We start from the raw sequence: 138,565 nt of genomic DNA on the forward strand, positions 1-138,565 counted from the left end.
GGGCATTAGAGAAATTTTTTATATCAATAAATAATTTTATTCTTTATTTATTATTATGTTAATTTTATTTATATGATGTATAATGTATATCAGATAGGAATAAAATTGAAAAGTTGTTGAATTTTAAATGAGAGTTAATAAAGTTTAAAAATTTTCTTGGTCTATGCGAAACATATTAGAAGTGACTTATAAATAGATTTAGAGAAGTAGTTTTCAAGTTCTTAATTATCGTTTTAGGAAGAATTACAATGAGATTCCAAGAAAAAATATATTTTAAAACAAGTATCAGACGTTATCATTCTTCATTCTAGAACTTATCATTACAAGCTACTCACGTTGTTATTAGGATCTTTTAGTAATTTTTTTTTCTGAGACTTGATTGTAATTCTCCCATAATTTTAATACTTTCTGTTGTTTAGCAAAACATGTTTTTTTTTTTGCTGGCCGGGAAGTTCAGCAAAACATGTTTTGAGCTTTGAAATTTGAAAATCTTAATACGCTTTCAACAACTTCACTGGAATAAATAAGAAGCGAATAAGCCATTAAATTTGTTTGAAAATGATTTTTTTTCCAAATTTTATCTTTATTTAAAATTATAAGTTACATTTTGATTAGCGAAAAAAGTAACATTGTATCACACTTTAAATAGGGATAATTACAATCATTTTATGAAGTTTATTTATTCCATTTGCTAAACATGAAATTTCGATAAATTGTAATTTTTATTTCTATTGCAAGTTGAGCACAAGTTATTAGGAGTTGATTTTGTGATTGAAAAATCCTGATAAAAGTTTAACCATGAGAATTTCTATTACCTAACCTCGTTAATAATAATTATTAAATTAATATAATGTTTAGATATTAATAAATACTTATAAGATTTATATTAAATAATATTTCTCCTATATGTCCTTGTTGCTTTCTAGTAACTATATATTTATAAGTGATTTTAATAAATAAAATTCAAACATAATTAACATTATGAAAGTCACTTATAAGAAAAAATATACAAATATAAATTACGATTAACCAATATTATCTTTAACTAGTGTCACTTAAAAAAAATTACAATAATCTAAAATCACCATTGTTGACCACCAGTACAAACAGGCACTCATAAGTTTAGATCAGCTAATGTTATCAATTATCTTAACAATATTATATATATATATATATATATATATAATTTAACATATCTGGCTGTCTTCTATTTTAAAATTCAATTTATAACCAAGTAATTCCTTCCCTGGGAAAGGAAAGCCAAAGGACGACTAAAACGACGCGTAGTTCGTCCCGTCACTGGATCGTCCTGTTTCGCTATACGGCAATATCCCGAGAGCGTTAAAGGCAAGCTGTGCTGCATTCCCGTCTCCACTCCCGGTGGGTGTAAAATTCTCCTTGGGGTCTGTGATTGTCATCGGAAAAATCCCAATAGAGCGACGGCAATGGCGGACGTCTCACCGCAACCGAGCCGATCGAGGGATCTTGACAAGCTCCTTCTTAGGCCTGGTAATCTCGTTGGTCCCAGGTTCGAACCTGGCCCTGAGGTACTCGCTCTTTTGCTCTCTCTCTCTCTCTCTCTCTCCCGCTCTCTATACTTAGCTTTTACAACGAGCATACGCTAATTTTAAGATTGTTTGCTGCCTTTTTTTTTCTTGCACTAATTCACGTTGGCATATTGCAGATGAGAGATGACCTTCAGACTTACGCCAGAGTGTTAGTAGTAGGGGCAGGCGGGTTGGGATGTGAGCTGTTGAAAGATTTAGCACTAACTGGTTTTCGAAACTTGGAGGTCATAGATATGGATCGTATAGAGGTTACTAATCTCAATCGTCAATTCTTGTTTAGGTAAATCTCTCTACTTAAAGTTCATATCTTTTGAATAGATGTTTTAATTCTGTTGCTCTTCTGAATACTTTGTCGTTGGGAAGGGAGGGCTCTTTAATCCTAGTTATACCACATGAGCTTGGTTGTTACTCTTGATGTGTGCCAAGATCCTAATATAGTTTGCTGCCAGCTTTTACTGGTTTTCGACAAGCTTTAGAGGGAAGGTAGTTTCTTTTACTCCAACTTACTATGAAGTTGATTGGAACTTTATTATTTTAGGCTTGAAGATGTTGGCAAACCAAAAGCTGAGGTAGCGGCCAAGCGTGTCATGGAAAGAATCAGTGGTGTAAATATTGTACCTCATTTTTGCCGGATTGAAGACAAGGACATATCTTTTTATAATGATTTCAACATTATTGCCCTCGGTCTTGATTCAATTGAGGCTCGCAGCTACATCAATTCTGTGGCTTGCAGTTTTCTAGGTGTGTATTCCTTCTGCTTTGTAAGCTTTGCGGCTTGTAGTTGGGGTGTTGGATTTTCCCAATAGAAATATCAATGAGTAGGACAAATAACATGCATGAATTTTGAATAGAGATATGTAATAGTGATACATGCATCTGATCTAGAAGGAAATAAAGCCCACATTAGGTGTGTATCTGAGAGCAAGGGATACATGTCCTCCAACCTTGCTCTTCAAATCTATGCATAAAAGTTAGACTTCTGGTTTTTGAACAAAATTTTAAAGTAGTGATGATCCTAATAAGCATTGCGGTGCTGCAAAACTATGTAGATATCAATAACTTAGTCCTGCAGGTCTGTTATTTATTACGTGCCTCTAATTTTCCTCAAATAACATGATGATAGAACTGTAATTTTTCGTGTGATGTGAGGTAGATTCCTTAAAAAGGAAAACACTTTTGCAGGCATAAATGCCATGCTTGTTCACTGTTTTTGTACATTAATTCTATAATGAGATCAGTACTAGGATCTCCATTTTTTATGGTTACAATAGACCTAGTCATTTCGTTAGTTTTGGTTCCACAGCCTGTATATTGATGTTGCTTCATATACACGGTTCCAATATATGTATTTTTTCCTTTTGTTTCATTTTTAATTTTTTTCCTTAAATAAGAGGATTGTCGTCTTCAGGCATTTCAGCCAATGGTTATCAATTTATATTCGGCCATTTCTGGTAAAATTTGTTGTTGTCTGTTAGTGTTAACCTTTTGATTCTTTTGTTTTCCTTGATTAATCTAGAGTATGATTCTGACGATAATCCACGAGAAGAGACAATCAAACCTATGGTAGATGGTGGAACTGAAGGTTTCAAGGGCCATGCTAGGGTTATCTTGCCAGGGATCACACCATGCTTTGAGTGTACAATCTGGCTTTTCCCGCCTCAAGTGAAGTTTCCTTTATGCACCCTTGCTGAAACCCCTAGAACAGCTGCTCATTGTATTGAATATGCACATTTGATTAAATGGAATGAGGTATTTCATTGCTTAATTTCTTGATGCTTCCTTTGTCATTTCGTGAAGTTCATAATTTTAATACACGTCCTTATGTTTTTCAGGTTCATGGTGCAACAGCATTTGATCCAGATAACCCTGAGCATATGAAATGGGTCTACGATGAGGTGAAGTTACTTTGATTATTTGTTTTCTGATTGGCATGCATCTTTGGCTTGTCTGTGACAAGTTTCACCATTGATATTTGTAGGCTTTAAAGAGAGCTGAGCTTTTTGGCATTCCAGGAGTTACTTATTCTCTTACCCAGGTAGATTTTTCTCAATCCATACGGTTTTGCCTTTTGCCTTTGCTGAGGGCTTGTTTTGGGAGTTTTGAAGAAAGCTGGGATGGGGTTAGTCCCGATTCACAGTCATTTGGAAGTTACAATGCTGTTAACAGAGTGGTTTTTTTTTTTTTTAATAAATAGGGGGGTGTTGTCGGAGGAGAGGTTTTCAATATTCACTTATTCATATTTTCTTTTAATATGAAGAAGAACAGGAAAGTGAAAAGCTAACAGGGCAAATGTTAAATGAAAAGGAACACAAACCATCTGAAACCCCTCAATTTGTAGAATTTTGGAAACGAGGGTGTGGGTCAGGTTATGATGGGCTGCCAACATATCCTATTCCACCACATTTTATTACCCAATCCTTCCGAACAAATTCTTAGAATTACCATGAATTATTAGATACTTGTGCTTCTCCTTTTTTTCCTGCCCTTGTCATACTTGGACTACATATTTTTTTGTCACTAAGCTGTTAATTATTTGCTAGGGTGTTGTGAAGAACATCATTCCAGCTATAGCTTCCACCAATGCAATTATATCTGCTGCATGTGCACTGGAAACACTGAAGATTGCAACAGAGTGCAGCAAAACTTTGTCCAATTATTTAACGTATGTGCTTTCTTTTCTATAATAATTGCTATTTCCAATCTTTAATCTTGTTTTTATCATCTTTTCTGCATTTACTCACTTTAGATGGGATGCATACTTGAGATATAGAATATTAGACATGGACACAGAAAAACATTTTTTCTTTAATAAAGGTCTAATGCAAAAGAAACGCCTGAAATTGCTCAAAATTATGCACCGTTCAGTATATTCATGTTGCTCGAGTTTTTTTTTTTTTTGGGGTAATAATAGTATAATTTTCAATACACGATCTATAATGGTTTTTGAGGGTCAAGTTGTTTGAAAAGCTTTAGTTGTCAGGGGAAGGCCCATTAATGATTTTATTGATGCATGTCTAAAATGCCTCCTGGTGCAAAAACTGTTGGGATTGGACAATGGGCAAAGCGGTCTTCTTATTCCCCTTTTTTTTCTTCCCGGGAAAGCAGAAGGTCCATCAATGAATTTAGTATCACATCTCTGAAAATGGCCCTAAATATTAATTTTACTTAGCCAAGGGCTTGAGGCGAGATCTTTGCCTAGTAGTATACAAATGGCCAGTGTTGTATGATGTATTTTTTCATTTTCTCTATTTTTACAATAATTTCTTTCTGCCAATCCCATGTAGCATGGCTAATTTCAGTACTTCACTTTAGGTCCTCTAGTATCTATTTTGCCCTACAAATATTTAAGTATTTCCTTTTCAACTTATCCATTAGAATTGTTTCCGGATTGCTAGGGCTTCATCCTCTAAAGTTTGAAATTACAACGCTTAAAAGGACGAGCATGAATTTCTAATACTTTTGTACATACAAATCTGTGTGCTCACACAATTCGCTTGTTATTTTGTGTCTTAGACGCACAGGATAAAGTATGACCATTGCTTACCAATTAATCCAATCTTATGTAGGTACAATGGAACACAAGGCGTCCATACTAAAGTCACGGAATTCGAGAGGGATAAAGAGTGCCTTGTGTGTGGTCCTGGTGTACTTATTGAAGTGGAGCCTTCAGTCACATTGCAGAAGGTTATTTCTCAGCTCTTGACTTCCGAACCTCTTCGATGTATAATTATAAATTTAATAGTTTTATGTTTTCTTAATGCTTCTCTATTCTTGATGTCTTTTAAGGGACTAAACCAAATATGTATGTATATGTGTTATGAAACTGGAACTATTAACATGTACGTTTCACTGCAGCTCATGCCTGGGGGCGCATATACTTTTTTTTCTCTCTTTCTGAGTCCTTATTTTGCCATTATCTTTTTCATCTAATACTGTACGTTTTAAAATGATGTATTTAAATTTAAATATTTTAGCGTGTGGAATTTGCAGAGCAGCTTCTTGTACGTTCATTTGACTTTGTGCCCTTGAAAGATTATTTTGGAAGCACATGAATAATCTTGAAGAGTCAAACCTTCATAGTTACTTGAGTGTTTTTATTACTTCCATTATCGTTTCACTTTTTTAATTATTGTCTGTATAAAGACCTGTCAAGTGAGGATTCCATATTAGAAAGCAAGAAACATTACAATTTTTTTATTTGGAAACGGCCATGGTCTGGATCTTCAGTGCGAGTCTTGTGCCCGCCTTTACCTTGGCTGATTTGACTTAGCTTCACGCAATTTACATCATGAGGAAAATATCCCGTCATCGATGAAATGGTCTGCATCTTGACTCTGGAATTGGAACAGGGCTCATGTGCTAATGATTACTTGTATTTTATTAAGTGAAGTTTTTCTCTTGTGCTGATATGAGTTATCTTTAGCCTACGCCTTTCTAATGTTTTTTAAATCTTATTGTGGAATCAGTTCATTGATCTTCTGGAAGAACATCCTAAGTTGAGGTTATCACGAGCCAGTGTCTCGCATCGGGGAAAAAATCTGTACATGCAAGCGCCACCTGTATTGGAAGAAATGACTCGATCAAATCTGAGCCTAACTCTTTTCAATCTGATGGGTAAACCATCCAGGGATATTGTTCATGTGAATGGTACAGCCACCACGAACGACCAAAAAGTCTCCTGCCTGAGAAAATTATCAGTTGTTTTCAAGGGAATTGATGGTGTTACAGATATGGACACAGCAGGAGGAGCATAATTTTGCATCAAGGGTTTACAAAACATGAAAGGTTTATGAGATTTGAGAGATCATGGCAGATTGCTAGTATTGTTGAGGCAGAGATAATTATGAAAAAGGATCTGAGCGTAATGATATTTCTCTGTAAGAATCAAATAACTCCTCAATGTGGTTATTCAATTCAAAACCATATTGATCTAAATAGCCATGTGGTTTGATTATTCGACCCTCGTGGATAAAATTAACGTAGATTGGCCCAACCTCATGAACATTTCTCAGTTTCTTTCTGCAGATTTGTTGCCCCCGGATCATAGCCTACTGGTTAATTTCATTTTCTCACATATGCTTAATTATATTGATGTAGCTCTGGTACATCGTGGATTTAACTTTTAGCTTAAATTTTCTGGGAAGTGGGTTGCCTCTTATTTTTGTGATTTTAGTTAGTTGATGGGGCTGTTTTGATCCTACCTGCAAATATAATTATGATATATTGGTTTTTTTGTCCAGAAAGTTGGCAAAAAAAAAAACTTGAAAAAAATTATTTATGACTAATAAATAGCGCGGGTTGTCATAAAATTTAAATGGTACTCTCTTGAACATAAATTATTAATAATATTGATAACGAGGTAAATTAAATCATCCGTCGGTCCACATAGGCACAGAATCACGTTGTGCGCGGTGCCTGTGGCATTGCGTGGATTCGAGTCTCTCAACTGCGTCACTCCCGCCTAGTACTCCACGCAACACACAAAAGTGAAGGTGAAGACAAGAGAAAATCTCCGGCGTTTTTTTTTTTGAGCAAAAAAAATCTCCGGCGTTTTTCAAGATTGTATAATAATCAATAGGAAGTTCCTGAAGCTTAAATTGGAACCTGAGGAAGAAGCAGAACAATTACTCGTAATATTATACTCTTTCAGTCTTTAATATATGGCCTAATTGTTAAGTTGGTTTCGGTCCTAAATATAAAATCTATTTATCATATTTATTAGTTTTTCCTAAATCATCTCTATTGATACTCCCTCAAGTATAATCAAGTAAAAGGTGGAGGAAGGATATTAAAGAAGATGATTATGGTATTTTGAAAAAAACATGTCATATTTCTTATAATTAACTAACTTACTTAACTTCTTTAATATAATTAAATTAGTTAAATAAGTCTCATATTGAGGGTATGAAGAGTACTATTCATACTTTCTTAGGTTTTCTCAGCTGAATCAATCGCCCATCCTCCTCATCAATCTGTGTTGCTGCTCCTCCGCCAGACTCTGAGAAGCCAATGAGGGATCCAACCGATGCAAGATATTCTTACATCAATTTCCTGCTCATTTTCCTTCAAACCCTGAAATTTCTCCTCCTTCTGTGATTTCCATTGTTTTTTAATGCTTTATATTCGCCTCTCGTCCAATCACTTCGCTCTGCTGACACGAAACTTGACATTAGTCTCCCAGACAATTTTCGTTTTGTTTTATGTTTTTCTCAATATATATATACATACATACATATATATATATATATATATATATATTTCTAGTATATTGCCGCCATTGGGAATGGTAGATTTTGTAACTTCCCTGCCAACTAGATGAAACCAACTCAGATAAATTCAGTCTTACATGGCAGTAATGGTAAGAGGAATCAATAGTCATGGGTCCCACAAAAATTTATACTCCTCTGGTTCTATTTATAGGACAGAGAAAGAAGATTTTTTTAAATTCTATTTATAAGGCACTGAGAGAAATTTTTGTATCGATGTATAATTTTATCTCTCATTTATTACTATGTCGACTTTATTTATATGAGGTATAATGTATATTAAATAAGGATAAAGTTAAAAAGTTATTAAATTTCAGGAAAAATCCCATATAAATACCTATTAAATTCTAAAATTTTGAATAAGTCATTCTAATTTCATAAAAAGACAAATAACTCTGTAGGTATTCATTTGGGATTTGCAATTTTTGACAATTTACCTATATACCCTTTCTTTCACTCTTTTTTTGTTAGATCAAAGAGAGTTCTTCTTTCTCACTTCAGGCTCTTTTCTCTCTCCCTCACGATGTTCCCAACGTCCTTCTCTCCTGAAACAATTACAGATCCTCACTTTCAAATCATCTTTATCTGAACTTCCAACTTCGTTTTACTTGTTTAGGGTTCATCCGAACTTCCAACTTCTAAAATTATTTTAAATTACCTCTACTTTTCTCACGTTACCATTCTTCAATCATGTAATGGGCTACTTCTCTATTTCTTTGGCTTCCTCATACGACTTGAAGAACACATATATATACTTTGGGCTTTCTCATTTCTCATTTGAATATATGTGATGTAATTGCTGTTACAGGGTTACTGGTTTTTGGTAAATACCATAATTCTAATGGTCAATACTATTACAAATGTAGTAAATCATGAAAATTATTATTAATATGTTTATTATGACATACTTTAGGGGTATTTATCTGTTATCTACTAATTTCTCAAAACATTTACCTCCTTATTTAATTCTCCCAAAAGGTTATATTTGGTGGAAATTGATCAAGTCAATAGTATGAAAATAGGCAAATACATTTTTCAAGTTGTTAATTACATTACATGTCTAGTCAACTTGTCTGACTTAGCCTCCCCAAAAATTTGCACCAAGTCTGAAAATGACTAATAAATGTTGCAAAATGTGTTATGAAAATAGTCATATGCATTTTGTAAATTGTTAATCATGTTACACTTTTAGTAAAATTGTCTGAAAATGACTAGTAATAAGTTACAAAATGCATTATGGGGATAGTCAACTTCATTTCACAAGTTGTCAATTACATTATATGTTTAGTATTATCTAGAAATTGTTAATAACAGGTTGCAAAGTGAGACAACCGTCCATTCAAAACTCATTTAGATTAAAAAAAATAAACTTATATCATGAGCACTTCTATCATTAACTTGGGCCTTGGACTTCTAAAATCCAGAAATATCATTCAACCATTAGCCCAATCCAAACTCATATTTTCAAACATACGAACTGACAAATCATTTTAGTATAAAGGATGGAGCCCATTAGTCAAAAGTCAACACTTTATAGCATAACACGTAAAGTCTTAAAGATTTCTAGCTTTCTAACAGCCTCCCATATCAGATAGTAGTAATTAAAAATATTAGTTTACAACACTAGAGTAGATGAGCCCTATGTGGCAATATATAATAAACCAGTATATAGAACAAAAGCAAGGAGGCTATACAAGCTATAACAGCACTTTATGCCTCCGGAGCCTTCCCTAATGGGCCACCACCTGAACTATCACTTGAAGATAGTAAAAACCATGGGGGTGAGACAAACGCCTCAGTAACCAGCTTTCCAACTCATCATACATACTAACATGTGATCGTAAGGTGTCAAGTGGGATGGTTATTAAATCTCAGGAAATATAGATATATCGATGGAAATATGTATATTCAAATAATCCCAATCATCTAAACCCTTGTTATAGGAGCTAACACACAAATCACATAAGTCTATCCCTCACTACAGGGGATCAATCAGATATATAGGCCTATCCCACTTATTGGGGGACAAGTAAGAAGTCACCAACGTCTATCCCTTATTCTAGAGATGAAGGAAGCCAACCAATGTGCACCAATAACGACCTTACCATATGGTAGGATAGGGCTCAATCCAAAATCTAAATAACAACTAATCATTCACAATATAACGAAAAACGTCTCAGTCTTTTCTCAGTATAATCCATAAGATATAAATCATATATTTTTTCATACTTCTCAATTATAATTTCAAAAATCTCACAAGACAATTTTCATAGCTCAAAAGGTATAACATATCTACTTGAGTTCTAAAAAACACATTATTATTCTAAAATAGCAAAATACTCACAAACAACACATTAGCATATATAACAAGTGAAAAGTGGTTACCTCTCGCCAATGCAATAGTAAGGAACTACAAGGTCAATCCTTTACTCAAATAATAATTAATCTATACTATTAATATAACCACATATTAATATCAGCTAATTAATTAATTAATTAAGCTTCTATATATTATTTAAATTTTTAACTTAATTTAATTTTTATTCTAAATTTTCACTGCTCTCATAACCCAAAATTAAGTATTTCAGAACCAACTTATAATTTTCTAACAAGCCAAAACATTTATTTACATCCTCCAAATTATTTACTCTAATAAAAAGAATTTTTCAAAATTTCAAAATATGGATTTATTATATTCTGGACTCTAAAAATCTCATTTAAAATTGAAACTTCAAACCAAATGATCAAAAATTCAATAATGCTTCAAATATTTATAAATAAATAATTTAATCAAAATTTTAATGGTTATAACTATTATATATATTTATTTCTATAAATAATAAAATTTTTAGCTAAAATAATTATTTTAAAACCTCCAGTTACTCAATAAACAAAACTAAACTGATTAAAATATCAATAATATGTCAAAGAACCTAAATAAATTATTTAACTTAATTTTAATTGGTAAAAATATAATATATATCTTATATATATTTTTCCAACTAAACAAAATTAATTTAAATGCTAAAAACCAATAAATGAGTAAATCTAAACTGATTAAAATTAACTACTTATTTATCTCTAAATTCCTATAATAATATATTATCAAAACTCAATACTTATATTATATATAAGTCTCAAATTTTTTTCTAATTACTATAGTAATACTACTATTAAGAAGCGTAAAATATATAAAAAATATTTATAAAAAAAGTTTGAAAGAAAAAAATAATTTTATATGCCTAAATTATTTTTAAAACTTATCCCCTCCTTCAGTGGTCTGCTTCTCTCACTCACACTAATTCTCTCTTTCCGTCTTTCTATCCTGCGCACGGCAAAAACTGAAATGTGGGGGGATATTTAACACCCCCACATATTTATTAGGGGAGTTCCCCCTAATAAATTTTATCCCAACCCCCAACTCCTACTTTCCATTGAATTTTGGTGGAAAGTTGACTTCTTTCCCCCTTTTTTTTTTAAAAATATTATTATTTTATTTTTTAATTCTAATTTTATTTTTTTTGAATTTTTTTAAACTAAATCTTAAAATAAAATTTAGAATATTACACAAAGCATATTATGGAATAGTCAAATTCATTTTCCAAGTTATCAATCACATTCCATATTTAGTAAAATTGTCTGGAAATGTCTAATAACAGGCTGCAAAATATGTTATAAAAATGGACAAATTCATTTCGCAAGTTATTGATCATGCTACATATTAAGTAAAATTGTTTAGAAATGGCTAATAATAGGTTGTGAAATATATTATGAAAATTGATACTTTCATTTCGCAAGTGATCAGTCACGTTACATGATTAGTAATTTTATTCAACTGAATCACCTGAGTTTCGCCTAATTTGTAAATGGCTAATAACAAATTGTAAAACAAGTTATGAAAGTGGTTAAATTTAATTTGAAAGTCGTCAATCACTTTACAAAACCTGTTGATGCTTTTCATTTAATTTTAGTGACAATTTAGTCTTTTCACCAAACTTTGCAAATCCCATATTTCTACCTCATGCTTATGTGGTCCTTTCACTTATCTACATGACCTATCTGTCTTTTTAAATTTTAAAAGATATTTTTTGGTCATTTTTTTTAAATTTTAAATGAAAGTTAATAAAGTTTAAGATTTTTATCGGTCTATGTAAAACATACTGGGCTCTTATTTTCACTTCCAACAATGCCCCTTTTTCTCTGTTCCATCTACCCATCAAATCCATCAGCCATTCAAATTTGAAAACGACCCCAAAAAACCTTCATTACTTTAGTAACCCCATTCCACCATCGTGCCCTCCCCAACAATATGTTAAAAATATTTACTTATAACATTTATACTAAGTTGATATTGTAAAATAACAAATACATTGTTATATATATTAATTTTTTGAGTGGAAAAAACTATTTTATTACTTATTAAACTTTGATTGTTATTGCAATTTTGCAAATTCTTTTAAATTTTAAGTCACATTTAAATAAATTTTCTAACTTGTCAATTTTTAATTGAATTGTCACACACTCATACTTTTACATCTAATCTTTAATATAAAAATTAGATAACTAATTTATAAATATTTAAAAATTTAGTTGCGTTAATAATTTATAACAAATATGTGTTATTTTTTAAAAATATTTTTTACAATTGTATCACCTCTTTATAAAAGTTTTCTTACTATGTATGATTAATAAGGATACTTTAAAAAATAAATTTTGTAATTTTTTACAAAATAAATTTTCTATTTCTAACTTGGACCCGGTAGATATATGCATATTGTATAAAAAATCACGTATAACAAGATCTGATCGAGTAAACCTAATCAATATAAGTAAATTGATGTAAGTTTTGTTTTGAAAAAAAAAATACTACTTTGCCTTTAAATATAGAAGATATATAAGATATTCATTTAGTCTTAAGTATAAGACTTAGTTTATTTTACCTCTCAAATTTTGTAATTTTTTTAAGATATCTTATTAAAAATCGACAAGTTGGAAAATTTATCTAAATGTGACTTAAAATTTAAAAGAATTTGCAAAATTGCAAAACAATCAAAGCTTAGCAAGTACTCGTTCCCTTCTGTTTTATAAGAGGCGGTTACTCAAATGACGTTATTTAAAATGTTAGTTAAAATTAGTTAGGGACAATAAATACATAAAAAATATAACTTTTTTGTCAAAAATACTCTCATTTATATGAATGAAAGATAATGTGTGAAAATTAAATATAATGATATAAGTAATATGAGTAATTAAATAAGGATAAAATGAAAAATCAACACATTAAATTTGAGACAACTTCTGAGTGTCTTAATTAAGAAGAAACATTACATACTTCACAATTATAAGGAACAGAGTAATAAAATAGTTTTTCCACTCACAATGTCTTTGTCATAAATTTTATAGATAAATATTTTTAATATATTATGGGGAAGGACCTGTTAGTGGAGTGGGGTTAAACTGGTCAATGTTTTCTAGGGTGGTTTTCACATTTCAACTGCTGATGAATTTAGGATATGTTTGAAACATTTTATAAGTAGCTTACAAGTAGTTTTTTAATAGTGATTTACGGAATATGAGACAAGTATGTGAAAGAAGTTTTATCTTAACTTACATGAAATGTACTTATAAGAAATTTCTACTTCTCTGCCAAACAGGACCTTAGTGGCTTGATTGTCTCATGGCCCGGGGGAAGGGACATTGTTGGAAGTGAAAATGGGAGGAATGGAGGAACAGTAAGAGAGTATTTGTATACCTCTAAAAGTGTTATGTAAAAATATTTTTTCTCAAATTGACATAATTTTTTTTACATATTTACTTTATATACTGTAAAATTATTTTTAAAATTATAGTTTTATTTCATCCAAACAGGCAGAAAAACTGTTAAATATAAACTTTTGTGGGACCCATGACTTTTTGTTTCTCTGACCAGTGATGCCATGTCACTGAATTTATTTGAGTTGGTTTTATTTAATTGGAGAGATCACAAATGACGTGGCACTAGAAGAATTTACCGTTGTCTGCAACTAAGCATCATTTGCTAATTTTACATTTTTTGAATTTTAAATGTACGAATACAGTCAAGCCCCCGACGGTGAGTGAGCCAGGTCTTCGGTCGTTGTGAATGATAAATGTTCAATCTTGGAAGGATCGCCCAGCTGCGAGTGGCGTAAGATTACTATAAATTTCCCGCCCATTTCGAAGTTTTCGAAGCATAAGAGAAATGGCGGTCGTCTACTTCGCCCTCTTCTCTCTCCTCCTTCTGCCTCCTCTTGCTGTTCTCATTCTCCTGTACTTCATCGTACGGCCTCGTCCGGCGAAGATCACCATCAAGAATCGCCACGTTTTCATCACCGGCGGATCGAGTGGGATCGGTCTCGCCTTGGCCCATCAGGCTGTGGCTGAGGGTGCTCGCGTCTCGATCCTTGCTCGCTCTGTGGATAAGCTTGAGCAGGCCAGGAATTCGATTCGCCTCTCCACCGCCATCGATGTGGCTGTCTACTCCGCCGATGTGCGCGACTACGATGCCTTGAAGCGGGCAGTGGATGAAGCGGGGCCTATTGATGAGCTGATTGTGAATCACGGGGTGTTTTGGGCCGCGGAGATCGAGAAGGAGGAACTGGTTGGGGTGAAGTTCATTATGGACGTGAATTTAATGGGGAGCTTCAATGTGATCAAGGCTGCGTTGCCGGCTTGCCCAGCGGCAAAAGAATGCTGGCAAAAAGTTATCCACAGAGACCACATTGATGACTTTCTCAGCAAGCCCTATAAGGATTGGATCGAAGAGAATCTCAATCCCCAAAGATCCTCAATGCAACGACGCCTATTTTTTGGGACCCTCGTTTGGAAATTGTGGGACAATAGAAATAAATGTATTTTTACCAACGAGTCCTTAGCTACGGATAGCATTTTACTTTCTGTTTGCTCCATTGTTAATCACACCGTCAAAGCCAACAGCCTTTTGAACCTTATAGGGGCTGAGGCTTAGAGGGTAGTGCCTTGTATCTTTATACTTTCTATTATACATTTTCCCTTCCATTCAAAAAAAAAAAAAAAAGGCTGCGTTGCCGGCAATGAAGAACAGGATGGACAGGGGCCCTGCTTCAATTGCTATTGTGTCGTCACTGGCTGGGCAGGTATTTGTCCAATACTTTGAAGGCATTGTTTGGTTCAATGTAGGAGAAGGGAGGGGAGGTGAATTAAAAGGAGGGAAGAGTATGAGTTTTGTTTGGTTGGAAAAAAACATATATCTTGAGACATCACAAATGGATTATAAATAATCATATATCAAAATAAATGTCAATAAAAAATATATTATAATCTTTAGCATATTATATAAATTACAAATAAATTTATGCTACAAGTTTTAAACTATTCTATTCTTAATTATATAACGTGCGTAACTTTACATGTTCAATTAGATAACATATAGAGTTTTGTATAAAAAAAATGCAATTGAATTAAAATAGGTATATATGGACACGCATATCAATAAATTTGGAAGATTAATGGCAGTGGGAAGATCTCAACGACTTCAACTCATATAAACCAATAAAGAATAGCTTTATACATAATGAACGAATAAATAATACTGATAATATTGATAAGATGAATGAGATGGATGATCAGATAAGAGGAAAAGATGTGGAAGATTAATAACAGAGAGTGTGGGAAATAATGAAATGAGAGAAAGAAAATATGCGGGAAAAAAAAGAGTCTCCAAGGAGTAAAAAAATCTGTAGAAGAATAGTAGAGGCTGAAAAGAAAAAAGAGTAAAAAAAAAAAGCAAAGAGTAAAAAAAAGTTTTTAATGAAAAGGATAAACTTAGAATATTAAAAAAACTAAAATTTGTAATTTAGTTAGGATGAAACATAATATTTCTCCCTCCTATAAAAAAACTCCAAATTTGGAGGGGGTAAAAGGAGGGGAGGGGAGCACTAAAAGGAAAATTTTTTTTTCCTCCCCTTCCTTTTATTTTTCTGAACCAAACATAATTTCTCCTCCATTCCCTTCCCCTCCTCTCCCCTCTCTTCCCAAAAACCCTCCAACCAAACAGTGTGGAGAGGATTAGGCAACTTTACTAGGTTCTTTTGAATTAGTGATTATAAAAGTAGCTGATTATCAATTTGATTTTTAAAAGAGTTAGATTGAGTAAAAGTTAAATTTGGTGATATGAATTGTGTTTGGATTGGATTTCATAAAAGTTAGTTTGTAAACGTTAGATTAGGTAAAGAGTTATTTGGGTTATAATTGAATAAAAATAAGTTTAGTTTGTAAAATTACCAAAATGAGTATAAATTTTAATAAATAATAAAACATGATAAAAAAATAAATTTACATAATACAATGAATTTAAATTATTTTAATATGAAGAAATAAAATTTAGTGCCTGAAATATATTTTAAAATATTAGAGATATCATAAAAATTTATTGTGATTATAAAGTGAAATATAATTTTAATGGATAAAATATTTTTAAATTTAAATTCATGATAGAAAGAGAATAAAAATAATAATAAAATATTAGGTGTGGAGGAGAGGAGACGAGAGCCTTTCGAATCTGAATCTGAATCTTGAGAGCATGAGAGAGAGAGAATAAAAATAATATCAGGGAAAGAAAGAGAAAAATTGAGAGTTTCTGACACAGTTATTTGAGTGTACAGGAAAAGCACGATGAGGGCACAGGAAAAGCTATTCATGTTGACTCACAAAAGCTATTCATGTCGGCTTATACAAATCGTGAAATTAAGGGCAATTTTTGGGCATAAGTAAGATAGCCCAACAGCTTAAACAAACAGACTCTTAATTTTTATTTGGGCTTTATAGCAGGCTATAAGTTACTTATGGGCTTTTGAACGCTCAGCCAAATAAGCACATTATCAGTACCATTTACAAGTTGTCTTAAATTTTGTAAAGAATTCTCTATTTTGTCCTCATTAATTACTTATTTTAATACTTAATATATTTATTATCTCATTTCTCAAACCATTATTTTCCCATCACACATTCTCTCTTTTTCATGTTTTTTATTTTAATAATTTTTTTATTCTCTCTTTTTATACTCTATCTTCTCCATAAATAAGGACATTTTAATGAAAAAACTTCTAATTTTTACACGTTTATTGTCTCTAACTGATTTTAAGTAACATTTTGATCTGCTTATAACATATGTGACGGAGGGAGTATTATTTATGGTCTTAAAGTGATCTGTGTACGTGAGAAATGGGATTTGAATATGTTTCCTCGATAAAACTGCGTTGGCAAACATCTACAAATGTTGGGGAAGTCTTTCGTTTTTGACGTTGGGACATCAATTCAAGGCTTTTCCATGTAAACATTAGCATAAGAGGGAAGACTGTCACTCTCTTCTTCGGCAGAAGTTGCTTCAAATGTTGTCTGGCATATCATGCCAATGCCGGACCAGTGCATCTAATGTTCATTTGAAAAATTTATTATTTACTGGTTATTAGACAAACTCGTGAAATAGAATTTGTACATCAAGTGTGTTGAGTTTTGCGACTATGTTTAAAATCATTCTAGGCGGTTTTGGATTTGACCAAAGATGTCTTGATGGGCATCCTGTAAGCAATTACTAGAGTCAAGCCCTCTGAGAAACGTTACTGGCATGGAATATGAGGCAGAACTCAAATTTGTGAGCCTGCAAACCTAAACCATGCATCTCCGTGTAGATGGATTATCAAGAATGCTTTAAGTTTTCATTCAAATAATCATTGATGGATCACGCATGCTAATTATCTCTTTTCTCAGATTCTAAAACTGTTAATAAAAATTTACAAGTTAGTATTGTGAAGCTATATATATGTTGACGTGAATTTATGTTTCTCTGTAGGTGGGTATTTATGGTTATACAGCTTATGCTGCCAGTAAATTTGGGCTTCGTGGACTAGCAGAGGCATTGCAGCAGGAGGTTATAGCGGATAACATTCGTGTTTCTCTTATATTCCCTCCAGACACGGACACTCCTGGTCTATCGGAAGGTATTGAATAGTTTTTGAGCTTATTTATTCAATTACATCATTTTTGGTTTTGGTAACCTGTCAGTGTTCATTTTGTACTGGTAATGAGTTAAGTAGCCTCTTGGATATCATCTGTTATCAATTTGATCTTGTTTGTTCAAGCCGATCATGGATGTGAGGAGCCATAATCTACAGATCAGAATACCTGAATCCATATTTCAAGCTGATTGTCATACTTAGCTAAATATTTCCTTTTGGTGGGCATTGACAGTACATAAGCGAGTTGTAAAATCAGTCCTAAGGGGAATAGTATGTATTAAGGGAATGCTCATAACTCATGGTACAATTATTGCCTACAGGGTTATGGCCCCATGGAATTAGAATGTCAAAATTTGTTCCTTTTGTATGTAATGTGCACCAAATATCTGATTATTTGATCCCTTGTCAGGTTTTTTCCCTTCTTTTTTCTGTAGTCAAGGGAGTTGATAAACTGAAACATGCTCTTCACAGAAAACAAGAAAAAACCACAGATAACCAGTTTAATTGCGTCCTCTGGCGGTTTAATGAAAGCTGATGAAGTTGCTCGGAGAGCTTTAAAGGGCATCAAATCTGGCAGCTTTTTCATCCCCTGCAATTTTGAGGGATACTTGCTGGCCTTAGGAGTTTCTGGATTTTCCCCACAAAGCTCGTTCTTGATGGCTTTTGTTGAGGTTTTTGCTGCCGGAATATTACGCCTTGCTATGCTATTTTTCCAGTGGGACTGGTACAGAAGTATAGAGAAATTCCATGCCCAAAGGAATGCAGGAAACATGCCGCCCTTATAGTCTAATTTATTCTAGGCAAGGTATCTACCTCATATGCTAAACTCATTTGGTTAAGATTAGAGAACTTCAAATTTGGTTGCTTGCTTGTGTAATTATGTTAACACACGATTGTCATGCTGTTAACCTTTTTATTCGGGTATATAGTTAAAAAAAAAGAAGAGAGAATCAATTTTCTTCCTTTGATTTTTATTTTCCAAACGTTGCAAAATTCTAATTCCTGAACATTGTTTAATGGAATTAACCTTGTGCTCTGCTCTCAGTCTTCTTGCACTTGGCAAGGTTTACAATCTTATTTTTATTTGTGATAATAACAACTTCCTCCCCCCCCCCCAAAAAAAACCCAAAAAAAAATGGTTTGTTCTGTGTTTCATAATCTTAACTTGGCAATATCACTTTCATATGATTTGTTCTAAAATGGTTGATGTTTCTTGGTGAGATCATTTGCAGACAGCAATGCTGATCCTGTAACATTATACCCTTGTTTTTGTTTTTTTTTTTTTTGTAGGCAACTAGATATTGTTAGGTGGATTTTTTTCACCTGAGTTTCTGCTATCATGTCTGTGGTCTCCTGAAGCTGCTAAAAGACTAAAAGCTTATTCAAATTACAGTTCTGCTATACTTGTGGTATCGTTGAACTGTTCTTCTATCAGTTCCAGACAATCCCCCAATGAGCTGATGCTCGTCCATATGGCGTGTTTTCAGATACATGAGGATATGGTTTTGTTCCAGTCTGTTCAATGTTGGGACTATGATTTATGATAAACGAGAACTCATTAATTTTGCATTCGGAGTCAAGGTCAAGTTCAGGTTTGTGGTTTCTTTACGTCATCCATGAGAATAACTCATTGTTAAGTATGCTTGGTGGAGGGCAGAAAGAAAGTGGAGGGGAAAGGGAAGGAGATGATGTGATTTTCAGTCTATCTAGTTGGATGTAAGTCGCATACAACAGTCTTTCAGTGAATTCTGATACACCAGACTATTGTAAAAATAATTTAAAAATAGGGTTAATATTATTGTCTCTTGACCTTCTTTTAGTATTCATTTCAGAAATTTGAAATCAGTGGTTTTGCTTCCTAAAACTTGATTTTATTTTGGTTTGCCTTTAGACTTCTAGGGATCAAAACCAAAAATACAGATGGGATTAACTCTGAAAAATATGAATGAGGATTGTATGATGCATAAAGTGGGTAACAATAATTTCAAAGGAGAAAGATAATTTTCCTGGAAGGGAAGCAAAACAGAGAAGCATTAAAAGAACCAGTAACATGCTAAGCAGTGCATCAATTCGTAATTTCGATTTTCCCAAGATAGATGGATGTGTGGATGTTATTTCAAAAACTTGTTTTCTTAGGCTAAATTTTTGTACTGTTGGTTTACTTTTTATTGTACTGTGTGAACTTTCTTTTAATTAATGATCATTTTGTCGTGGTTTTTTTTTTGGAATTAAAAAAAAAAAAGCAAACTAGGGGAACGAAATACCATTTGATCAGCGTTCCAAAGGATTATTCATTGTTTCATATGAATCTTATTTTGCCGTCCCAATCTTTCCTGTTTCTATTTTTGGTGAGTACTGTCCTCACAAAGTTTTAGCGCATCTAAAACAATGATAATTGACAAAAATTATGGGAAACAGTTAATAAAAAAGGCAAAATAAAAAGACAAAAATATTGATGTGCTACAGAAGTAGAGAATAGATGTGAGAAAGGTATAACTGTGTTTGAATCTACGGCGTTGCTTGTTTGCCTCCATTTAGGATAATGTTTTTGCGCTTTACAGAAAAACTCCTGCCATGTATTTATCTCATACAACCTCCGGATCTAATTATAAGACCTCGTTTATAGTTTACAAATAAGATCTTGTAAATAGGACTGAAAATAATATAATGCTCCTCCGGTCCTTAATATAAGACCCATTTAACTAATTTGATTAAATTAAGGAAGTTAGGTAAGTTAGTTAATTATAAGAAATATGACACATTTTTCCTAAAACACCACAATCATCTTTCTTAATACCTTATCTCCCTCTTTTACTTGATTATGGTTGAGAGAGTATTTATAGGGGTAATTTAGAGAAAATTGATAAATATGATAAATGGGTCTTATATTTAGGACCAAAACCAACTCAAGAATTGGGTCCTATATTAAGGACCGGAGGAGTAATACAGAATTACCTTTTCATAATTAATCCAGACAGGCACCTAATCACGTGGAAAAAAATAAATAAATTTTTATATGCATTGCACTTTTGTGCCCTATTCCCACTGAACATATAAATATATTATTTACAAGCAAATATATGCATTTTTTTTCACACTCCTAACACTTTGGGTAAATTACCTACTACCTGATACTAGCGACTAATTTTGATTAAAGTTGAATATGTAACTTTAACTGGAACTGGGGCGAAAGCTCTTCCAAGAACTTCATTTATTTAAAAGACTTGAACTCAAAATTTAGGTGAATAGTTTTTTTTTTAATTCTAAATATAAGAACTAATTGATGGGTTTATTTTGGTTCTACATGTGAAGCTTTAATTCACTTTGTTTCTTAAATTTTATAATATTTTTTTCCCTATTGTTTGCTCATATTAAAATAAGTTTCCATTAATAGGGTAATTTTCAATACAAATAATTTAAGTGGATATTTTTTAAAAAATAACACAAATTTTTATGCAAATAAATTAAGGGTTTTGTTGAATAAGGCTTTTGAGTGAACATATTACATACATAGGCTGAGTGTTAGGACGGAGGCCCAAGCTTTATCAGCTCTGGACTCAATAGCCGGAGCATTGTGGGCCCATTGAAGACGAAGATGAGGAAAAGGCGGAACGGGCCGTTAGGGGCAAAGCAATCTTGTATTCTTGTTCTTTATTGCCAATTTGCCATCATCGACGCCCAAGTAAGCAACCGCCTTCGGCCACATGTTGTCTTCTCTACAGATTCTAGTGACCGCTGAGAAGGAGCAAGGGAAAATGACATTGAGGTCCCATGGAGAAGAAAATACATCAAATAGGTCCCCTGAAATCTCATAATTATTTTGAAGTCCCAAAGGGACTTAGATGTAATTTTTAGAATCCACAAATTACTCTTTTGCCCTGTCCCTGCCATCAGAAAAAAAAAGACAGGAGAAGTTCTTTGGGTGAGGATTTCCTGCGCAAACTTATCATGGTGAAGTTTTTGTAAATGCGAGGATTTCCATGGGTGAAGATGTTGAAGCTTTTGTAAATGCGAGGAATATGACAAATCTTCAAGTGTGAACCTTTCATTTCTCTCCTCTCATATTTTTCTTGACAGATTGTGCATTTGTTTGGGAATGGGAAATCAAAAAATCGTTTTTGCCTTTGGTATTTCAAAGTTTTTGTTTTTGGTTTTCAGAAGTTAATGAATGGAAAAGCTGTGTTTTTAGTTGGTGTGTGTTGTGATTTAAGTTGGGTGTGTAGAATGATCATGGGTGCTTTGTTTTTGGGTTGTTTTGGGTGGTTTCCTTTGTTTTGGCGTTAGTTTAGTGGCAAAGGAAGAAAAAGATGAAGGTTAGTGAGGGTAGAAACCCTTAGCACGAAATGGGATTATGTTGTCAATTAGGCTGCGATCGTTGTCAATGTGTGCCGCGACACTTGTCAATGTAGCTCCTTAAGTTGTCAATGACAGTTGCGTGCTTCTTGATGCAGGTTTAAGTTACTGATGGCGAGTACGTCTGGAAAACATTTATTTTGCGTTGTTCACATAGGGGGAAAGTTTATAAATGATGGAGAAGATGATATAAGATATGTGGGAGGTAGTGTAAGAACAACCAATGTAAAGGAGGGCACAAGTTATGAAGAATTGAAAGAAATTATATCATCAATTGCTGGAAAAGAAAGCAACTCATTTCTTCTGAAATTTTCAGTTGTGTGAAGGGAATTTTTTGTAAATGAATACATACCAATACTTAGTTTTGTAATTATATGCAACCCCTATGTTTTTTTTGGGATGGATTGTAAAATAAGTGTAGTTTTATGTATATGAAGGTACAAATGAAAATTGGCTATGAATTGGCATATTAGATTCTACTATCATTTCAGTTGTCATTACCTACACCCTGTATTGTCATTAGACCTGTTATGACTTGTCAATAGAGCACTGTGACTTGTCAATTAATTTGCTGATATAAGTTGTCAACAATATGAATTCAAGTTACTTAACCTGTTTTAGTATCATATGATATTTCAATACTTTATCATATTATATTTTGGTTATATTGTCATATATAATCATTATTAATGAAGTGTCAATGGTGATACTATGACTTATCAATGGTCGCATTGTGACTTGTCAATGGTAGTACTATGACTTATCAATAGTGGCACACTGACTTGTCAATAGTAGCACTGTGACTTGTTGTTCGCCGAATAACTTCTTAAAAAGGTTGGGTGCTGCGGCGAATATGATCAGGAGCCGTGGCGCCTTACACAGAATGACAACTACTTGGGATAGATGGGGGAGTCGCGACGGATATGGTCAGACGCCGCGGCGAATTATCAGTTGTCAATGGTGGCACACTGACTTGTCAGTGGTGGCACTATGACTTGTCAATGGTGGCACATTGACTTGTCAATGGTGGCACTATGACTTATCAATGGTGGCATACTGACTTGTTAATGGTAGCATTATGACTTGTCAATGGTGACACTATGACTTGTTAATGGTGGCACACTGACTTGTCAATGGTAGCACTGTAACTTGTTGTTCATCGAATAACTTCTTAAAAGGGTTGGGTGCCGCGGCGGATATGATCAAGAGCCACGGCACCTTACACAGAATGACAGCTCCTTGGAACAGATGGGGGAGTCGCGACGGATATGATCAGACGCCGCGGCGAATTATCAGTTGTCAGTGGTGGCACACTGACTTGTCAGTGGTGGCACACTGACTTGTCAATGGTGGCACTATGACTTATCAATGGTGGCATACTGACTTGTTAATGGTAGCATTATGACTTGTCAATGGTGACACTATGACTTGTTAATGGTGGCACACTGACTTGTCAATGGTAGCACTGTAACTTGTTGTTCAACGAATAACTTCTTAAAAGGGTTGGGTGCCACGGCGGATATGATCAAGAGCCACGGCGCCTTACACAGAATGACAGCTCCTTGGAATAGATGGGGGAGCCGCGGCGGATATGGTCAGACGCCGCGGCGAATTATCAGTTGTCAATAGTGACACACTAACTTGTCAATGGTGGCACTGTGACTTGCTAATGGAGCACTGTGACTTGTTAATAGAGGCACTGTCCCTTATCAATTGAATATAAATTTGAGTAACACCTTCTTCTTAATAATTATATTTTAATGCAAATATTACTTAACATTATAAATAAATGACACGTTCAGTTGTAAAAATTTTGAATATCAATTGTTAATATTCATACATTTATTTGTTATGAAATTGTTAATATCACTTGTCATTAACTCATGTTATATTAATTGTTATTTTGGATAACTCAGGTTGTTAATTTCTACGTTGAGTGCTGTTAAGCTATACAGAACTGAGAATTTCAAAAGAAATGAGTTACTTTCTTCTCCGGCAATTGATGATATAATTTTCTTCAATTCTTCATAACTTGTGCCATCCTTTATATTTATTGTTCTTACACTACCTCCCACATATCTCATATCATCTTCTCCATCATTTATAAACTTTTTCCCTATGTGAACAAAGCAAAACAGATGCTTTCCAGACGTACTCGCCATCAGTAATTTAAACCTGCATCAAAAATCATGTAACTGTCATTGACAAGTCAAGGAGCTATGTTGACAACTGTCATGGCACACATTGACAACTATCGCGGCCTGATTGACAACACAATATCCCATTTCGTGCTAAGGGTTTCTACCCAGACTAACCTTCATCTTTTTCTTCCTTTGCCCCTAAACTAGCATCAGAACAAAGCAAAACCACCCACAAGCAATCCAAAAACAGAGCACCCATAGTCATCCTATATACCCAAGTTAAATCATCAACACACACCAACCAAAAACACAGTTTTTCATTGATTACTTGTTCATCTTAGATCAAAAACAAAAACTTTACAGTACCAAAGATAAAAATGATTTTTTGATTTCTCATTCCCAAACACAATCAATCTGTCAAGAAAAATATTCCAGGAGAGGAGAGGAAAGAAATTTCCAGACCTGAAGATTTGTGAAGATTCAAATGGAACCTCTTTGGACTTCACTAATGGTAATGGGAAAGATACTTCATTACCAATAGCTCCTTCCTTCTTTCTCCACGTCCTCTCTCCCAGCTATAACAGAGCCACACCTCAGCGCCTTCTGTCTCTAATATGCTAGGGTAAGGAAGTCATTTTAACTTTCTGAAAATGGCAGCCAAGTCCCTTTGGGACTTCAGAAGAATTATCACATTTCAAGGGACCTTTTTGCTATATATTTGCTTGTGTGGGACCTTAATGTCATTTTCCCAAGAAGCAATCTTGAATCCACACGACATGGCATCCTCCATCGTGAAGCGAGCTACTTGCTCCGCCGCGGCTGTTCTTCTATCCAAAGAGTCGCTAAGGTCTTACGCTAGAGTTGCATCTGGCACTGACATAATCACAGCCGCACCTGATGTTTCTCTCCAGAAAGCTCACTCCTGGGATGATGGGGTCTCATCTAAGTTCTCCACCACTCCTCTCAAAGATATCTTCAAGGTCCCCTAGCCAACCCCTCCCCAAGAAGATTTTTTTTTTGAATTTCTTGTTTAGTGTTTTCGAAGCACAGGAATAATCTTGATGTGTCAAACCTTCATAGTTACTTGAGTGTTTTGATTACTCCCATTATCTTTTCACTTTTTTTTTAGGGTTACGGATGGCAAGCCGAAGCTTGAAAAAGGAAGATAAACTGCTAACTAATAGCTAGAAATTGCTTTCTCCATCATCTGCTTCTTATCCAACAGGATGTGGTGTATACATATTGCACGCATCTGCCTCAAAAGAGTGAGCTCCTCCTTACCATTATGGGCTGCCCGTGCCAGAACATCAGCACATTTCACAGATTCCCTTGGTCCATAGTTTACTTCTAAGTTCCAGTTTGCATAGATCATCCTCCTTGTCTCCTCAATATCGGCTCTAAATAGATGTTCCTCTCCACTATCTCTTAATAGGCAGTTCAGTGCTTCTAGAGAGTATGAGAAGAGTTGCACATCAGTAACCCGAAGTTGCTGGCAAACCTGTAATCCAGTCTTAATGGCTAAGATTTCAGCTGCTGTGGTTGGATACACCCTTAAGTTTTTCTGGAAACCTACCACCCAGTTGCCTTCCTCATCACGCACTATGCCCCCACACGCTGCTTGATTATACTCTTTCACCGAGGCATCAACTTCTATCCGTAGGCTCCCTTTGTTGGTGTTTCCAGGTTATTTGAATATAATTCTGCTCTCTAAGGATCTTGTGTTTGTATTTCCCATTGGTCGTCGATTCCATAAGGTGGAAGAGACATTGTTGAGTCATTTCAGTTGGTGTTTTTTGCTTCCCCTCAAAAACTTGGGCACATCTTGCTTTCCATATTAACCAGCACGTGTGGGCAAAAACGCTACTTCATGGCCATCGTTCCATCCTCTTGGTACTAGATTCATGTTTTGAATTCCATTGCATTCATACCTGCAAGTCACGAGAAGAAAAGAACACAGAGTATTTGTTAGGAGAAATAAACTGTTTCCACACATCTTTGGCTCTCTCACAGTCTCTCAACATATGGATGATACTCTCCTCACACTGGCATCCCAGAGGACAAACCCCATTACTTAATAGTCCTCTCTTGGTTCTTGGGGAGTTTGTCATAATTCTCTCATGGCCCATTTGCCATAAAAAAAGTTTGATTTGTTCCAGCACTTGCCAACGCCAAATTCTTTGCCAGATCAGATTCTTACTCAAAACTTCTGAGGTAGCAAGCCAGTTGTAGGCCGCTTTCACAGTGAATCGGCCATCAGCTGCAGGTCTCCAGATTACATCATCTCTCTTCTCCCTCCCAGTTGGCTTGACTTTCTTGATGACTACTATAATAGGGTGAGGCAGGAAATGTTTCCATAACTTCATATTCTACCTTCCATCTAGTAGCATAGAATCTGCTACTCTATCTTCTATGTTAACATCTGCTAGGTTGTTTGCCTCATAGTCAATGAGTGGGGCTTCTAGAGGCATCCATTTATCTCTCCAAAACAAAGCGTCATGACCATTGTTCACCTTTCTTCCTACGCCTTGCAAGAAAACATCCCATATCTCAGTTATCGCTTTCCATGTGGGGGAGTAAATTTTTGGTTTTGATACCTCCGACAACCAGCTATTACCATAGCCATACTTGGCTCTTAGGTATTTGACCCACAAAGCTTCTGTATTTTGATCAACCCCCAAACAAAGTTTCATAATGAAAGCCTTGTTTTGATTTTCCAGACTTTTTATTCCTAGGCCCCCTGTTTTTTTGTTCTCAAGTATTCTGTGCCACGCTATAAGATGCATTCTCTTGGCCGAATCATCCTGGCACCACAAAAAATGTATGCTTATCTTCTCTATTTCATTCAGGACCCTTTTTGGTAGCATAGTAGATTGCATCTGGTACATAGGTAGTGCTGAAATGACTGCTTTGATCAGCACCAGTCGCCCTGCCATGCTTAAGAATTTTCCTTTCCACGTAGACAATCTATATTTGACCTTTCGAACAATATGCCCAAAAGTCTCTCTAGTGACTCGTTTATGGAAGAGTGGTACACCCAGATATTTTTCCAAATCTAAGGTAATGCCAATTCCCAACTTCTGGCTCAGTTGCATTACTCTGTTGAAATTAACTCCTTTGGAGAAGAAGGCTTTAGATTTTTGGAGGCTAATTTTGTGACCTGACACTCTACAAAACTCCCCCATAATCTGTTTGATTTTTGTCATTTGAGCTAGATGGCTTTAGTGAAAAAGATGAGATTGTTTGCAAAGAGAAGATGTGACACATGTGTATTCAACCCAAACTTCAGAGGCTCCCATTTATTTTGATCACATTCAGCCTTGATGTAATGTCCCAACCTTTCCATACATAGAATAAACAAGTATGGGCTAAGTGGGTCTCCTTGTCTTGCACCTCTTGAAGGGTTGAAGCTGGTGCCTGCTTTACCATTCCAAAGAATTCTCATTTCTACTGTGCAGACACACGCCATAATGACATCCAACAGCCATTTTTCCACCCCTATGCACTGTAGAGTATTTTTAAGGAAGCCTCAATCAAGTCTATCATAAGCCTTTTCCATGTCAACCTTGATAGTAGCACATTTCTTCTTGCCTCCTTTCCCACTCGTCATGTGTATTGCCTCCTGTGTTATGATTATATTATCACAGCTCGATCTATTGGAAATAAAGCTACATTGTTCTAACCCCACTAGATGATTCATGATCCTTTGGAACTGGCTGGTAATTAACTTTGTAAGTATCTTGCAACTGACATTACATAAGGATATAGGCCGCATATCCCTGAGTGTCACCGGTTGCTCCACCTTAAGGATAAGAGTGATATTTGTTTGGTTGATCTTTCTGATTGAATCTAGATTCCTAACCGCCTCTTTAATCAGATTGTAAATCACTTCTCCCACACTTTCCCATTGGGTTTGGAAGAAGTGTGCCTAGAGTCCATCCGGTCTGGGTGCTTTGAACGCCCCCATGGTGAAGGTTGTGTTTTTTTTTTTGGTAATGAAGGTTGCGTTTTTAATCTCAATGCTGTCAACTTTTTTGGTGTAGCATTTGTATGTCCATGACCGATAATGATGGGAAGTCATTCTGCCAGTAAGAGGAATCCTCAACAACACTCTCTCTCATGTAAAGCCTTCTGTAGAAATCAGTCGCCATATCATGCAAGTCAAAACTATTGCTCGCCTAATCACCCTCATTGTTTTGTAGAGCCAGGATTCTTTGCTTTTCCTCTTAATCACTGTAGACACGTGAAAAAATCTGGTGTTTCTATCCCCCCATTGTAGCCACTGGCATCTTGATTTTTGAAACCAATCCAGTTCTTCCTGTAGCGCCAACTTAGTATATTCCTCCCAGATTTTCCTTTCCACTCGAGCTAGCCCATTTTCCCCTGGTTCTTCTTGCACGTTCTATACCTTCTAGTCTTTTTAACAAAGTTCTTTTGCTTTTTATGATATTTCTGACATGTTCATTATTCCAATTAGAGGCTGTTTGCTGAAACTTTTCTACGCCTGTGCACCAATCTCTATCTTCCCATGCATTCTTCACTATTGAGGTAAAGCCTTCCTCCAGTCTCCAGGCAGCTTGATAGTGAAATCTTTTCCTCACTCTTTCCTGCCTCAGTCTATTACCCCAAGATAGGACAACCATATTGTGATCAGATTTGTATTTGACATCATGAGTCATGCAAGTCTCTAGGTTAGCAACTTCCCAAGCGATATTACAAAACACCCAATTAAGCTTCTCGCTAACTCCATTCCTTTCCCAAGTGTATTTAGATTTACGGTCTTGCATTTCTAGGAGTCCCGCCTCACTTATACAGTCATTGAAGTCTGCCATGGAAATCTCATGTGGGTTAGCCCCTCCTTTTTTGTCCTGAGGGGTTCTATAGGCATTAAAATCCCCCAGAAGGATCCAAGCTCCCTCAGTGTGGTCCGCAATGGCTTTAATTGCCTGCCAAAGCTTCCCTTTCTTCATGTAATTGGTTTCCCCATAAACAAAAGTGCTGAAGAATTGAGTATTACTTCCAGTTTTCTTAGTGAAGCAATGTAAAAACTATTCACTAGAAGTAATAAGTTCCACTTCATACTCCCATTTATTCCAAAGCACCCAAATACCTCCCAAGTATCCAAAAGCCTCAGCTCGGATCCAATTGTTGAACCCAAGTTTGTGAAGCATCCTCTCTACTCTGTTCCCACTAATTTGTGGTTCTAAAAGACAGAGAATTCCAATCTGATTTTCATGGACAATATCTCTAATTGTGATAGGGAAAGGTCGGTCTCCAGCCCTCGTACAATTCCAGCTAGCAATATTCATTAGTAAACAAAAAAGGGAGAAAAGCCACAGTAAGGCTTACCGATTTTCTGCCGTGCTTGGAACAAATTCCAAGTCTTCCGACCCATTCTCTGCCAAGTCCATGGCTGCGTCCTCCATATATTCCATATCACTCTCCGATTGGCCTGTACCAAGGTCTGGGGCTTTAGGATCGTCATGCACATTTTGTCTAGACCGAGAGTCATTTTCATGTTGCTCAACTCCCCCGGTATACTGTGGGGCTTGTTCGTTTCGTTCATGTTTGTCAGCGTCTGTTCCATCAGGCTTCCCTGTATTCATCGCACTGTTCAGATTGATTAATCAGTCCATCTGTCCACACACAATCACATGAGATTGTTGGCTCACCGCTTTGGCCTTGTTAATTTTATTACGAACCACTAAAGCCCATTCTTGCCGAGTACCAGCCCCCTACTTCTGTGTTTCCACTGTTGGTTCATTCTCCTTGTTCAAAATGGGCCTTTCATTTTCCTTACCCTAGGCCTAGTATCCACTTTTTGAATAGCTTGGGGCAATGTGCATTCCACTGCCTTTTGTGCCTGCCACCACTTTTTTGTGTATAGTCAGAGCTTTCTTCTGCTTAGAAGCTACTATTAGCTCCTCCTTTCCAGTTTGACTACTTGTCAAGTTCTCACTATTTCCTACCTCCTTTTTGTCTTTATTCTCCTCTTCCAGTGTATCCAGCACTACAAACCTTGATTTAGTCATGGGGATATCAGTTCTTCTGACACTTCCAACCCCCTGTCTATGGTCATTTAGACCTTCTCTCTAACTCTTAGTTCTCAATAATCAAGATCCTGAAGACCCCTTGGTAAACATCCAAGGACCAAAGGTCTTAGGGTCCACCGGTTTTGTGTTCTCGGTTCGGTTTTCTGACGATTGATTAATCGGATTCACTATGCTAGTACTTGCAGAGCTCTGCTAGTTTCTTTTTTTCCAAGGACAAGCTTCCCTTTTGCGGCCATAACGTCCACACTCAAACTAGATGAGCTTCAGCCCCTCATATTCAACATTAAAGACTTTATTTGTCACGATTATCCTAGGCACAAGTTGCTTCTGCAGGTCGAGTTCGACGCATAATCTTGCATAGCTACCCCTTTCCACTTTAGCATCTGTGGCCTTCCTATCTTATAAGGTATTAAGATCCACTCGTAAGAGTCTTCCAATCCTTTCTCCTAATAAGGTAATGCAGTGGCTGTTATAACAGTGCATGGGTATGTGTGGGATCCTGACCCAAGTAACGATACGTCCCAACTGGTTCTTAAAGGGATTAAAATATGGTGTCCACCTTTGAACAAATATGTAGTGCTACGCTATGGTCCATGGTCCTTCATAGAGCACTTTCCTGTATACTATGCTTGGATGGAGAGCAAATGAGGGAGGAAGGAAAATGGGAGGAGAAATGGTTTTTACTCTATTTGGATAAGAGAAGAAAAGTGAGAGGAAAGAAAAGTTGGAGAGACAATGAGGTGGGTCCCACAGCCCATTTTCCTCCCTACTTTTCTCTCCATATATGGAGAGAAAATGAAAAAAAAAAACATATTTTTCCTCTTTATCCTTACATATTTTTTTTTAAAGAAAAATAATACCTTTTTTTTTTCATCTTTTCACTTTATTTATTATTATCAAGTCTTTCTTCTGTGTTGGCTTGATTGAAAAACAAAATAACTAAAATTGCAAAAATCCTTCTAAAATGAACTGAAAGGAAAAACAAATAGAGTTGTTGTTTTGGTTTTTTTTTAGCATTACATTACACAAAATGCTATTTTTTTTACAAAATTATTTGATATTAAAATATAATAATATGATAATATATCTTTATCAAATAATTTGATTTTAAATTATATGATTATGTTAATGTAAATATGGTTTTTCATTATGATATTTAATTTAATTTTAATCAAGATATATTTTGCTATAACAGAAAGGGTATTTTAGTTATTCATATATATACTTATTTTTTTCTTTCTGTTTCTCTTGTTCATCCAAACATAAAGGGTGATAATATTTTCTCTCCAATTTTCTCTTCTCTTCATTTTCCCTCCTCTTATTTTCTTTCCTCTCAACTTTTCTTCTCATCCATCCAAACAGAGGGGTAGTGTTCTTTCCAGCGTTCTTTGTTGGTGAGCCTGACCACGAAATAATTATTGGGTATGTCGATCAGTTCACAGTCTTGGAACCCCCAAATGCACATCAGATGGGATTTCAGCATATAGATATTGTATCTTCTTCCCAGAACACTGATTATTAGAGAGAAGTTCCACGACTTACACCACTCATTATATCCCTCGGTAGGGACAGGCACCACTGGGTACATCTTCATGAGACTTTTGACCTCCTCTGTAGGCTCCGGCATACTCCAACATACTTCTTCATCATTCAGAAACAAGTCATCTGTTTCCATACTAGTGTTACCATATGCTACTCTATTAAAACCCATCAGCGACTGCTTGTATGACAGCACAGGTGTGCTGTAGTTTTTTTTTCCCCCTCTTCCAAGACCTCCTCAATCCTTCCTTCATCTTCGTTCTCTTCCAGATCCTTCTGTTCTGCCTCCTTTTCCTCCATGTTATCATTCATGATAGCGTTAACTATCTCTTCCACCTTCTTTTTCTTTTTCCGGTCAGCCTCAGAAGAATCCAGCGGCCGATCCGGTGGAGTTTTGCGTTGATTTGTGTCTTCTATGCACGCACAAAACTTGGCACAGAAACCAAGAGAGAGAGAAACGTATTCCCTAAGAGCCTAAAAATCAACGTCATCTTTTCACTTTTTTTAATTATTGTCGGTATAAAAAACTGTCAAGTCAGGATACCATATTAGAAAGCAAGAAACATTACAATTTTTTTTATTTGGAAACGGCCATGGTCTGGATCTTCAGCATGAGTCTTGTGCCCGCCTTTACCTTGGCTGATTTGACTTAGCTTCATGCAATTTACATCATGAAGAAAATATCCCGTCATCGATGAAATGGTCTGCATCTTGACTCTGGAATTGGAACAGGGCTCATGTGCTAATGATTACTTGTATTTTATTAAGTGAAGTTTTTCTCTTGCGCTGATATGATTTATCTTTAGCCTGCGCCTTTCTAATGTTTTTAAAATCTTATTGTGGAATCAGTTCATTGATCTTCTGGAAGAACATCCTAAGTTGAGGTTATCACGAGCCAGTGTCTCGCACCGGGGAAAGAATCTGTACATGCAAGCGCCACCTGTATTGGAAGAAATGACTCGATCAAATCTGAGCCCAACTCTTTTTAATCCGATGGGTAAACCATCCAGGGATATTGTTCATATGAATGGTACAGCCACCACGAACGACCAAAAAGTCTCCTGCCTGAGAAAATTATCAGTTGTTTTCAAGGGAATTGATGGTGTTACAGATATGGACACAGCAGGAGGAGCGTAATTTTGCATCAAGGGTTTACAAAACATGAAAGGTTTATGAGATTTGAGAGATCATGGCAGATTGCTAGTATTGTTGAGGCAGAGATAATTATGAAAAATGATCTGAGCGTAATGATATTTCTCTGTAAGAATCAAATAACTCCTCAATATGGTTATTCAATTCAAAACCATATTGATCTAAATAGCCATATGGTTTGATTGTTCGACCCTCATGGATGAAATTAACGTGGACTGGCCCAGCCTCATGAACATTTCTCAGTTTCTTTCTGCGGATTTGTTGCCCCCTGGATCATAGCTTACTGATTAATTCCATTTTATCATATATGCTTAATTAGATTGATATAGCTCCGGTACACCATGGATTTAACTTTTAGCTTAAATTTTCTGGGAAGTGGGTTGCCTCTTATTTTTGTGATTTTGTTTTCGGCTCATATGTATGAGTTAGTTAATGGGGCTGTTTTGATCCTACATGCAAATATAATTATGATATATTGGTTTTTTTAGGAAAGTTGGCCAAAAAAAAAAGAACTTGAAAAAAAATATATTTATGACGAATAGTTAAATGGTATCTTGAACATAAATTATTAATAATACTGATCATGAGATAAATTAAGCTCAGCCGCCGGTCCACATAGGCATCATAGAGTCACGTTATGCCTGGTGCCTGTGGCATGGTATGGATTCGGGTCTCTCAACTGCCTCACTCCCACCTAATACTCAACCCAACTTTCAAAAGTGAACGTGAAGACAACAGAAATTTCCAGCATTTTTCAAGCTCACATAATAATCAATAGGAAGCTCTTGAAGCTTAAATTGGAACCTGAGGAAGAAGCAGAACAATTACTCGTAATATTATAATCTTCATGCTTTCTCAGGTCTTCTCAGCTGAATCAATCACCCATCCTCCTCCTCATCAATCTGTGTTGCTGCTCCTCCGCCAGACTCTGAAAAGCCAATGAGGAATCTAACCGATGCCAGATGTTCTTCGTACCTCAATTTCCTGCTCATTATTCCTTCAAACCCTGAAATTTCTCCTCCTTCTGTGATTTCCACCGTTGTTTTAATGCTTTTTATTCGCCTCTCGTCCAATCACTTCGCTCCGCTGACATGAAACTTGACATTAATCTCTCGGACAATTTTTGTTTTGTTTTTGTTTTTTTTTTTGGTTGATTTTCTAGTATATTGCTGGCATTCGGAATGGGAGATCTTGTAACTTGTCTAACTAAGCATCCATGCTGATTTTACATTTTTTGAATTTTAAATATACGAAGGCTTTGACTGATATATAGAATTTTGTTAAAAGAAGCTAGCCCATAAGCCCACGAACGTGAGAGAGCCACATGTTCGATGTCTGAAATTGAGACTTCGGCCATTGTGAATGACAAATGTTCAATCTTGGAAGGATCGCCGTGCTGCGAGTGGCGTAAGAAATAAATTTCGCGACCATTTCGAAGTTTTCGAAGCAAACGAGGAATGGCGGTCGTCTACTTCGCCTCCTTCTCTCTCCTCCTTCTGCCTCCTCTTGCTGTTCTCATTCTCCTGTACTTCATCGTGCGGCCTCGTCCGGTGAAGATCCCCATCAAGAATCGCCACGTTTTCATCACCGGCGGATCGAGTGGGATCGGTCTCGCCCTGGCTCGTCAGGCTGCGGCTGAGGGTGCTCGCGTCTCGATCCTTGCTCGCTCTGTGGATAAGCTTGAGGAGGCCAGGAATTCGATTCGCCTCTCCACCGGCATCGATGTGGCTGTCTACTCCGCCGATGTGCGCGACTACGACGCCTTGAAGCGGGCCGTGGATGAAGCGGGGCCTATTGATGTGTTGATTGTGAATCACGGGGTGTTTTGGGCCACGGAGATCGAGAAGCAGGAATTGTTTGGGGTGAAGTTCATTATGGACGTGAATTTAATGGGGAGTTTCAATTTGATCAAGGCTGCGTTGCCGGCAATGAAGAACAGGATGGACAGGGGACCTGCTTCAATTGCTATTATGTCGTCACAGGCTGGTCAGGTATTTGTCCAATACTTCGAAAGGATTATGCACCTTCATTATCAGTATTATTTATGGTCTTAAAGTGATCTGTGTGTGTGAGAAATGGGATTTCAATATGTTTCCTTGATAAAACTGCGTTGGCAAACATCTAGAAATGGTTATAATTTTGGCTCTCTATATAAAGGGGATTTTTAAAAATTAAACTATCCAAAGGGGAAGTCTTTCGTTTTTAACGTTGGGACATCAATTCAAGGCTTTTCCATGTAAACATTAGCATAAGAGGGAAGACTATCACTCTCTTCTTCGGTAGAAGTTGCTTCAAATGTTGTCTGACATATCATGCCAATGCCGGACCAGTGTATCTAATGTTCATTTGAAAAACTTATTATTTACTGGTTATTAGACAAACTCGTGAAATAGAATTTGTACATCAACTGTGTTGAGTGTTGCTACCATGTTTAAAATCATTCTAGGCGGTTTTGGATATCCTGTAAGCAATTACTAGAATGTGCCCTCTGAGAAATGTTACTGGCATGGAATACGTGGCAGAACTCAAAATTGTAAGCCTGCAAACTTAAACCATGCATCTACATGTAGATGGATTATCAAGAATGCTTGAAGTTTTCATTCAAATAATCATTGAAGGATCATGTATGCTAATTATCTCTTTCCTCAGATTCTAAAACTGTTAATAAAAATTTACAAGTTAGTATTGTGAAGCTATATATCTGTTGACGTGAATTTATGTTTATCTGTAGGTGGGTATTTATGGTTATACAGCTTATGCTGCCAGTAAATTTGGGCTTCGTGGACTAGCAGAGGCATTGCAGCAGGAGGTTATAGCGGATAACATTCGTGTTTCTCTTATATTCCCTCCAGACACGGACACTCCTGGTCTATCGGAAGGTATTGAATAGTTTTTGAGCTCATTTATTCAATCACAAATCAGTGCTCATTTTGTACTGGTAATGAGTTGAGTAGCCTCTTGGATATCATCTGTTATCAATTTGATCTTGTTTGTTCAACCCGATCATGGATGTCAGAAGCCATAATCTACAGATCAGAATAGTTGAATCCATATTTCAAGCTGATTGTCATACTTGGCTAAATATTTCCTTTTGGTGGGCCTTGATAGTACATAAAATTTTGTTCCTAATTTGCATTATATATAAGCGAGTTGTAAAATCAGTCCTAAGGGGAATGGTATATATATTAAGGGAATGCTCGTAACTCACGGTACAATTATTGCCCACAGGGTTATGGCGTCATGGAATTAGAATGTCAAAATCTGTTCCTTTTGTATGTGATGTGCACCAAATATCTGATTATTTGATCCCTTGTCAGGTTTTTTCCCTTCTTTTTTCTGTAGTCAAGGGAGTTGATAAACTGAAACATGCTTTTTACAGAAAACAAGAAAAAACCACAGATAACCAGTTTAATTGTGTCCTCTGGCGGTTTAATGAAAGCTGATGAAGTTGCTCAGAGAGCTTTAAATGGCATCAAATCTGGCAGCTTTTTCATCCCCTGCAACCTTGAGGGATACTTGCTGGCCCTAGCAACTTCTGGGTTTTCCCCACAGAGCTCATTCTTGATGGCCTTTGTTGAGGTTTTTGCCGCTGGAATATTACGCATTGCTGTGCTATTTTTCCAGTGGACCTGGTACAGAAGTATAGAGAAATTCCATGCCCAAAGACGTGGTAAGTGTTGAGCAAACTAATTTCTATGAAGGGATGGAGGAAACATCCCGCCCTTATATTCTAATTTATTCTAGGCAAGGTATCTATCTCAAATATGCTAAACTCATTTGGTTAAGATTAAAGAACTTTAAATTTGGTTGCTTGCTTGTGTAATTATGTTAACACGATTGTCATGCTGTTAACCTTTTTATTTGGGTATAAAGTCTTTAAAAAAAAAAAAACGGAGAGAGAATCAATTTTCTTGCTTTGATTTTTATTTTCCAGACGTTGCAAAATTCTAATTCCTGAAAGATTGTTTAATGGAATTAACCTTGTGCTCTGCTCTCAGTCTTCGTGCACTTGGTAAGGTTCACAATCTTATTTTTATTTGTGCTAATAACGACTAAACACCCCAAAAAAAAAAAATTCTCTCTCTTTCCTGGGAGGGGTTAGATATGAACTATTTTTCATAATCTTAACTTCGCAATATCACTTTCATATGATTTGTTCTAAAATGGTTGATGTTTCTTGGTGAGATTATTTGCATACAGCAATGCTGATCCTGTAACACTATACCCTTTTTTTTGTAGGCAAGTAGATATTGTTAGATGGATTTTTTTCACCTGAGTTTCTACTATCATAGCTGTCCTCTTCAACTTTATGATGGTCTGTGGTCTCCTGAAGCTGCTAAAAAGTTATTCAAATCACAGTCCTGCTATACTTGTGGTATTGTTGAACTGTTCTTCTATCGGTTCCAGACAATCCCCCAATGAGCTGATGCTCGTCCATATGGCGTGTTTTCAGATATATGATAGCAGATAACAGGATATGGTTTTGTTCCGGTCTTTTCAATGTTGAGACTATGATTTATGATAAACGAGAACTCATTAATTTTGTAATCGGAATCAAGGTCAAGTTCAGGTTTGTGGTTTCTTTACTTCATCTATGAGAATAGCTCATTGTTAAGTATGCTTGGTGGAGGGTAGAAAGAAAGTGGAGGGGAAAGGGAAGGAAATGATGTGATTTTCAGTCCATGTAGTTGGAAGTTAGTCGCATACAATAGTCTTTCAATGAATTCTGATATACCAGACTATTGTAAAAATAATTTAAAAATAGGGTTAATATTATTTTGTCTCTTGACCTCCTTTTAGCTATCATTTCAGAAATTTGAAATCAGTGGTTTTGCTTCCTAAAACTTGATTTTATTTTGGTTTGCCTAAAGACTCCTAGGGATCAAAACCAAATACAGAGGGCATTAACCCTTAAAAATATGAATGAGAATTGTATGATGCACAAAGTGGGTGACAATAATTTGAAAGGAGAAAGATAATTTTCCTGGAAGGGAAACAAAATAGAGAAGCATTAAAAAAACCAGTAACATGCTAGGCAGTGCATTAATTCGTAACGTCAATTTTTCCAGGATGGATGGTTGGATGGATGTTATTTCAAAAACTTGTTTTCTTAGGCTAAATTTTTGTACTGTAGGTTTATTTTTTAATTGTACTGTGTAAACTTTCTTTATAATTAATGATCTTTTTTAAAAAAAAAAAAGCAAACTAGAGGAACGAAATACTATTTGATTGTTTCATATGAATCTTATTTTGCCCTCCCAATCTTTCCTGTCTCTATTTTTGGTGAGTACTGTCCTCAAAAAACTTTAACGCATCTAAAACAATGATAATTGACGAAGATTATGGGAAACCGTTGATAAAAATGGGAAAATAAAAAGACAAAAATATTGATGTGCTACAGAAAAAGAGAGTACATTTCAGAAAGATACAACTGTATTAAGAATCTACGGCGGTGCTTGTTTGCCTCCGTTTAGAATAATGTTTTTGCGCTTTACAGAAAAACTACTGCCATGTATTTATCTCATACTCCTCCGATTCTTAATATAAGATCCAGTTAACTAATTTGATTAGATTAAGAAAGTTAGATAAGTTAGTTAATTATAAGAAATGTGACACGTTTTTCTTAAAATACCATAATCATCTTTCTTAATACCCCCTCTGCCTCTTCTACTTGATTATGGTGAGGGAGTATTTATAGGGTAATTTAGAGATAATTGATAAATATGAGAAATAGGTCTTATATTTAGGACTAAAACCAACTCAATAATTGGATCCTATATTAAGGACCGGAGGAGTATAGTATAATAATACAGAATTACCTTTTCACAATTAATCCAGACAGGCACCTAATCACGTGGGAAAAAAAAATTTATATGCAGTTCACTTTGTGCGCCCTATTCCCTCTGAACATATAATTATATAATTTACAAGCAAATATATGCATGTTTTTCACACTCCTAACCCTTTGGGTAAATTATCTAAGAAAAATGACATAAAAAGAAGTTAAAAATTTATAAATACCAAATAAAGAATATTAACAAAAAATTCAATGTTATTTGTAAATTCAGTGTTGTCAACACCAAATAAACTATTGTTACTAAATCTAATTTGAAATTTAGTAATTTCTAGCTTCTTTTTTGTCATTCTTCTAATTACCTACTGCCTGATACTTGTGACTAATTTTTATTAAAGTTGAATATGTAACGTTAATTGGGGGAAAACTCTTCCAACAATTTCATTTATTTAGAAGACTTGAACTCAAAATCTAATTAAATAGTTTTTTTTTCTTGTCCTAAATATAAGAGCTAGTTGATAGGTTTATTTTTTTGTTCTAAATGTGAAGCCTTAATTTAATTCACTTTGTTTCTTATATTTTATAATTTTTTTCTCAAACTATCCCAATTGTTTGCTCATATTACAAGCATCAATAGGGTAATTTTCAATACAAATAACTTAAAGTGGATATTTTCAAAACATCCTCACAAATTGTTTTTTTTTTTAATTTTTGGAAAGAGGTTGGGCTCACCCACGATCCAAGGGTAGGACGAAATCTCCCTTCCTCCTAGGTCATACCAATGTTGGGCAGGGCGAGCCATCAATTACTCTCAGGCGTTTACCTAGGCACCCAAGAGTTAGAATGCCTCCCCAAGCGCCGCGACTAAAACCACAATAAAATGGTACTCTTCAGGGATCGAACACATGCCAATTTAGTCATATATCTCACCCCTTCACCAACTGAACCCACGGATGATGGGTCCTCACAAATTGTTATGCGAATAACTTAAGGAGTTTGTTGAATAAGGCTTTTGAGTGATCATATATAGGCTGAGTGTTAGGACGCAGGCCCAAGTGTTATTTGCTCTGGGCTCAATAGCTGGAGCATTGTGGGCCCCTTGAAGACGAAGATGAAGAAAAGGGCAAAGTTTCAGGCGGAACAGGCCGTTAGAAGCAAAGCAATCTTGTATTCTGGTTCTTTATTGCTAATTTGCCAGCATCGACCCCAAGTAAGCAACCACCTTTGGCCGCATTTTGTCCTTTCTACAGATTCTGGTGACCCGTGAGAAGGAGCAATCTTGAATCCACAAGACATGGCATCCTCCGTCGTGAAGCGAGCTACTTGCTCCGCCGTGGCTGTTCTTCGATCCGGAGCGTCACTGAGGTCTTACGCTAGAGTTGCATCTGGCACTGACATAATCGCTGCCGCACCTAATGTTTCTCTCCAGAAAGCTCGCTCCTGGGATGATGGGGTCTCATCTAAGTTCTCCACCACTCCTCTCAAAGATATCTTCAAGGTCCCCCCGCCAACCCCTTCCCAAGAAGAATATTTTTTTGGTGTTGAATTGCTTGTTTGATGTTTCGTTTTTGTTTTTGTTTTCAAAGGTGAATTTTCAATTTGGTCCATGCATTACTTGCAATATTGTCAGCTAGAAAGACGCGGATTTTGGATTAAATAAATGGAATGGCAATGTTGCAACTTGCTAGAGTCTTTACTCTTCGCCAAATTTGGGGACATTATGAATTATGAATTAAATAAAACTTGAGCCTATCTTTCGATTTTTTTTAATCCCTTTCTTTTTCTTTCTTTGTTTCATCATATTTGGTCTCGCTTCTAAGATCTTTTACATTCATGATGTTTCAGGACAAGAAAGTGGTCATCTTCGGCCTTCCTGTAAGTTGCCATGACAGTATGCTTTAAATAACGTATAACATGTTATGCATTTTGTGGTGTTTGTATTACTGTTAGCATACACTCCCTCAATTTGACATATGGTTGTGAATGTATTCTGCTTATTTTTTACTTTCTGTGGTATTTGTCTTCCTCCTTTCAAAGGACAAAAAATTGATGTTAATATGGGGGAATGGATGCTTTCTATTATATATATGGAGCTTTTTGAAAGAAACTGTCATCTTGTTATTTGTATTCATCTAAAGCAATCTGCTTATCATGATGATTTGGAATGTCTCAGGGTGCATACACAGGAGTTTGCTCAAACAAACATGTTCCTGCTTACAAAGACAATATTGAAAAGTTTAAGGCTAAAGGCATTGATTCTGTTGTTTGTGTGTCTATCAATGATCCGTATGTTATGAATGCGTGGGCGGAGAAACTTCAAGCCCAAGATGCTGTAAGTTAGCCCTGCCCTTTTCCTTGACCATCAAGAGTACACCATGCACTGTGTTTTCAATTTCCGTCCTTGACAATCATTGTATTGGTCATTAGTTTTTAGCCTTAAAAATTAGTTATTCTCTATTTCCACTTCCATCTTGCTGTCTTTTTGTTACCCATTTCTTGTTTGGTAACTCGCAAGATCATTCGTTTTCACTTTGAAACCTTGTGCGTGTCCATCATAAGTTTTAGTGTTAGCTGGTTCGGTATTTAGTTCACCAGTTATCGCAACACATAATAGCAGTCTGCCTCTTCTAGGATTGGATTTTTAGAAAATGAGAAGGATTAGAGACTTTTGGTTGTTGTTTGATTTGACTAGAGACTTTGTTTTGGCAAAAGGTATTGAGGTTTCTTTCCCCCCAATTTTTATAGTGATTGGGTGACTAGAATACCTAAAGTTGCAATAATTGTTGACGTGCAAGAAGAATAAAGTGATTTTTTATGAACTTTGTCCTCCCAGAAGCCCAAAAATGTATTTAATCTATATGGAGATTGTGTCCTTTACAACACATACTATGGCCACAGTTGCATTAGTATTGATGTTTGTGTCGGATTATCATGCTTCAATAACTGAGTTTTGGGGTGTAAAACATTTTTTTGCAGATTGAATTTTATGGGGACTTCGATGGGAGCTTCCATAAAAGCTTGGATTTAGTAACAGATCTCTCGGGTGCTCTGCTCGGAACTCGATCTCAAAGGTATACTGCTCATGCTAAAAATCTGTCGTGCACATGACTATTATGTGGTCTTGAACATGTTTTACGGAATTTGCTTTCTACATGATGACATGAATCTTCTCTGCCTTCCACTATTATTTTTGCTTCTCTCTAAAGAATAGCTTGTGTTGTTTTGGTGTAGATGGTCAGCTTATGTGGTAGATGGGAAAGTTAAGGCTCTTAACGTTGAAGAAGCTCCATCTGATGTCAAGGTTTCTGGTGCAGATACCATTCTGGAACAGATTTGAAGTTTCTATGCTTTGTATGCATATAAGATTGTAATAATATGTTCTTTTGTTTTCCCCCCCATCCCCATAAGATGTAACCCTCCCATAAGATGTGTATCTGATGCTTCCGGCAGAGGGGCAATGCTGTAAGTTGCGTCTCTGATGCTTCCTTTGTTTATCGGTAACAAAAGCGGCTAATGGCAAATAAGTTTCTTGCATGAAGCATGTCTGTTTGACGTGTAATGATCTCTCTTAGCCGTTTCTTGGGGGGTCATTTACGAGCTCTAATCTATTATCAGACTCTTCTTTTAGCTTTCACCCTGCATCTTTTTACTATACATATCCCTTGGTCACTTCCGGTGTAGTTCCAGAGTCATATATTGTATCTACGGCATTTCCCCTTTGAAAAGTTACATGTTCCGGAGCTTGACAAATCAAAAACATAAATCTGTTAGGGTGCCAATTATTGTCCAAACCTGCTCTGCCAAGCTTGAAGCTTTTAGCAATAATGCTATTAGCAGATGTTTATTATTATTTTTTTTTTTAAAAGTAAGCAATGTGAAAGCATATAAATATATGTATGATATTACTTCTTTTTTAATTTAATCTGTTTTTAAATTTTTAATTTGTGTGTGTGTGTGTCAGTGTGTCTGTGTGCACACTCGCTAAATACAAAAGATCAGTTAGATTGTTTCAGTATCGCACTCTCGCCCTTGAGATCTTGTAGAAACTATTCAATCTCTTCCACAGTAATGCTTAACTTCAAACTTTGAAGACAAAATTCACAACGTTTAAATTACAGCTTATTGTTAGTATATGACATACAGCAATCTTTGAAGTTCCAAACAATGTGAGGTTCTGTCTTCATATGATTCATTTTCAGCTTTGTGTAATTAGACAAAGTAAACTTGAAATCATTGTTCAACATGCGATAACTTGCAGAAGTAGCCCCAAGGGAGATGGTACAGATGCAGCTGGACTGCACCGCTCTGCCAACACAGCCTTGAGCTTATCCCCAGTCCTACACATGACCAGAAGACTCCACATATGAAAGCTCCTATGACACGTTGGCATTATAAATTACACGTGGCACCCATATCCCCTCGTACCTGTCGATCATTCCCCATTCGAGGGGCCATTACTCATGCCTACAACAGCATCATCTGCTCATTATCACAACACGTAGTTCTAACTTGTAAACTCACCTCCTACTTATATTATTATACTCTCTGCAATTGATCTTCATGCAGCAAAAAGGGTTCTTCGCCATCACGATCACAAACTGTTTCTGATTCTGCAGAAATGGCCAGCAATGAGCAGAAGTTCCCTCCCAGAGCCAACAAACCCACCCCGGCAAACAACATGTCATGGATCCCACCCCACAATCCACCATTCCTCACTACAAGCCTTCTAATAAACTCCAGGTACACAATACTCACCTCCTTTTACTTGGATAACTAATCTGAAAATACTCAAAAAATTAGTTAAATTAGTTACTTGGATAACTACCGAAATCTCTTTAGCATATACAATCAATATAGATAATTGGGAGAAAAATTATAAATTTGGGATTAAAATTTGGGATATAGGGAAAGGTGGCGTTGGTGACAGGAGGAGACTCGTGAAGGGACAAGAAGACAAGGACAAGGACGACACTCTTCAGATGCTGCTTCAGTCGCAGACGGGGATGCCAAAGACCCCATGGCCATAGCTTCCGATATAGGATACGACGAGAATTGCAAGCAAGTGATTGATATCGTCGTCAAAGAGTACGGTCGCATTGATATTCTGGTTAACAACGCAGCAGAACAACACATGACAAAGTCTCTGGACGATATCACTGAAGATCGCCTTGAAAGGGTTTTCAGAACCAACATTTTCTCACAGTTCTTCTTGGTGAGGCATGCAGTGAAGCACATGAAAGAAGGAAGTTCGATAATCAACTCGACGTCGGTGAATGCGTACGGCGGGAATCCGATGACGTTGGACTACACGGCAACGAAAGGAGCCATTGTGGCGTTTACGAGAGGTTTGGCACTGCATCTGGTGAGCAAGGGGATTCGGGTCAATGCGGTGGCGCCGGGGCCGGTGTGGACGCCGTTACAGCCGGCGTCGATGCCTCCTGAAATGATCCAGAAACTGGGGTCGGATGTTCCAATGAATCGAGCAGCTCAACCTGCTGAGATTGCACCCTGTTACGTTTTCCTGGCTTCTCTTCAAGATTCTTCCTACTTCACCGGTCAAGTCCTCCATCCAAATGGTATGTTGCTCTATAATGCCTCATATACTATTTGGGATACAGTGAACAACACAGTAAAGTCTTTTCTCTTTTTTTTTTTTATTAAACTTTATTAAGTTTTCTTTTTTTCTTTTTTGGTCTGCCAAAGACCGTGTAACCTGGTGGCATTAATGATAGGAGTATCATTTTCTATTAAATGGATGCCATTGTAACTCTGTTGATTACGAAGCTTGTATTTTCTTATATTATCTATTCCAATATCCTCATCTCAATTTTTTTCATGTCCCAAACTCGGGTAAAGATAAAGAAGAGTTGAATTAAACTATTCAAAATAAAACTTTGGTTAAATCTCTTTGTGGACATTTTGTATCCAATAAATCAAATACAAATTTGTTTTATTCTTGAGCTTTTTATTTTGTTTTGCAGGCGGCATGATCGTCAACGCTTGAAGTTCCTTAATGCTCAACTGTTGATACGACAGAAATGGTCTCTTGAATGGAACTTGTTTGTGTGTGTGTGTGAAGATATATAATATAAAATAAGCCATGGTACGTGCCTATGTGGAGTTTATAAGTGTGTGAATTTTAATATGCAATAAGTGAGTTGAATTTTTAATAAGTTGCTCTCAGAACTGCTTTCACGTTTTAACATTCTCAAATCTTGTGCATTAGCTTTGTAAGTAAATTTTGATTTGGAGTTTTTTCTTACACTATATATTGATATGGTGGCCCCATGTTTTTGTATTTAATTTGTCAATGATGGCAAAAGGGTCTTTTTCTTTTTCTTTTGCCAACAAAAAGGTTATTCTTGTTTAAGATATATGCCTGCAAGTAATCCGAATAAAGGGCATATGTATACAAACACACACACGCACGTATGCACACACCATGCATGGTTATATTCCTTCATTCCCATCATAATTCATGGGAAAATTGTTTTTAAATGACAAAGCCATCTCCAACTACAGAGTTCTTCAATATAATGGTAACACCAGACCTGATGTAAAACCCTTCAGAAGATCTATCAGCCTCTTGTATGCCCTGCAGTTCATCCAACATCACAAATTCAGTGCTATTTCTTGATTTAAACCATTGCCTCACCTTAATCCACGCTTTTTAACTGATACAAACTAAACTGTTAATTACATATAAGACTATGAAAACATGAGCGTGGAAAGATGAACTTCATCTGCTTAAAATTTTTTCAATACCATATATAAGCTGTGAAAAGGAAACTAGATGTCAGATGGAAAGTGTATGGCATTTTGAAGAATCATACCTCTGAGTTTGCTATTACAACGTTCCTTCCAATTCTGGCATTTTTGTCAATAATGCAGTCTCTGCAGATTAGTAAGACAAAGTGAGAAACTTGAGCAATTGAAACTTATGCTGACCATTCTGGGTCACCAGTTTTTGGCTCGGTTATGTAAGCATTCAGACTGGACTAGGATCCGGTTTCTGGTTGAACCAGATGAACAGGTTTTCATGACATTGATTGAAACTAAACGGTTAGTAATGAAGAATTTGAGTCGCAGCTCCTACTTGATTTTGGTATTTTCTCCTATCCCAATTGGAACTCTTCCCTCAGCTAATAGTGCTGCTATTTCAGCATCAGTTTCATAGAAATCGGCTCCAAGCATCACGGTATCCTGCATAGAAGTGCAACATTTTACAGTTAAATAACTATGTTTTGAAATTTTACAGAACAATACTACTAGTAGTATTTTGGGATGCTTAATTACTGAAACTGAGAAATTCTATGCAAATGAGGAATCAGGTATCTGTGTTTTGCTAAGACCAGACCTTCAAGTGAACGTTTGAATTTATTCTGGATCGGATTCCAACCACACTGTGCTCTATGAAGGAATCCGTCAAGAAGCTTCCATGTGATATGATCGAATCAACAATCTGCACCCACAAGAACAAAAACTCGTATTTAAAATCAATATCAACATTAAATATAAAATTCATAGCAAATTGTATTCACAAATCATTAATAATATGGTTCATTCCTTAAACTTTATGAGGTAAAGAAGAGGTGGAGATTAAATGAAGATAAGTGTTATAGAGTAACTTATGAAGGCAAAGACACTAACCTTACATTTTTCAATCTTTGTTGGAGGCAAGTTTCTTCTTGATGTATACGTTGGTTTTGCTGCGTCATAGAAACTAAAGCGTGGTGGCTGCAAATCACAAAATTTCGAGTTTTAAGGTGACGGACTATAGATCTCAGACATGGAATGATGAACAAACCAGCCAAAACGAAGATTGACTTGAAATTTTTTTTTTTTTGATACAATACTTGAAAATATTTACTGCTTGGAATTTTACAAGTTTAATTGACTCCAAAGCTTCACCTGGACAAAAGATAAGTCAAACACTCACATGCTCGGTTAGGGCCAGATTTGCCTGAAAGAAGGATCTGATGGTTCCTATGTCCTCCCAGTAGTCATTGAAAAGATAAGCCTACAGGAAAATGTTCACTTCAAATAGAATTTTATAGATCATAATCTGTTAAAATGAACTTTCTGACATACAATAATTACATGAACATGACAATCTGATGGGTGCTTAAGTAGGATGGATAATCCTACCCAAAAGCTAAATGTTAAAATGGGAGCTCAGTGTCGGACTTAGTATCTCATACTATTAGGTCCCTATCACAATCCTATGTCTTACCATAAGTGAAATAACAATAAACTACCATAGAGAACTGTATTTAAAGGCTTTGAGACATATGCTGAGTCAGACCTTCATGTAGAATTCTCCAGCAGAGGCAGGAATGACCTCGGATCCAAAGTCATTTGCAGTTGGAAAACGCCATCTGAATGATAGACATTACAGAACTTAGCAATAGATGAAACGGAATAGACAGAAATGCCTTACGTTAAGCTAAGTAATTTGCTGTACCTTAATAGGTTTAGAAGTATCTCCTTCTTGAAGACATACACTCCCATGGAAGCAATGTATGGCTTCTCACGAGCCTCATCTGGTGATAGGCCCAGCACTGTTGTATCTACTTGCTAAAAATATGAAGCACCATTTCTAAAATACTAACTCTGATTTCTGAACTCACTCCTGGTACGCTAGCAGTATGATAAACATGAGTATTATTACCATTGCTTTCAGGTCTTGCCCTTTTGGCTTTTCACTGAATGAAAGTATCCTTCCATTGTTGTCTATCCTCATCAGACCAAAATCTGAGGCACGGCTATCATGAATCCACGGTAGAATTTTAAAATGACAACAATTATGGAACTTAGGATAAAACATCATAGTATGAAATGACAGATCTAATCTACTTGAAGATCTGTTCACTATATTTGCAAACACAGACCTCTGAGCAGCCCTAACTATAGTCTTATATATGCTAGTCTTAAGTATGAGAAAAGAGAGAGGAAATCAACCATGTTAACCCCAAAGATACAAATGTAAGTGATGGATAATGAAAAGACAGATTGTTACTATACCATTTAATAGGAGATAGATAGGTTAAGTCAATCATAGAGACATTTACATGCCTATCCATGATTGACTTATCAATCTCTCTCTCTCTCTCTCTCTCTCTATACAGTTACCAGTGGGCCCCATTAGGGACACTTCTCCTTCTATTTATAAGATAAGAACCTTCAACCTTGTTGTATGAAAATCGAGTCCCTTTAAAAATCTCTATAATTGAGAAAGCTAATATGTGAAGCAAGCAATCTACCTGTCATCCATTGGAAGACAAGAAAGAGTGATGTCTGCACCGCTCAGTCGATGACTCTGCAAATCACAAAGTCATTACTTATAAGAGTCAATATTTTGACGAGAGATACAGAAAGCACTCTCTTAAAGTGGCTTGAATATGGACTTACTTTAACAAAGTCCATATAGTCCATCCTGTACAGGTGATCCCCAGAAAGAATCACTACATCTTCAATAATCTTACTTCGTGGATCCTAGAACAATCAAAAGCACACTCTAAATCATCAAGCTAAACCATCCAAACAGCATTTAGATTCTGTCTTGCCTTTGTAGTGAATCTTAAGAAAAGGAAAAACAATCAGGGGAAAAATGACATTTAGATGGGCAGTTCTTATGAAACACCTCAAAGAGCCAATGGAACTGACGCACAGCATCTGCAGTACCTTGAAACCAATTCTTGCCTTCTACACCTGGAGTTTGAGTAGCAGCAAGAACCTAAAAACAGAACAAGCATCCTTAGAAGCCTAACATCATATAAAAATGAATGTATCCTAAACAACAAAAATACATCCCAAAGGATGATATATACCTCGACAAAGCCATCTCCAAAGGTGACTCCATTGCCAGAGCTGTAAGCACGGGCAATGTGCCTGTTCAGTTCAATGATTGTGAATTGAACTGAGTCAGAATGTACACTTTGTTGATCCCACTATTAATACAATTGCTCATTGGTACATCAATCAGCCTGTATGAACCTCCAATAGGAACCTATCACGGCGCCACAAACACATAATGACTATTCATAATCTAATGGATATGCCAATGCACTCATGATGCTATGGGATCAATCAAAATACCCCCTACGTCCTAAATATAGGAGCTAATTAGGAGATCTACTTTGATCGTAAATATAAAAGCTCAATCCATTTTGTCTCCAAAATATATAACTTTTTCTTCAAACCATTCGTATTGAATGCACATATTAAGCAATTTCCATCAATACATACGATAGCTAAAGAGAGTATTTCAAAAAAATAAACACACATTTCTTTTAACAAATAACCAACTCAACAAATTTTCTTGATATCCGCAAATTAGTTATTTAGGTCAACCAGAGGAAGTAAAAGAGAAGAATATAACATACAGACTTACGGCAGGTTTGGCACGGCGCTTAGTGAGAGGAAAGAGACGAGTGCCAGCTCCTCCACCAAGTATGACTGCCACAACCGTTCTTGAGTCCTTCATTTCCGTTCCCAAGTCCCTCAACTACATCACTCCATTTGCCAATTCATCAAAACCCAATACTTTTTGAAACGTGTTTAGAGTTTTTGGGCTCAACTTAACCACACCATTCATTATCTCTATCCACAGATTCAAATCAGCATCAACAATACAAGTTTTAACGTCAATGCAGACATAAAACGTAAGATTGTAATGAGGTAAGACCCATTTATCAAAGTTGCTATCTTGTCACATAAAAATCCAAACTTTGTGCACATAACATACTTTTCAAGTTTGATTTACGTTCTTGAACAAATTTAGTGAGGTAGCTAACCTTGGATTCGGTGGTCACATCAGCAGTTAGCGACAAGCTGATGTGTGTCCTCCTATTTGAGCACCCATCTCCTTTTTGCTGTGCTTGGGCTGGCTTCAGCTTCATTTTCAGTTTCCGACTCATGAAGTCCCCATTAGTAAACTTAAGAAGTCCCCAATTCCCATCAACCAATCCTGTTGCTCCACGTAATTGGGCGGGACATGAGAGAGATAACCGGCCGTCCGCCGAGACAACCATATTTTTCGGTGAATCTGCGCGAGTAACTGTTCTGCCTGACGTGAAGCGGAGAGGAATGATCTGTGCTTACATGGACGGCAGGTTATTGGAGGATTGTGCCACGTTATCCATATCGAATAGTGTCCACCAATTAGATGGGCGATTTGAGGAAGGAAAACGACAAGTTACTCCCGGTGTGCACTCGCTTGATATTGCGTGGAGCCATTTTGGCATCTTTGGACTAGAATGAGAATATACTGAATATTACGGAATATCAGGCGGAAAATATAGATACACACAGACGATAAAAGAAAAATACGGCGTTTGAAAGCTGAAAAGCATGTAGAACTTGCGTTTTTAAACAGGAAAAATTACACATAGGTCCCACAAGACAATTAATTCATAAAAAATCTCTAAAAATTCCAAAATAATTCATAAATCCCAGGGATCTGTTTGTAATAAATTGAAATTATGGAATTACTTATTTACTCCCATTAATTTTATTGCAATAATTTATTTACAACCTCAACAATGACTGTTGACAACCCGAAAAGAAATAGTTAACAACCTCGACAGTGCCCCTGACAACTCACTTGTGGGATACAGGGGCACTGTCGAGGTTGTTAACCATTTCTCCTCATGTTGTCAACAACTACTGTTGAGGTTGTAAATAATGGGGTAAATAGGTAATTTCACAATTATAATTTATTACACACAAGTCCCTGGAAACTTGGGAGTTATTTTGGGATTTTAAGGGACTTTTTGTGAATTAATTGTTTTGTATGGGATCTGAGTGTAATTTTTCCTTTTAAACATGGCTTAGGGGGATATTGGGAAGAGTGACTTTAAAAAAGTTGGTTTCATATAAGTAATAATTTCTCCCACGTACTTATCTCAATCCGCATAAGATCACCTCTAAAAAGTTAATCAAAACCTCTCTTGATTGATCAATATTGTTCCCATCACCCTGAGTCCCCTTTTACCTTTCCGTTGCATGTCATTCAAAAACTAACGGCGGCGGCGAATCACAGGGGACCATAATGATGGAGTTATGACGACGGAAAATGATGGCGAAGGAGCTTACATTGTCTTGAAGCTGACATGTTATGCCTCTTTAATTCCACCATTTTTTAATGGCGGGGCAGGAGGTGATTCATAAAAGTTGTCTTCTTGGGGTCATGGTTCAATGACACAAGTCCATAGATCAAGTTCATGTGATTGATTTGGTGGATCAATGGATCGTGAGATCCATTAATACGTTATTTTATAGTCAAGTCTACTGATCCAGTACTGGAATTCTCTTTTTTTTTTTTTTTTGATGCGCTAATAACTTAACATTCTAAATTTTTCCGTCATGTATATTTTTTCCATGGCTCCCTCCATCACCCAAAAGTATAGTAAAAAATAATCCCTCCGGTTTAAAATATAAGTTAAATTTTATTTATTACGTTTATCAAAAAACTAATTAAAATCAATTTAAAACAATAAATGTGTAAGGCATATATTTGTTTTTCTAAATATATCCTTATTAATGAAGAGAATAAGTAAAAGATGTAATAAATAAATTAAAAAAGAAAAAGAATATATGAGGGTAAAATTAGAAAAAACTCATTAAATGCTTGGACAAAAGTGAATATTATCTTATAAAAAAAACCAACCTCTTTAAAAAGGTTTAGCTTATATTTTAAAGTGGAGGGAATAGCTTAATGGACATATTTTGATAAGTTAGTGATGAAGTCAAAATTACTCCTAAAAATTATTTTAAGGATAAAATTTCTTGTGAAAAATTGAGCACTTTACGAATAAAATTGCATCATAGAATATTTTAAGATTTTGAATACGCTTAAAAATATATTTCACACTGATCCTTTATTTTATAATCAAAATGTCTTCTTATCTATCACTTTGGAAAACAAAACTTTTTTTTTTGACTCACTTTGGAAAGCAAAACTTAAGACAAATGTTATCCAAACAATTAAGGGCTTGTTTGGATTTGCCAATGGTAAAAGTACACGGAAAAACGTGAAACTGAGGTTTGTGGCTTATTGTAGCTCAGAAGATTGTTTGGGCGGGGTTTCTTTTCTAACTGACTTATAGAAAAAAGTAACTTTTCTAACTGACTTATCCAACTCAATCTGGATTAACTTTTCTAACTGACTTATAGGAAAATCATGCAAAGCTTACAATCTAATTAGTTATGTGATCCCATTTACTTTAATTAGAGACTAAATAAATTTTAATTTATATTCATGTTTGTCCATTATGTATATTTAATTAATTATCTACAATGTATTTTCAAATTTTTCTTCGTAACAAATATTTTTATTCTATAATTTCACAAATAAACTATTTATATTTTATCATAATAATTTTATGTGTTTTTTAAACTATTATCACATTAAAAATATAAAATTTCAAAAACTACTCCATGCCATTTTCAGTCATTTTACAACTAAACTAACTTTTCTATTAATCATCCAAACAACTTTTAACTTTTTCAACTGACTTTTTAAAAACACCTATCCAAATATAAATTGCATTGCACTAACTGATTTTTACTCTAATTTCAGTTACAAAAGTCAGTTGGATTAGAAGTCAGTTTTACCCAACGCCAATTCAAACATACCCTAACACTTCAGGATTCACGTACACCTTTTTTATGTGAGATTTGGAGGTTCAAAAGAAAAATTAAATTTGAATCTGAACAACCATGGTGAATTGGTGATCACGTATTCACGTTAGTAGTTTACTTTCTTTTTTTTTTTTATTAAACTGCTAGCTTCTGTCTTTAATATGAGATTTTGTTTGATTTTGATTTTAGTTTTAAATATAAGACGTCAATCCACTTTATCTCTCATATTTATTTATTTTTTCCTAATATAATTCTTCTAACAATGGTAGTTCTAACCAATATATTTGATTAACAAGGATATTTTAAAAAAGATAACACCTATTTATTACAAATAACTAATTTAATTTTTTTTAATCTTTTTAAATTAGTTAACTAGCTTTTATAATTAGGATTGGAAGTAGTATTTTTTTAGCCACCGACAGGCATGGATTCGTAATCATGAAAATAACGGCCGTTTTCTGGGAGAAAACATGGAGACAATAATAGGCATGTGAAAGAAGGAAGTGGAAACACGGGTGAAACGCTGTCGTCTGACTGTTGGGACGTCGTCGTCGACTCGGTACCAGCCAGCCTTGCTTCAGTTTAAAGAAACAGAACGACCGCCAACCCATTAGTACTCGCCGACGCCTTTACTCAAAGCCCGAGTCAGTCTTTTGTCTGCCATTAACATTTCTACTTCTCATGGCTTTCTCCAAGTTTTCTCTGTTTCTCTCGCTTCTTCTTTCTTCCATTCTCTTCCTCGGTCATCCTGTTCTGAGCGACGATGGTGAGTTTCCACTCTCTTAATTTCGTTTTTATGTCTAGTCATCTGAACAGTGACACTCATTTGAGCATTAAAGTTTTCGACTTGCTGCTGCTACGTCATTCATTTTATATGTTTTATTTAGTTCAACTTTAGTCTTTGCGAACTGGATCTGAAGTCACTGATCTAGGATTGCTGAGTTAGCGGGGGTAAGATACAAAATCAGAGAAGAGAATTAATATGAACGAGTTCAAGCCTCGATTCATTAGGCTGGCCCCTGTATGCTGTGTTTACAATGAGATATGGGTACACAATCTAAAATCTATCTGTATAAAATTATTTCCTAACAGCGTATAGTTTTGATTTTTTTTTTTTTAAGGGGTTGCTGATCTGGTAGACTTGTTCATTGATTTGATGCTGCTTTTTTCTGGCACTTGGAAAATGTGCTTGATTTTAGCATATACAGCATCGGGTTATAGAGAGAACTAAGGTTGAGTTTTGGATGAATGATAATTATCCATTGATGATTGAACGCATTTTTTCTGTTTTCAATGTATTTGCATCTTTGTCCAAAATTTCAAGAAACGATTTTTAAATGGTGATGAGATTAGGCCTCAGGGGATCTGTAAAATGGAAACAGAACTCTTGCAGACTGGAATTTTTTTCTAAGTAATGCTGATTTCTTGATGTAATTTAGCCAAGCTTATAAGCTACTTGAAACTTTGGTTTAGATTGTTGTAACACTTTCTTATCCAATAACCTACCAGACACACGTAGAGAGAATCTAATAATTTAAGCAATGGATTGACAAAAAGAAAGTGATTCAAGTTACGGAGACTATTAGAGCTTCCAAGTCTCTCCAGTTTAGTGGTTCGTCGTCATTGTGTCTTCACTTTCAGTGGTCTTATGTTGTAAGCATGTAATACCAATCTTTGGATTCTTGGGATGCATCACTTGGGGAATAAGTTTTTACGTAAGAGAAGCAATTAAAACAGATATAACCAGCTGATTTTTCTCAAACCAAACATAATAGTCAGGATTAGGTAAACCAGTGGGTAACATGGGAGAAGGTGCGGCAATTGTGCCATCTATGTGGCCGAACAGATGCTGACCATAGAGATAGGGTAGCGTCTGAGCATGCCAGATTAAGTAGTTGTCATTAGTGAGTTTTACTGTAATGAAATGGGGAATGTTGGAAGGGGTATAGGAAGACAAACTTGTGTATGATGATGAAGGTGCAAGAACACCAACATCTGTGGAAGATTGTTCTGCCATCCTGACACTATACAATCAGCGGCTGCTCTGATACCATAGTGAATCATATGCAGAATATAAAAATGCATAAAGCAAAAGGTAATCTGTTATTACATTTCATTGAATCAATTTAATAATTGTTGGGTATTTATGGGACACCTCGGAGTTCAATAGCAGGACACGTACACTAACAACCAAATATTCTTGAGCATAAATTAGCGATTTGTCCCGTGTGATTTTTCAAGCTGTTCTTTTGCTGACGTGTTGGGGGAAGAGGGAATTGTATTCTGGTTAATAGTTTGGCTCTAGTTTAGCAAGTGCTTTGCTGAGTAAACTTTGGAAACTTTAGAAGTGTAGTTGCTTGTCTCAGTCTTATTCGTTCTTCCTCATTTTAATCACCTTATTTTTAGGATTCCCTTCAACCTGTTGAAAGATAAAATCCTTGTCTTCTTCTGTAGATGAGAATTTTACAAGCACCTTGGAACTGAATCTTCATTCCAATACCTAGAGTCACTTGTACTTGCTCAAACTAAAACGTTTACTATCCTTTCCTGGTAGGTGGACAAGATATATGTCACCAGGCTTCCCAACCCTGTTAGAAATTGATGTAACTTATCTGACATAAACATACTGCCCGGAATATATTGATCCTCTGCTCAGCCTGGCATGTTTCTTCTTTCAATACTTGTCTGCATATATAGCAATAGCACCATCACCATATAGCGAAAAATAGAAATATATAACAATAGCACCATGTACCTTGAAAATCATTATTTCACAGTCATCCATACTCAATAAAGTTGGTATCATGGGACTGAACGAACTTAATTTTTGCCGGCAGAAGAAGACAAGCTTTATCAGGGAATCAACGAGTATCGGAAGACCCTAAAGTTGACAACACTAACCAAAAATGACAATGCTGAGTGCCTTGCTGATGAACTAGCTGACCAGTTTAAGAATCAGCCCTGTACGAACGCCACAGGTGCCAACACAGTACCAGGAACTGAGCCCCAGTTTCCCAATTATCCAAACCTTTTGGCTAAATGTCACTTGAATGTTTCCAACACAAGGGATGGAGCTGTGATGCCTGCCTGCGTTCCTGGCCTGGATCCGAGCCTTGTCCTCCCAAATTTCACAAAGTCGCTCTACTCCCAAAATCTCAATGACACAAAGTATACCGGAATTGGTATTGGCTCTGATAATGACTGGATTGTTGTTGTGCTGACCACTAGCACTGCAGAGGGAAGCTATGCGCGGGCTACTTCTAATGGTGCTGATATGATTTCCAAGACCGGTTTAATGTACTGTTCAATGCTTTTGCTGGCACTTGGCAACATTTTCATGCTGTGAATGTAGAAGATTACTACTAGCAAGAGAGGGTCTTCCTTTTTTACAGACTACGAAGAAGACAAATGTTTTTTGAAGAGATAAAGAAATCCCTTTGTAACTGCTGTTTCGGTATTGATTGATTGCGGAATGATACAGAAGACAAATACAAGAAAAAAACTAATTCATTCCCATGGTTGTTAAATCTTATTGTCGTCGTCATCAACATTCTTGAGGGTATAGTGTGGAATTCCAAATGTCATGTGAACTGGAAGCAATAAATTTTATTTGTGGCCACTTCGGGTATTTAGTTTCCTTATGTAATTTCTGATGCTTAGCCTGAGGTGGAGTTTAGTCTCATAAAGCAGTAAGTAAACATTGTTTCTGAAAAACAAATCAACTCAAGTGAATAAAATTAGAAAAGCAAGAGAAGATGGTTAGTTGACTTCTGAATTCAGTGGATTTGAAGAGCTGTGACGTCTAGATTCTAATGTCTTCACGCAACTTAATATCTTTATTCAAGAGTTTTAGAATCAGAAATTAGAAATAATCATATTTTTGGGGAACATAGTGTTGTGAAATAATGCAATATGTGTGTCAAATAAAGTCCCACATGGGAAAGATGAGAAGAAGTCTAAGTGTATAAATGAGATCAAGCATCCTTGGGGGGTAAATGGGCCAAGAAGGAAGTGGGTCTCGTGTACACAACAACAAGTCACTAGGAGGGAAACGCAGTTGTAAACTGGCGATTTCTCCCCTTGCGCGTGAATTAAACGCGGCAAAGCCTCATTTTACGAAAATTATTTTAAACTTTGTTGAATATTTTTTTTTAATAAAATTATGCTTACCAGAAAAGCCTTATTTTGGACCTGTTAAAAGTCAAGAGGCTTGCCGTATCATTTTGTGGCCGACCGGACGCGTCTCGCGGGGTGTAGACGAACGTTGTGTGCACCAACGTTCGTGTTGTTCCGTCTCCAACGGAACCTTGCGTTGCTTCGGTCGTACCCGCTCGGCGAAACAGAGGGATGCGTCCTCCGGTGATGTGGCCATTCGCGCCTATATAAGGGACTGTCTAGACAGCGTGAAAAACACACTGTTCCATCCTCTTCCTCTTCTCTCCCGCTATGTTTCCTGTTACAATTGCTTTCGCTTTTCTGCTGCCTTGCTTCGCAGGAAGGGTTCGTTTGATCCTGGGGAGTGCCGCTGCCTGTTACACCGAGGGGTTGCGGAATATCTCTGAAGGACAGTGTCCTTGTGATGCGACTCGAACCGGATTTGCTGTTCCTTCTTTGCTGCCACCAACACATAGCAATTAAAACTGTCATGTTGAGATGACAGCATGATGGACTAGGTATGGAAAGCTGCACTGAAGCAGAAGGAAATGTGGCGTTGGACTTGGGTACCAAGCTCCATCATATTTGTTGTGAAGCTAACAAATTTAACGGCAGGAATCACACTGTTTCCCTTTTAACACTTCTAAGGTAATATTAAGTAAAAAAAAAAAAAAATTTCATATACGTACAGCTCCTTCATGAATACTTACAAAACAAAAATAAGCCTTAATCTTGTATTAATTCATTGGCAAGCCGAAAAAATGTCTGCAATATTCCAAGGCCAACTTTGCATTTTTGTTGACCCTCCGTCTCGTTGTACCTGGTTGATTAAAGTGCAATGTTGGCCTTCTCTCATCCAAACCAAAAACAAAAAAAAACAAAAGAAAAAACAGAGCACTTTGGGCCTCATTGACAGAAGCCGGGAAGGTTCTAGTTCTTTAAGCAAGTATACATATTTTCGGCATGATAACATCATGTTTAAAACACAAAGGACACAAGGGAATCCTACGAACAATTGAATTCAAATTTGGAAGCTGCAATGCAATTGATTGAAGGCCCCTTCATGCATTCTCACCAGGTGTTACACTACTTATGTAAATCTTACATAAAAATAATCTTGTCGTGCAAATATCAGTGGAACAAGATTATAAAAGGAAACGATTCATGGGGCTAATGAAGGAACAAAATATCTGTCTGTCATGTTTCTTGCAGATTATTACCACTAATGTTTGTCTGTGTTTCCCAAATCTAACACAAATTTTGACCATTGGACCCATCTTGCCTTGATACTTAATGATGCAAGATCATGGATGAATTTCCCTTAAAGTGCCTTTTATTCATTCACATCTAATGAAGGCAATCTATTAGGATGTTGTTATTATTTTCTAGCAAAATCATAAATGATGTTTTTTATGCTGTTGAATAGATCTGTGGTGAAAAAAAACAGCTTTTACTTTGCTAAGTTAGCTCATAGTATGAGATCAAATTTTTGTATCTTTAATCAACCACCACCAGTATCTCAGGATATTAAGGTAGGGATTGATGAAAGGTCTTGACTCGGATTTTCTCTTTTGTACATATTTTGACTTTTGAATGATTATAGTACTATTCAATAAAAGAAAATAACAGCTTTGAAGCATTACTATTTTTTAACAGACAATCTAAATTACTTTAAAAGTGTTGTTATACCGTAAAAACAACAGCTTTTACCTTGTTAAGTTAGCTCATAGAATGGGGTCAAATTTTTGCATCTTTAATCAACCACCACCAGTACCTTAGGATATAGAGGCGGAAATTGATGAAAGATCTTGACTCTCATTTTCTCTTTTGTGCATATCCTGACCTTTGAATAATTACAGTACTATTAAAAAAAAGAAAATAATAGCTTTGAAGCATTACTATTTTTCAGTAGACAATCCCAGTTACTTTGAAATTGTTGTTATGTGATGAAAACAGCAGCTTTTACCTTGCTAAGTTAGCTCATAGTATGTAGTCAAATTTTTGCATCTTTGATCAACCATTATCAATACCTCAGGATATTGAGGTAGATATTCTTAAGATATTAGGATGGAGATTAATGAAAGATCTTGATGCTGATTTTCTTTTTTGTACATATCTAGTACTATTCAGAAAAAGAAAATAATAGCTTTGAAGTATTATTATTTTTCAGCAGACAATCTTGGTTACTTTAAAATTGTTGTTCAGGTCAAGGAAAAAATTGCCAAAAACAAAAATCTTAACTTTTTCCAGATTTCACATTGCAATCATAATGGGCTGCTTGATTTTTAAAAGTATAGTTTCTAGAGGAGCCCAAAACAGTATTTGATGGAAAAAGGGAGGAGGGGATGAATACAAACACAGAATCATAAGGACCAAACTAAAGTGAACATGAAAAGATGTTTTTGCGGTGGGTAGCGTTATCAACTTGGAAATCTCTCTCTCTCTCTCTCTCTCTCTCTCTCACTCATATATATATATATATATATATATATTTCAGAGTGAAGAGAACCTCTTGACATGAAAGACCCAGATTCTGGAAAGGCATGATGAAAAAGATGCATGCAAATATCATTTCACAGAGAGCAGGATCAAAATGAAACGATATGAAAAAGATCTCACTTTCTCTTTGGGAGATCACAAGAATCCAAAAACATAGTGGTCAATCCCAAAAGCTTCACCTATATAATATACCCACTTTTCCACAGTTGCACTTTCACCCTCTGTTAAAAACATATTTGCAGTAAATCAGAATAAGTTCCAATTTTTACGAGTTTGAAACTCTTCAGAAAATGTAAATAACAGTGGCTTCTCACAGTCTAACACGAGTGATGGGGGAAAAAAGGGCGTGAGATTCACCTGATGACATGTGAGCCCGTACACAACTGCTGGAGAGATTTACCTTTATCAGTATATACATGTAAGATAACTAAACAAACAGATTTGATCAGGCGTCCAGATTTTTCATATTCACGAGAGTAACAGAAACCTCTTTGTATGCTCTTTTTGTACATTAAGAACATATTATAATGCCTGCAAGCCATTACTGGAATATATTTAGAGACACACACACACACACACACACACACATATATATATATAAAAGTTGGAGAAAACGCATCATATGAGCACAGTTGACACGAGTAACAGAATCAAAGAGCCGAGAGGGCGGTCCAGTTCTGGTACGTGGACCCATCAAAATCTCCTACACAAGCAGTACACACACACTTTTTGGTGACCTTCTAATATTTGGAATCATATATTAGACTTACATCAAGTACCTCATATTATCTAATCATATATTGTTACGTGTTATATTTCTGAAATATTATTGTTTCATTATAAATTCACATGAATAGAACAAAACACATGACCATGTTTGATTGGAAAACTTAGCATAATAGATATAATGAACTTAACTTGTGCATTTGGCTTAGGGTGTGTTTGGTATAAGGGATTTGGAAGGGAGGGGAGAGAGAAGGAAGGATTTTAATCATTTCCTCTTGTTTAGCAACACACAAATTTTAGGAGGAGAGGGAAAATTTTAAATTTAAAATTTTCCCTCTCCTCCCCTCCAAAATTAGGAGAATTTGGAGGGAAATGACAATATTTTACCATGTTATGACTATCATACCCATATTTTGCCATGTAATGACCATTATGCCCATATCTCAAATAAAATAAGGGCAAAATTGTCCATGTTAAAATATTTTTCCCTCCCGTCCCCTCATGAACCAAACAAGATAATATTAAAACTCCTCCCCTCTCCTCTTTTTTTGTAAATCCAAACAAAGTAATATTAAAATCATCCCACTCCCTTCTCCTCCCCTTCCCTTCATTAAAATCCCTCCCCTCCCCTTTCTCTTATTGAGCCAAACAAACTCTTAGACTTTGACTAAATAAAATTCAAGACAGGTCAAGTATTCTACCCGGGTTAACTCTTCTTAAAATGTCTTCTACATTCACAAGAATCCATGTTTAAATTGTCATAACCCTTTTTAATACATTAGTCTATATATATATATATATATATATATATATGGGGACATACCTTGGGTCAAGTTACTCATGTCTGTTAGGTTAAGTTCATAGGCGAATTTATAAATACATATATATATATATATACACACATTTTAATGGTTAACAAAATGACAAGTGTGAATCGAAAAATTTAACCTAATGATAGATAAAATAACTTGACCTAGATTTTGTCCTCCATATATATATATAGACAGAGACAGAGACTAGCCATAGTAATGGTGATGATACATACAAGCAGTAGTAGTGCACCGTCGGAGTCACTAGAAGCTCAATGCTTATCTATTTGGGTAGTGCATGACAGAGTAGATGGGCTCGGGAAACTTTTTCTTTTCGGCACTTTGAAACAACAAACAATACTTTAAAAGTCACTTTTGTTATGTTATATATATAAATATATATATTTTCTTGCGTTTTAAACATGGTGGAGATCAACAAACCATATTGCCCAATAATTTAAGGGCATTTGGGTTTTTCACTTTAGAATGTGAATGAGTGAGTGAATGAATGAATACCCATATAACGAAGCAGAGAATAATGAATTGAATCAGTTGACTTGCCCTTTTTTGTCCCAAAGTGGTAGTAGTGGGGTCTAATTAATAAAGGCCTCTTATATATAGTTCAATTAATCAAGCATGATCATGATGGAATTAATGCTTTTAAACAGAGCTTATTGATCCTTTTGCTGGTGACGCCATGTGGCTGGTTAAACCATGACTTTAAATTTATGTAGTACACAGTTAATTGAAATAAAATTTACTATGCAATAGTACACTTTTGTAAAGTCGATTTTATCTTCTTTTTTTTACCTCATTAGCTATTTTTTTTATTTATTTCTTATAATGCATTAAACAACAATTTACTATATAGATGGAGCCAGTATTTTGAATGAAATTTAGGGGGAAAAAAACAAATTGTATCATTCATGTCTAATTATGAGTTGGACAATTATTCTTACGCTTTGCATAAAATGAATCTGAACCCTTTAACTCAATATGAATGAAGAACGATCCCTTCTTTACCATTTGCAATATTTAATTTATATAAATTAGATAGAAGATTATACATGTGATTATGAAATTCAATGAACCATTGAATAGTAAAGATACATGTATGTATGAAAAAATATCATGCGAGCAATTTAGTAGGCAAGAATAACAACGAAATAACAAGACAAATACATTCTACTTTTACTCATACCAGCAATAATAATTATGAAAGATTACTCTATTAATCACCGTCTATTGAAATATTTTTCAAATATAAAAGTTCAATATCTTCCCAAGATATTGCATCCTACAAAATAAGAACAATACAATCTTCAAAAATTTCATCATAATTTAAATATTAAATACGCTTTCTTCTGTTCTAAATATAAGAACTAGTTAAAAATTTACTTTGATTTTAAATTTAACGTTAAAATATACTTTTAATCCTTTATTTTTACACAAGGTTTCATTTTGGTCTTTTACCTTTAAAAAGTAAATTTTGAGTCCTCTAACCCTATAACCGTGAACAAAAAATGATAATATCGAGCTCTTCAATGTTGATAAAATATTACCAAATGTTAACGTATTCAAGTTTAATTTTCAAAATAATCATGATTGTTACAAAAAATCATCATTTAAAACTAACAATTTTAGGGTTAGAGGATTAAAAATATACTCTTTAAAATTAAGGGATTAAATTGAAATCTTATATAAAGTTAAAGGATCAAATGTATACTTTAGCCTAAATTTAATTAAGATCTCAATCTACTTTTTGTCAAAAAAGAAAATCATATTGTTTATATTGAGTTGTCCACTTTAAACATAAAATGTGAATCCCTCCAACCCAATCTATGAAACGGACATGTCATTATTATCAAATATTTAATTATATATGGGTTATTATTAAAGAATCATGTTTTATAGTTTGAACCAAGTTGCTTAGGTAAAAGTGTTTCTTTTTTCCATCGCCCTTTTATAATATGGGTGACAAGTATGCTTCACTAATTAGCTTTTCCTAAACTTTGTGACGGCAAAGGCTTTGCCACTAATTAATCCAATGCTTAACTAACAAGGAAACCAGTTTCTCCTTTTTTTTCCCTCCCAAGAGTCAATGTCCCTTGGAAATTATGTGACGTAGACATATATAGCAAGACTTTTTAATACTTTTATTACTTGTTTTAATATAAACATAGTAGTGTTAAAAAGATTCGAATGATTAATCATATATGTATTGGGAGGAAAAAAAACATGAAAAAATTCAAGGAAAAATATTTCTTAATTGTCCCTACAATTGTGATCAACTTAAATAGTCCTTGTAGTTTTTCATTAGAATTATGATTGATTTTAGTTAGCTAGGGTTCTAAAAGATAATGAGTCACTGATATTTGACAATGACATATGTTGACGTAGTAATAATTATGTTTGATAATAGTAAATACTTTGAGTTAATTACCACTATAAAAACTAGTCCCTTAATAACAAAAATTATAAGAACCTTGACTTAAGTTGACTAAAACTTTAGAGACCGAAATCTATATTTTCCTAAAATGTAATTATATATCAGCCAATGAGTTGGCATAAGTAGTAGAGTGGGTGTGTTTGAAAATGCCCCCTCCCCTCCTCTAGAAAAATTTGTTATGAATATTATGTGTAGATGTGTCAAAGAAAGAGCCTCTCAGACCTTTCTTCTTGTGGACAAATGTCTTTATTAGACATGCGTCCATCCGTGACCTATTAAAAAGGGTGTTCATCGAAGAACAAGTCACCGACAAAATATAATCGTATAACATTTATTGATGATCAGTATTATGATAAATGCAGGGAAATATGAATTTTATTGTGTATATACGAAGTAAATTGTTAATTCCAAGCTCACGTCGACGCGTAATTAAGTAGTGCTTTTGCTTTGATGACACATGGTGAAACATTATTGTTTATTTTGGCACTATGGATGAGATCAAATCCTTAGAATTTGTGGATTGCAGAGACTGGGGACTGATTTTCTGTGTGAGAAAAAGGACGGAAAACAATTTGATCCAAATGTAATGCAACACATCATTCTGACCTCTGACCCACTTTTTGTATTATTATCTTTAAATCTCACCCACTGTACGTTATATATATCTTTAATTTAAAGCTTTTGGTTCTTTTACTTTCAATCAACTCGTCCACTATCTTGACCATACCCATTTAAGAAACCTAGAAATATATATAATAGAAAGTTTAAACCATTCATCATCATGAGAATGTTATATAGTTATATATGTTGGTGTATGTAATCAAACCAATAAAAATGAAGTGAGTTGGATTTTTGTGGTATATACAATATCATTTGCATGATCTCTGCATTTATAATTCTTCATTATCGAATGCTTATAATTAATTAGTTCATCTAGCTCATTAATTAATCATACCATTAGGCGAAACACCACACTTAACATGTAGAGATCTCTTGATGGTTGATTTTACATACTTTTGTTTTTCTTTCTCACAATTTTCATTTAGCCTTGTGCTTAAAAAAAGAATTTATCATCAAAATATGAGTATGGAAAAATTCATTGTGGAAGATGAAGTTTGTAATAGACGAATAGTGTTGTGACAAATTAAAGTCTTCTCATATATGGCTTTTTATCCATAAGAATGTTCTTCTGAATTTACGTACCTGTGAAAACTTCTCAAGTAAATTTCTGTAAGAAACATTAAATTTATAACACTGATTTCTAGTAAGTTATCAAATACAATTAGATTATAACAGCGTTTTTTGAGTGGAGTTTGAGACAAATTACTAAACTCTAATAATTTATGAAAGTATGACTTCCTATAAAGTTTAATAATATTAATATATTAATCATATTGTGAAATTATGGAAGCAATAGCTATTTGTCCTATCATAACAAACATTTGAATTTGTCATTTATTTATTTATTTGGTGACATGCCCGGAAGGCAATACCCCAAATATGATGCAAGGTCACCGACAAAACTGAAGTTCACTTATTTTATACAATATGAGCAAGTCTTATCCTACTAGGTAGGGTTGGTGGTAGTTATATGGATCTTATAGCGCTATTATACTATCTCCAGTCCTAAATATAAGAGCTATTTAACTAATTTAAATAAATTAAAGAAATAAGTTAAGTTAGTTATTTGTTAATAAATAGGTATTGCCTTTTCTAAAATATCCTTACTAATCAAATTTATTGGTTAGAACTGTCATTATTAGAAAGACTATCTTGAAAAAAAAAAGGATAAATATGAGAGATAAAGTGAACTGGGTTCTTATATTTAGAACCAAATAAAAGTCAAACAATATCTTACATCAAGAACCAGAGGTAATATATGTTTTACTATCTTCAGTCCTTAATATAAGAGTTAATTGACTAATTTAAGTAGATTAAGAAAACTAGTTAAGTAAATTATTTGTAATAAATAGGTATTGTTTTTTCTAAAATATTCTTATTAATCAAGTGTATTGGTGAGAACTATCATTATTACAAGGAATGTCTTAAAAAAAAATGAGTAAATATGAGAAGCAAAATAGATTAGGATCTTATATTTAAGATTAAAATAAAAGTCAAATAAGCTCTTATATTAAATACCAGAGGTAGCATTAATTAAAAAAATTTTACTCAATAACTTCATTGAGAATTCTCTTCGATCTCCCTCTGTCTCTTTTTAACTAGTTCTATACTGCTTAATCAATCCTCCCCAATAACACTTCAAACGACTTTTTTTTTTCACATGTTCAAACCACCTCAATCAATTTTTTCCTCAGTGATTGTCACGCCGAGGGATATAAGATCCAAGGCTATATATCAGCATATATGGAAGCGTCGCCCTCAACTTCAAATCAGAAATGGACAGAGGCTTTTAAAAGCAGAAAATAATTGAAGATAAGACTATCGGATATACTACCTCCTGTCCTTAATATAAGTACTTGCTTGACTTTTATTTTGGTTCTAAATATAAAACTCCAATTCACTTTGTTTCTCATATTTATCTATTTTTTCCTAAATATTTTTTGTAATAATAGTAATTCTAGCCAATATACTTGATTAATAAGAATATTTTAGGAAACATAGCACCTAGTTATTATAAATAACTAGCTTAACTAGTTTTCTTAATTTATTCAAATTAGTTAATTAGCTCTTATATTAAGGAACGGAGATAATATATACTATCTAGCTAACTCATTCGTTCACGTTATTCACATATCTATCTACATACATATACATATATAACACAAATGATTATACATAACATTAATATATCCACACACTCACACACACGCATCTTAATTCATTGTCGAATTGATTTGGCGAATCCACAACGCAAAAAAGACAACACAAAACAACTCCACCATTTATATAAATATATAAATGTATGCGTGCAAATTTATCTGAGCAAAATTAAAAGGAAAACATGAAAAAGAAATTGTGGGTAGAAGTGTAAAATGACAGATAAGAGTCGTCCAAGTTGAGAAACAGCAGAAAGAAAGCAATCAAATATATATATCCACTGAGGTCCATTCACATTTCAACATGTTCCATGCTCTAGTCTCCAACTTATGTGGACCTTCTTCACTATAACGTTATCATTGCCTCCTTGAACCATTTTCCTTTTTTTCTCGTCCTCAGATTTTCATAATATTATTTATAAGCAACCTTGTCTTGTCTGCTGTGTGTAACTGTGTGTAAGACAGTTACTTGTGAGAAAGTACAAGATTTGCACATGAGAAAGGTACGAAGAGACAAACATTACATTATTATTATTATTGTTAACCAAAGCTACACAGTTATATATATACAAGTGGGCATTCGTACTAAAATTTTTCACGGCCATAAGTTGAAGAAGTAGATAGACATATGCAGAGTCAGGTCAAAAAAAAAAAAAAAAAAGATAGACATATTTACAGATGGACGATTGTGGCTTTTGATTTTGTTTCAGATTGGTGGATCTGTTGGTCTCCCATGTGAGTACGGCCTGCAGATACGAATCATTTTTCTAGGGTTTCTTATGCTTGTTACTGTTCTAGCTACAGACTATATCTCTGGTTATGAATATAATTAAGAGCTAGTTAGTATATTGAATTTGGTTATAATATAAGACCTCAACCTATTTTATTTCATTTATTCTCTAAAATATCCCTATAGATTGTAAGGAGTTTCTATCAAAATGGATTATTCTAATCATCTAATACACAGGAATAGTTTATGAAAACTAATATATATTTGTGATAAATAATCAATTTAATTAATTCTTTTTAATATTCCTAAATTAGTTATCCTTTTTATATTAAGGATTAGAGGTAGCATTAATTTTTTTTTTTTAATTGTTCATCATATATCTAAAATCTATATTGAATTATGAGTAGTTCGGATTTGAGTCGAGTCGTTCCTTAAATAAAGAACAGTTTTTCTAAAGATATTTTCTGTGGACATCGTGTTTAAACAGCTATAATCCCTTTCATTAGAACTAATACCTGTTAGTGCTGGAGATTTACCTAGTGCAGACGCAACCACCAATAGATACTGGTTTCTTCTTTTCGTTTGGGATTTTGCTTTACGAAAAAGTTTGAACTTATAGATAAATATCAATTTGCACTACCAAAACTACATGTATTTGGAAGGAACTCACACAAACAGGGTTAGATTACTCCAAGAACGACACAGTGAAGATAATTACCCAAGCTGGTTTTTTGAGTTATCAACTTAATTATTAGATTCCTTTTGTTGCTGATCTTTTATTTTTGGTCTTCAGTTATTCTTTTTATAGAATTTAAATAGATTTATTTAGAAAATAAAATAGATCTATTTAACTAATTTGATTAGATCAAAGAAGTGGCGTAAGTTAGTTAATTATAAAAAATATGTCATAAAAAATATTTTTCCTAAAATATCATAATCGTCTTTCTTAATATCCTTCCTTCCTCACTTACTTGATTATGATTGAGGGAGTATCTATAAGGGTAATTTAAAAAAAATCAATAAACATGATAAATAAGTCTTATATTTAAAACTAAAATTAATTTAACAATTAGATACTATATTAAAGATAAGAGGGATATCTCCCAAATGCAACATAAAATGTCCTCCACAATCGACATAAAAAGTACCCCCATAATAGTACAAATTGTATAAAATCATATATTTGCAAGGTTGTTTTTACGTCAATAAATTTTTATTTGCCTATGTGGAAAATAAATTCATATTAAGAGAAGTCTGAATTAAAATATATTTGTGTGAAGACACAGGCAAGTGCACTTTTTGTGGGAAAGGAAAAGAGATGAAGGGAGGATTTTTGAAAGTGACCGTACAAAATCTGCAGATTTGGTGGAATCATGAGCCATATCTTATTCAGATCACTCATCACTATTGTTTCTCTTTTCCTTCTTGGAACATTGCAGCGCATTTCTTTTCCTGCTTTGATCATGTTGGATTCAGAGAAAACAAACAAACAAAACACTTTTTTAGTTTATATGACCTTGGCAATTTCAATCTTCTGCAACGATATAAAGAATCGTAAACTAGCTAGCCAGCAACAATTGGTTCAAATAATATATCGTTTGGCGTTTAACTACGTTTGATCCCTTTAAACCTGATTTCAAATTCAGGTGTTGTTCATAGAAATTGGTTCAAATTCAATTCTAGTCATCGATCAGAGCCCACATGTCATTTTTTTTAGTTACACCCAACACTTTAATCTTTAAGATAATGGATATACTGAAAATAAAATTCAAATGCTAAATACACCAAAAAATTAAGATCCAGATGCTAGATGTATCTTCACCTTAATCAAAGAAAATGTTTGAGGTAAATCATAGAAAAAAAATATTTGGTCATCCTGATTGATTAAAAAGTGTCTGTACGTAGCATAGCCAGGAAAAGATATACATTAAAAAAGCGAAAGAAAAAAAAAGTCAGGACAAAGAATAAAAATAAACGCCACAAGCCCACAAGTTGTGTTGTCCTTACTATAAAGAGTAAAATACTCTGACTATCATTCTAGTTTGTATCAATCATGTAGACTTTCCTTCTATTTTAAAAACATATAGTTTAATCCAATTAGTTAATACCGTTAGGAATATTCTAAAAATATTATTTTTAACTAAAATTTATATCAAAATAAAATTTATTTATTATTTTACTCCTCGTTCTAATAAATTTTAAATTATATTTTTACAGTTACATCAATTTCATTGTTAAGGCAAACATAAAAGATTTGATTAAAAATTTAACTAGTTTTATGATTTAAAGTAAAATATGAAAATTATAAAATCTTATGATTTAGATCAAAATTAATAAATTTTATACCATATTAGAAATTTTAAAGATAATTATTTTTTGATTTTATAAAAATATTTTTTGGAAAATATAAATGTCTAAATAATTATTAATTTAAAAAGGGGCATTTTGGTCAAAGAAATAATTTAAAGTCAAATTTAACGGCCAACTAATGATTTGGGTGGACAGAAATAAAATCTCAAATATAGGAAGGAGTTTGTGTAACATATGTTTTAACTGTAATTGAGGTTTATATACGTTTTCAAAATAAATGAGATGTTTTTATAATTGAGATAAAATAGAAAGATAATCATTGTAGTTTACCCTACTATAAATTAAATGTGAGATTATATGAATGTAAACTCACTTTAAAGGGAAAACTTTGTTTTGCAGATGCAAGATATATTAATCACTTTCGGTTTTAAACGCATGGATTGATTGAAAGGTTGACTTTAATTACTTTATTTTTCATAATTATCATTCCTCCAAATTACTCCTATTTCCTCAATGATAATGAAATACAACAAATATTAATTAAATAAATTCTACATTTAAAAAACAGGAGGTACTTTAAATGGAGTCGTGTCATTCATGTTACAAAGAACAAAATCTGGGTTTAAATTTTGTTATATCTATAGGGTTTTTGTTGTGTAACATATTTACCGGTTTTTTTAGGCACATGTATTCTTACCGAAGACAATTTTATTCAAAATGCTATTGAATATTTATATGTGGGCATCTCTTTCACTAAGGAACAAACATTTTATCGTATTGTGAGTTACAAGTTCATCCCAAGTCCCGTTGGTTATTTCAGTTTAATTATTAGGAAGGAAGATTTCGACCATGCACAAGTGACGTAACCCAAACATCTTCCATGTTAAAAGGACAAAGCGATATATGGTCGGAAAAGGAAAATAAATGAAAAAAGAGGAAGCGAAAATAAAGAGAAGAAAAAGTGAGTATGTTATGCAAGAAAATGTTCTTGACATGCTTCCCCTGTCATGTTGCTGCCATTATCAAATATTTTAGTTGTTCTTTTCTCTTGTTATAAATTCGTTTTTGTCTCTCAATTAGTTGATAATGATAGTAGTAGTAGCATTAAGGACGTTTAAGTCCCAAAGAAATTTTTTTAAAAAAATTGCAAATATTGAATAAACAGAAATTTCAGTAACAAAAATTACATTTAAAATTTAAACGGGTTATTTATCATTGAGATCCCTAAAATTTATAGTTATCTGAATCAAAATTTGTTGAAGCCAATAAATATCGGAGGCAAGCAAACCCCTTCTATCCTGAAATATGTTTTATTATAACTAAGAAAAGAAAAATATCTATACTAAATTTATTATATTTATTATATTAAGTTATTCAGTCATGCATAAACATGTGTCTTCTTTTTAAAGTATTATTATTAATTATTAATTATGATAATATTAATGATAATGTTTTAAAAGGAACACATGTATTGAATAACTTAATACAACGAATATAAGAGATTCGACTACTTAATATAAGTATTATCCATAAAGAAAAACCTTAACATCTACATCACTCATCAAGTATATTATGAAATTATAACATTAATTGCTTTTAAAAAATTGATTCTCCCTTTTTTTTCAAAAAATAAAAGTGCCGCCCATAATTTTCATGCTGTGTGGCTAGTTTCATGAAACTATGAATCATCTTTATGCCAAATTTGTAATGTTTGGTTCATAGTATTGGTTTCGTTTATTATAATATAGATAGATTCCATTGATCATCACTTGTGTCATTTCATGCTTACTACTCCTTTCACCACATTTTAATGGCCGCCCTATTTTTTTTTCACTATTTTTGTCAAATACTTTGAATGTTGCCGTATGTATAAAAGTAGAAGCAAATTGGGCTTATATTATATTATATATATATATATATCTCTCTCACACACACACACACAGAGAAACCAGTGAGGGCAGCTTTCGACAGTAAATGGGCATGTCTGTCCCAGAAAGGTTGAGAATAACGATAATAACTGCCGACCACATGCCTTTAGTTTATTGTCAAAAACACGTAGGATTTCCTTATATTTTATCAGAGTTTTCTGGAATATTTTATGTTTTTTTAAGAAAATATAGATGTTAGTTTATTTTAATTTTTCGTCACATCGACCTAAAAACATATTAGTTGCTTTAGAAAAAGAAAAGAACGATTGTTCATGAGCAATCTAAATGCCCTATCTCTCAGTTGTTCTGTAATAAATTTTATTTGGATATGTAGAAATTAAATGTTCATTTCGTTTTAAAAAAATTAATCGGAACAAAATTTCACAATATACTTTAACCATACTAATTTAAAAAAAAAAAACGACTTTGTATTGGATGAAGGAACTCAATGTTTTCTTATGTAAAAGGATTCAAACATGGTAATTTTTTTTTAAAAAATGTTATATTGATACAGATACTTTTTTTTTGGTTTACATGATAGAGATACTTTTATTTAAGCCTCATAATGGTAATACTCAACTTATTCTTAATATTAGAGCTTATTTAACTAATTTAAATAGTCTAAAATAATTAAATTAATTAATTATAATAAATGTGACATAATTTCTCTAATTAAATATTAATTTATGAGTATAGGTAAATTAATTTTAAAAACTAATAAATATAAAAAAAATAAAATGAATTGAAATTTTATATCTAGAATCAAATCTAATTTCATAATTAGTTCTTGTACTAGGCAAATGGAGGCACTAGTAAAATTATGTAATAGATAAATGGGGTAATACAAATTTTGGTCCCTCAAATTTATTTTGATTTTGATTTTAGTTTTTCAAATTTTAAATCATAAGTTTTGATTCTCAAGTTTCTTTTCCTGATAACATTAGTCCCTATAATCTAATAAAAGCTTGAATCATTTCACCCCTTTCAGAGATCAAAACCTATGTTTTAAAATTTGATGAACCAAAACCAAAATAAAAACAAATTTAATAGACAAAAATTATATTAAAGCTAGGTAAATATATAAATTAAGAGAGACGAGAAGGAACAAAAAGAGATCCAGATTGGAATTCTGTAGTGAGATCCAAAACCAAGAAAGGATTAAGAAATAGCCACCGAGAGAGGCTCTCCCCAGTTATTTAAAAATTTGTTATTCTCTTGTTTGCTTCCTTCTTTGCACCTTCTTGGCCCCTCATACTCTTTCCTTGTCATTTCTTCACCTTCCTCCTCCTGCTCTGCTTGTTCTTCTTCATCATCTACATCTTCATCTCCTTCCTGTTCCTCTTCTTCTGCTTCTTCCATTTCTTTTCTTTCGTTATCTTCGCTGTCACTTTCACATTCTTCTTCAACCCCTTCACTATCATCGTATGCATCTGTCTCTTCCGGGTCAAACTTGTCGTTATTTTTCAAAAAACAGAGGCGAAGGCGGCCATGGCTTCTCTCTGCTTGAAAACATGACGCACTTGGTGGGGCCCTGATTGCCTCCACCACTAGTCTCCCACCTTCTCGGTGGCTTCTCACTCTCAGAGATTCAGATCCCCTCATGGTGGTCAAAGGAGGAGGAAAATTCTGGGTTCTCGATTTCCCCTGACGTGGCCTTGCTAGCTGATCCCTTGTCGGCGATGAACAGAGCACATCCATGCCGTAGCCATTATTCTCAACAATGTCACTCCCAGTTTCATTGCCTAACTTCTCAGTGCACAGTTCAAGACTCTTCTGACTCATGGCAGTGGAAGATCGCTTGGCCTGAGGATGAACATAGACGCTTTCTTTCTCGGTTGAATCCTTGGAAACGTACGAGACATTGGACAGAGCTTGAAGAAAGCTCCATCCTGTGTTACTGGTGTCAGTTTTGTTGTTGGGCCTTTCCTGGGTTTTGCTGTTTGAATCCCAGAAACTTGTTTTGAAGGGTAAATCAATGGGGATTTGTTGAGGATTGTGAGGTGTTGAGAAAGGAAAACTGAGCGTTAGAGCTCTTGATTCGACGAACTGAGGCTCGAGGCATGACTGCAAGCCGTGGCACACAATTGCAGCCATGTGGATTGGAAACAGAGTGCTCTGTTTTCTAAGCTGAGAACAGAGTGTTCTGAGTTATGTGAAGAAGAAGAAGAAGAAGAAGAAGGGTTTGGATTTGTTATGAATTGAACACAGAGAGAGAGAGAGGGAGGGAGTGTGTGCGTGTGTTAAGAAGAGTGGGGAGGAATTGGCATGGGACAGAAGTGGGGGAGTGAGGCTGAATTTGTAGTGCTCAAAAGTGCCGACGACGCTGTAAATTGTTTTAAAATTTAAAAAAGTTATGCCAATCAAATAACAGAGATCTAAAAAATAAGTAAAAAAACATTTTAAATTTTTAAAACAAAAAATAAAAAGTTAATGTGCATCCACATTCTAAAGTATCTTCTCCACTACATACAGCATCTTGAAGTATTTTGTGATCATCTAGCACTTTAAAATATTTTTTTCAAGTACATCTAACACTGTTAAGTATTTCTTGTACATCCAGAACCGTAAAGTATTTTTTAAAACAAATAATAAATGTTGTAAATTTTTAAAATAAAAAACATAAGTTAAGATACATCTAGCACCCCAAAGTATTTTCTCAAGTGTATCCAGCATCTTGAAGTATTTTGTGATACTTCTAATACTTTGAAATATTTTTCTAAGTACGTCTACCACTGTGAAGTATTTTTTTGAGTATCTAGCACCCTAAAATATTTTTTAGGTGCATCTAACACATTAAAAAACTTTATAATGGTTTGTGCACCTGAACTATATTTCAGGGTACTTAATGCAATACCAAATATTTTAGGATGTTGGATCTACCTAAACAATATTTCAGAATATGGGATGCACCGTAAAATATGCACTCGAAAAAAATACTTTAAAGTGTTATATGGAGCTTAACCCAAAAACATGAGAATTTTGGTCTGGTAAGGTATGAACGATGTCCTTGTCCTTTATTTCAATTGTTTAATTTGAATTAAATTTAGGTGTTTAAAATTATAAATTTCTAGAATTTTTATCTAAAATAACAGATAAACAGTGCGATCAATTAAATTCAATTCAGACTGTGAAGATGGTATTTTAATAATTTGTTTAATTTAGCTTTTTAATTTTAGATAAAATAAAAAAAATTTAATTAATAACTCAAAGATAAAAAGGGTAGAATCTAAACTCTAAACTAACCCTAAAATAAAGTGGTGGATCATTGCGGATGAACAGTGACTTGTCTTATATTTCAAATTTTAAAATTAAGTTTAGATGCTTAAAATTGTAATTTTTTTTAAATTTTTGAAAAATTTATTTTAAAAATAAAATCCATGATAAAAATCCAATTTTTAAATTTAAAAATAAATTTTAAACAGAAAATGTGATTCAACAAATTAAAAAAATTGAGGCATTTAATAATAAAAATACGCAAGACACAATCCTAAAATGAAACATTATTATTTAAAAGAGACTTTAATTTTCAACGAGACTAAATTAATAGATACTAGCTTTGCTCAAAATTCACAGCTCTCCTATTTTTTTCTAAAAGTGAGGCAACAAAAGGCAAGAGCACCCATGGATTCTCTCAAATATTATTGATAGGACCCCTTCCCTTTTTATGTTCAAATATATATATATATATATATATATATATGAGAATCACCAGAATAAGAAAGCCATTTTACATCAGTTAAAAAATACCTTTTAATTGGTTTTGTGATTACTGTAAATATAGTCGGTGTAATATGTTTACACCGATTTAGTATTCAATTAGTTTTTGAAAGTCACATTGAATTTTGATTAATTTGAGTCAAATCATATGGGCATAAAGCTCCCCTAAAAAAAACAATTTGTTCCTTACAAAAGGCTCAAACTTAGAGAATTTGTTTAAAAGAAATAAAGACCAAATCATCACCTGAACCAATTTAATTAATTTAGTGAATGACATTATTTTGAAGTGAAGGGCAAACGACATGTTGTATTGTAAGTGAATAAATATATAGGAACAATAGAAATATCCACAATATATATAATTAGAGTAATTATAATAATTTTCGAATTGGATCAAATCTTAACTAAATCCCAATCTATGTATCTATATATAGTTAATATAAAATTTTTTATTAAATTATACTCCTCTAATCCTATTTATAGGGTAAAAAGAAAAGAAATTTTGTTATCCTATTCCTATGACAGAGAGAGAAATTTTTTAAATATATATAATTTTATTATTTATTTATTATTGTGTTAATTTTGTTTTCATAGGATATAATATATATATATATTAAATAAGGATAAGTTGAAAAGTTATTGAACTTTAAAAAAACATTTAATGAAGTTTAAGGTTTTTTTTTTGTTTATGTGGTACATGTCAAAAGTGACTTATAAATAGGACCAGAGAAATACTATTTATGAATTATAAATGAGTCATGTTGTAAACTAATAAAGTCAATTAATGTATGTAACAGGAATGAAGACTTGTTCATCATGTTGTTGCTTATGTGAAGTCATTACTTTGTAAGCTCCGTGCGACACATTTATATTGAAACCTGGAGTCAAAACTTGGGTTCATAGATTTCTTTAGCATATTCAAATTAAACCAGTAATAAAAACATGGGATCATGATGACTTTGTAGACTTTGGGCAGCGCATACATTTATGAAACATCTGAAACATATGAAACCTAAACCTCTGTTGATTAAAATCGTTGCTGTACTTACCTTGTATTCAAAAGAAGAAATACGCCATCACATCAGATTCTTAATATAAGAACGGGTTGATAGTTACATTTTTTATTTCTCATATTCATTACCATATTTTTTCAAACTAATCTTATATGTTACTCCCTCCGTTCCTTATTATAAGAGACGAATAACCGAATTACGTTGATCAAAAAAACAGTTAAAATTAGTTAAAAACAATTAATATGTAAAAAGTATAATTTTTTTTCCAAAAATGCCCTCATTAATAAGGAGAGAGAACGTAAGAGAGCACAATGGTAATTTATTAAAAGAAAGAGAAGTGAGAAGGAGAGAGAGTGTGAGTTTGAGACAATAAATATGGGTAAACTAGGAAATCAACACAAAAAAATAGAGACAACTTTTAAGTGTCTCTTATATATAGGAACATGCCATAAGTATCAAATGTCTCTTATAATAAGGAATGGAGGGAGTATACAGGATTATTTTAATGAAATCATGTCACATCTGTTATAATAAATTAATTTATTTAATTTAACTTTTTTAATGTATCCAAATTAATCTCTTAATTATATTAAGGATTATAGTGAGTAACATGTAAGTATGGAATACATAGTATTGCATGCAACACATGAGAGGCGCGCGCGCACATGTATATGAAACACGAAGTCAAAATCTCAGGCTGACTGCTTTTGTAATTCAAATTATCAGCCCACAGCCTTTGAAAAAGAATCAAACATACATCACATTTATCCAACCAAAATGATGACTAAAATATCATTCGGCAGCAAAAAAATCAGACACACAAAAAGAAGAGGACGAAGAAGAAGAAGAAGAAAATTAAAGTTAGATCCTTAATTAATCACTCTCGTATTTCGATCCAAGGCATATTATTATGAATAAAAGAATGGGTTGTTTGGTGAATGTTGGGGATAGAATTATTGTTTCATGCATCAATGATTATGTTTGGGGAAAAATTCCATGACCAGCTTGCTTTAATTTCTCTCATTCTATCACCAACCATGAAAAGAGTGAAATTATATATATACTCCTCCGGTCCTTATTATAAGACCCAATTTGACTTTTTATTTGGTCCTAATTATAAGACCCAATTCATTTTCTCTCTTATATTTATGCATTTTTTTCCAAGATAATCCTTCTAATAATAATAGTTTTAGCCAATATACTTAATTAACAAGGATATTTTAGGAATAACAACACTTATTTATTATAAATAACTAACTTAACTTACTTCCTTAATCTCCTCAAATAAGTCAATTGGGTCTTATAATTAGGACCGGAGGAGTATATATATATATATATTGTTAATCGTGACTTATTAGTAATTTGAATAAATTTTAGGAATAAACATCAAGTTACTCCAATGACAATACCACCCGTCATACTTGGATATGATCCCACGTCTAAGTTTGGTATTAATATGTTTGTATATGTGCGCGCATGTGTTTAAATTGTGCAATTAAAAAAGGAAATAAAACTTGGCATAAAAAGACCATAAAATATAGGCTTATTTTTCTCTTGATCATCTGATCTCTACCAAATTAGCTTGCATTTTCGTCATTTATACTAATTTCCCCAAACTTATATATATATAAATATATATAAATCAATCAGGAAACACCACATATATATGCGGCATCCTATTGTCAATTTCCTAATTGTCAATTAATTGCTTCTCATTTAGATACTCTAATCAAAAGATGTTTAAATTGTGAATTCTTCACGAATAATATTATTTTTCAATGAATATATAACTCATCAAGATATTCACACACACACACACATGTACTCCTGGAGTTAATTGTAATTTATTCCAGAAAAAAGAAAGAAAGAAAGAAAGAACAGATGAGTTACCAACTTTTATAGTTGTACGGACGGTTCAAAAAGGGATGTTCAAAAGCCGATTGAAAAGGAAACAAGTGATTCTCCACTAATTCATGTTTACTAGTGTCGGCTAGGATTAATAACTTTTGAATTCTACAATGTGTTTTTCCCAATAAAACTTGTCTCTTCTCTGCCTCTCTAAACTCTTTTCCTTATTCATATATTCACAGAAAGTGAAACAAAAAATTGTAGCTTTACCCAAGTTCTATATCTCCTACTCATTACACGCATCTATTCTGTTTCCTCTATTATTACTCTTCAGACACACACACTCACCTGTTCTAAATGTAAATCAGCAGATAACTACTATGCATATAAAGATTAAGAAAAATAATTAAATTAGTTGTTTATAAAAAAAAATGTATGTTAGGTTTTTAAAATGTCTCTTTTAATCATTTACATTGAAATTTTCTTTTAACATAAAAACTTATTTAATGGATAGTTTCTAAAAACATTCTAAATTTTTAGGAGATAAATTGTATCGAATTCTTGCATTAAGAACCAAAATAAACCTGCCAATTAGTTTTTACATTTATGATCAGAGGAGCTTTTGTTTTCGCTTTTGTGAAAGTAAGAGATCCAGACTAGTTGCCATCTCTGTGTTTCCTACCATCTTGTACCAATAAATATTAAAAAAAAAAACCTTTTCACAAAGAAAAAACTAACTAAAAGATGTTGGTAACAAATTAGTGATGAACCATAAAAAGTACAAGGGTCCCAAAACTTTGTTACCTAATAGCTCTTATAGCCAAACAAAAAACTTTCCTCAAAAAGATTTGTAGGCTACTTAAAGTGGCAAAACATCACATGTGACTATGCCCTTAGAGGCAAGGCAAGCAGCTGGCACCATCACTTACATGCTACGTTAATTCCAATTTGTATTAATTCTTTTCAAACGTTCTAACTTATTTTTCAGACATAATATAATGAATAGAAAAGGCCAGTATCAAATAAGAGTAATTAACATCAAATGGGTTCATTAAGTATAGTAAAGTATCGAATTGGAACCTAAATTAATCAGTATGTATAGGACATCAAATAATTCTTGGAAAGAAGAGAAGAGGAAGGGATTTATTATTATTTTTCCTCTTGGCAATCCAGAAAGAATAAATTGAATAAAGAAAAATATAGATGCTTATGGCCTTATTGGGTGACTTGGAAGATGGAAGTCAAAATATGACAGCCAAAATGAACAATAAATTAAAGATAATATAAAGATCGAAAATGAACTGGAGGTGCCCCCGCCCATATATGTGTGTGTGTAAATAATTTCAATAAAGTACCACTAAAGAGAGATAATTTTGATGGAGAATTATAATGACAAGTGAGTAGTTGTCATTTACTGCTTTGCAGCTTCTTATTACAAACTGTTTTATTGTTATTGAGACTTTTTAATAATTATATTTCTTACTTAAGGCTCCATAGTAATTTTTCCTAATTTTAAAGCAGGCTCAAAGTATTTTGAAATTTCACCGTAAGATCAAATGACTAATTTGACATAATGTTTTTATGTTCAATTGCTAAATTATTCTTCGCTTACTAAAAAAATTCATTTACTACCACTCATCTAAGTGAACTTGTCATCTTTAGTAATGTCTATTTGTTAATTTACTAATAAAAACTTGTCAACAAAGTTCATATATATTATACTCCGGTTCTAAATATAATAAGACCCACTTTTTAATACATTACACTATAAAAAGAATCTTACATTAAGGACTAGAAGAGTATTTTTCATATATTTGTCATCATATATATGGAAAGTAAATTTACCATTTCACTAATATTTACTTGTCAATCAACTAAAAAAAGCTTGTCAACAGCATTCAATATAGAGAATACTGAGTCTTTCCAACAAAATGGCAGGTAATTAAAAGCTACAGAAATGATAAATTCAATTTAGGTTCTAATTAACAAGTCTAACGAAGGTGATGGTATGGATTATGAAGTTCTTTTTAATTAGTGAAGGTATTTTATTAACTGAGGAAGAAAACATAATACCAAATCAGTCCATTAGTCCCTATAGTAAAATTTTATTATATTTTGGATCTGAGTTATAATTATGTTGCTTTAATTTGTTACTGTCCTTTTGTCGAAATTCCTCTGTGTGCGCGTGTGTGTAGAATAATAATGTTGGCAGAATTTTGAATATCCACTTTGAGACAGTGGTCCAGTTTTAGGTAGTGTTTGGGAGGCTGCAAAATTCCCATTTACAACTAAGCAACGTACGATGCTCATGGCAAAATAGAATAACTAATTCACACATGTGCACCCCCATTCTCATCGTCCTCCACACATGCCTTAACCAAATATTGTTAGAATGTTTAACTAGTGCATATTATGTAATTATATTACATTAATGTCATTGATAATGGTTTGTTAAAAATGCATCATAATAATATGCTTGGCGTCTAAGCGAGCAAAACGAAAGAATGTATGTGTGCGTATGGAATTTAGATATCATAGTAATAAAGTTCATAAAATTTATTATTTTGATCTTATTTATAAAGCAGGGAGAGATTTTTTTCCTATTTGTAGGTCACTTTATTAAATTTTTAATATGAATATAGAGTATTATTTTTTCGCTCATTTATTTTCTGTAGATTTTTATTTTATTAAAAAGTGTATATATATTAAATTGGCATAAAATTAAGAAGTTATTAAATTTTAAGGTTTTATTTTTATTCTAATAAAACATGTCAAAAGTAACTTATAAATAAGATCAAATGAGTATTTAAATCAACTTAACATCATCATACTTGATTCAAATTATATTTTTAATTAAACGATGGGTCTTAAATTTATTGATATATATATATTATACACACAGTTTTTCTTCATCCTTATCTTATATATATTGTGAGATTTCTTCTCACATTAAAATAACTATCTACTAATTGTAGTTTGCATATGCTACTCTAAAATTAAAACTAATCAAAACAATGTGCGCCTCGCAGATGACCTCAATATTATTAGGGCAAAAGAACAGTCTATTCAATATATCAAATATGGCATAGAACTTTTGACCGATTTAAAGTACTGACTTTTAGAAATCAACCTGATAAAGCAATTGTATAATTATATAAATCTTCCTGTATAAAGATTGTACTAATAATTCTTTATTCTTCACTTGTTATTAATTAAAGCTGTAATTTAAGACAGAATTTTCTACATATATAATTTCTAACCTGAAATTCGATCTTCACAATTCTTATTTTCAACCAAAATTTAATTTAAATTTTAGCACAAATTTGCATATTATTCGATGCCTCATGCTTAATTTAAGTGCATATACTGGCGAGACTTATTTGCCAATAAAAAAAATTGTCAAGAATCATTATTTTTGGTTTTTAACTTAGCGCATTCTTTAATTAGCACTCTAGCATGATTATGAATTTCTTAAGCTTAATTATAGTGATTGCATATGGATTAAATTTTCATATGATTAGAACCAAACAATCTTTCAATACTACTCCATCTGTTCCTAAATATAGGACCTAGATAAGAAGTTTGCTTTGGTTTAAAATATATAAAACCCTAATCCTTTTGCGCAAAATTTATAATTATTTTCGGACTCCCTCTATTAATTGCACAAACTAAGGGGGATTTTTTTTTAATCAAGGGAGTTGTTTTCAATGCAAATGATTAATAAAAAAATATTTTAGAAAAATCAACTCACATGTTTTCACAAATAACTAACATAATTAATTTTTTTAATTTCTGCAAATTAGTTATAAAATCCTACATTTAAGACCGAAAGGAGTGTGTGTGTATGTATTATTTGGGTCATCTGAACTAGCTACTTTCATAGAATTTATCTTTTGGAAAAAAGGAAAGAAAAGAAAAGAAAGATCATATTCCTAAACTAAAATAACACCAGACCAAAATTTCAAAGTCCTAAGGGTCATCTGATGAGAAATATAACTCGTTCTTGAAGCACCTTTTATGGAAATGGAAAGAATTCGCCATTAATTGGTAGCTTTAATTAACCAGCATCCATATATATATATATATGTATGTATATATATCAAAACAATACAATAATACAGCTGTGTGTGTGCATAACACACGTACTCTTATTCTTTTCAGAATATAAAACTGAATAAAGAAGAAGCTCACGAATCTCTTTTAGTACATACCTGTAAATATAGATAAATATATGTATGTGTCATTAAACTTGGTCTTGACGTTAAAGCTTTATGCTTTTCACCAGTGATGAACGGATCACTAAGCTCCCAGCTTAAGAGTTATAAATATTATGTGCGCCAACTGAGAAAAAGAAGAAAACTGATCAAATCTTTGCATCACTATACCAATTTGGGCCTCTCAGATTTTTCCTTTTAAGGGACCTCCTAAAACCTATCTATATATAGCCACTTCCATATCATGAAGACCACTCATTTCCTATATGTATATATATATTTAGAGAGAGACACAGAGAGAGAGAGAGAGTGTGATGTTTGCATCAGAAACCATATATATATAAATGTTAATGAGAATGGATGTTCTTTAGTTTTGTTTTTGCAGGTAATGGAGAATCTTTAACTCGCGAGTACGTCATGCAGCTTTTGGCCTTAGGGAAACCCTGGGGTTACTAAGCTTTCGATTTGCTTCCCAATAATTTAATACAGGAACTTGCTATGCCTATGTAACATATAGGTCCTAGCTAGGAACTTTATAGTTTATAGGAGGAGGACGAGCGAATCCTATTCATCATTCACAACTTGCATAAAAACAACTACACTAAAGCAAAATCAATGTCCTCCCTTCTACCCTCTTTTTTTTTTTTTTGGCCCCCCAATCATGCGTCTGATGACATGTGCAACTTTCTCATAATTTTATATCCTTCAATAAATTCCGTAATAACACACAGTTCATCTCTCAAATTCTGCCATCCAATGTAAAACAATATATATATATATATATATATATATATTTATTTATCGGGATTGTTTCGTCCAATATAATTGAAACTAAACACGTCCTCAAATATTTTTTAAGTATGATGTTGCGTGTATGATGGGTATAATAGATGTGTAAGTTCTTTCCGCTGGGTGAATGATGTGGAAAATATACCAAAAAAAGAAGCTAACGAAGTTGATTCAATTCATTTCATGTCATCAATATTACAATTTATTTTTTAAACTCATTGTAATACATAAAGATTGCATCTAACATATAATAAAACTTATATCCAATTGCATTATTCATGAGTCACAAGCCACTCGATTCGTCTGGTTATAAAAATCAAAAGCATAAATCATAGCATCACTTCACAAGACAATAAGTTTCAATTCATCATCTCATTGAGTGATACTGGCATATGCCGTCACATCACAACTTACATACAAAAGTCAATGTGAACATGATGAACAACAAAAGTGGCTGCTAATTGAACAAATGCAATTGATGAATAACAAAAGTGACTGCTAATTGAACAAATGTAATCGATGAATAATCAAAATTACTAATGAATTGCATTAATGTAAGTAAGCAAAACTTTACGCACATCGAGCCCAGAAAAGCTTTAATTAATTATTTATTAGAAGCCGCATAGTTGAAACTGAACTTTACAGAGAGAAAGATAGATATGTGAGGACTCTCATATCGTCAAGTACAGATTTTTATTCAGTTCAAGCGAATCTCAACTGGCACACACACACACACACATATTCACATATATTTACACGCTTGCATCATCGGAACATGTTTGTAGACAACTCAAGATAAGTGGAGCAGAATTTTATCTTAGGAAAACTTGATCATGCCAGATCACAAAAAAAAGCATGTGCAATTACCAATTTTTTTTATAACTAGTACTTATTATTACTTTAGTTTGGTATCGTTCACTTGGTATCCAGACATTGCAAAATAACATACAATTCCCCTACATTTAACAGATGTGACATTTTTGTTCTATTTAAAAACGTTCACATGTATTGTTATATTCAAGAAAACTTCACAGTATCAGATGCGCTTGGAGAAATATAATACTTCATAAAAAGATTTGCATTTTAATATGGGTATATATACATGATAACATTTTAGAGAGAATTTTGTAGGAAAGGCCGCAATATACTCTGCATGTGAAATAGAACTCACATTATATATCTTCGTCTCTCGCTACCCAAATAGTTACAGGAATATGAATTGATTTAGGGAAAGAAGTGACATACTATCTCAGATCCTAAATATAAAAACTACTTAGTAGTTCTAAATATAAGAGTTTAATCTATTTTGTCTTCTAAATTTATAATATATTCTAAAAAATATCTATATTATTTGTTTGGCAACATCAATTCCTATACATCCTCGAACTATGTATAGATATAAAAAATGCGTGCACACATATTTGTTTTATATATCTATATATATTACTCAATAGCCATGATTCATGATCACAAAGTGTAGCCTGGTCCGAGGTTTGAAGAAAACTTCTTTGAGAAAAAAGAATAATCGTAATTAATTAATCATATTACTCCCTCCGTTCCTTATTATAAGAGACAAATAATCAAATTACATTAATAAAAAAACAGTTAAAATTAGTTGAGAATAATTAATGTGTAAAAAGTATAATATTTTTTTCAACAATGTTCCCATTAATAAGGAGAGAGAGTATGAGAGAGAACAATTAAATTATTAAAAGAAAGAACAGTAGGAGCGAGAGAGAGTATGAGTTGGAAACAAAATAAATTGAGGTAAAATAGGAAATCAATACAAAAAAATAGAGACAATTTTTAAGTGTCTCTTATATATGAAAACATGCCAAAAGCATCAAATGTCTCTTATAATAAGAAATGGAAGGAGGATTATTTAAGGGGCGAAAAACACCTAAAGTTTCTTCTGACACCCTCGAGCATGGTATTCACATAAAACTTAAGATATAATCATCATTAATTAGCATTCACGAGCACCCACCTTTCGTCATAAAAGCATGCAGCATCCAGGATTTCTAGGTTGTCCAGCTTTGTTCCGAAAGTTTCGCATCTGGTCTCACTGCAAAAACATTTTCCCAGGCTGGGTCAAAGATCTTGTTTATATTAATATATTATCTCTAAATATATAATAATATGTCATTAATTAATTACTCTTTTTTTTGGGTAAATGTTAATTAATTACTTGGTTTGGTGGAAGTGCGGAACGTAACCTAGGATTAGTGGAAACAAGACAAAAACGTGGTCAGAGAATTGGAGTTCAGTGATTGGAATATTTGAGTGGAAGCCACAGGTATACGCGTGTGTGTATGACTCTTAATAATACTCCTCCGGTCCTAAATATAATATTATTCTTGGTTCTAATTATAAAACCTTGTTTATAGTATAGATTATATTATAAAATAGGTTTTATATTTTTTTATCAAAGAAGTATATGGAAGTGTCTTGCATTGACTCTTAATTATCTTATGCATCTACACTATAGTTTTTAACTTTTTTTTCACGTTATATATTAAAATCATTTTTTTTTAACAAACTTGGCGCGCTTTTAAAGTTTTAATGCATGGCATAAAATATGAGAAAATAATTATATATTCACCGCATCTGACTTATATAAATTCAGTTAGTTGGCTGGCTCACATGGTCTTTAATTTTATGTTGTTTTGTTTTATAAAATTTTCGGTAAAAAAACTGAAGCAAAATAAAATGACTTTTGACATTTTTATGATTAAGTTGGATTCTTAAAGACTTGCTTACATGGACTTTTTGGGGTCTGACATGGTAAGACATATCTGCGTCAGTTATTCTTTTTTTTTTTTTTTGGAATTAAAGAGGCAAATACTGTAGTCGTAAGTTACAAACATAATTGAACATGCGACCTCTTACTTATGAAAAAGTATTAATGCTATTAAGTTACGAGATCTTTGACTATGTCAGTTGTTCTAAATGCCGATGTAGAATATTGTAATTCACTACGTCGTTTATTCAAAAACGACATAATAACAGTAATCTATGTCGGTTTATATAAACAAATCAACGTAAATAAGCTTTTTATTTGCCTATGGCACGAAACAGATCAAGGTTCATTTTCTGCGTCAAATCCTTCTGGGTGAGGTTATTGTTATGAGATTGTGTTTTTATTTTTAATAATATAATACTATAATTATAAACAATTAAACAATTCTATTTTAGTAAGATATAGGATATATGAGTGTAATGTTAACTATTTTTTTGATTTTTTTAGTTGCTTACTTAGTAAGTGTATACAAACTCAATTCTTTTTACCTAAAGATAGAGGTTGAATCTCCTAAATGGGAAGGAAACCTACTAAGTTGAAAGAGCTACCTTACGTATAAATATCATCGTATTAAAAAAAAAATCACAGAAAGAAACTAAAATATAGGAAATTTTATGTAATTTTCGGAATAAAATGATTTTTAGAATAATTTATTAATCAAAACTAATAAAAAAATCAAGCCCGCGCTAAAGTTTAACAGAAGGTAATTGATTTATATGTATTTGTGCCAACAATTAATTTATTCCATCGTTTATATATACCTTGAAACTAATTAAAAAAATCTAGAACAAATAAAGAAAATTAATATAATCAAGCATATAATGATAATATGTCATGATGCGTGCATATTTGCAAGATTCCCTTATTATTATTCTTGTTGATTGTTGATGTCAATATGAAGAAGTATTCGTTTTCATGCGTTCTCTGTTTTTTTCCCCCTTTAATAAAGTAAAACTGCATGAATACATCCTTCATCAATAATAGCTACTCATTATAAAATCTTTTGAAGTTTTTAATTTATCGGTATCTCATTTCATTAACAAATATAAAAGCATAAATTTTTATTGAGTCGAAAAATGATCACCATTATTTTATTTTATTTTATTTTATTTTTATCTAAGTCAACTCCAGGATTTGAATAACTAAAAGTGGGCTTACAGCGATAATCATGGGATAAATTTAAAATTAATACCGCGTGGAATTCAAAACGAGAGCCACGTATTAAAGTCTTGTTAAGAATAACTTTGGTTAAATGCTTACAAGTATTTTTATGTAAATCAAGATAAAATTTCTCTCACATACATATTTTTTAAGTCGAGATTGAAAAACTGCTTTTAAAGGCTTCCATAAGCTTTGATGTGCATGTTACTCTTAGGGATACATATTCGCATGCTGATCGATTATTTGTATCCTTTTACACAATTGCTCACTTAACTGATTACTCCATATTAATGTCTGATGGTTGGTAACTTAACGAGAAAATTAATAGTTAGTCTCCACACTAATTCAAAAGAAATAACACATCACTAGCAGTCATAAATTTAGCAGAAATGACTAGTATCCCCTCACAAAGGAATCAGTTTCAGTGCTCATCGTTTTGATAAGTACCCTAAACTCATCAAATCCGGACCATCCATATCTCATTTGGATTGTCCAGATTTGATTTTTTTTATTTTCTTAAAATAATTATTTTAATACGTATAGAATCTAAAATAAAGATAATATCTTAACTATCACTTTTTCAACAAAAAAAAAGTTTTTCTATTTAAAAATAATTAATTAACGATTTTAAATATGGACTGTTCAAATTAGAGATAGACAATCTAAATCATATGAGTTTAGGGTGCTTATAAAAGCAATAAGGATTGAAACTGGTTCCCTCTCGCAACATAACAAACTAATGTTTGAAATTTTGTTAAAAAAAAGGTACTAACATTTAATTCATGGCACTACTTCGAACATGTCTTCTTCAGTAGGAGAATATATAACACATCATATGTACATGAGACTTAACACATTAACAAATTAATTTTATCTCAACAAATTAATTTTATCTCTATCTTACTCCTATGCACATATTATATTAGCAAATCATCAATTATACTACTTCCGGTCCTTAATATAAGAACTATATAACTAATTTGTAAATATTAAGAAAACTAGTTAAGTTAGCTATTTTGTAATAAATGAGCATTATTTTTTCTAAAACATCCTTGTTAATCATATGCATTAGAATGAAAACCCTTTAATTTAATATGTGCAGTTACCACAAAGATTATTTTAGAAAAAATAAATAAATAAATAAGGAAGATAAAATAGATTAAAATATTATATTCAACACCAAATTGAATCTTCAACAAGCGCTTATATTTAGAATTGGGGGTAATCCTTTATACAAATATATGTAGACTCAATTATATTTCAGTAAATTTGTATGCTAATTAATACGTCCAAACCTATCAACTTCAACGTATAATGCTTTCAACAAAGAAAATTTACTCACCGCAATTTGACTAAACAAGGAATTATGGGCATTATTATGCTCAACCACCTTCATCATCTTATTTAGGAAGCAACATTATATATCCAACCACCCTTTCTTCACCAACAATCACCATACATTTACCAATAAAATCATCTTCAAGCCTTTCCACTTGAGATATTATTATTTGGTCTAAAAACAAAGTCGTCACCATCATCATTGTTACTATAACCTGTCCTTTTCTATTTGAGAACTATCACTTTCCAAACCACCATATCTCCAAAAATCAAATTTAAAATGGGTTATTTTTCTATTTTTGTTTTCCCTGTTAAAATAATTTTTTAAATTATCCATGGAATTTTTTAATTTAATTTTTCTTAGTATTATTTTTTTAAAATTTTAGTCTGTATTATTTATAGAATTACGTTTTCTATTTTATACATTTATTCTCACAAATATAAATGTTATTAACATTATTCCATCCATCTAATACAGATAAAATTATTATAAAATTGGTAAAATAAAATGTATTTTAATGAAAATGTTTTTTATAAGTGAATAAATAAAGAAATATATAAATCTGCATGTGAAATCTCAAATTAAAGATTATTTTATTTTTCAATGGCCAAATTAAAGAATCAATTCCATACAGTTCGTGTTAAAAAAATCTATTTTGCAAGGGGTCTAAACAAAGTTTTATTCCATATGGTTCAGAATAGTATATGCTATTTTAAGAAAACAAGATAGTAACCAAAATTATCTCTAAGTTTCCCCAGAGAAAAATTATTATTATTGTTCTTCTTCTTATTGTTGTTGCTGCTGCTGCTGCTCCTACATGCATTAATACTTTGAGCCCCAGGATTTGATCCATCGCTGAAGCCCAAAGCCCATCCATACCAAACAGTCCACAAAGAGAGATCCGCAGAAGAACCATACTGATGCACGGGATCCCGAAAAAAGAAGCTAAAAAAAATATTAAGGGGAATTTATTTAAAAAAAATAAGTGAAAAAAACTTAAATAAAATAGTTGAATTATGGGTTTCTGAGTGTTTCTGACGGACCCCAATGTCAATGTCAACAGATAATAAATTAATTAACTTGGGACTTGGCATAACAGTGTTGTAAGAAAGGTTCATTAGAATATCCCTCCCTTCTCTTGCATTTATATTATTCTCAAACTTTAAATCATGTTTCATTTTCTAATTTTATAAATTAACAATTTTGGTACAAAAATTACCTTCAATTCAATATGATAATATTTATGTATAACATGTAAATATCAGATATTTCCTGTTGGCAAAAAAAAGAGAGAGAGAGAGAGATAGATTCTGTAACTTTATCATAAAAAAAATACTTATTCAATTTGTATGAGAATAGAATAGAATAAATTTTTTTTTCTCGAAGATCAAATTAAAAACCCCCGCATTGATTTGAAATCTCCGTACAACTATATAGTTCAAGATTTTTTCTCCCCAAGTGAAGTGTCTTTTCAGATGCAAACGTGGGGAGATAATATGCTTAATTCAATTCTTACTGTGTCCTTTTTAAAAACTTGATTTTTATTGAACCGAAAAAAAATTATTTAATAAGTTTAACATTATTTAAAATTGTAACAATAGTTGTAAATAATAATAATACCGGTATTCATTTGGTCTCTTCTGAGCAATACTCTATTATACTCTTTCAATACATTAAGCCTATTTTATAATATAAATTATATTACAAAATAAGTTTTATATTTAGAATAGGATAAGTATTAAAAAAAATTAAAAAATAACGAATGACAATGACAATGCAGAAAAAGCCTCTGAAAAAAATTATTCCCAACTCAGATTAAGAATAGATAATTAAGTTATTAAATTTGTTCTGATGATGATTTTTTTGTTTTTAAATTTACCATATTTAAAGTCATGAATTATATTTCTTCGATGAAAAAAAAAATTGAAAAGAAATCCTGCTTAATAATTTATAATAATGATGATTATTAAAGTTTCTTTTAGTATAAGAAGAGAAATTTTGAGAAATTATTAAAAAATTAGAAAATTTTCTTGCAGAAATGTAATAATAAAACAAATTGAAGTTAATATGGGTGAGTAACGACAAAAAAATAAACCGAGCTCGACCATTTCAAGGCGAGCTTTTCGCAAGCCCGAATCCAATCTCCACTCTCTTCTGACGAGAAGAGAGAGAACGAAGATGATGGCGATGGTAGACAGCATTGTCATTCTCTTTCTTCTCCTTATGCTTCTTCTGATCATCGTCATCGTCATTTTTGTCTGCAAACCATGGCGCTTCTTTTTATCTTCGCGACCCCGCTTATCCATCAAGGTACAGCCCCCTTTTTTTTGGTTCAATATGCGCATCATTTTTTTTTCCCGTTCCTCGAAATTACTGGGCGTCGAAGATATCTGTGGAATGACAATGATACTCTTTGTGTAATGCTCTCTTTGGTTTTGGGGAATTTCTGGGTGATCCAAATCAGCATTCGGAGGTTCTGTTACATTCTATACCGGTCGACGTCGACGTGTTCTTAGGCTTTATTTTATCCCCCGTCCGAAGGAAGGTTGATTTGAGCTGGTTCTGTGAGTTCGTCGAGAGAAATCTTAAAGATTTATTATTTGCGTATTCTTTTTCAGTTACGTACGAGTGCATCAAGCTGCATGATAGACCTTTGAAGTGATCGGTGTGAAATTGTGGGTTCCAAATATGGCTTGACTCAACGTTGATCTGGGGTTGCATTCTCTCTTGTTTTGTATCTTTTTTCATTCACCTTGTAAAGCTGAAACATTCCGGGAATTTGGGTTTGATTCATTTGAACTTTTTTTCTTTGGCTTGGAGCTTTATAGACCTTTTATAGCTTGGCACCAAAATTCAGGGTCCATTTGTTTCTCTCCAATGGCTGTAAATCTTCATTTATGTAATTGTGTCAAGTGTTCCAGATGACTTGGTATTGCCTGTAGAATTTAAATTTGGTCTATTACGAATGGATTAGTGCGGCAAGCCTGCAAGAGAGAATGGAGTCCGAAAGAAACATGTGATATTACTTGTTCATAGTCATAGTAAAATGACTTGGTCACTTTCCTGTTGAAGGCCTGATGCAGTCATAAGAATATTCATGTCCTTTACTTGCTGAAGTTTTTCAAGGGTTGTGTTTTTCCTGTCAAGATTGCATTGCAAGGACTTGACATGATATGCCTACTCTGTTAAATTAACTTCTTGTCTTCATTTTTCTTTATGAATTATTTCATATACCTTATGTATTTGTCATAATTTTTTATTTGATCAATTTAGCTTATGCCTTCAACTAACTCTTAGTTAATTATACTGGTGTAGGATGGTGACATAGAGAGGCCCCTAGTCATAGATGATGCAAATGCTTTACGTAATCAGAGCAATGAATTGCCCCGAGACTATGATCTTGAGGGTGCGTGCTTTTTCAATGAGGGTCCTTTTCGCTCACCACGACCCCCTGGACTTGTTTCTAAGCAGAGGTTTCCTGCTTCTTCTCCTAATGTGCCTCAAGGTATTTCATGAACTACTACCAATTTTCAGCCCCCTGCTTCCTTTTACCTTGATTTTATCTACTATAATGGTTTGTGTAGTCATACTACTGTTCTTTAACCGTTTCAGTTGATAGTTCGGTTTTGGAAGTAACTTCTGATGCTTCAGAAGAAGTTGCATTTGGCCAAACACTCAGGCTTCCCCCAGACCAGTTAGCTGAAATTCAAAGGCATACTAGAGTGAATTTTGAAGAAAATAGATTGGAAGACACCGTGCAAAGAGATATCTTAGATCAAAGTAATTTCTTAAATCTTTGTTATGAAGGAATTAATAAGTGAGTACGTCATCATATCTTTCTGTTAGAATTGCAGGAAGTTGCCTCACTCTGGAGATTATCAGTGGTCCTTCTTGTGGAGTTCGTTGTTCTGTACAATCGACAAAACCTTCTCATCTACCTCTGACAATTGGAAGAGTTTCTCCAAGTGATTTATTAATAAAGGACTCAGAAGTGTCAGGAAAGCATGCTCTAATAAATTGGAATTTAGATGTAAACCTTTCTTTTCTGATGGACTTGGATCTGGATTTTAAAAGCCATATGTTATGCAGCAATTATTATAGAATTGGTATTAATTTCAGAAATTGAAATGGGAGTTGGTAGATATGGGTAGCCTGAATGGAACACTTTTGAATTCTCGGTCAATCAACCATCCAGACACTGGCAACAGGCTTTGGGGTGAGCCATTTGAGCTTGCCAATGGAGATGTTATAACTCTTGGAACAACATCGAAAGTCATTGTAAGTAACGAGCCTTTGTGCCTCAGTTGACAAGGTGGTTCCTTTGTGTTTATTGTAGATGGAAAGCTTGTCCATGTCTGCATGATGTTGGGTTGATCTAGGTTGACAGTGTTACTGGTATATAAAAAAGGTTATTATTATAACTTGTATTGGGAGAAAGAAAATGAAAACTACGTTAGCATGGAGGAAAAACTGTTCCCTACATGATATTAGCAAAATATCTCTTCGAATTAAATTTTAAGTGTTCTGGTTGTTTTCTTTTCTATTTTGAACCCATGGTGCTTCTAGGAATTATCCTGTAGTGTTTGGTATTTCATGTTATCATATCATGAATTCAGTTTTCTTTTTCCTCTTTAAAGAAAGTGTTTCTTCTTTTAATTCTATACTAGCATCCTGGTTTAAACTATGCGATGTTATATTTGTCAGGTCCGTATTGCTTCTCAAAGTAGGCATCAAATTCCGTTTGGAGTAGGTATGGCATCAGATCCCATGGCTTTACGTCGAGGAGGGAAAAAGCTACCTATGGAAGATGTTTGCTACTATCAATGGCCTCTTCCTGGGCTGGATCAGGTTCTGGACTTACATAGCTCCCATTCAACCAAGGACCATTCTTTTGTTTCCTTTTGCACTTTCTTTGTGAAGCTAGCTCACCTGTATGTCTAACATGCAGTTTGGACTATTTGGCATCTGTGATGGGCATGGTGGAGACGGGGCTGCTAAATCTGCTAGCAAGTTAGTGTTTTCTGATTTAGTTCTGTCATCTTTAATTCGTTATGATTTTATGAAACTTACAATTCACTGAAGTGCCATTGCCAGCCATCTTTTTATTGAAGTTACAATAATCATCATAATCATGTGTTTTTGGATGTTATTCCTTAGATGTGAAGCTATACGATTTAATTATGGTTCATTTCAACTATCTTGAACCTTCTCCCGCTGTTTGTCCTATAACATGTCATTTGTTTCAATTATGGTCATGTATGTTTCCATGACATGAATCATTCATACACACAAATCATGTTGTTTCATTGCTTTTTTTGTTTTTTTTTTTTTTTTTAAATAAAACTGGATTCGATTAACTCAAAAGAGTATTACAAAAACAAGCTGGCTAGAACTTGTGTTCCCACCTTATCCACCCCCGAGGGAACATAAGGAGCGTTTCAGTGTTTTTTATACACTCATTGATCTTATGAGTCATATTGTCTATTTTCCTTTCAGATTGAAACTGACTATATTAACTTGCGTACACTGCCATGTCGTTATATATATTGTCATTTGTATATGTGGTATCCCTAGTAACTTTTTGGGCGATACCCTGTGGTCTATCCTACACTAATCACGCAAAGGCAAGACTTCTGTTGTACCTGATACTTTTCTCTATGCACTCAGTGAAAGAGTTGGTTTAGACCATGTCAACCTATGTAGATTGTAATGGCAAAATATAACAGTTCAAACACTAAAGAAAGCTGTTCACGCATCTGTTGTGGAGTAATTTTAAGTCCCTTCTTGTGGATGTGATAAAATATGTGCTGTTTTGCTCGTGTGCTCCAGTCTTGGGATTCTATTTTCATAAGAAAACGAATTATTATGAATCTATTGTTGTGGGAGCTTTAAAATACTAGTAGTTGCTGTTTGTGGAAGAAAATTTAGACTTATAGGAGGAACGGCATCTCTCAACAGTGATCTTCAGGGACCAAAATGTCAGCAGCCTTCTCTTATACATGATCTCGAATATTTTACCAACTCACTTGCTGTGGTTCTTACTCTTAGGAACTTCACTCATTTTTCTGCTATTTTTTTCAGACTTTTCCCTGAGATAGTTGCTAGCATATTATCAGATTCATTAAAAAGAGAGAGGGTTTTATCACTGCATGATGCATCTGATGTTCTTAAAGAGGCATTTTCTCAAACAGAAGCAAACATGAATCACCATTACGAGGTACTCTTTAGTCTTTCTTCCATTTAGATGTTTTTTGTTGTCTGCATCTTCGAGAACTTGACATGATAAATGACAGTTGACATTGTCGCTTTTAGAGTTTAATATTTCTTGCATAAGTTTTTAATGATAGCGTGTTCTGTTTTACCTATTTAGCATATAGTCACCTTCTTAAATAAGGGTGGCAGGGATTTGTCCACAACTGTGAGCATTTTCTTTATCTCTCTTTTGATGGAGTTACAAATAAGATATCATTGAGATAATATTTATTAGCGCAAGTGTATAGCTCATGAGGCATTTTCCCATCATAAAGTTGCCTGTACCTTCCCCTATATTTATTCATTGTTCTTGGACTCTTTGCTCAATACTTTGAATGCCCTTGTAATAATATTCAAAAGGGGGAAGTTGAAGCTTTCAATTGTTTTTCTTTTGACGTGGGCTAGAGGATCCAAAGCTCTTTTTGAAGGACAGATTATCAAAATCCTTGTAGCTATTTGAGCTTCATGATGCTATCTTTTGGCGGGACAATTAACTGATTATGACATGAGCGCATTTATTAAGAATTTTGGGAGCCATGCTAAACTAGTATCAATAACTCTTTCTGAGAAAGGTATTGGGTATCATACTTGCATAGGAAAAAAATGTATTACTATTAGACTCCTCCAAAGAAATTCTGTGTAGCTTGGGCCTTTTGATATGGATTCATATGGTTCAGTGAAGGCTCTTAACTGCATAGGTTAAAAAAGTCTGTCACATTTTTTTGGGTTTACTCCTTTTAAAATGGAATCAAATAAGTTCTCTTGTAAATTTGTTGAAGTCATGCTCAAAATTCTTTTTCTCTGTCTGCCCCCCATTTTCTATGTTATTTCCTTGTTTAGCGTGTCCCTAACACATGAACCTACAAATCAAAGTTGTTTGAAGTATAATGACAGAGATCCAGTCCAATAGAGCCTGGAACTTTCTTAACAAACATAAAAGAGAATTGTCTTTCTTCAATTTTTTTGAGAAATGCTACATTTTTTCCCTTTCCTGTTTCTGCAAAATATTGAATAGTTAATTGCACTGTGGCAAATATTGACACATTGAAACTTAAAAGTTTATATGTGGCTACCAAGTAACTTGCATTTTTTTGTACTTGGATAATGACAAAATTTGACTATATGAAAGCAAATCATTTGTCAACTTCAGGTTGGTTAGGGAACATAAAACCTACCAGGTGAAGTTGATTTCTTCATATTTAAGTCACTATCACTAATAATTTAATTTTTCAAGTAAATAAAAGTTGTGAATATTAATTTTTCTCAACCTTATGTGAGGGATGAACAAAATTCTCATGAGTAACCATCAAACTACACATTCAGGTTCAAGTTTGGGGATAGGAAAATGGATTAAGGACCAGACCAAAGGGGGTCGGTTGGCTTATTAGACAATTTCAAGTTATGATGATTGTGTGCTTGAAAATATTAATGGTTAAGGCTTTTTCCTTCTGCAGGCTGCATCTTTGTTCTTTGCTCACCATTTCTGCTCATTTCGGTTTGGGTCTGGGATGTCAGAGGCAGAGTGGGAGAGAGAGAATGATTGAGGCTTTTTATTATTTAGTAATTTTGTATAAATAAGTGTCATATGGATGAGATTCAACTTGAGAAAAAATTGCTCATTTTGAAATTTCTCTAGGTAAATAGGTCCAGGTCCATCCATTCAAGGATTCCATGGGGAAGAGCATGGGGATTAAGGTTTTTACCGGGCTAGGTTTTGAGTCCAGGGATGGAGACCACTGTAAATTTGATGCCAGCTACCCATACCCTATCCATGAGCATCCCCCTTTTGTTTACATAAATTTGTCTTCTAACAAGCAACTCCTAAATTATTTCATCTTTAAAACTCCTGTAATTCGAAGTTTGTGGTTCACTTCTCTATATTTTATTGAAAAACACTTTGCAGGGATGTACAGCAACATTGCTTCTGGTGTGGGCTGATGGTGATGGAAATTTCTATGCACAATGTGCTAATGTTGGAGACTCTTCCTGTGTTATGAAGTATGTTTTTCTAATTATTGAACTAAACAATGCTCAGGACAAAAGATGAATTTTGAATGGGTCAGAGGTGGACTAAATGACAACTAGGCTATTAGACTAAAAAAAAAAAATAGCGCATTAGAATGTATGAATTATGTTAATGGATAATAGTTTTGGCTTCACAAAACCCTTTCAGTGTTAATGATTTTATAATTTGTGTCAGGAAAAAAAATTGAGACTAGAGCTCGTGTTGTAATAATGTATATATAATACAAAATCTTTTTACTATTCATTGTATTCCGCATGTCTTGTCAATCTGCGGTGTCAATAAATAATATTTTCTTACCTTATTGCATTATCTGTTATATGTATATTTATAAAATTAATTGGCTCTATTCATTGCTGTAGATTATTTTTCATAGAGTCACGTTGAGCAACAATGTCTTTAAAGAACTTTATCCTTTTTTATTTTACTGTGTATCTTTGATTTTGCTGCTTCTTTTAAAAAGTTTGAATATCCACCTGAAATGCAGATGGCTAATTATTTTTGTGCCAATTGTGGCTGTCCATTATTTTGTCTGGAGACGAGATTTGCAGCCTATTGTTGTAGATGTAGTCACTCATACATGTATTACTCTTCCTGGAGTGCTTTTTGCTTTAGTTTTGGAACTTTAACATGGTAGGTTGGCTGGAACTCTTGTGACCATGATGTTCTTACGGAACAATTTATTGTCTTTGGTAGTGTAAATGGGAAACAGATCAATATGACAAAGGATCATAAGATAGCAAATTATTCTGAAAGACTCCGAATTGAAGAGAGTGGTGAGCCACTGAAAGAGGGGGAAACACGTCTATACGGTAAAAAGAAAACAATTTTTCCTGAGTTATAAAATTGACTGCACTGCTGCTCAGACTGATTGTGGATGACTCGGCTTTGAATAATTGCAGGTATAAATCTTGCAAGGATGCTTGGGGACAAATTTCTCAAGCAACAGGATTCCCGGTTTAGTTCAGAGCCTTATATAAGTCAAGCAGTGCATATCGATCAAACTAGCCGGGCTTTTGCCATTCTAGCTAGGTGATTTATCTTCTATTTTCGCTTTTATTAATTTTTATGGTACTTACGAATATCCATATGCTCTATGTTTCACCAATGTTTTAGAAGTAGTTGATCAGATTAGTGGGCTGTATTTTTGCAAACAAATAAAATTTACTTGCAATTATTTTAAGGGGAATGACATTTAGGTCTCCAAAAGGATCAATTTAATAAGGTCCCAAAAAGTTTTGATGCGAGATAAGTTGCAAATGTAGATTTAGACATTTGCAAATGTGAGAGTTTCAATTGCCAATTAGGTATATTTTCATAAGTCACTTCCATTGATTTACACGAGACTCATATTTATGATTATTTGAATTGATATTTGCAACTTATTTTCCAGAAACTGGTATTAGACCTAACTGTTCTTAAATTGAATTTTTGGTACCAATATGTCATTTACTCTTTGTTTTAGGTGTTTGCTTTGTGCAAACCATCATTGCCTTGATTTGACCTTTTCGAATGAATCTCTTTCAAAATTTACAGTGATGGTTTGTGGGATGTCATCAGCATGAAGAAGGCAATTCAGCTAGTGCTTCAGGTTTTATACAAACTTTTCTTTTGTTTCAAGACATTGTTTATTGTATTCTACTCCCTGCCAGTTCGTTCTGACTATTTCCTTATTTGAGTGCACAGGTGAGAGAAAGAGACTCCTCACTTGCAGAGAATTCTGCAGAAAAGGTTGCTAATTTCTTGTTGGGTGAGGCTAGAACACTCAGAACAAAGGATAATACCTCTGTAATTTTTTTAGATTTTGATAATTTCGCTAGATACTCTTGTAAATCTGAGTCCTAGTTTGTATTAGGGATTTTCATGTTACAACATTGATGATATATATATATATATATATATTTTCCCCTCATGTCCTGGATCTTTCCCCTCCTTTTTTCAATTTCTGTTGCCTCTCATCTCCAAGCTATGGGATTAAATACACGCTCCAGTCTTAGAATTTACGAAGTTCTCTTTACTTCCCAAATGTAGGGGACTAATTATTCTTGTCTTTTTTTGTACTGAACTTACTATTCCTGTCGATCTCATTTGCTAAAATGTTCCTTTCATACCTTTCATTAAAAATAAATTGGCTTCATGAGTCATCGAGTATTTGGTAAAAGTTCTCAAATTGATTGGGGGTATTTTTGAAAAGAAAATTACAGCGTAATATACTTATGAAAAACGCTATTAACTAAAGTTAATTATTTGTTTATTATGTATAGGACTAGAGGGAGTAATAAACAACAAAATAACACGACTGAGGCGATCGATCATAGCTATTTATTATTCGTTCGGTCATAAATGTAAGACTTATTCAGTAGTGTAATTTATACAGTAAAATGAGTTATATATTTAAGAACAGGGGAATATTAAGTTTTTCAATAAAAACTGATTGTTTCAAATTCTAAATGAGAAATTGTAAAACTTGAAACATGGATAGTAAGAGTTGTCCATTATAGTAAACCGGCTTGGGATGTCTTAAAACTTCGAAATAGAGAAAAATGAGCGAAAATGAGGTATAATCTGGAGCGAAGAATAACTGGGGAGGCCTTTTTTTTTGGGGGGGGGGGGGATTTTGTTTTCCCCAGAAGCACCAAGAAGTAAAAGATGTTACTTACCAAGACTGGAATAGGTCAAACATAGGAAGCCATCTACTAAGGCTTCTGAATGGAATCAAGATAGGCATGGTGTTTTTTTTTTTTTTTGGGTCATCTTTCACTCAATTCGATCCTCGATTTCTTGTTGACTAGGAACCTGTAAGGCCGAAACGGGATCAAAAAGTGATAACATGATCTGCAGATAATAATGGATATCTTATGAATGATTCTTCCTGTAGCTAACATAGGAACTAATAAGTAAGTTAGATTTCCTTCTAAATATAATATTTTAATTTATCTTATTTTTTGTATTTATTATTTTTCTTCAAACTAATTTAGTTAGCTTATAAAGTGATATGTAATATATGTCACACAAAGCCATTTTAAGGATATTATATCACATTTGTTACAACTAACTTATCTATTAAACTCTACTAATCTACCCAAATTAATTAAATAATTCTTATACTATCTCCGGTTGTAATTATAAGATATAAATGATATCTTATAAATAAGACCGGTAGTATTAAATATGAAAAGTTTCAAAAGGTTACAAGGTCAACTCTTCATGCGTATGATGAGCAAGGAAAAATGAAAGATGAGAGGCAGTATTGTATAATAGTAGTAGTAGAGTAAGTTACCCCTCGTTAGTGGATTCAGTGAGCAAAAAGGTTAGACACGCTTACTGAAGGAGAAGATTCGGTTCTGGAAGGCGTCGTGGCCTCAGCTTGTAACATGTAGTGATCTCCTAAATAGAATTTTCCCTGTATCTCTTTAATCATAAGTAAGCCCAACTTTTTTTCTGAAATTGTTATAGGGGGAGGGGGTGGAAGGGTAGGAGTAGAGTGAGTTTAGGGAGCCCACATCGAAAAGAAGGGAAGCAGAGGTTGGGGTTGGGGGGCATTAAATAAGCGGCAGAAAAATGTGAATGGCATGATCCTTCAGGCAGTAAATGGGATGTGATGAGTGGTTTGGACCTCGCTGATATTCTGCGAGTTGGGTGTCCGCCCCAATGCCTGTGTTACGACAAATGGGCACTCTCCTCTTCACCAATCTGATCCCTAATTATTTTCGTTTACATTATTTTAAAATTACTCTAATATAGTACTTTAATTGCATATTTTAAACTCATTAATTAATACTACTTTCGGTCGTTAGTTGACTAATTTGAGATTAAGAAAGTAAGTTGAGTTAACTATTTGTCCTAAATAGGTGTTGTTTTTTCTAAAATATCCTTACCAATCAAATGTATTAATTAGAACTATTATTGTTAGAAGGGTTATTTTAGAAAAAAATGTATAAATATGAGAGACAAAGTGAATTGAGGTTTTATACTAAAATAAAAGTCAAACAGGATCTTATATTAAAGACCGGAGGTAGTAGTAAAGTTTGTCATGGAATAACTAATGGATGGATTCACTTATGATACACTTATTTGGATTTGATTAAAAAAAAATTATACAATTCAAATTAATATATATTTTTCCTTTCACCTCATTTTCTTATTTTGAAAATGAAAAAGACTTGAATATTTTCCTATATGCTAATATGGATGATGGAATAACATGCTCTATCAAAGTTCAAACTAGTTTGTTAAAGACATCTTATATCATAACATCTTGCTTTGCGTCATGTCTTACTAAGTTTTACCCATTGAGATAAATGAACAAAGTCCTCTAATAGTGAAATTAGACCCATAATTTTGAAAATTAATATTAACAAAAAAATTATTGTGAGATAAATAATACTACATCCGGTCTTTAATATAAGACCTTGTTTGACTTTTTTTTTAGTCCTAAATATAAGACTCCAATCTATTTTGTTTTTTATATTTAGTCATTTTTTTCCAAGATAGTTCTTCTAGTAATGATAATTTTAACTGATAAACTTGATTAGTAAGAATATTTTAGAAAAGACAATACCTATTTATTACAAATAACTAACTTAACTTATTTTCTTAATCTATTCAAATTAATCAGCTAGTTTTTATATTTAGGATCAGAGGTAGTATATAAAAATATCGGACATCTCAGCCTGACTGACACCAGACGCTTAATATAAGGATCTGAGTTTTTTCCTTTACAGATGTATGTCCCCAACACACCTAAACAATGGATGGATGGAATAGCCAGTGGAATGCCTGATCCTCCACATCCACTCCCGAGTCTCATTTCATCCTTGAATCAAACTCCAAATCCCTGCGATAGTCAAACCCGCTGACATGTTAAACAGACAAACAGGTTCCGTTCTGTCGTTACTATCCCATTTCTAATAGAAAATAACTTCCAAAAGCAAAAGCATAGACAACAGCAAATTGATCAAACAGAATTGATTATAATAAGTTATTACACTAATAACTTAAAGTAGTTCCAGCTGCAAATACTACCACATCAAGAGAAAAAGAAAGCAGACAGATGGCCATTAGAACGACCACGCCTAAACTACAAACACCTCCTAACATCAAATCACTAATCGCTATCTCAATAATTGCATCCTAAGAGTTCTACTAACTACAGTCGGGACAAAATGGTACAATGCAATAGTACCCTCTAAGTTACATGGATAGCAGAACCTAATGCTGGACCACTTGAATCAACTAGATCAGTACTCGGCTCTTAATTAACTTCAAGGTTCTTCATTTTTGGTTCCAGTTCATTCTCATTGTCTTCTTCGTCACATTCTTCTTCGTCATCGTCGTCATCAATTCCTTCAGGTTCATTATCATCCAAAGGACCAAGCTTCTCAGGACATTTCTTGAACAAATCCTTCACCTCATCAATACCTTCCTCAGAAATTTCATTTCCGTTAATGTTCAGCAACTTAAAATCAGTCTTCTGCATCACAATCTGAGCCAATTGACGAGCACCTGCCCTTCTTATTTTATTGGAGCTAAGATCAATTTCCTTCAAGTGGACATGACATTCTATTGCCTTGCTTAACTGGATGGCACCTTCGTCTTTCAGTTCATTCTCAGCCAGGATCAAGTTGGCAAGGAACTGCTTTGCCTCTACGCACGCCACTATTGCAGGAGCAGCTTTGACTGTTATGTCATTTCCATTCATCTCCAGAACTTCAAGGTGTGGGGCTGAGTCCTTAAGAGCATTAACTATGGCAATTGCACCCTCATCTTCCAAGTTTAGGTAGCTCAGGTACACCTCTCTCAATTCAGCATGATTGGTAAGAGCTTTACTCAGAGAAATGCCGCCGTCTACACCAAACATGTTGTCTCGCAAATCAAGCTTCCTCAGATGGGCACAACTACCTAGAGAATTGCACAAGGCAACTCCACCTTCACAGCCTATCCTTGTAGAGGAGCAACGAAAGTTCTGCAATGAAGGAGAACGCTTTACGATCTCAGCTATAGCCAATGCTCCTTCATCTCCAGTCATATTGTTGTGAAAATGAAGAACCCTAAGCTTCTCTGTGGAGGGAATCAATTCATTAACTGCTCGAGCAGCATCCTCTGAAATGCCATCATTTATCAAATAAAGTTCCTCAAGGCAGGTTTGTGATTTCAGAAGTGCTCCAAAAGCCCTGACACCTTTCTCACCCAAGGCATTCTCAGAGAGGTTTAAATAATTCAACAAACTACCCTCCAGAGCAGCTGAAAATATTTTCATGACTTCAAGAGCTTCTTCCTCAGATCTTCCAGCAATAAAATCTGATAGATCTACTTCTTTCAACTGGTCCTTCACAGAAACGAGAATAGGCTCAACAACTTTTGCAGCTCCTAACCCAAAACTTCTGTTGCTAAAACATATTTTACTGAAAGAATTTCCTGGTTCCTTCAAGGGCTTTAAGAGTTCCTGAGCCTCCTCGTCTTCAATAAAGGCACGAATTCCTTTAGATATATCAAACACAGATTCACTTGATGCAACTACATCCACAGATTCACTTGGTGCAACTACATCCACAGAGTCACAAGGTGCATCCACATTCACAGATTCACCCGGTGCATCTCCAGTCACAGATTCACGAGGTGCATCTACACTCACAGATTCACCAGGTGCATCTCCATTCACAGATTCACTAGGTGCATCTACATTATCAGAAATCATTGCTTCTTTGTTATCCTTATTACCAGGTCCTTTTTTAAGAACATCCAGGATAAGCTTACTACATTCTTTGGCATAAAGCTGGACAGCAGAACCTCCATCACCATCTGGCTCCTTCTCATAATGTAGGTCAGCTACGGCAAAAGCCATATCCTCAATTTTTTTTGCATTCTCTTCAGCCTCTTCCTTGTTCAGAGTTCCATATTTTTGTGTGAAAATAGATTTAGCAGTAAGATTGTTGGTCATCCGCTCCACAAGCATCTGTCTAGTGTTCTGACTAGGAGGCCATAGTTTGATTGAAAATGTTCTGCGCTGTGAATTGACTCCCGTAGAATCCATTGGCCTGCAATCACTGTTCACGCAAATAATTTCCATATATATGAAATCGTAGTAAAGAGAAAGAGAGGAAAAAACTTTAGCTCATCAAGGTTAAATAATTTTGAGAAAAGGTGTAAATAAAAAAAAAAATCCTAAGATGCATTCTGGATACAATATCAGGCATCATCAAAGAGATTAAAATCATTTCGGCGTTCCTGCACGATGATATATTTTATATATGACAATAATGGTAATAAATCTAAATATGTAACTCTTCAATCGTCAATAAATCAAGCCATCCACGAAACACTTCCTGTGACAATTAAGTGATCAACAAATAATATAAATCAGGGAGAAGTAAAAACAACCAAACAAACTTCAATTGAAAAATACAAATTCATTGCATTCCATTTCAGTTATAACCTGTTTTCATAGTAACCAATCAAATCAAACGAAGTACAGCTTCAAAGCTATAAAACTTAAAACAAGAGGAATGAAAAACATATTTTCATACCACAAAATAAGAAGAAAGATGGAACAAATGACTGCTGCAAAAGAGTGGACGATTTGTATGGTTTTATAGCTCATTGAACTTGTTACAATGTAGAAGATAAAAGGGGCTACCTTGCCTAAAAGGCAGTGGAAACCAGTCAATTCATTAGGACTACCACCAAGAAAAGCATATACGAGGGGAAAACACAGATAGCAAAGGGAAAAAAATCTGACTTTACTTTCTCCCCGTCCCCCCCCCCGGGCACATTTTTATCTGGATTTACAGGCTTCAAATTCATATCCCATAACTCTCTCTTGTCCTTTATATTTCCACTGCTTTTGAAGAATAATAAGCAATGCAATTAGAACTGAGATGTTTACCTTGCATAACAGAGCATCGAGCATCTCTATTCATACACTAGTTTATAAAACACAACATCAAGAACATAGGAACTACAAGACTGTATTACAATCATAGAAGAATCGGATCAAGTATCAGGAACAGAGAAGCCGTCACAAAGCCAGAACCAGTAACATCTCAGATATCCAGTAGAATGGACTATTTATTATAAATGGACTCATTAAGCATCAAAAGCATAAGTTACCTCATTGAAGCACTTCAAAAGTAAGTAAATCTTACCTAAAGTTCTCTTCATAATAACAAAGGCAAAGGCATCTCGTTCGTTCTAAAATCCCCTACCTCCCAAACCCTTTTCCATTAAAATGCAAAGAAAAGCACATCGATTTTTACCCGCTCCACTTTAGTTTCCAATCCAACCTTTTCACATCTAAGGTAGAATAATAATCGTTTTCAAATGGACCACAGTTGTAATAATCCCTCACTTTATTTTGCCAATCCGATGCCCTTTAAAGCTCGTCACCAAGTTAAGACCAAGAGCAGGCATTACAGAAGAAAAGTCGAGTACAAAAAAATTTGATAAAAGAACACTGATTCCCCAGCACAAAGCGCATAGAAAAATACTTAACACTTTCATGTAAGGGTGGCCTGAAAATTTAGGAGAAAAAGAATAAAGGCGAGGGGTCTATAAAAGCAGGGATGCAGACAAAACATCAAATGCGAGATTTTTCACTCGCCGAAAATCAACAAAGTCAGGGCTGGAAAATAGATAACTAATTTCCATTAATCTTCCATCTGAAAAAGTATAATTTTATTCGTCCTCAACTACAGCTTAAAAATAAAACCTTCTGCCAGAATGCAGCGGATCTGAGATAGCGCAATGAGAGAAACTTCGAATGAAATCAATTTAAACGAAACGAAAAGAAGCAGATGGATTGTAAGCTATGTCAAAGCCCATTACAGAAGGCGCAGTGAACTCTAACAAAGATAAACCAATAATAAGGGCATATCTAAAAATAACTATACACTGAAACCCTAGAAGTGAGAAGAGGATACCTCTTGATCTGAGAGTCGGAACACTACAGTTCAAACGATATCAAATTCAAATGATGAAAGTGGAGCAACATAAATACTGAATCAGAGGGTGTGGAGGGAAAACCTAAAATGATAGAAAACCCAAAAAGCAGAAAAGATTATTTATTTATTTTTTAACTATTTTTCCAGAAAGGCGCGTTTTGTGATGATCAAATCATCAAAAGGTGTCATGGCGGGCTGATGGTGGCATGGGCCACTGAGGCCCATATTACTTAATACCTACGGTTTCTTTTGTTGTCATTAAAAAAAAAAGTTGCAAGCATGTCCTTTTCATTAGGTTCCTGTAATTTTTTCTGCTATTATATCTTAATAGTTTTATCTTATTTTTAGTAAGATTAACGTGATTTCATGTAAGTGATAAAAAGGAAAAAAAATTACAAGACCTAATTAAAATCAGGTGAAATTATAAGAACTTACAAACTAATCTTTCCTCAAAAAACTCAAAAATTCTGAATTTTTCTCCATCAATTTATATAATAAGTACGATTTCGTGATTATGAATATTTCCCGTATAGATAAATTTTAAATTGTTTTTATGTTTATAAAACTATTTATAAGTATTTTATTGAATTTTAAAGTATTTGAAATATTTTTTGGCAAAAAAGGGAAGAAAAAGCATTTGCAAATATTTGGTCTAATAGCTTTTTAAACGTCCCTTCAATCCATTAACTTTATTAAGGATTTCATATAACTTTAAATGAACCAAAAATAATTAAAACTGTATTCAAATATTGAAAATTTTAAAATAATTAGCTTATCCAATTTTATGTTTTACTTTTAAAATTAGGGGAAGAATTAATTTTTTTGGCAATTTATTCTTCAAGTTTAACTCGACACAACTAAGATCGATCTGTTCGACAACTTCGTCCTTATAGCTAGTTAAAAAAGCTAAATATTCATCCTTGTCAACAGCTCATCAAATGTTAAAGATTTTTTAAATTTTATATTTATTAAAATAAAAAATATTTAAACTATAAAACTATTTAAATTGAATATAAACCATCTAAAACTAATCCAGATGACAGAGATTAAGATAAGCACTCCAGCACAGAATGTGCCTTGAGTGATCCACGTGTCATTTTCACCCAAAGTGCTCTCCATTCTGTCTTTTTTTAAAAAAAAAAATATTCAAGCTAAGGAAAATGTAACTGTTTTCTTCTATTTTCTTTCTATTACCCCTTTCCACCTCTTCTTGTCATCCAAGTACAATGTTAAGGCCCCCCCAAAGAAGTACAATGTTAAGTTTTAACCTCTAATTCCAAACTTGTGGTCAATATCAATTTGATTTTTTGTTCCCCCAGATTCCCCTGTAAAACAAATAGTGCTGAATGGAAGAGATTTCTTATTGCAGTATTAGGAAGCCAATTCTTTGTGTTTCTTTTTTCCATTTTCGGACTGTAAAGCCAATATAAGAAAACACCTAACACAAGGTTCGCCATAGAGGAAATTTGGAAAAATAAAATAAAATATAAAGAAGGGAAGCAAATATCAAATGGAATAGGAAAACGATAGAAAAGAAAGCTAAATTTAAGTATTTCAGCAGGATTTAATTAGGATTTTCCTGATTATAAATCAGGTTTGTTTTTTCTAATTTAATAAGTTTTGTCTATATTCGGCTATGAAATAACAACGTATTTTTATATGAATTTCTCATTTAAAATTATGCAGCCAATGGAATATGACTTTTCTTAGGATTTTTTTTAAAAAAAGGATAATCAAGAAATTGTTTGATCTTATTCTCTATTTTTATGTTTTGAAAAAAAGTAACAAAACATCACAAATATGCTCCAATTATTTTATTTTTCAGAGCAATTTTTTTCAAGACACATTTACAAACACGTTTTCTTTATTTTTTTTCAAAATAAAACATTATTTTGAAAACAGAAAAGGCCCAAAATCCTTTTTGGTCAAAAAATGGAGAAAATGATCAAACACGCTAAAATATAAAATATATGCCTGTTCACGGACCACGGGAGTGAAGGCTAAATGACAAAAGGATGACAAGGAAATTGCAGACTGATGGGAAAAAGACAAGACGCTCAATCTCCAAAAGGAAATTTAGATTTTTCATTTTTTTTACCAAATCAAGATAAATTCTTCTGTGTATTTATCTCATATATTATAAAAATGTTTTAAAATTATAATTTCGATTGCATTCAAATACCTCGACACTTTTTCATGGAAGGAAAGAAGCCGTTAACAGGGCATGCTCAAATGGCCCCCCAAAAAAGAAAAAATTCTATGATTGGAAAACAGTGCACATTCTATTGACCCATGTGGAGCGATTTTGACCTGAGATTATTGATCTTGCTAGAAAACTGCATCTGATAAATCTATTATTGTATATTATAAATAGGACAGAAAGTAGTATTATTCTTTACACTCTCTTATTGTTCATCAAGTGCGGTGATTTAACATTCAATTTGATAATCTGTGATGATCCAAGGCTTTCAGCATCCATCTGGTATGAACTTGGTCCGAAAAACTGATTGAAGTTGATGATTTGTATTCGAACTCTACAAAAATACAAACAAGATGTACTGCAACTTTATTGATGAGCAAGATGACAACTTTTCCGAACAACATATTGGTTCGAACAAGTAATTAGAAAAATCTAGCAGATAGTGAAGAGATCCTGACGAGTAAAACCAAATACACGCGACAAGAACGAATCTAGACACTTGACAATACAGATTTGCAGGAAGGGAACGCACTATGAATCTTTCCCTGTTTAAACCGCAAAGAGCATAACAGAATAAGAACACATTTTACAGAAAATCGCTGTAACTTCACACGCAGTCGAATCCATCAATCCAGCTCTGTTTCTTCCTTCATGATAAAAGAAGCCATCCGTTTCGTCATTTTCTTGCCATGATCAGATTCAGGATCAAAGATATGATAAACATGGTCTTCTCCTTCCTGTTCAAACAATTCCAGTTCACCTTTCCACCCACTCTTCTTTACACCCTCATAGAACCAAACCCCTCTGTCCCTCAACGAATCTTTCCCTGCAACACACACAAGAATCCTAGAACACCCAAGTCCAGCCAAGCTGGGTGCTCCAGGAGCCAAAGGATTGACCATGGGGTTATCCAATCCACCTGGAGCAGAAGGGTAAGCGAATTTCCAGGCCAAAACCGGCACCGTCTGGTCACGCCCTGAAACAGGCTCAGACCCAATTGGACTTGAACCGCAGAAATAAGGGTGAACATAGATAGCACCTAAAATTCTAACCCCACCAGGCAAATCCTCAACCCCACCACGCATGGCGATGTTATGGACAATATTACCCCCAGCACTATCACCTGCTATGAAAACCCTGCTGAAATCTCCGTAGTTTAGCCATGGCTCGTCACAGGGGTCTCTCGTTGAACAGGTCGCGACCCATTTAAGAGCTGCCCAGCAATCTTCATAAGCTGCAGGAAGATAGTTTTCTGGAGCAAGGCGGTACTCTACAGACACGACGACGACGTTGACTTGGGAGACGAAGAGGTTTAAGTAACGGTGGTAGAGCTGAGAGAATGCGGACTCGAAGAAGAACCCGCCGCCATGATAATAGACCAAGATGGGGAGTTTTTGGTGGTCATCGTGGTGGAATTGGGTGGTGGATTTAGGAAGGTAAAGGCGAGCGGAAATGGGGGGTTCGTCGGAGATGACGATGTCTTTGGAAGAGACGCCGGTTTGAGGGTCGTCAAGTGACGGCGGTACAAAGGGGGCTTGTCGGGGGCGTTCGACGGTGCCATTTCTGTAGACTCGGATGTAGGTGGGGATCTCTGCAACTATGTCTTCGTTGTTGGCCGTGGTAGCCATTTGACAGAGACTGAGAATTGAGAAGAGAGTGGTTAGATAGAAGAAAGCCAGATTGAGGTTCCAGGCAAAGGAGCTAATTCTCCACTTTACTTGCCTTACACCACGGGCATATTTATAAGAAAAATCACAAATATTGATACCAAACAATAATTTCAATATTTAATTAATACTACTATATTATTAATTAATTATTAATGTGCCATTAGTGTGTGTATATATATATATATATACTCTTTCTGTCTTAAATACAACTCATTCTTAAGCAATTCATAAACCTTATGAGTTAGAGTATAATCTGACTTCTTACCAACTAAGTCAATTTTTATTAACATAAATATATTATATTTTAAAACTACATGCATTAGTTTCTATCCTCTCGCATCACTCTTATTAAATAAGAACATATATGAAAAGGTTATTTAATTTAAAAAAAATTATCAGATGCCTTATAAGAATAATCAAAAGCAACCTTTAAAAGATGGCCCGTATAAGAAGCGAAGGAAGTATATGATAATAATAAAATTAATAACACCCGGCATCGTTTTGTCACTACTTTTAGGCATAAGCGATCCTATTTAAAACGCTATGTATTAAATGTGAATAATTCTTCTAATAAAATTCATTTATTGTTGGACACAGCGTTTTGGAATTTTGACGCGTTGTGGGCCCACGTACACGTGAAAGCGGAGGGGCCTTCGTGCCCGTTTGCTATTATTTTTATTTTTTCCATAACCATGTGGGGACGCACTACTTCCTTTTTTTGTCAAATTTTTTTGGACATGGATATGCAAGAGGCATTGTTTCAAATGAAAAGGATAAATTAAAAAAAAAATCCTTTTTTGGTCTACGAGCATGCATTTAATTATATTATATTAAAAAAGGAAAGAAATAGCAACCAACACCTACGAGTATATTATATTTTTTTAAAAAAGGGAAAGAAATAGCAACCAACACCTTTGTTAACTAAAAGGTCAATTTTATTCAGAGTCAGAAAAAACAGTGCAACCAACACTCCTTGAAACTACCGTAATGAATGGAAACTTTCAGCAAGTGCTGTACATTGAAACAACTAAAACAGTAGGTCAAGATTAACTGAAAAGCGGTCTCACCAAGAAGATAACTTCGAATCTTGACAAACATATTTGTTAGGGGACTTTAATTTTATGAGTGCCGGTGACGGGATCAGTAACTCCGGTAAATATTTATTTTTTAATAAAATAAAAAGAGAGGGGTATTATTGTAATCTGATTCTAAATTTTAATTTCAATTTGGTCCCTTAGTCCTGCAGTGAGGTTTCAGAAAGTTTTGGGAGCTCTTTGATATTAATTGTCTTTTATAGTCCTTCACTGAAATTTTCCCCTTTAATTTTAACACTTTTAATCTAACAGAAATTAGTTTTGAATTCGAAATGATTTAAAAATATTTTGAGTTATACGGAAAAAATTATCTAAAAATCCCAAATTGGTTTCCTTGTCATTCGCCAACTATAAAAGGCTACACCAACAAAAGAGCACGTAATGATTATATTCTTCAATGGGGTGAAACCCTTCCTCATCTTCGCACCAAAGCACTGGCTTCAAGGGCAACTTTCCCTGTTTGTTCTTCCTCCACCTCTTCCTCAGACAGACATATCGTTTTAAGGAAGACAGATGCATGGGAGGGCAAATCAATGTCCATATCAACTATGTTTAAAACCCTAATTAAATTCATGTTCATGGCCACTACACGAACTTCCTCTAAACTTGCCTCTTCTTCCTCGAAACTTGTATTGATTTTTTTGGTTGAGTTCAGATATCCACCGTATAGACTTTTTCCAAATTGGGCTTCCTATAATTTCCTAATACAATAGACTTTTCCAAAGGGAATTGTATTGGTTTTTGATCCTCCAGTCTTTCCATTCTATTAAGAGCTAGATAAAGAGGATGATCAGCCTCTTCCAACAAGGGATTATTGTATGCTTGTGAATGGAAACTCGGAAAGAAGGTCACTTGCCGACATCTTCAACAAGCCATGCATGGTGGATCTGGTAACAATAGGACACGTGGCCGGCTACACCTTTGAAGATAAAAATCTAAACATTAATTAGTCCCAATTATGTAACTTGAATATAATTGAAGTGTTTTATTTGTAATATCAAGATTTATTTTTTTCTCAGGCACCAAAGTACTTGAATTGACGGCCTTTCTGAAATAAACACGTTATTAACATATATAGCGACGGGTTTAGAAACTTTTTTTAAAAAAAAAAACACAAGTATCTTTTTATTAAAAGTAATTCTATTCTAAGTACTGTTGGATATTAAATGTAAGTATCTCTCTCAACAAAAATTTAAACTTTAGTTTGTCGCGTTGTGAGAAACTAATCATTTTTCGCTAGACCCAACTCCTGTTGGTGCCAATAGGTTTGGAAACTAAATTAAAATATGTTTGACTTACAAAATGCTAACTTCAACAATTTAAGGATATGTAAATATTTCAAGATCCACCAGGTCAAAAACAAAAATTTAAGATCCAAAATACTCATAATGAGTTCAATTGCACCAAAGTAAGAAAACGACCTATGAGTTGAGCGATGCACACACTTGGTTTTAGAAACTTTAGATCTCCGGAACCTCCGCTCCAAAACCGTCAAGTCATGTGTTGAAACATACTATGAAATACATTAAAAAACATAGGGGTAAAATTTTTTGGTCTCTCTTTTTCTTTTTTCACCATATGTACCTAGAGCTGATAATGCGGACTGGCGGTATAAATACGGGTCAGCCCACAACGGTGCGGGCCAAAATGCCAGCTCATCGACCTGTCTAAATATTTTTTTAAAAAAATTATTATTATTTGTATAACTTGAATTTAGTTTGAAATCTTAAAATTAGATTTGGATTTTTGAACTTGGGTCGTGGGTTATAATAAAATAATATGAGGATTAATTTATAATTTAAAAGGATATTTTAGAAAAACTAATACAATTTTTTCTAAATAATTAGTTTAACTATTTTTCTTATCCAAGTTAATTAAGTAAATCTTTTATGTGTCTATTACATATACAATTACATGAATGAAGCAATATCAATATGGAATTTGAGGGTCAAAATCCTTCAACTATATTGTATACTATATTAGGAATTGCATGAAAAAAAAGAAAAAGAAAAAGAAAAATGGGCTAACCCTTAGCCGTGAGGGCTCAAAGCAGTACGAATTAGAGTAACCCTCACCTTGAAAGGTTGGTATTTTGCCAACCCAAGCCCATCATTTTTGACAGGCTGCGAGCTCAGACTGTATTACTAGGTCTATATGTACCTTATGTCACTATATTTATAAATAATTTTTTAATCATGATTTACGAGATGTAAGTAAAATTTTATCTTGCTTTACATAAAAATATTTCTAGAAATATTTCTAAGCACCTAAAATTAAATAAGCCGTAAATAAAATAGGGGAAAATATCAAAAAAATGACTATTAAATTTTAAAATGACAAATCAAGAATTACTATAAAACGTGTTTTTATTTATTTTTTTGATTATGGCCATTTTTTTACAAATGTGGTAACTAATACTATTTGCAATTTTAAAATTCAACAGTATGATTTTGCTATAAAATAGTCTCTAATTCCATTTTATTTCACTGACAATGGGCAAGGTGACAAATTCTCCCTGTCCGAACCACAGAGCAAACATTGAGTCCAAAAAAAGAACCACAGAGCAAACAGAACTGAAAACACGCAACATTTTGCAGAATCTTTCTGTAACTTCACGGGAAGTTGGATCCATCAATCCGTCTCTGTTTCTTCCTTCGTGATGAAAGAAGCCATGCGTTTGGTCATTTTCTTGCCATTCTCAGATTCAGGATGAAAGATATGATAAACATGGTCTTCTCCTTCCTGTTCAAACAATTCCAGTTCACCTTTCCACCCACTCTTCTTTACACCCTCGTAGAACCAAACCCCTCTGTCCCTCGACGAATCTTTCCCTGCAACACACACAAGAATCCTAGAACACCCAAGTCCAGCCAAGCTGGGTGCTCCAGGAGCCAAAGGATTGACCATGGGGTTATCCAATCCACCTGGAGCAGAAGGGTAAGCGAATTTCCAGGCCAAAACCGGCACCGTCTGGTCACGCCCTGAAACAGGCTCAGACCCAATTGGACTTGAACCGCAGAAATAAGGGTGAACATAGATAGCACCTAAAATTCTAACCCCACCAGGCAAATCCTCAACCCCACCACGCATGGCGATGTTATGGACAATATTACCGCCAGCACTATCACCTGCTATGAAAACCCTGCTGAAATCTCCGTAGTTTAGCCATGGCTCGTCACAGGGGTCTTTCGTTGAACAGGTTGCGACCCATTTAAGAGCTGCCCAGCAATCTTCATAAGCTGCAGGAAGATAGTGTTCTGGAGCAAGGCGGTACTCTACAGACACGACGACGACGTTGACTTGGGAGACGAAAAGGTTTAAGTAACGGTGGTAGAGCTGAGAGAATGCGGACTCGAAGAAGAACCCGCCGCCATGATAATAGACCAAGATGGGGAGTTTTTGGTGGTCATCGTGGTGGAATTGGGTGGTGCATTTAGGAAGGTAAAGGCGAGCGGAAATGGGGGGTTCGTCGGAGATGACGATGTCTTTGGAAGAGACGCCGGTTTGAGGGTCGTCAAGTGACGGCGGTACAAAGGGGGCTTGTCGGGGGCGTTCGACGGTGCCATTTCTGTAGACTCGGATATAGGTGGCGATCTCTGCAACTATGTCTTCGTTGTTGGCTGTGGTAGCCATTTGACAGGGACTGAGAATTGAGAAGAGAGTGGTTAGATAGAAGAAAGCCAGATTGAGTTTCCAGGCGAAGGAGCTGATCCACTTCACTTGCCTTACACCACGGGCATATTTATAAGAAAAATCACAAATATTGATACCAAACAATAATTTCAATATTTAATTAATACTATTATATTATTAATTAATTATTAATGTGCCATTAATATATATATATATATATATATATACTCTTTCTGTCTTAAATATAACTCATTCTTAAGTAATTCATAAACCTTATGAGTTAGAGTATAATCTAACTTCTTACGAACTAAATCAATTTTTATTAACGTAAATATATTATATTTTAAAACTACTACTTTCGGTTCTTAATATAAGATTCTATTTGATTTTTATTTTGATCCTAAATATAAGACCCCAATCTACTTTGTCTCTCATATTTATACATTTTTTTCAAGATAGTCCTTCTAATAATTGTAGCCATAGCCAATATAGTTGATTAGTAAAGATATTTTAGGAAAGACAACAACTATTTATTACAAATAACTAACTTAACTTCTTTCCTTAATCTCCTCAAATTAGTCAACTGGGTCTTATAATTAAGATCAGAGGTAGTACATGCATTAGTTTCTATTCTCTCGCATCACTCTTATTAAATAAGAACATATATGGAAAGGTTATTTAATACTTTTTTTTAAAAAAAAATTATCAGATGCCTTATAAGAATAATCAAAAGCAACCTTTAAAAGATGGCCCGTATAAGAAGCGAAGGAAGTATATGATAATAATAAAATTAATAACACCCGGCATCGTTTTGTCACTACTTTTAGGCATAGGCGATCTTTTTTTTTTTTTGACCGAATAGGCAATTACTATTTAAAACATTATGTATTAAATGTGAATAATTCTTCTAATAAAATTCATTTATTGTTGGACATGGCGTTATGGAATTTTGACGCGTTGTGGGCCCACGTACACATGAACAAGGAAGGACCTTCGTGCCCAACAGTGCAACCAACACTCCTTGAAACTACCGTAACAAGTGGAAACTTTCAGCAAGGGCTGTACATTGAAACAACTAAAACAGTAGGTCAAGATTAACTGAAAAGCGGTCTCACCAAGAAGACGACTTCCAATCTTGACAAGCAAGAATTTTAATTTTAACACTTTCAGCTTAACAGAAGTTAGTGTGGAGCTCAAAATAATTTGAGAATATTTTGAGTTATACAAAAAATATTATCTAAAAATCCCAAATTGGTTTCCTTGTCATTCGCCAACCATAGAAGGCTATACCAACAAAAGAGCACATGATTATTCCCTGTTTGTTCTTCCTCCACCTCTTCCTCAGACAGACATACCGTTTTAAGGAAGACAGATGCATGGGAAGGCAAATCAATGTCCATATCAACTATTTTTAAAACGCTAATTAAATTCATGTACATGGCCACTCCTCGAAGCTTCCTCTAAACTTGCCTCTTCTTCCTCGAAGCTTGAATTGATTTTTTTGGTTGAGTCCAGATATCCAATTAGAGATTATTGTATGCCTGTAAATGGAAACTCGGAAAGAAGGTCACTTGACTCTACCGACATCTTCAACAAGCCATGCATCGTGGATCTGTTAACAATAGGACATGTGGGCGGCTACACCTTTGAAGATAAAAATCTAAACATTAATTACTCCCAATTATGTAACTTGAATATAATTGACGTGTTTTATTTATAGTATCGATGCGTGATCTTGTCTCCCATTTATTTTTTCTCAGGCCCACCAAAGTACTTGAATTGACAACCTTTCTGAAATAAACAGGTTATTAACATATATAGAGACGGGTTTGGAAACTTCTTTTTTTTTTTAAACATAACTATCTTTTTATTAGAAGCAATTTTATTCTAAGTACTGTCAGATACTAAATGTGGATATCTCTCTCAACAAAAATTTAAACCTTGGTTTATTACGTTGTGAAGAACTAACCCTTTTCGTTAGACCCAACTCCTCTTGATGCCAACACGTTTGGAAACTACCAATTTAAGGATATGTAAATATTTCAAGATCCACCAGGTCAAAAAAAAAATTAAGGTCCAAAATACTCATAATGAGTTCAATTGCACCAAAGCCAGAAAAAGACCTATGAGTTGAGCGATACACATGCTTGCTTTTAGAAACTTTAGATCTCCTGAACCCGTCAAGTCATGCGTTGAAACATGCTATGAAATACATTAAGAAACATAAGGGTAAAATTTCTTGGTCTCTCTTTTTCTTTTTTTCACCATATCTAGCTGGTAATGCGGACTAGCGGTACATATACGGGCCAGTGTGTCAACCTGTCTAATTTTTTTTTTTAAATTATTATTATTTGTATAACTTGAATTTAGTTTGAAATGTTAAAATTAGATTTAGAATTTTGAACTTGCGTAGTGGGTTATAATAAAATAATATGAGGATTAATTTATAATTTGAAAAGATATTTTAGAAAAATTAACACAAATTTTTTCTAAATAATTAGTTTAACTATTTTTCTTATCCAAGTTAATTAAGTAAATCTTTTATGTGTTTATTACATATACAATTATATGAATGAGGTAATATCAATGTGGATTTCGAGGGTCAAAATCCTTCAACTATATTGTATAATACATTGGGAATTGCATGAAAATAAAAATTTAAAAAAAGAAAGAAAGAAAAATGGGCTAACCCTTGGTCAAGCAGACTCAAAGCAATGCGGATTAGAGTAGCCCTCGTCTTGAAAGGTTGGCATTTTGCCAACTCGAGCCTATCATTTTTGGCAGGCTGCGAGCCCAGCCTATATTACTAGGTCTATATGTACCTTATGTTATTGAATTTATAAATAATTTTTTAATCATAATTTACGAGATGTAAGTAAAACTTTATCTTGCTTTACATAAAAATATTTCTAGGCACCTAAAATTAAGTAAGCCGTAAATAAAATAGGAGAAAATATAAAAAAAAATGACTGTTAAACTTTAAAATGACAAATCAGGAATTACTACAAAATGTGTTGTAATTTATTTTTTAATTATAGTTATTTTCTTTATAAATGTAATAATTAATACTGATTTAGAAGTTTAAAATTCAACCGTTATTTTTTTGAGATTTTTCTATAAAATAGTCTCTAATTCCATTTTATTTTACTGACAATGGGCAAGATGACAAATTCTCCCTGTCCGAACCGCAGGGCAAACATTGAGTCCAAAAAAAGAACCACAGAGCAAACAGAACTTAAAACACGCAACATTTTGCAGAATCTTTCTGTAACTTCACGGGAAGTTGGATCCATCAATCCGTCTCTGTTTCTTCCTTCGTGATGAAAGAAGCCATGCGTTTGGTCATTTTCTTGCCATTCTCAGATTCAGGATGAAAGATATGATAAACATGGTCTTCTCCTTCCTGTTCAAACAATTCCAATTCACCTCTCCACCCACTCTTCTTCACACCTTCATAGAACCAAACCCCTCTGTCCCTCAACGGATCTTTCTCTGCAACACACATAAGAATCCTAGAACACCCAAGTCCAGCCAAGCTGGGTGCTCCAGGAGCCAAAGGATTGACCGTGGGGTTATCTAATCCACCTGGAGCAGAAGGGTAAACGAATTTCCAACACAAACCCGCCCCGCTCTGGTCACGCCCTGAAACTGATTCAGACTCAATTGGACTTGAACTGCAGAAAAAGGGTTGGACATAGATAGCACCTAAAATTCTAACCCCACCAGGCAAATCCTCAACCCCACCTCGCATGGCGATGTTATGGACAATATTACCACCAGCACTATCACCAGCTATGAAAACTCTGCTGAAATCTCCATAATTTAGCCATGGCTCGTCACTGGGGTCTTTCGTCGAACAAGTTGCGACCCATTTAAGGGCTGCCCAGCAATCTTCATAAGCTGCGGGTAGATGGTGTTCTGGAGCGAGCCGGTATTCTGCAGAGACGACGACGACGTCGGCTTGGGAGACGAAGAGGTTTAAGTAACGATGGTAGAGCTGAGAGAAGGCGGACTCGAAGAAGAATCCACCGCCATGAAAGTAGACCAAGATGGGGAGCTTTTGGTGGTCTTCGTGGTGGAATTGGGTGGTGGATTTCGGAAGGTAAAGGCGAGCGGAGATGGCGGGTTCGTCGGAGATGACGATGTCTTTGGAAGGGACGCCGGTTTGAGGGTCGTCAAGCGACGGTGGTACAAATGGGGTTTGTTGGGGGCGTTCGACGGTGCCGTTTTTGTAGACTCGGATATAATTGGGGATTTCTGCAACAATGTCTTCGTTGTTGATTGGGGCAGCCATTGTAGACTGAGAATTCAGAAGAGTGGTTAGATAATTGGATAGAAGAAAGCCAGAGTGAGATTTAAAAAGAACTAAAAAGCTTTACTCGCCTTCCAACTTCAAGTTCCAACAGAGTGAAAAATGACTCATTATATCTTAAGTAGCAAGTAAAGTTTTTTCACCCGTCACTTCACGTGCCGATTATATTCTCAAAGAAACGAAGGCAGGTTTTTTCTTTCGGGTTTTTTTTGGGTTTCATCTGGGCTTGTGGTGTCATGTCATATGACGGGCCAAACACAATAAAGAATAATGATGTGTGGTCTACTTTGATACTTGATAAGGCAAATGGAAAATTTTATGGCCCTCCCAAAAGACCAACAACGTGTGGTAGCAAATCTTAGATTCCAACTAGAGAGATACTCACATTTAGTACCTAGCAGTATCTCGAATAGGATTACCTCTAATAGGAGGATACCTATGCTTTAGCCTAAAAAAAAATCTTAGATTCCAATGACATGACGTGAGCAAAAAGTGGGATAGCCAAAATGAAGATATTAAGATGGATATATGGTGATAAAAAAAGAAGTAAGCTTCATAATAAACAAACATCTTCACAAAAGAGTTGGTGTGACGTCCATTGAAGATAAGATAGTAAAAAAATCGTTTGAGGATTGATTCAACATAACTGAGTCCTTTGAAAATGAGTAGGAAAAAAAAAACTGAGCAAAATATTCAATGAAATTATTGAAGTTAAGGTATATTTATCATTCAAAAGTATTTTGTCAGATTTATCTAGCACTTTAAAATATTTTGTGGTATGTATATCACCCTGAATGTATAACAAGCTGGATAAAATATTTTTTCAATATTTTTAAGATGTTGAACCCACATGAAAAAATACTTTAAAATACTAAATAAACTACAAAATATTTTAGGGTACTGAATGCACTTGAAAAAATATTTTAAAATGCTAAACATGCCACATAATACTTTAAGATATTGAATATACTTTACAAAATATTTTAAGATATTAGACATAACTCAACGCCACTTATGGGGCAACATCTTTTTTCTTCTTAACTGTGATCCATATGATTAATACCAGTGCCGTTGCTTGTGGCGTCTTGGTCTGGGCTCCTCAGTCCTTTTAGTGTTCAAGAGGAGTTTGTGGGCACCATTTATTGGGCTTATCACAAGTACAAGCAGAGCACTGCCGGTACGTATACGGCGTCCTCATTTAAGCAAAAAGGAAAGAAGGACAACAGGTGAAACAATTTCCATTTCCATGACATCCTTCTAGTGGACGTAGTGTAGCAAAAGCTGGACCATGCTATATCCCCTAAAGTCCTAAACAACCCTGGTCCTTTCATCAACCACACTGATTCAATTTTGTAATGCACTCTAATTTGCTAGTTTTTTTTTCCCTCCATGTCTTTTCTTGCGGGTACTGATCCAGCACTATTGATCAAGTCCTGCTCCCACACGTCTAATCTTCCTGTTTGATTCCAACGCGTCTGATTTTGTTTTTTCCGAGTGTTTTTTGAAGGGAGGAGTATCTTACTATCTTATACTGTGGTAAGAACTAAGTACTACTAGTTCTTTTTTAACCATGATTTTGTGTTTTTTGTGGTTCATTGCTTGGCCTTGAATTGCTTGAACACGGGTTCAAACGCTGATAATCATAAAAGATTAACTAGTATGGGTTTGGTTAAGGGGGAAAAAAAGTCAGTTTAACAAAATCTTGTTTGGATGATATGTATATATATGTATTTTTGAATAGAAACTGTAAGCTTCAAGAGAAGCATAAACAATATAGAACAGCGACTAGCTTCCCTCATCAATCTCCTTCCCTTGGTAAAGAGATGGAGATTGGGTTTAGATGACACATTCAAAAGTTAATCTTACAGTGTTTACATTTAAAATAAAAACCAAAAATAGAAAAAATTGATTTGGCTTCAGCTTGACTTTTGATCTAGAATCTTATTATCTCTTTAGTTATTCCAAACATCACATGTTTGACATCACATAACATGATACCAAACAAGCTCTATACATAACTTAATTTTTTTTAAAAAAGAATTGTAAATTTCGAAAGAGTATGTTTGAGTTTCTCGTAATAAAGTCATCTATTTTAACAACTGCGGACGTAATTTTCAATTTGTTTACACTATGGTCATGAATTTGCCATAAGAAATTAAAATTGTCAATTTTAATTAGGTAATTGTTATAATTAATAGATTTTTTCAATTGTTAAAGATACAACTTTAATTCCTTTTTCTTCTTATAACTAGTAAATTTTAAAAAATAATTGTGAAATGAGTTATATGGAAGTTATCTTATCACAATTCACAACCACCTTCACAATTGAATAACTCCTTTCCTAGCCAATACTAAAAGATTGTGGTAAATTTGGAAGGACATTTCTATCATTTATTTACAGCTTTCTATTAATTTTTACCATCCAAGCACCATTACTTTATTCATTTTATTAAATACTTACAGTGGAGAATTCCACATAAAGAAATTTCAAGTTAATAAATTCTAAATAAAGAATTCTTATAAAAATATTTTGTTATTTACAGATCTAGTAGTATTGTCAAAACCCATTAAATTACCAAACCCGATTTAAGATTTAATAATTTTAAGAGGTCTTTTTTTTTTTGGTGGGATTCTCCCATAAATGAAGCGCATCATGATCCAGTCGGATCATTATAAAATATCTCTCTAATTATCTAATACTACTCTATCATCAGTTCGGTGACTTCTTGATATGCTTCGCATCACATCAAATATTATATGTGTCGGTATTATGATATTTATTTGGCCAAAAAAATATTATGATATTTAAAGATCACACACCCTCCCTTGTGTGCGATATTTAAATTTTAAAGTGAAAAAAGATTATCATTCTTATAGATGCAAGAATCACTTGAAGTGGCTGTGCTTTTATGTGCATGATTATAATCACCCATGAGTGTTATTTAAGTGTTTTTATAATGTGAATGGCATATATTTATCAAATCAAGCATATATTCGAGGGCGGATAATCTTGTGAGGAACATATTAAAGTGTTTGCTCTTTTCCAATATTATTATACTCCTCCGGTCCTTAATATAGGACCCAATTGTTGAGTTGGTTTTGGTCCTAAATATAAGACCCATTTCTCATATTTATCAATTTTCTCTAAATTACCCTTATAGATATTTTCTCAACCATAATCAAGTAGAAGAGGGAGAAAGATATTAAAAAAGATGATCATGGTGTTTTAGGAAAAACATGTCACATTTCTTATAATTAACTAACTTACCTAACTTTCTTAATCTAATCAAATTAGTCAAATGGGTCTTATATTAAGGACCGGAGGAGTATTATATTATATTTTTATGCGATATTTTGCTTTCGAATATATATATATATATATATATATATATATGTATATGTATGGTTTGATTTTGGTTTGTATATATCAAGTTTGTATGACATGGTTGTTGCTTACATAAGTAACAGATACGAATGAATTAAGGAATAATATTAGCTTTGTTTAATTTGTTTTTTTAATTGAATTTTATATACCTTTGCCCAAAAAAATTGAATTTTATATACCATTTTGATAGAGTTGACAGGTTATAAAGTTCTTGAAGCAATTACTAATTTGCTGAAAATCGTCAGAGGGCTCATCTAGGATTATGGGAATTTGTGATTAAATCTTAATTAAATCTAGCTATATAAAATAATTAAAAGAAATCAAGCTTATACCTACCTTCAATTTTTCTTTTTAATTATAAAAGAGCATTCTGCTTTTTTAACAATATTTAAAAATTTTTAACTAAACATATTGGCTTGATTAAGAAATTGTTAAAAGTGTAAGCTTAGATTCAGATTTTAATTAATATTTCGTTGGATTTAATTGACATTTTTTTCAAATATTAACTTTATTTATTTTTCGTTTAAAAGAAGGGTAAAAGACCCATTCAATGATAACTAGTTTTAGAACGTTATGTTAAAAATAAATTGTAAATATAGATTCAGCAAACTGCAAATATTATTGTTGGGTATAAAATTACATTCTTCTTTCCATCTTTATGTGAACGCGTCTTATTATTTTGTGTGTATTATTGGTTCGTATAGCGTGGCGTATTACTGTGGATTTGCCGGCATGCCAAAATGAGACCAATCTTCCAATATTATTCCTTAGAACCTCATTCTATTTTTTGATGGAGAGAATTAATTTACTAATAAAGAAAATAAAGATATTATACTGCTTCCGGTCCTTAGACATTGTTTGACTTTTATTTTGGTCCTAAATATAATACCCCAATCCATTTTATCTCTCATATTTATTTATTTTTTCTCAAAGTAATCCTTTTCACAATGGTAGTTTTAACCAATACAATTGATTAATAAGGATATTTTAGGAAAGACAACACTTATTTGTTACAAATAACTAACGTAACTTCTTTTCTTAATCTCCTCAAATTAGTCAACTAGCTCTTATAATTAGAATCAGAAGTAGTATAATAGATTTCATAATCACTTATTTAAAGTCAAACGGACTTATTTGACTCTCACTGCTAAACCAACAGACACACATGATTTGTTTTAAATTTTAAACTCACTTGAGGGAAATCTGTTGGTCTTGATTTTTTTTTTTTCCCCAAGAGTTTCTCTCATTACATATATATGTGTGCGTGTGTGTGTGAGTGAGTATATTGTAATATTGAGATAGAGAGAGGGGGGTTGAAAATTTTGAATGATAAATTAAAATAAAAAAAAATCGATTCCGCAAATACTACTTTGTTTTGAGAATTTTTTCCTTTTCTTTTGAATTTAATAACAAATTATAATTAAAAATTCTAAAACATCTCTATACAATGTATTATCCACTTGATCTTCCTTTCTGTTGAGTGGATTTCTTTTTGGGCGTGATATGATTCAACTTCATAAATCTTCTTACTCCTCTCCTTTTAGTCACTGACATAAATATTCTCTACAAGTTTGCATAAAAACATTTTAATATTATTAAATACACACATTGTCAAGTTCAATTTTAAGTTAAGATTATACATGCATTGTCACAAAGAAAAAAGAGTATATATGCATTGATCAATAATCTACATCTATAAAATTGGTAAGAAGCTATTTGGCTTATATGAAAATAGTAATTGGCTTCGTCTGGGTACTTGGCATATAGCACCGCACAAGAATTAATGCTCTCTATATATATAAAGCTTGGTCATCAATAATCAATAATCAACAACTCAAATAAATCACATTCATTTTTCACATACCGTATCTTTTTTTCCCTTAATATTTTCATTAAATTGGCAAAAAAGAAACTAAATATTGTGACAACTTTAAGCTTCTATCTTTATTGAGTTTATCACACATGATTGTAACTGTAGTCGGTATATATATTGGAATTAATTGTTAAGGACCACAAGACTATAAATAATACGCACACACAAAACTTTAAAAGACCCCTAATGGAATACTAATAAAAAGGAAAGGATTTAAATGAAATGCTTTATAGACAAGAGACACATAAAACATCAGCTTCATTTATCCGTTATACATAGACTGACACATACATTTTGTATCCTAATACTTTCCCCCTCAAGCAACACATTAAAACAACTAAAAGTATAGTTTCATTTTGACAATTGATATACCAATTAAATACTAAACACTTTAAAGAGAACTAAAAAGCTTTACTCAGCTTCCAACTTCAAGTTCCAATAGAGTGAAAAATGACTCATTATATCTTAAGTAGCAAGTAAAGTTTTCACACCCGTCACTTCACGTGCCGATTATATTCTCAAAGAGTTAAAGTAACCTTTTTTTTGTTTTTGTGGGCAAAAGAACGAAGGCAGGTTTTTTCTTTCGGTTTTTTTTTTTGGGTTTCATCTGGGCTTGTGGTGTGATGTCATATGACGGGCCAAACACAATAAATTAAAGAATAATGATGTGTGGTCTACTTTGATACTTGATAAGGCAAATGGAAAATTTTATGGCCCTCCCAAAAGACCAACAACGTGTGGTAGCAAATCTTAGGCTCCAATGGCACGACATGAGCAAAAAGTGGGATAGCCAAAATAAAGATATGGAGATGGACATATGGTGATTAAAAAAAAAACAAGAAGAAGAAGTAAGATTCATAATAAACATACATATTCACAAAAGAGTTGGTGTGACGTCCATTGAAGATAAGATAGTAAAAAAATCGTTTGAGGATTGATTCAACATAACTGAGTCCTTTGAAAATGAGTAGGAAAAAAAAATGAGAAAAATACTCAATGAAATTATTGAAGTTAAGGTATATTCAGCATTCAGAAGTATTTTGTCAGATTTATGTAGCACTTTAAAATATTTTGTGGTGTGTATATCACCCTGAATGTATAACAAGCTGCATAAAATATTTTTTCAATATTTTTAAGGTGTTGAACCCACATGAAAAAATACTTTAGAATACTAAATAAACTACAAAATATTTTATAGTATTGAATACACAAAATATTTTAAAGTGCTAAACATGCCACATAATACTTTAAAATATTGAATACACTTTATAAAATATTTTAAAATATTAGACATAACTTAATACCAGTTATGGGGCAACATCTTTTTCTTCTTTTGTTAACAAGGACAAAACACAATATGATCGTGTGAACTGTGATCCATATGATTATTATAGAGCTGGGAAAACGGGTCGAGCCCGTTTAGGCCCTGAAATTATGAGGGCTGGGCTTGATATTTTTCCCTTCAAATAGAAAATAAGCCCTAGAGGGCCGAAGGCTTAAAAAGGCCGGCTCTTTTAAGCCCTTTTATAATTTTTTTTGTTTTTTAAATTTTTTTATATAATTCTAATGTTATTAATTTTTTACATTGTTAATAATATTTTAAATATTTAGTTATTATTATCATTTTAAAATTAAATTTAGTGTTAGACAATAATTTATCCAATTAAATTTTTAAAAAATGGGTTAATTTGGACTTTAATAATGATTTGATTTATATTATATGCATTGATATTTTTAAACTAGATATATATTTGATAATAGAGTATTTTTATACTTACATAACTTGTGATTCTATAATTTGAATTAAAAATTTATGAGTTTCAACAATAATATTTTTCACATTAAAGTAAAATAATAGCTAGATTGTAAAATTTAAAAGTAAAATTCCTATAAAGAAGAAAAACTTGATATTTTTGTTACGAAAGAAAAGCATACTTATGAAGAAGAGTAATTAATTATAGTAATGATGAAGTTTCAAAAGATTAATGATAATATTTATTTATTGCACAATTGCATATAGATAAAACTTTTGGATGTTATTATCTTGTTAATGGATGTTTTAGATGTTCTTGGATGTTGATATTTATATATGATGATATTTTATATTTGTGATTTAATTTTATTCATATTTATGTCTTTTTTTAATAATTTCATTGGTTTATTTTTATTATTTTATAAAAATATGATAAATATAAAAAATATTACTCCTCCGGTCCTAATTATAAGACCCAATTGACTTATTTGAGGAGATTAAGGAAGTAAGTTAAGTTGGTTATTTATAATAAATAAGTGTTGTCATTCTTAAAATATCCTTGCTAATTAAGTATATTGGCTAAAACTATCATTATTAGAAGGATTATCTTGGAAAAAAATGCATAAATATAAGAGACAAAATGGATTGGGTCTTATAATTAGGACCAAATAAAAAGTCAAATTGGGTCTTATAATAAGGACCGGAGGAGTATTTTTTTCTTAAATGGGCCAAAAGCCCGCGGGCCGGCCCTGAATCCTGTAGTTTAAGGGTCGGGCCTAGCAAATTGGGGTATTTTTAGAATTTCAATCCTGGAGGGTCAACCCTTTTAAGCTCGCCAATCCTGGAAGGCCGAGCCGGTCCTGATTCTCATCTCTAATGACTAATACCAGTACCGTTGCTTGTGGCGTCTTGGTTTGGGCTCCTCAGTCCTCTTAGTCTTCAAGAGGAGTTTGTGGGCACCATTTGCTGGGCTTATCACAAGTACAAGCAGAGCACTGCCTATACGTATACGGCGCCCTCATTTAAACAAAAAGGAAAGAAGGACAACGTGTGAAACAATTTCCATTTCCATGACATCCTTCTGGCGGACGTAATGGAGCAAAAGCTGGACCATGCTATATCCCGTAAACAACCCTGGTCCTTTAATCAACCACACTGATCCAATTTTGCAATGCACCCTGATTTGCTAGATTTTCTCCCCCTCCATGTCTTTTCTTGCAGGTACTGATCCAGCTCTATTGATCAAGTCCTGCTCCCACACGTCTAATCTTCCTGTTTGATTCCAACGCGTCTAGTTTTGTTTTTTCCGAGTGTTTTTTGACGGGAGGAGTATCTTATACTGTGGTAAGAACTAGGTACTATTAGTTCCTTTTTTAATCATGATTTTGTGTTTTTTGTGGCTCCTTGCTTGGCCTTGAATTGCTTGAACACGGGTTCAAATGCCGATAATCATAAAGGATTAACTACTAGCTTTGATTAAAAAAAGGGGGTCAGTTTAACAAAATCTTGTTTGGATGATACATATATACATATATATTGGAATAGAAACTGTGAGCTCCAAAAGAAGCATAAACAATATAGAACAGCTTTCCTCATCAATCTCCTTCTCTTGGTAAAGAGATGGAGATTGAGTTTAGATGACATACTGAAAAGTTAATCTTACAATGTTTAAATTCGAAGAAAAACTAGAACGGAATATAAAAGCCAAAAATCAGAAACAAAATTGATTTATCTTCAATTTGACTTTTGATCTAGAATCTTATTTTCTCTTTGGTTATTCCAAACATCACATGCGAAGCCAGAGTAATTTTTAGGGGCAGAAAAGTCAATTTGACATCACATAACATGATACCAAACAAGCTCTATACACAATTTAAGAAAAAATTTTAAATTTCAAAAGAGTAGGCTTGAGTTTCTTGTAATAAAGTCATCTATTTTACTAACTGTAAACGTAATTTTCAATTTTCTATACTAGAGTTACGAATTTGCTATAAGACATTAAAATTGTCAATTTTAATTAGGTAATTGTTATAATTAATAGAGTTGTTCAATTGGTAAAAACACAACTTTAATTTCTTTTTCTAAAAAATAATTATGAAATGAGTTATATGGAAGTTATCTTATCACAACCACCTTCACAGTTGAATAACTCCTTTACTAGCCAAAACTAAAAGGTATACTGTGGTAAATTTGGAAGGACATTTCTATCATTTATCCACAACTTTCTATTAATTTTTACTATTCAAGCACCATTACTTTATTCATTTTATTAAATACTTACAGGGAGAATTCCACATAAAGAAATTTCAAGTTGATAAATTCTAAATAAAAAATTCTTATAAAAATGTGTCATTATTTGCATATCTAATATTGTTAAAACCTATTAAAGTGTTGTTATCAAACTTGATTTGGGATTTAATAATTTTAAGAGCTCTCTCTCTCTCTCTCTCTCTTTAAGGATTCTCCCATACTTATGTGGTTTACCAGGGAAATACATACAAAAATACACACACTTTTGAGTTCAATTGGCCAGTTTTCAATTTAATTTTAATATTGTTAACTTTAAATATAATGGGATGAAAAAATAATATAAATATCACTACTATTACTTGATTAAAAAAAACATAATTTTAACATAAAATAAAATAATCAAATCTAGTCCAAATGTCGACTGGGATCAGGATTTAAATGAAACGCATCATGATCCATTCGTCGGATCATTATAAAATATCCCTCTAATTATCTAATACTACTCTATCATTAGTTCGGTGACTTCTTGATATGCTTCGCATCACATCAAATATTATATGTGTCGGTATTATGATATTTATTTGGCCAAAAAAATATTATGATATTTAAAGATCACACACCCTCGCTTGCGTGCGATATCTAAATTTTAAAGTGAAAAAAGATTATCAATCTTAAAGATGCAAGAATCAATTGAAGTGGCTGTGCTTTTATATGCATGATTATAATCATCCATGAGTATTATTTAAGTGTTTTTATAATGTGAGTAGCATATATTTATCAAATCAAACATATATTCTATTCATACACGCGTCTTGGACGCATAATCTTGTGAGGAAAATTTTAAAGGGTTTGCTCTTTTCCAATATTATTATATTAGATTTTATGCGATAAAATAAATAATTAAAAGAAATCAAGCTTATACCTACCTTCAATTTTTCTTTTAATTATAAAAGAGCATTCTGCTCTTTTAACAATATTTAAAAATTTTTAATTAAACATATTGGCTTGATTAGAAAATTGTTAAAAGCGTAAGCAAGCTTAAATTTAGATTTTACTATTCAGTTGGATTTAATAGAGATTTTTTTCAAATATTAACTTCATTTATTTTTCGTTTAAAAGAAGGGTAAAGACCCATTCAATGATAATTAGGTTTAGAACGTTATGTTAAAAATAAATTGTAAATAACCAACGGAGGTTGGTCCAAGTGGTAAGCGGCTTGGTACCGCTTAAGCGAGGTCTCGAATTTGAGCCTCAGCTTATGCAAAAATCCCCGTTTGGAGACTCACCCACCACAGCCAGTGCGCGACCCGGGTCAGATCCAAATGTAGTCGGAGCAAAGCTCCGGTGAACTGAGTGGGTGGGCAACCTAAAAAAAAAAATTGTAAATATAGATTCAGCAAACTGCAAATATTGTTGTTGGGTATAAAATTACATTTCTTTCCATCTCTATGTGAACGCGTCTTATTATTTTGTGGGTATTATTGGTTCGTATAGCGTGGCGTATTGCTGTGGATTTGCCGGCATGCCAGAATGGGACCAATCTTCCAATATTATTCCTTAGAACCTCATTCTATTTTTTGATGGAGAGAATTAATTTACTAATAAAGAAAATAAAGATATTATATAATATATATTATAATCACTTATTTGAAGTCAAACGGACTTATTTAAACTCTCACTGCTAAATCCAACAGACACACATGATTTGTTTTAAATTTTAAACTCACTTGAGGGAAATCTGTTAGTCTTGATTTCTTTTTTCCAAGAGTTTCTTTTATTACATATATGTGTGTGTGAATATATTGTAATATTGAGATAGAGAGAGATGGGGTGAAAATTTTGAATGATAAATTAAAATAATGCCTCCAGTCCTATTTATAAGACCTCATTTATAGACTACAAACAAGGTCTTATAATTAGGACCGGAGGTAATATTCTGTTTTGAGAATTTTTTTTCCTTTTCTTTTGAATTTTAGTAACAAATTGTAATTAAAAATTCTAAAATATCTCCATACAATTTATTATCCACTTGATCTTCCTTTCTGTTGAGTGGATTTCTTTTTAGGCGTGATATGATTGGACTTCATATATCTTCTCACTGCTCTCCTTTTAGTCACTGACAAAAATATTCTCTACAAGTTTGCATAAAAACATTTTAATATTATTAAATGCACACATTGTCAAGTTCAATTTTAAGTTAAGATTATACATGCATTGTCACAAAGAAAAAAGAGTATATATGCATTGATCAATAATCTACATCTATAAAATTGGTAAGAAGCTATTTGGCTTATATGAAAATACTAATTGGCTTCGTCTGGGTACTTGGCATATAGCACCGCACAAGAATTAATGCTCTATATATATATAAAGCTTGGTCATCAATAATCAATAATCAACAACTCAAATAAATCACATTCATTTTTCACATACCGTATCTTTTTTTTCCTTAATATTTTCATTAAATTGGAAAAAAAGAAACTAAATATTTTGACAACTTTAAGCTTCTATATATCTTTATTGAGTTTATCACACATGATTGTAACTGTAGTCGGTATACATATTGGAATTAATTGTTAAGGACCACAAGACTATAAATAATTCGCGCGCATAAAACTTTAAAAGATCCCTAATGGAATACTAATAAAAAGGAAAGGATTTAAATGAAATGCTTTATAGACAAGAGACATACAAAACATCAGCTCCATTTATCCTTTATACATAGACTGACACATACATTTTGTATCCTAATACTTTCCCCCTCAAGCTACACATTAAAACAACTAAAAGCATAGTTTCATTTTGATAATTGATATACCAATTAAATACTAAACACTTGAAATCCTGTATCATACTCTAGATCCTTAATATAAGATCTATTTAACCAATTTGATAAGATTAAGAAAATTAAGTAAGTTAGTTAATTATGAGAAATATAACATGTTTTTTCTAAAACACCATAATCATTTTTCTTATAATATCTCCCTCCCTCTTTTACTTTTATAGTTGAAAGAGCATCAATAAGGGTAATTTAGAAAAAATTGATAAATATAGAAAATAGATCTTATATTCAAAATCAATATCAACTCAATAATTAGGTCATATGTTAAGGGTCGGAAGAGTGCATATATTGTATGTTTAATTATTTTCAAGAGACCTATTCTTTAATTACTTTGATTCGTTTGGCTGATACTGACAAATAATGATGCATCCATTGAGGCCGAAAGATCAGGCGTTGCTTAGCCAGTTGAATCATGAATTCTCGTCCTGGTTTTATTATATACTGGCTAGCCAGTTTCATACCAAGCTGTTATTTGGTTGATTTTTTAAAAACTTAAGTTAGGGTTTGCTCGAAATTTCATGACACATATATAGTAGAAACCGAGAGGGGAAGGAGAGATATAATTAACAACTCAAGGTTTAATCCTTCTTCTTCTTCTGGGTTTGAAGCTAATTATATTATATTTAATGTTTACCTGATAAAAAAGACGTTATCTTGAATAAGACATCTAAATTATCAGCTATTCATATTTTCCTCCTGCTTCATGCATGCACGTGTGTGCGCGCGCGCGCGCATATACAGGGTAAAAACGATCGAGGCTACCAAATTCCCAAGTAAATATTAATATTATGGCCTAGTATGACACATATTTATGTGTGTCTATATCATACAAAGATCTCGTAAGAGTACGTATACAAACCACACACATACAGATCTATAACGCAGTTAACTTCTGAAAGCTAACTGCTTCTTATTCCAACACCAGTACATCACACTCATACATCTCGCAGCATGTGTACTACAGTACAACAGCGGAGAAATACATCTCTCTCTCTCTCTCTTTTCTCTCCCTCTCTATATATATAGATATGTTTATGTGTATATGCATATATATATATATATATGTGCATCTCAACCTTGGGTGTGATGAGTTGTTTGATTTACGAGACCGAGAATCCTTTGCCTGCCAAAGTAGCCATATTTGGCAGGATAGGCTCGGTTTCTTCCTGGAAGAGGAATAGGATTCGAACTGGCCAGTGATGCCAGAGATTTCTGAGCTTGTTCTTCATGATGATGATCGTAGTAAACTCGCAAACCAGGACCCATGCGTGGTTCCACAAGATTTTGCTGAAACTGATGATGATGTTCAGCCATGGCTTCCCTGAGGAAAGTACTGATGAGAGACTTCTAGGGTTGGACTTTTTTTTCCTTTCTTCTTGCTTTTGATTCTGCGTTAACACAACGAGGTTTTTATAGTTGCGGCATCTTGCAAGCTTGAAAGGGAAGCTTGGACTAACGTGATCAGGATTTAAATGAAACGCATCATGATCCAGCCGGATCATTATGAAATATCTCTCTAATTATCTAATACTACTCTATCATTAGTTCGGTGAGTTCGTGATATGCTTCGCATCACATCAAATCTTATATGTGTCGGTATTATGATATTTATTTGGCCAAAAAAATATTATGATATTTAAAGATCACACACCCTCACTTGTGCGCGATATTTGAATTTTAAAGTGAAAAAAGGTTATCATTATATTCTTATAGATGCAAGAATCAATTGAAGTGGCTGTGCTTTTATATGCGTGATTATAATCATCCATGAGTGTTATTTAAGTGTTTTTATAATGTGAGTAGCATATATTTATCAAATCAAACATATATTCTATTCATACACGCGTCTTGGGCGCATAATCTTGTGAGGAACATATTAAAGGGTTTGCTCTTTTCCAATATTATTATATTAGATTTTTATGCGATATTTTGCTTTCGAATATAGATATGTGTGTGTGTGTGTGTGTGGTTTTGTTTTGGTTTAATTTGTTTGTGAGTAGTTAATTTGGTTTGTATATATCAAGTTTGTATGACGTGGGTGTTGCTTACGCAAGTAACAGATACATACGAATGAATCAAGGCGGGTGTTGGAGGAATAAATATTAGCTTTGTTTAATTTTTTAATTGAATTTTATATATTATTTTGATAGAGCTGATAGGTTATAAAGTGCTTGAAGCAATTACTAATTTGCTAAAATCGACAGAGGGCTTATCTAGGATTATGGGAATTTGTGATTAAATCTTAATTAAATCCAGCTATATAAAATAATTAAAACCGAAATCAAGCTTATACCTACCTTCAATTTTTCTTTTTAATTATAAAAGAGCATTATGCTCTTTTCACAATATTTAAAAAATTTTAATTAAACATATTGGCTTGATTAGGAAATTGTTAAAAGTATAAGCTTAAATTTAAATTTTAATTATTGTTTAGTTGGATTTAATTGAGATTTTTTCAAATATTAACTTTATTTATTTTTCGTTTAAAAGAAGGGTAAAAGACCAATTCAATATAATGATAATTAGGTTTAGAACGGTATGTTAAAAATAAATTGTAAATATAGATTCAGCAAACTGCAAATATTATTGTTGGGTATAAAATTACATTCTTCTTTGAAAAAATTGTTAAAAAAAACTTAGAAATTGAAAAATTATAAGGAAAAACAAAAAAAGGCCCTGGAATTTAAAAAACACAGATAGAGACTGAGTGACAACTTCACAATGGGTTTTGACAACTTCATGACATATTATTATTATCAAAAGCCATGGTGAAGCAAATTCTAGGATCTTTAATTGTGGTTATCCTAAAATTATATACAGGAATCCTTTCACAAAAATTGTTGTCATTTGCTTATTAATTATTATCAAAATCAATAATAAGGTTGTAACGGGTCCTATTTGCAATTTTTTAAATATTTTTTTTTTATGATTTGTCCTTCTTCTTTCCATCTCTACGTGAACGCATCTTATTATTTTGCGGGTGTTGTTGGTTCGCATAGCGTGGCGTATTATAGTGGATTTGCCGGCATGCCAGAGTGAGACCAAACTTCCAATATTATTCCTTAGGACCTCATTCTATTTCTTGATGAAGAGAATTAATTTACTAATAAAGAAAATAAAGAAACCGTATAATAGACTTTATAATCACTTATTTGAAATCAAGAGACTTATTGGAATTTTCACCGCTAAACTCAGCACACATACATGATTTGTTTTAAATTTTAAACTCACCTAAGGGAAATCTGTTAGTCTTGATTTTTCTCTTCAAGAGTTTCTCTCATTACATGTGTGTGTGTGTGAGTATATTGTAATATTGAGATAGAGAGATAGGGGTGAAAATTTTGAATAATAGATGAAAATAAATAAAATCGATTCCGCAAATGTTTTGTTTTGAGAATTTGTTCCCTTTTCCATTGAATTTTAATTAAAAAATTATAATTAAAAATTCTAAATTAAATATCTCCATACAATTTATTATCCACTTGATCTTCCTTTCTGTTGAGTGGATTTCTTTTTGGGAGTGATATGATTGAACTTCATATATCTTACTGCTCTCCTCTTACTCATTGACATAAATATTCTCTACAAGTTTGTATAAAAATATTTTAATATTATTAAACACACAAATTGCCAAGTTCAACTTTAAATTAAGATAATACACGCATTGTCAACAAGAAAAAAGAGTATATATGCATTGATCAATAATCTATATCTATTAAACTGGTAACAAGCTACTTGTCTTGCATGAAAATAGTAATTGGCGCTTCTTCTGGGTACTTGGCATATAGGCACCACACAAGAATTAATGCTATATATATATATTTATATATATAGAGCTTGGTCATCAGTAATCAATAATCAACAACTCAAATAAAACACATTCATTTTTCACATATTGTACCCCCCCAAAGAAACAAAGCAATATTTTCATTAAATTGGAAAAACAAGAAACTAAATATTGAAACAACTTTAAGCTTTTGTCTTTATTGAGTTTATCACACATGATTGTAACTGTATAGTCAGTATACATATTAGAATCAATTGTTAAGGACCATAAGACTATAAATAATACACACACCAAAAACTTTAAAAGACCACTAATGGAATACTGATAAAAAGGAAAGGATTTAAATGAAATGCTTTATAGACAAGAGACATAAAACACATCAGCTTCATTTATCCGTTATACGCAGACTGATACACACATGTTGTATCCTAATACTTTCCCCTTTGATCTAGCACACATTAAAACAACTAAAAGTACAGTTTCATTTTGACAATTGATATACCAATTAAATACTAAACACTCGAAATCCTGGAGCATACCTATGGTTTTTAATGTAAGACCTATTTAATTAATTTGATTAAATTAAGGAAGTTAGATAAGTTAGTTAATTACGAGAAATATGACATATTTTTTCTAAAACACTATAATCATCTTCTTATAATATTTCCATCTTTCTTCTATTTGATTATGGTTGAGAGAATATCAATAGGAGTAATTTAAGGAAAAATCAATATATATGGGAAATACTGTATATTTTATACTTAGGACCAATATCAACTCAACAATTAGGTCTTATATTAAGAGTTGGAAGAGAGTGTGTGTATATATATTGTACGTTTAATTATTTTTTTTCAAGAGACCTATTCTTTATTAATTTGATTCATTTGGCTGATACTAACAAATAATGATGTATCGATGCCGAAAGATCAGGCGTTGCTTGGCCAATTGAATCATGAATTCTCGTTCTGGTTTTATTATATACTGGCTAGCCAGTTTATATCAAATTCTTATTACGTTGATTTTTTTCAAAACTGAAGTTAGGGTTTGCTCGAAATTTCATGACACATATAGTAGAAACCGAGAGGGGCAGGAGAGATATAATTAACAACTCAAGGTTTACTCCTTCTTCTTCTGGGTTTGAAGATAATTATATTGTACTCCTCCGGTCCTAATTATAAGACCCAATTGACTTATTTGAGGAGATTAAAGAAGTAAGTTAAGTTGGTTATTTATAATAAATAAGTGTTGTCATTCCTAAAATATCCTTGCTAATTAAGTATATTGGCTAAAACTATCATTATTAGAAGGATTATCTTAGAAAAAAATGCATAAATATAAGAGACAAAATGGATTGGGTCTTATAATTAGGACCAAATAAAAAGTCAAATTGGGTCTTATAATAAGGACCGGAGGAGTATTTAAATGTTTACCTGATAAAAAAGACGTTATCTTGAACAAGACATCTAAATTATCAGCTACTAATATTTTGCTCCTGCTTCATGCATGCACGTGTGTGTGTTTGTGTGTGTATACACAGGGTAAAAAAGATCGAGGCTACCAAATTCCCAAGTAAATATTAATATTATGGCCTAGTATGACACATATTTATGTGTGTCTATATTATACAAAGATCTCGTAAAAGTACGTAAACAAACCACACACATACAGATCTATAACGCAGTTAACTTCTGAAAGCTAACTGCTTCTTATTCCAACTCCAGTACATCACACTCATACATCTCGCAGCATGTGTACTACCGTACACCAGGGGATCGAGAAAACACATCTCTCTCCCTCTCTCTCTATATATAGATATGTTTATATGTATAGGCATACACACACACACACACACATGCATCTCAGCCTTGTGTGTGATGAGTTGCTTGATTCACGAGACCGAGAATCCTTTGCCTGCCAAAGTAGCCATATTTGGCAGGATAGGCTCGGTTTCTTCCAGGAAGAGGAGTAGGAAACGAACTGGCCAGTGATGCCAGAGATTTCTGAGCTTGTTCTTCATGATGATGATCATAGTGAGCTCGCACACCAGGACCCATGCGTGGTTCCGCCAGATTTTGCTGAAACTGATGATGATGTTCAGCCATGGCTTCCCTGAGGAAACTAATGATGAGAGACTTCTAGGGTTGGATTTTTTTTTTCCCCTTTCTTTTTGCTTTTGTATGGTCAGTACATATTATGACACAGGAAACACGACCAGGTTTTTATAGTTGCAGCATCTTGCAAGCTTGAAAGGGAAGCTTGGACTAACGTGTCAAACCTAGCTATATGGGAGGTGGAATAATTTTCTTTTTCCTTTCTGTTTTTCTCGCTCAAATACAGTTTGGTTTATCTTTCTGTGGAGAATCAGGTTCCTTTTTTTATATAATGGAGTTGGTCAAGACGTCCGAACATATTTGAATTAATCTTCCCTCTTCCACCAGATGTAATTTTCAAACAAGCATCTTCACCAGAAATAATTGATACAGAATATATCAACAGGATATGGATACATATATACACTTCTTCAATAATTCTCTCCATATTTGGTCGTTAATAAGACATTGTAATGTTGTGCGATTCACGCAACCAAATCCATCTAATGAAATGCATATAGGAGTGCATATTTTTTTTTTCCTTTGTATGTTATGTTCTAAGTTATGTTTGTCTCTTTGCTTTCTGAGTATTTATTATTTTCTCCTTCGTTATTAGTATTTTCTATGCTATGTGTTAGCTTTTCCCCCCATGATATAGATGGAGGGGTCAAATGTTCATGGTCTAAGATCCTTTCATCATCAGAAGCATTCCCACGAAATTTGATAAGTATCACTTTTAGAGATTCCAACTGATCTTATATGCCTTGTAAATTTTATGTTATTAAACAATCTTGAACACGCAAGATGTTATTATGATGCATACGAGCTATTACGTGATTATTTGAGTTACTTTTATTACTTATTTATTTTTTCTAATCATTCCATATGTGGGGATCAAGCTTGAAGTTTATGAAGAGAGAAAAATAATACTTCTTTCATCCTAAATGTAGAACCAGATAATTAATTTAGAGAGAATAGAAAAATACTGTTTTTAATATTTATATTGAAACTACTTTTTTTTTTTGAAAAAAATGTTCGATATGTGCAATAATCAACAAAAATAATTTGGGAAGGATTATGAATTTGACATATAAAATGAATTAAGCTAAGATTTTATATTTGAATTTAGAATCAAAGTAAATTCCTGACTAGCTATCACATTTTAGTTCAGAGGAAGCATAGAGGAAGTATTTAGTAAAAATTATGCTTGATAAATGTTTGTGATAATGTTCAATTTTACATGTATATTACGTAAAATCGTGGCAGAAAACATAGCGTATAAAATCATTATATGAAAAAGGAGGAATAAGCTTTTTTTTGGTTGAATATGGAAAAGAGAAAGACCTAGAGCTAGTGACGCCAAACGAGTGACAAAGACGAGCGATCTAAAGAGTGACGTGAAAGTGATTAATAATTAAAGGAGTAGTTATGAGACCGGGACGACAGATGTCCCAGGAGTAATCTATAGTCTCATCCCATCTTGGTCCCTTTTTTATCCTGATAATCTCGTAATTGTCCCGTCTTGATCTGTTCTAGTTTTAGAGTGTTTGAAATTAGTAAAAAATGTTTTTATATAAATAGAGATAAAACTTTTTTCACATACTTACTTTATATATCGTAAAATTATTTTTAAAATTATAGTTTGATTTTTGTCCAAACAGTCCTTATTTGAAAAATCAGGTGTTATAATTCCCTTCTTCTCTAACACTATTATGCTGATTCTAGTAGATGATATGAGAAAAATCGGGCTTTTGTCTCCTGTTTTGGCTCTTTTTGCCCTCTGATCTTCTTTTTTTAATAGTGATTTATGTTTTGATTCCTGGTTGATAATGTTTTCCATTTTTTTATGAGTTTCGATATTTGGTTTTGTTTCTAATTTCTAGTTTGCTGATACTGTTATTGGTGCTGTTTCCTATAATAAGAATGTATATATTCTCATGTTTTAGTTAGCCATCCAAAAAAACTATCAGAACATAGGTTTGGTAGTTTGTGCTATGACGCCTGGATTTATGGGTATAATTTGATTCTCCTGTGAAGGACAGCGGCCTCTTAAATCAAATCAATGCTTTAGTACGTATTGTCACAATTAATTCACTGCGTGTAAATAGAAAATTTCTCACAAAATTTTCTTAAGGCGTGAAAATATATAGGAGCGAATTTATAACAAAATTCTCATAGATTTTTATGGTATATTAATACTTCTAAAAAAAAATAATTTGAAGAGAAAATCTCGTCTTTAAAAGGGAGAAGGGGGAGGGCAGATGAGCATAAAAATATTGTGGAAAGTTTTTTTTAAAAAAAATTTCAGCTTCAGGAAAATGACAAAAAAAAAGCTGAAAATTATTAAATCCCAAATCAAGTTTAGTAACAATACCTTATTTAGTATTGACAATACTGAATTTGCAAATAACAATAAATTTTATTGACATTTCTTATTTGGTATTTAATAATTTTCAGCTTTTTTCATGTCATTTTCTCTTCAGCTTCTCATTGAATTAATTTGTCGTAGAACTTCCTCGTGAGAAATACAAACACTCTTGGCTGGCAACAAAAAAAATATCTTGGAACATGTATACTGTGCGTATATATACATGTTGGCAACAAAAAAAAAAGAGCATATAACAAACCTGTTTTGTTTTATTTTGATTATATGAGCTACTAATGGATGGATGCTGAAC

The 138,565-nt window shown here is 33.5% G+C and overlaps 10 protein-coding genes, 1 non-coding gene and 2 pseudogenes across 19 annotated transcripts; 8 read left to right on the forward strand and 5 right to left on the reverse strand.

Moving 5' to 3' along the window:
• Nucleotides 1-1,361: 1,361 nt before the first annotated feature.
• LOC114719726 (NEDD8-activating enzyme E1 catalytic subunit-like) lies at nucleotides 1,362-6,704 on the forward strand. The gene is made up of 9 exons (XM_028905242.1): nucleotides 1,362-1,547; nucleotides 1,685-1,848; nucleotides 2,107-2,309; nucleotides 3,085-3,317; nucleotides 3,401-3,463; nucleotides 3,547-3,603; nucleotides 4,109-4,230; nucleotides 5,135-5,252; nucleotides 6,035-6,704. Exons 1-9 carry the CDS (start codon nucleotides 1,446-1,448, stop codon nucleotides 6,320-6,322), a joined length of 1,350 nt encoding a protein of 449 aa, XP_028761075.1. The 5' UTR covers nucleotides 1,362-1,445; the 3' UTR covers nucleotides 6,323-6,704.
• A 7,350-nt stretch (nucleotides 6,705-14,054) lies between these two features.
• LOC114719734 (3-dehydrosphinganine reductase TSC10A-like) lies at nucleotides 14,055-18,632 on the forward strand. The gene is made up of 4 exons (XM_028905253.1): nucleotides 14,055-14,510; nucleotides 14,890-14,967; nucleotides 17,682-17,829; nucleotides 18,319-18,632. The coding sequence occupies exons 1-4, from the start codon at nucleotides 14,055-14,057 to the stop codon at nucleotides 18,630-18,632; spliced, it is 996 nt and encodes a 331-aa protein (XP_028761086.1).
• Nucleotides 18,633-34,228: 15,596 nt separating this feature from the next.
• LOC114719746 (3-dehydrosphinganine reductase TSC10A) lies at nucleotides 34,229-37,875 on the forward strand. 3 transcript variants are annotated; one of them, XM_028905272.1, is made up of 4 exons: nucleotides 34,229-35,073; nucleotides 35,814-35,961; nucleotides 36,462-36,752; nucleotides 37,490-37,671. In XM_028905272.1, exons 1-4 carry the CDS (start codon nucleotides 34,540-34,542, stop codon nucleotides 37,507-37,509), a joined length of 993 nt encoding a protein of 330 aa, XP_028761105.1. In that variant the 5' UTR covers nucleotides 34,229-34,539; the 3' UTR covers nucleotides 37,510-37,671. The 3 variants fall into 3 exon arrangements, with proteins under 3 accessions (XP_028761105.1, XP_028761106.1, XP_028761108.1); XM_028905273.1 differs by having other exon boundaries at nucleotides 34,540-35,073; nucleotides 37,322-37,875; XM_028905275.1 differs by having other exon boundaries at nucleotides 34,540-35,073; nucleotides 37,536-37,671.
• A 2,231-nt stretch (nucleotides 37,876-40,106) lies between these two features.
• On the forward strand, nucleotides 40,107-42,510 carry LOC114719748 (peroxiredoxin-2F, mitochondrial). Its single transcript, XM_028905277.1, has 5 exons — nucleotides 40,107-40,374; nucleotides 40,722-40,751; nucleotides 41,050-41,208; nucleotides 41,853-41,947; nucleotides 42,108-42,510. The coding sequence occupies exons 1-5, from the start codon at nucleotides 40,171-40,173 to the stop codon at nucleotides 42,211-42,213; spliced, it is 594 nt and encodes a 197-aa protein (XP_028761110.1). The 5' UTR covers nucleotides 40,107-40,170; the 3' UTR covers nucleotides 42,214-42,510.
• A 984-nt stretch (nucleotides 42,511-43,494) lies between these two features.
• Nucleotides 43,495-44,890, forward strand: LOC114719728 (glucose and ribitol dehydrogenase-like; annotated as a pseudogene).
• Nucleotides 44,891-45,215: 325 nt separating this feature from the next.
• On the reverse strand, nucleotides 45,216-50,070 carry LOC114719739 (glucose-1-phosphate adenylyltransferase large subunit 3, chloroplastic/amyloplastic-like; annotated as a pseudogene).
• A 3,045-nt stretch (nucleotides 50,071-53,115) lies between these two features.
• On the forward strand, nucleotides 53,116-56,185 carry LOC114719740 (uncharacterized GPI-anchored protein At5g19250-like). Of its 3 annotated transcripts, none has more exons than XM_028905262.1 (2): nucleotides 53,116-53,286; nucleotides 55,361-56,185. In XM_028905262.1, exons 1-2 carry the CDS (start codon nucleotides 53,202-53,204, stop codon nucleotides 55,864-55,866), a joined length of 591 nt encoding a protein of 196 aa, XP_028761095.1. In that variant the 5' UTR covers nucleotides 53,116-53,201; the 3' UTR covers nucleotides 55,867-56,185. The 3 variants fall into 3 exon arrangements, with proteins under 3 accessions (XP_028761095.1, XP_028761093.1, XP_028761096.1); XM_028905260.1 differs by having other exon boundaries at nucleotides 53,118-53,286; nucleotides 55,358-56,185; XM_028905263.1 differs by lacking the exon at nucleotides 53,116-53,286 and adding an exon at nucleotides 53,390-53,568 and having other exon boundaries at nucleotides 55,358-56,185.
• A 15,833-nt stretch (nucleotides 56,186-72,018) lies between these two features.
• Nucleotides 72,019-73,157, reverse strand: LOC114719751 (protein FANTASTIC FOUR 3-like). Its single transcript, XM_028905281.1, has one exon. It carries the CDS (start codon nucleotides 72,995-72,997, stop codon nucleotides 72,062-72,064), a length of 936 nt encoding a protein of 311 aa, XP_028761114.1. The 5' UTR covers nucleotides 72,998-73,157; the 3' UTR covers nucleotides 72,019-72,061.
• Nucleotides 73,158-89,913: 16,756 nt separating this feature from the next.
• LOC114719750 (protein phosphatase 2C 70) lies at nucleotides 89,914-98,146 on the forward strand. The gene is made up of 13 exons (XM_028905280.1): nucleotides 89,914-90,094; nucleotides 91,100-91,289; nucleotides 91,397-91,564; nucleotides 91,639-91,814; nucleotides 91,904-92,062; nucleotides 92,489-92,632; nucleotides 92,733-92,794; nucleotides 93,866-94,001; nucleotides 95,940-96,034; nucleotides 96,756-96,871; nucleotides 96,962-97,091; nucleotides 97,596-97,650; nucleotides 97,746-98,146. The coding sequence occupies exons 1-13, from the start codon at nucleotides 89,963-89,965 to the stop codon at nucleotides 97,902-97,904; spliced, it is 1,722 nt and encodes a 573-aa protein (XP_028761113.1). The 5' UTR covers nucleotides 89,914-89,962; the 3' UTR covers nucleotides 97,905-98,146.
• Nucleotides 98,147-99,652: 1,506 nt separating this feature from the next.
• LOC114719752 (small nucleolar RNA Z279/snoR105/snoR108) lies at nucleotides 99,653-99,760 on the forward strand. The gene has a single exon (XR_003737932.1). It is a non-coding gene; the product is annotated as a small nucleolar RNA Z279/snoR105/snoR108 (small nucleolar RNA).
• A 1,252-nt stretch (nucleotides 99,761-101,012) lies between these two features.
• On the reverse strand, nucleotides 101,013-105,091 carry LOC114719741 (RAN GTPase-activating protein 2). Of its 5 annotated transcripts, XM_028905268.1 has the most exons (3): nucleotides 104,973-105,091; nucleotides 103,918-103,921; nucleotides 101,013-103,094 (listed from the first exon to the last, which is right to left on the reverse strand). In XM_028905268.1, exon 3 carries the CDS (start codon nucleotides 103,090-103,092, stop codon nucleotides 101,314-101,316), a length of 1,779 nt encoding a protein of 592 aa, XP_028761101.1. In that variant the 5' UTR covers nucleotides 103,093-103,094; nucleotides 103,918-103,921; nucleotides 104,973-105,091; the 3' UTR covers nucleotides 101,013-101,313. The 5 variants fall into 5 exon arrangements, with proteins under 5 accessions (XP_028761101.1, XP_028761099.1, XP_028761098.1 ...); XM_028905266.1 differs by lacking the exon at nucleotides 103,918-103,921 and having other exon boundaries at nucleotides 101,013-103,096; nucleotides 104,978-105,091; XM_028905265.1 differs by lacking the exon at nucleotides 103,918-103,921 and having other exon boundaries at nucleotides 101,013-103,105; nucleotides 104,978-105,091.
• A 2,450-nt stretch (nucleotides 105,092-107,541) lies between these two features.
• On the reverse strand, nucleotides 107,542-128,460 carry LOC114719745 (uncharacterized). The gene is made up of 3 exons (XM_028905271.1): nucleotides 128,455-128,460; nucleotides 112,601-113,668; nucleotides 107,542-108,827 (listed from the first exon to the last, which is right to left on the reverse strand). The coding sequence occupies exons 2-3, from the start codon at nucleotides 113,593-113,595 to the stop codon at nucleotides 107,825-107,827; spliced, it is 1,998 nt and encodes a 665-aa protein (XP_028761104.1). The 5' UTR covers nucleotides 113,596-113,668; nucleotides 128,455-128,460; the 3' UTR covers nucleotides 107,542-107,824.
• Nucleotides 116,714-117,931, reverse strand: LOC114719743 (2-hydroxyisoflavanone dehydratase-like). The gene has a single exon (XM_028905270.1). The coding sequence runs from the start codon at nucleotides 117,887-117,889 to the stop codon at nucleotides 116,888-116,890; it is 1,002 nt and encodes a 333-aa protein (XP_028761103.1). The 5' UTR covers nucleotides 117,890-117,931; the 3' UTR covers nucleotides 116,714-116,887.
• Nucleotides 128,461-138,565: the final 10,105 nt, after the last annotated feature.

This window comes from Neltuma alba, unplaced genomic scaffold (genome assembly GCF_004799145.2).
Source record: "Neltuma alba isolate B1F8T4 unplaced genomic scaffold, ASM479914v2 tig00011941_pilon, whole genome shotgun sequence".
Taxonomy (NCBI): domain Eukaryota; kingdom Viridiplantae; phylum Streptophyta; class Magnoliopsida; order Fabales; family Fabaceae; genus Neltuma; species Neltuma alba.

Coding starts and splice junctions, on each gene's coding strand:
- LOC114719726 (XM_028905242.1), top strand. CDS start 1,446: ATGGCGGACGTCTCACCGCAACCGAGCCGATCGAGGGATCTTGACAAG. Junction 3,318..3,400: donor ATTTGATTAAATGGAATGAG/GTATTTCATTGC, acceptor TATGTTTTTCAG/GTTCATGGTGCAACAGCATT. Junction 4,231..5,134: donor ACTTTGTCCAATTATTTAAC/GTATGTGCTTTC, acceptor AATCTTATGTAG/GTACAATGGAACACAAGGCG.
- LOC114719734 (XM_028905253.1), top strand. CDS start 14,055: ATGGCGGTCGTCTACTTCGCCCTCTTCTCTCTCCTCCTTCTGCCTCCT. Junction 14,511..14,889: donor GGAGCTTCAATGTGATCAAG/GCTGCGTTGCCG, acceptor AAAAAAAAAAAG/GCTGCGTTGCCGGCAATGAA. Junction 14,968..17,681: donor TGTCGTCACTGGCTGGGCAG/GTATTTGTCCAA, acceptor GTTTCTCTGTAG/GTGGGTATTTATGGTTATAC.
- LOC114719746 (XM_028905272.1), top strand. CDS start 34,540: ATGGCGGTCGTCTACTTCGCCTCCTTCTCTCTCCTCCTTCTGCCTCCT. Junction 35,962..36,461: donor CACTCCTGGTCTATCGGAAG/GTATTGAATAGT, acceptor TGCTTTTTACAG/AAAACAAGAAAAAACCACAG. Junction 36,753..37,489: donor ATTCCATGCCCAAAGACGTG/GTAAGTGTTGAG, acceptor TATCGGTTCCAG/ACAATCCCCCAATGAGCTGA.
- LOC114719748 (XM_028905277.1), top strand. CDS start 40,171: ATGGCATCCTCCGTCGTGAAGCGAGCTACTTGCTCCGCCGTGGCTGTT. Junction 40,375..40,721: donor CTCTCAAAGATATCTTCAAG/GTCCCCCCGCCA, acceptor ATGATGTTTCAG/GACAAGAAAGTGGTCATCTT. Junction 41,209..41,852: donor AACTTCAAGCCCAAGATGCT/GTAAGTTAGCCC, acceptor ATTTTTTTGCAG/ATTGAATTTTATGGGGACTT.
- LOC114719740 (XM_028905260.1), top strand. CDS start 53,202: ATGGCTTTCTCCAAGTTTTCTCTGTTTCTCTCGCTTCTTCTTTCTTCC. Junction 53,287..55,357: donor TCCTGTTCTGAGCGACGATG/GTGAGTTTCCAC, acceptor TTTTGCCGGCAG/AAGAAGACAAGCTTTATCAG.
- LOC114719751 (XM_028905281.1), bottom strand. CDS start 72,997: ATGGCTGCAATTGTGTGCCACGGCTTGCAGTCATGCCTCGAGCCTCAG.
- LOC114719750 (XM_028905280.1), top strand. CDS start 89,963: ATGATGGCGATGGTAGACAGCATTGTCATTCTCTTTCTTCTCCTTATG. Junction 92,795..93,865: donor GCTGCTAAATCTGCTAGCAA/GTTAGTGTTTTC, acceptor TATTTTTTTCAG/ACTTTTCCCTGAGATAGTTG. Junction 97,651..97,745: donor CAATTCAGCTAGTGCTTCAG/GTTTTATACAAA, acceptor TTGAGTGCACAG/GTGAGAGAAAGAGACTCCTC.
- LOC114719741 (XM_028905264.1), bottom strand. CDS start 103,862: ATGAATTTGAAGCCTGTAAATCCAGATAAAAATGTGCCCGGGGGGGGG. Junction 103,106..103,797: donor GGGGACGGGGAGAAAGTAAA/GTCAGATTTTTT, acceptor TTGCGTGAACAG/TGATTGCAGGCCAATGGATT.
- LOC114719745 (XM_028905271.1), bottom strand. CDS start 113,595: ATGGCTACCACAGCCAACAACGAAGACATAGTTGCAGAGATCGCCACC. Junction 108,828..112,600: donor ACGAAGGAAGAAACAGAGAC/GGATTGATGGAT, acceptor CAGTCTCTGTCA/AATGGCTACCACGGCCAACA.
- LOC114719743 (XM_028905270.1), bottom strand. CDS start 117,889: ATGGCTGCCCCAATCAACAACGAAGACATTGTTGCAGAAATCCCCAAT.